The sequence below is a fragment of the Lepidochelys kempii genome, chromosome 19 (genome assembly GCF_965140285.1).
Source record: "Lepidochelys kempii isolate rLepKem1 chromosome 19, rLepKem1.hap1, whole genome shotgun sequence".
In the NCBI taxonomy this organism is placed as follows: domain Eukaryota; kingdom Metazoa; phylum Chordata; order Testudines; family Cheloniidae; genus Lepidochelys; species Lepidochelys kempii.
This window is the reverse complement of record NC_136398.1, coordinates 17,469,380-17,610,627: the sequence shown is the minus strand read 5'-3', so window position 1 is coordinate 17,610,627 and position 141,248 is coordinate 17,469,380. Positions and strand designations below refer to the sequence as shown.

Here is a 141,248-nt window from a genome sequence, read left to right as displayed (position 1 = left end):
GATGACCTCCTGAGGTCCCTTCCAACTCTATGATTCTAATATTCATTAAAACACTAATATTCATTAGAACCAGTAACATACTCATCTCTAACTTTAACAGGCAGTGCACCCATAGTGGCCCTCTGGGATCTTCTTAAGACTGGTGGTTCGTTACCCATATTTTCTATTTTCCTGTCCCCAGGTAACACCAGGTCATTTTGAGGGATCTGGCCATTCTCGTTGGCGTTTGGGTTTGCCCCATTCTGTTCCCCACGGTATTTGGGACTAGAACCATCCCCCAGTTGGTTTCAGTCTCCTCAGGGCATGCTGATCTATGCCTCCTATGGTCCCTGACTGGACTAAGAGTGTGATGTTGTTTCAGCTGGTTTCTATGCACTGCTCTTTCAGGACCTCCTCGTTCCAGGCTGGATGGTGTAAACTGACAGCTTGGGACTGTTATGAGTGACTACAGTGTGGGGATTCAACTCCCACTTGTTCTGTATTTTATTACGTCCCTGGCGTCTATGGCTATGAACTGGTACACAGTCACCAGGTCTGATGAGAGCCCCACTGGACTTATCATAGAATATATGAGACTTGCGATCATAAGTCCTTTTCCTACTTTGGGCAGTGTCTTTAGTTGTACTGAGAGCACCTTTGCTGGCTGTCTTTGGCCTGTCGTGGACACCTGTGACCGAGTCATCGAAATTGGTCACCTCATCCTTAGAAAATATTTCTTGATGCTTCTCTGGCAGCACCCTTAAGTTAGCCACCTGCGCAGGAATCAGCCCTTTGAGAGCTGCTTGAACTGGAACTGGCAGTCTCCCATCACATCTTTCTCGAGGAAAGGTAACTCGTCCTCCCTTCTCCCTCCTTGTCACCCGCAGCTCATTTCCATTCTCTGCAAATGTTACCTTCATCTGAGGAACCACCTCCTCAGGCCAGTGTACCTCTTCAGTTCTGTTTCGAGGATGCAACTCCGCAGCCTTTGCACTTGAGTTTAGAAGACTCACCAGCACTCTTCCTTTGATGGCATTAGTCAGTACATTGGCTGGCTGGAGCCCATTAGGTAGGCTTACTTCAGATGTAGGCTCTACAAGCACTCGATATCCATTGGTACTTCCTGGTACCCAGCAGCGTTCATCGAGGATCTTTCCTCTCCAAGGAGGAATAACAGTCTTCTGTTTTCTGCCCACTTTAATATTTCCAATCTGCCCTGTGGGGCCCAGGGAACGACTCTGCCTCTCTGCTCGAGCCCGTGCTCCACTCAGCACAGCATTCTTCGTAGAGTGCTCGTGACGGTTCATCCTCCTGGTTCCTTCTCCTGGAAACAGTAGCTCCTTCAGCTCACTAATGATTCATTCCTAGAATCCCTGGGACTCCTTCTCCCATATGGCTCTCTTCTCTTCGTCTTTCAGGATGAAGATGCATTTCCCCAGCAGTGTCTGGCCCAGGTAGTCTATGTCTGCTTTGAGGCATCTCACCACTGGGATTGCCAGTCCACTAACTGCTGTTAGATGTACAAACCGTGTGCTGTGCATGGTCAGCTACTTGTCCTTCAAATAGTTTTGAAGATACAACTTAGTAATGGTGGTGACTTCTGAACCAGTATCTAACAAACATCTGGTCTTCACTCCTGCTATACATACTTCAGCAGTTAGACAATCTCCAAATGCTCGCATACAGAAGTCGCTAAATATGCTGGCGCTGCCCGCGTTCCTTTCAACACTCTATGCAGAGTGATTTTCCACCAAGGACAGGCCTAGGAATCCTTCTGCCACTGCTTTGCCTTCTACTGTGGATGGACCTACTCCTGGTGCCCCACTGGTTTCCAGTGCCTAGAACCGCTCTCTTTCTCGGTGGACATTCTCGGCTAGTATGCCCTGGCCTTTCACAAGTGTAACAAATGCACCTTCCCAGCTCGTCCTTCAGTGGGGATCTTTGGGATTCCAGTGTGTCACGGAGTGGGGGGGAGTCCAGGCCCTGCACCCCTCTTCCTGGGATTCACTGAGACTCTCAGCCAGCCAGTAAAACAGAAGGTTTATTGGACAACAGGAACACAGTCCAAAACAGAGGTTGTGGGTACAACCAGGACCCCTCAGTCAAGTCCTTCTGGGGGAGCAGGGAGCATAGACCCCAGCCCTGGGGTTCCCTGCGTTCCTCCACCCAGCACCAAACTGAAACTAACCCCCCCAGCAGGCTCTCTCCTGCAGCCTCTGTTCACATTCCTGGGCAGAGGTGTCACCTCCCTCTCCCCCTCCTGGCTCAGGTGACAGGCTCTCAGGTCTCCCACCCCCAGGGCACATTCCCAGGTCAACACTCCCCCCTCCCTGCTGCGTCACATCGTCACATCTCTCCCCCCCCCCCCCCCCTTCGAGACTGAACTGAGCGGGGTCACTGTGACCAGTGATCTGGGGAAGTTCGGGGCCCCCTCTCCGGGACAGCGCATCCGCTATCAGGTTGGCACTTCCCTTCACATGGACCACGTCCATGTCGTAATCCTGCAGGGGCAGGCTCCATCTCAGGAGCTTGGCGTTGGCTCCTTTCATCTGGTGCAGCCAGGTCAGGGGAGAGTGGTCGGTGTAGACGGTGAAGTGTCGCCCGAAGAGATAGGGCTCTAGTTTCTTGAGGGCCCACACCATGGCCAGGCACTCCTTCTTGATGGCCGCGTAGTGTTGCTCCCAGGGTAGCAACTTCTTGCTCAGGTACATGATGGGGTGTCTCTCCCCCTTTTCATCCTCCTGCATTAACACCGCCCCCAGTCCCGTGTCTGAGGCGTCGGTGAACACCACAAAGAGCTTGTCAAAGTTTGGGTTTGCCAGAACTGGGCCACTGACCAGAGCCTCCTTCAGCGCCCGGAAAGCCTCCTGGCACTGCTCGGTCCAGACCACCTTGTCTGGCTTCCCCTTCTTGCATAGCTCAGTGATGGGGGTGGCTATGGCACTAAAGTGGGGCACAAATCTTCGGTAGTATCCTGCCATCCCAATAAAGGCTTGGACCTGCTTTTTGGTGTGGGGAGCGGGCCAGTCTCTGATCACCTCCACCTTGGCTGGTTCTGGCTTTAGGCGGCCGCTCCCCACCCGATGGCCCAGGTAAGATACTTCAGCCATCCCCACCTTGCACTTCTCTGCTTTTACAGTCAGCCCAGCCCCCTGGAGTCGATCCAGCACTTGTCTAACCTGGGACACATGGTCCTCCCAGGTCTGGCTAAAGACACAGATGTCATCAATATACGCCACGGCAAAACTCTCCATCCCCCTCAGTAGCTGGTCCACCAGGCGCTGGAAGGTGGCCGGCGCTCCCTTGAGGCTGAAAGGCAGGGTCAGGAACTCATAGAGCCCCAGAGGGGTGATAAAGGCCGATTTCAGCTGGGCATCTGCCTCCAGTGGCACTTGCCAGTAGCCCTTTGTAAGGTCCATAGTGGTAAGGTACCGAGCTCCTCCCAGCTTGTCTAGGAGCTCGTCCGGCCTGGGCATGGGGTAGGCATCAGATACAGTGAAGGCATTGAGCTTCTGATAGTCCACACAGAACCGGACTGACCCATCCTTTTTGGGGACCAGCACCACCAGCGAGGCCCAAGGGCTGGCAGATGGCTGGATCACTCCCAAAGCCAGCATGTCCCGGACCTCTCTTTCCAGGACTTTTCCCTGAAAAAGTCTTTTCCCTGTGACTCGGAACGGGGAGCATCTTATCGGCGGGTGCGACCCTGTCTGCACCCGGTGGACAGTCAGATTAGTGCATCCAGGCTGGTTGGAAAACAGCTGTCGGTATGGATGCAGCACCCCCCTGACCTCAGCTTGCTGGGCAGGGATTAGCTGATCCGAGAGAGGAATTGTTTCCAGGGGTGAATCATCTCTGGTCCCAGGGAATAGATCTACTAAAGGGTCATCTCCCTGCTCCTCCCAATGTCCACACATGGCCAACACCACATTCCCCCTGGCATAATATGGCTTCATCATATTCACATGGTACACCTGGCGGTGGTGCGCCCGGTTAGACAGCTTCACTGCATAGTTTACCTCATTGAGCTGCTTGACGACCTTGAAAGAGCCCTCCCAGGCGGCCTGTAGTTTGTTCTTTCTCACTGGGATGAGAACCATCACCTGATCCCCGGTGGCGTAGGCACGGGCCCGCGCCGTGCGGTCATACCAGACCTTCTGCTTCTTCTGGGCTCTGGTCAGATTCTCCCTGGCCAGGCCCATGAGTTCAGCCAGTCTCTCTCGGAAGATCAGGACATACTCCACCACTGACTCTCCATCGGGAGTGGCCTTCCCCTCCCACTCGTCTCTCATCAGGTCCAGTGGGCCCCTTACCCTCCTTCCATATAACAGTTCGAAAGGCGAAAATCCGGTAGACTCCTGGGGTACCTCCCTGTACGCAAACAGCAGGTGAGGTAAGTACTTGTCCCAATCCTGTGGGTGCTGGTCCATAAAGGTTTTCAGCATCATCTTTAGCGTCCCATTGAACCTCTCCACCAGCCCATTGGACTGGGGGTGATAAGCTGAGGCCCAGTCGTGCCGGACCCCACATTTCTCCCACAAGCACCGGAGCAGGGCCGACATGAAGTTGGACCCTTGGTCTGTCAAGACTTCCTTGGGGAACCCCACTCGGCTGAAAATGGTCAGGAGCGCATCGGCCACGGTGTCTGCTTCAATGGAAGCTAAGGGCACTGCCTCGGGGTAGAGGGTGGCAAAATCTACCACCCCCAGAATGTATTTCTTCCCCGACCGGGTCGTCCTGCTGAGAGGCCCCACGATGTCAATGGCCACCTTCTGGAAAGGCTCCTCTATGATGGGCAAAGGTCTCAAAGCCGCTTTCCCCTTGTCCCGGGCCTTCCCCACCCTCTGACAGGGGTCACAGGATCGGCAATACTGCCGGACCGTGGTAAAGACCCCGGGCCAGTAAAAGTTCTGTAGCAACCTTTGCCGGGTGCACCGGATTCCCTGGTGCCCTGCGAGGGGGATGTCATGGGCCAGGTACAGGAGCTTGCGGCAATACTTCTGGGGGACCACCAGCTGCCTCCTGATCCCACAGGACTCCACTTCCCTTGTGGGAGCCCATTCTCGGTACAGGAACCCCTTCTCCCACAGGAACCTCTCCTGGCAGCCTCTCCTCATGGTCCGTCCCACCCTGAGGTTGGCCAGGTCCCTGAGCTTCCGCAAGGAGGGATCTTTCCTCAACCGGCCTGGAACTCAGCGTCTGGGGAAGGGATGGGGACCCTCTCATTGGCCGGGTCCGAGGCACAGCCTCTCTGAGCCGTGCCCCTTGGCGCTCCCCCCCACCAGGGTAGGGTCCTGAGCCTCTGGTGTGGTACCCTCCCCAAGGTCAGGGCGCAGTGCCCCTCGCCGGCTCTGGCTACGGGTCACAACCAGGGCGGTCTGGGGGTTGCTTGGCCAGTCCTCTAGGTCCCCCCATCAAAACCTCAGTGGGCAAATGGTGGTGTACCCCCACATCCTTGGGGCCCTCCTTGACCCCCCCATTTCAGGTGTACCCTTGCCATGGGCACCTTAAATGGGGTCCCGCCCACCCCCATCAGGGTCAGGTAGGTGTTGGGCACCACCCGATCTGGGGCCACCACCTCGGGTCGGGCCAGCGTCACCTCCACGCCCATATCCCAGTATCCATTGACCTTCCTCCCATCCACCTCCAGGGGAACAAGGCACTCTCTCCGGAGGGACAGCCCTACGCCCACACTGTAAACCGAGCACCCTGAGCCCAGAGCCTCCAGCCCTCTGACGGAGCTGGCCGGGGGTACTCTTCCCTCCTGAGCAGGTGGTAAACTGGCAGCCCCCCTTGTCTGGGCCGTCTGCCCCTCGTCCAGTTGGGTCCCTACCCAGTTAACCCTGGTTAGGTTGGGTCTGCTCAGTCTGTCCCTGAGCCTGGGGCACTGGGACCGTACGTGGCCTCTCTGGCCACAGTGATAGCAGCTCAGGTCACGTTGGTCCCCTCGAGCGGGTCGGAGGGGCCCGAGGCCAGGCGTTCCCCTTTGGAGGGGGTTTTCCCTATTTCCCCGCTGGGAGGTCCCATGGTGACTCTCTCACTGCATCGGGGAGGGGGGGCTGTTCTTTCGGGGCTCCTCCCTGCTACCTCCTGACTGACTGTTCACAAACTCATCGGCCAGCTGCCCTGCGTGCTGGGGGTTCTCTAGCTTTTTGTCCACCAACCACAGCCTCAGGTCGGACGGGCACTGTTCATACAGTTGCTCCAGTACGATTAGGTCAAGCAGGTCCTCTTTAGCTTGGGCCCCAGCTGTCCACTTGCGGGCATACCCCTGCATCCGGTTGACCAGTTGTAGGTAGGTGACCTCAGGTGTTTTATGCTGACTCCGGAACCTTCTTCGGTACATCTCGGGGGTCAGCCCAAACTCACGGAGCAGGGCCTGTTTAAACAGTTTGTAGCCCCCTGCCTCCGCCCCTGTCATTCGGCTGTACACCTCCACGGCTTTGGAGTCCAGTAAGGGGGTGAGAAACTGGAACTTGTCTGCAGGGTCAACCCTGTACATCTCACAGGCATTCTCAAAGGCCATCAGGAAGCTATCTATGTCCTCCCCCTCCTTACGCTGGGCCAGGAAGCACTTATCAAAGCTCCTTGCAGTCTTGGGTCCCCCCTTACTCACCGCAGCCGGGGCCCCACTGCTCCTCAGCCTGGCCAGCTCCAGTTCATGCTGTCTTTGTTTCTCCTTCTCCTCCTGCTCACGCCTACGTTGCCTCTTCTTCTCCTGATGTTGCCTCTCCTTCTCCTGACGTTCCCTCTTCTCCTGCTCATGTTGACGTTGTTTCTCCTTCTCCTCCTGCTCATGTTGACGTTGTTTTTCATGATCCTCCAGCTCCCTCATTTTCAACTCCCTCTCCCATTCCAGCCGCATCCGCTCCAGGGATGGGGAGCTCCGCAGGGAGGATCCCCTGCAGGCTGCCGGGGTCAGGGTGCCCTTGGTATTCGCTGGGCTTCCCCCAACCCCTCCCCCAGGCCTAGGTAGGAAGGGTCTCGGGATGTCCTCGGCAGCAGTCTGACCCCTCCCAGCCCGGTCAGGCCCCAGGGCCCACGCTGCGTCTGCCGGGCGGCTTCCCTCAGGGACAGGGATCGGGTCATCCAAGTGATCCCTCTCCTCCAACTGGGCAATCAGCTGTTCCTTGGTGGACCTCCTGATGCGCAGCCCCCTCTGCCTGCGCAGCTCCACCAGGTCGCTCTTAAGGCGTTTAGCGTACATCTCCCTGCTGGCCACTCGCAGGCCGGGCAGCTGTCCATTGTTTCCAGGAAAACCCCCTAGTGTGCCAGTCCTTCTTGAGGTCACCACCTCTTTGCCAGGGTCGAGCTGCAGACTCCTCCGCCCCTGGGACTGCTCGCTGCAATCCCCCGGGGGACCCTGTTACTGCAAAAGTCCTTCTCTCTGGTCACACACTCCCAGGGATTAACCGCCCCCTGAAACCGTCTCTCTCTGAATCTTCAGCACGCCTGGTCCCCGTCAATCCCCCTTCGTTTTACTGCTCCCTAGTCACTTACTGCAGGAAGCGCCGTTCACGGGGTGCAGTACATCCCACCGCTGCCACCAGTTGTCACGGAGCGTGGGGGAGTCCAGGCCCTGCACCCCTCTTCCTGGGATTCACTGAGACTCTCAGCCAGCCAGTAAAACAGAAGGTTTATTGGACAACAGGAACACAGTCCAAAACAGAGGTTGTGGGTACAACCAGGACCCCTCAGTCAAGTCCTTCTGGGGGAGCAGGGAACTTAGACCCCAGCCCTGGGGTTCCCTGCATTCCTCCACCCAGCACCAAACTGAAACTAACCCCTCCCCCCTGCAGGCTCTCTCCTGCAGCCTCTGTTCACATTCCTGGGCAGAGGTGTCACCTCCCCCTCCCCCTCCTGGCTCAGGTGACAGGCTCTCAGGTCTCCCACCCCCAGGGCACATTCCCAGGTCAACACTCCCCCCTCCCTGCTGCCTCACATCCTCACACAGTGCCCTTGGATATTTTGGCATGCTAATGGGATTTTTTTCTCTTATCAATTCGGTCATCACTTTCAGCATCTCTTCCTGTTGGACCAACAGTTTTTGGACAGTCTCACTTAAACTTCCCATTTTTAACTGTGTTTGGGCCAGGGTCTTTTCCACAGCAGTTGCATTCACTAGGCCCCCACTTGGTGTACGGGGGTTAGGTTTGGCCATCTCCTCCACAGGAACTTCCTCGTCTTCTGACCACATAATGGCAGCCTGCATGAGTTCATGGAACTTCTTACCAGGCTCTTCCTTAAATCTCCTTTTCATTTCGCGGTGGAGGGAATCATCCTGGAGCCCCAGCACCAATTGCTCTTTCAGAACCGTATCTGGGTCTGGAACTCATCAAGGGTCTCACCGCTCCACTTTGCTCATTCTCTCCTGGAGATCATACGAGTATGCCCGGACAGTTTCACCAGGCTCTTGCTTTCTCTCAAAGAACTCCTTTAGTTGGGTTCCAACTGGTACCTTGTCTCCATATACTTCTAGGTGGAGTTCAAATACCTTTTCCACTTCTTTCTTGTCTGCCACTGCCATGAACTTTACTGTGGCCTTGGCTTGGCTCTTGAGATGCTCCTCTATGAAGTCTACATGATCTTCTTCAGGTACTCTTAGCACACGCAGAGCTGCCTTCACAGACTTGACCACTACTCTACCGTAATGTCTCCTAGTCTTGTCGGGAAGCCACCAAACTCCGTGACCTTCTGATCCCATGGGATATAAATAGTAGGGGGTTTCTTAGCTTTTGCTGCCTGTTGGTCTATTACTGCCTTAGCCAGTGATAAGGCTTCTCTCTGTTCTGTTCTAGCTTGTTGTAATGACTCAGCTTGGTCTGATAAGTTGCGCTGAAATTCAGCAAATTGGGCCCCTAGTTCTTCAATTCCAGCCATGGTAGGGTTCTTGACCAGGACTGGACAGTGCTACCAGAATGCCACCAGTAAACCAGTGGGGTGGATCCTGTGGCTAGGATCCTGTTCATGATGCCAATTATGTAAGTGGGGGAATGGTCCCACTATTGTGGGGAGCTTTCCAGGCTTATACACTACCCCGGTGAAATGGGTTAGTGAAAGGATCTGAGTCCTCTCTTCCACTTCCTTTACCCAGAGGCCTGCCTGACCTCAAGGGCTCCCCTTCCACTTTCCTGTGTGGCAGAGTCCTCGTAACCCCAGCCTTGCTGTGGTCACTCAGGGCAGGGGCTCGGGTGTCCCCACTCCGGGGTGCTCTCTCTGCACTGGATGCTTCTATGACCTACTGATCATTGCATACAGCTCAAAGCAAATACAATTTATTAAACAGCAACCGATTTAAAAAATAAGGAAAAACTGGGAAAGGTGAAAGGGAAACCCGTCATCCCACTCTGTGGCCCGGGGCCGCCACAACGTCTCTGGCACGTCTCTGGCACGTCAGGGCAGTTCAGTCTGTTCCTCACACGTCCCAGGCCCCTGCCCAGGCCCTGGCTGTGCTGCAGGGATGCTGCGGGTCGGACACTTGCTCTGGCGGTGGCCACACGCCCTCAGGCTCTGGGTGGCAGGACCCTTCTTCCCAGCGTTGTCCCCGTCAGGGTTACGATCCCCCCCCCCCCCCCCCAAGCCTGGCCTGCAGGACCTCTTGGCTGAGGCGTCTCCCTGTGCTGGGCCCCCTCGCTCTCCCCGGCAGCTCCCCACACCCAGCTCCGGATGGCTCAAGCCCCAGCCCCAGCCCCACGACTCTGCCCCAGCCCTGCTGCTGCTGCTCTGCCTCCAGCCCCCTGGGCTGCTTCTCTGGCCCCTCTGGATCTGGCCCGGCTCTGCTCCCCCGCTCAGCTTGGGCCCCTGCTCTCCCCTTAGCTCGGCCCCACTCGGTCTGACCCAGGCCATTCCAGCTCCCATGGAGGCCGGCACCGCCCTGGCCTCCTGACTCCCTCAGTGGCCTGCCCGCCCTGTCAATCAGACTGACCTGGAGCGTTGGCCTCTCCCCATTATTCCTGGGGGCTGTCAGTCCTGTTTTCCCATCCACCCTTCCCCTCCCATTCGGTTCTGGGAGCTTGCAACCAACCCCCCGCCCCCACTGAGTTTTAGTGAGGGGCCAACAGCCCCCATACAAGAGCGCAGGCCGCATGGCTGCCTAGTCCCGGTCCCAGAACCCTGCTCTGCTGCCGCATGGTGTACGCTGACTCGTGCAGCTGAGGCCTGCACTGGCCTGAGCCAAGCGAGACTGTAGGGCCAGGGCTGCCTGTGGGTGAAAGGCAGTGAGTGACCTATTTGGTGAATTCCCATCCTCACAGGCTTCCACCAGGCTACTCGCCCCAGCAAATAACCTTGTTGTGTGGGACCTCTCAGGAGGGGGAGAGATCCAAGGGGCCAGCCCTGAGGCCAACATAGACCCTAGCACAAGGAAGAGCCCCAAGGTCTGTGCTGACTTTGGCTGCCTCCCATAGAATCACAGAGTATCAGGGTTGGAAGGGACCTCAGGAGGTATCTAGTCCAACCCCCTGCTCAAAGCAGGGCCAACACCGACTAAATCATCCCAGCCAGGGCTCTGTCAAGCCTGACCTTAAAAACCTCAAAGGAAGGAGATTCCACCACCTCCCTAGGTAACCCATTCCAGTGCCTCACCACCCTCCTAGTGAAAAAGTTGTTCCTAATATCCAACCTAAACCTCCCCCAATGCAACTTGAGACCATTACTCCTTGTTCTGTCATCTGCTACCACTGAGAACAGTCTAGATCCATCCTCTTTGGAACCCCCCTTCAGGTAGTTGAAAGCAGCTATCAAATCCCATCTCATTCTCTTCTGCAGACTAAACAAGCCCAATTCCCTCAGCCTCTCCTCGTAAGTCATGTGCTCCAGCCCCTAATCATTTTTGTTGCCCTCCGAGAATCACTCCAGCCACGCCCCTCCTGCCCCAGCCACACCACTGCCATGCTGGTGTGCTAGGGGCTGCCTGCAGGATGGCATGGGGCTCGTGCTACCAGCCCTACACTACCCAGGCCTGGGGTCCCTGCAGGTTAGCTGAGCTGGCTTTGCCACCCCTTTGCAGCAGCTCCTTCCCTATCAGGGGGCTAAACTGCAGCCCAGAATTGAAATCTCTCTGCACCAGCTAGGAGTCGGATAGCGAAGAGCTGCCCAACAGCTGACTGCACAGACAGCTTCTGGACACGATGAACATGGTGCCCCTAGAACTTGCATTGCGGGCCAAGGTGCTGTGCCCCTGCACTGCTGAATCCAGTTCCATGCCCAGCCTGGGGTCCCCGGCAGGGGGCTGAGCCCCAAGTGCTGCAGTTCCCTGTATTCAGTATGGGCCTGATCCTTCCTGGTATAAATGCGCTGAAGTCAGTAGCACTGCTTGCGCCTCCGACTGGACTTTTAACAGTGCTGACCGGAGCCGCCAGGGTCCCTTTTCGACCGGGCGTTCTGGCCAAAAACCGGACACCTGGCAACCCTATTGTGAAGGAAGGTGGGTCATTCCAGAGCCGGGGGGCTGTGGGTGTGATGCGCAGGAGGCAGGCAGGGAACGGAGATGAAGGGACGGAGGAGCAGGGTCTTGCTGGGCAGAAGGGTACTCGAAGGAAAGGATCAGATCCTGGGCCTGGGAGCAGGGGAAGGGCCAGGAGCCAGACTCTGATGCTGAAGGCATGGGGCAATCAGTGCAGGGATTGTAGCAGGGGACGGCCCTGGGGCAGCGTGTTGGGAGCAAGGGGAGAGGCCGCTGGGAGACTGCAGGTGCACCAGGCCTTGCTCCTCTTCCCTCTGGAGCCCTTTTGGACTCTGTAGCTAAGCAGAGCACCCTCTCTGCAAGGCGCCAGGCAGAAACAGCTGTTGGGCTCCCCTCAGCAGGCACCGTCCTTCCAGCAGCTCCATGCACTCGTGGAGATGCCCTTTCCAGCTGGCCGTGCAGCCGCCATGAGGGTTTATCCCCATGCGCTGGGAGCTGCATTTGCCGCCTGCAGCTTCAAAATCTAGGCGGTCGCCGCGATGGGGCTACGGCAGCGTGCCCCAGAAGCACCCATTCCCCTAACGTGTGAGAGCCCCAGCCGGGTGCAGGAAGTCTCCCCAGCACGGCTAGCCCTAGGCTGAGTCCTGGCTAACTGCCTCCTCTCCCTGGTGCCACCTCCTGCCTTCCTGCTAGCTCCACCCGGGCTGTGTCCCACCCAGCTCTCCCTCCTTGATGGGGCTCTGGTGACCTGCTCACAGGGCTTTCCCAGGGCAGGTGGGGAATCTCTGCCTCAGCCCCTCGGCACCAGTCAGTCGGGTGCTTGGTGGGGGGCGGCGGCTATGCTGGCGCCTGTCCGTAATGGTCCTGCGGGCCTCTGTTCAGCACTCAGAGCCAGGAGGGAAACGCTGAGCCCTGATGCCCGCACTGCACAGGGAAGCAGGCTGGATTTGTGCTCCGAGGTGACGTCACTGCTGGGGCTGTGGGAGCCGGGAGGCTGCAGAGAGGGATCCCCACTTCCCAAGGGGTGTGTGTGTCCCCTGGAGGAGATGGCCCTTCCCTGGAGCAGAGTCCCCGCTGCACTGGCCAGCGCAGTGTCAGCTGACAGAGCGTTAACCTGCTCTGGTCCCTCAGCCGTCACCCCCGCGCCTCCCCGCAGCCCTGCACGGCACGCCCACCCGGCACTGCTAGAAATGTTCCCTGCCCCTCGGTGTCCTGCAGCATGGCCTCCGAACACTCTTCCATCCCCACCACCTCCTGGCTTGGCTTCTTCGGACGCAAAGGCAGCCGGATTGCGACGGAGCTGCCGGCTGTGCATGGCTGGAGCCTGGACGAGTCGCCAGTTTGGCTCCGTGTGGGCAGCGTTTCACCTTCCTGCCTGGCATGTCCCATGGAAGCCAGTCCAGGTTCTGGGTGCATGGAGCCCAGGGCGCAGGTGTCTGCATGCAAATAGCACAGGGTGAACCTACCAGAGCGATCTGGGAAGTGACGGAGAGGACAGGAGTCATGCCCCAGCCCCTGGCGGGACCACAGGAAAAGCCACAAAAAAGGAGTCTTGCTCCAACTCAGTTGCACCGAGCTGGCTGGGCCTCCTGCAGCAGCAGGGCCGAACTGTGATATGAGGCCCGCCCCAGCTTCATCAGATCTAAGCCTGGCGTGCAGAGCCACGTGTGCATGGGTGTGCATTGGGCCTGGGCTGCATACGGGGCACCACGCTAGACCCGTGGCTGTGGTGAGCAGCACTGCTTAGCTGAGGAAGGGCTGTGAAGCCTGCACCATGCAGAGGCTGGAAAGGGAGGGGTGTTTTCCACAGGGCTGGGAGGACCCAGCAGAGTTCTGCATTCCCCAAACCTTTTGGAGTCCCTCAAATCCCTTTTCTCCTCCCTTCAGGCCGGCGCGATGCATGCGATCCAGTTCTGTCTCACCAGGCACTCCAAACAAGCCGGGCTCTGCTTTCAGTTGGATGCTGCCCAGCTCCTAGGACGAACTGGGAATCAAACCACAGCACATGGCAGCCCAGAGCTCACCTTGTGCCAGAGGCAAGTGGATCTAGAGCCTCCACAGCTTGGAGTTCGTGCCATTCTGGCTCTAGACCCCAGGATTTCTGGCCAGAGGAGTTTCTGCCAACAGAACCTTTCCAGCATGGGGAGTTGTGCTGTGCATGTGTGTGCATGTTCCTACGCACACAGCTCAGATTGTGAGTGTGTGTGTGTGTGTGTGCTGCATGTGCCTGTAAGGGGTGTGTGTGTGTGTGTGTGTGTGTGTGTGTGTGTGTGTGTGCTGCATGTGCCTGTAAGGGGTGTGTGTGTGTGTGTGTGTGTGTGTGTGTGTGTGTGTGTGTGTGTGTGTGCTGCATGTGCCTGTAAGGGGTGTGTGTGTGTGTGTGTGTGTGTGTGTGTGTGTGTGTGTGTGCTGCATGTGCCTGTAAGGGGTGGGGGTGTGTGTGTGTGTGAGTGTGTGTGTGTGTGTGCTGCATGTGCCTGTAAGGGGTGTGTGTGTGTGTGTGTGTGTGTGTGTGTGTGTGTGCTGCATGTGCCTGTAAGGGGTGGGGGTGTGTGTGTGTGTGAGTGTGTGTGTGTGTGTGTGTGTGTGCTGCATGTGCCTGTAAGGGGGGTGTGTGTGTGTGTGTGTGTGTGTGCTGCATGTGCCTGTAAGGGGTGTGTGTGTGTGTGTGTGTGTGTGTGTGTGTGTGTGTGTGTGCTGCATGTGCCTGTAAGGGGTGTGTGTGTGTGTGTGTGTGTGTGTGTGTGTGTGTGTGTGTGCTGCATGTGCCTGTAAGGGGTGGGGGTGTGTGTGTGTGTGAGTGTGTGTGTGTGTGTGCTGCATGTGCCTGTAAGGGGTGTGTGTGTGTGTGTGTGTGTGTGTGTGTGTGTGTGCTGCATGTGCCTGTAAGGGGTGGGGGTGTGTGTGTGTGTGAGTGTGTGTGTGTGTGTGTGTGTGTGCTGCATGTGCCTGTAAGGGGGGTGTGTGTGTGTGTGTGTGTGTGTGCTGCATGTGCCTGTAAGGGGTGTGTGTGTGTGTGTGTGTGTGTGCTGCATGTGCCTGTAAGGGGTGTGTGTGTGTGTGTGTGTGTGTGCTGCATGTGCCTGTAAGGGGTGGGTGTGTGTGTGCGCGCGCGTGTGTGTGTGTGTGTGTGTGTGTGCTGCATGTGCCTGTAAGGGGTGGGGGTGTGTGTGCGCGCGCGTGTGTGTGTGTGTGTGTGCTGCATGTGCCTGTAAGGGGTGGGGGTGTGGGTGCGCGCGTGTGTGTGTGTGTGTGCTGCATGTGCCTGTAAGGGGTGTGTGTGTGTGTGCGCGCGCGTGTGTGTGTGTGTGCTGCATGTGCCTGTAAGGGGTGTGTGTGTGTGTGTGTGTGCTGCATGTGCCTGTAAGGGGTGTGTGTGTGTGTGTGTGTGAAGCCACGGGTGCCTGCTAACTCCTCCCTATAGAGGTGGGGTTTTTACGTGTGAAAATATGGGAATGTGTTGACTCCCTGTTCAATGACCTTCAAAAATGTCCAGCAAATTCAGCTTGGACAGTGAGCCCAACCAGATGGCCCTTCTCGAGCATGTTGGCCATGCAAACTGGGGTTTTGCTCTTGATTCCTGATCCTGATCCAAGACAGGCTCATGAAACAACGTATTCAGTATGTGCTACTGGGAAGGCAGCCACGCACCCCAGCTTGCAGAAAGATGCTGGGAAGAGGCCAAGTCTGGGTGTGGAGCGGAGGGGGAGGAGGATGTTACAGAACATTCCAGCCAAGATTTTTTCCCCCGCATTGAAATGTGAAGCATGGAGCTAAGTCTGGAGAATGGAAATCGCAAGCCCTGGGGAGGAGGGGCAGGCGGGAATCCAGGGGCAAGATGGGAGGTGAACATGGAGCCGGCTCAGGCTGTCACCGCGGTGCGCTGTCTCCGAAGGTCTCCAGAAGCTGCTGCTGGAATGTGGGTGTCAGGAGACCCCTGCGACGCCCAGGGGAGCCTGGTGCACAGGAACGTGGGGGTGGCCTAACTGCTCCCAGAGACCCAGTGAGAGTTTTACCAGTGGCAACAGCGTGGGGCTAGCACTGAACTGTGGAACTTTGGCCCACAGCCCTGTGTTGTAGGAGCAGCCTCTCAACAGGACAGAGCCCCCACCCCACTGCCACCAGTGGGCTCTACACAGTGACTGTGGGCCGGGCCCGCTGTCACTGGCATGGCGGTAAATCAGCAGTAACTCCACCGAAGCCAATGGAGTCAGAGCTGTGCAAAGGAGAGGAGAATCAGGCCTTGCATTTTAAGAGTTAATCTCTCTTTCCCCCTCTCCCCATCTGATTTCTGTCCCCAAATGAAAATCTCAGAAACTGGGCTAACCCCTTCATCACCCCCCAAACTGCCCTCGGCTCTTCAATGGCAACGTTTCATCCCGGTCACTCTCTGTAAGCCATGTGGGACTGCATGCTGTGCTGTGTTTGTACAGCTCCTAGCACCCTGGGGTCCTGGTCTGTCCCTGGGGCAATGAATCATGACAACCACTGGATTTTTCAGCTGGTAAGGAAAGGCCTGCCCTGGGTATTTACCCTTCCCTGCCCCGGGGAGGCCTGCTGCGTAGCCCCGCACTCCCCGCCCCCCAGGGTAAGCAGTCCCACTGAAATACTGAGCAGGCCCAGGCGGAAGGGGGATGACAATGCAGCAGCTAGAGCCCGTCGGAGGCATGTCCATGGCTGGCACCTTGGAGAAATTCACAGCTCGAAGAGCCCTGAGCAACTCCTGCAATCCCAACAGCAGCGTCATACGTATTAACTAGGAGAATCCCAGTAGACCTAGAGCCCCCCGCTGAGAGCAGGGCCCCTTGTGCTAGGTGCCATTCAGCCATGCAGCCCTGAGGGCCTGTAGCGTTAATAGAGGAGGAGGAGAAGGGACTTGCCAAGGTCACTGCCAGAGCGGGACTGGAACCCAGCCCTGCCAGGCCCCTGCCCTGCCTACTAGCCCACAGCTCTGCTCCGTGACTGGGCTGCTGGCCCCACCGCTGCCGTGGTATCATTTCACCTGCTTTTTTCTTTTCCCCTTTTAACTCAAGTTCTAACTTTCAACCCCAAAAGTGCTGGGTCAAATCATTTGCTGAGACCCATCCCGTGCAGCCCCCTGACGTCAGGGGGAAAGGAGCTCACTTCAGGATGTTTCTCGCTGTCCTGCCCCAAGCTAGGGGGGTAGGAGACTCATCCTGGAATCACTGCCCTGGAGCAGGGACTTGAATTCAGCTCTCCCTGCCCCCACACCAGCAGTCCAGCCCCCCTGCTATAGGCTAGTCTGCAGTGGGCTGCTCTCAGTCTCTCCTCTTGGAGCTGCTCCCCTCAGTATAGATACATCCATGTCCGTCGGGCCCAAGAGAGGGAATGACTCTGCCGCCTGGTCTTGAGAACCCTCCTCTGACTCTGGCCCAGGGAAGACTTGCAGCTGGCGAGTGCCCTGCTCACCAGGTGACAGTCATTCTCTCGCTCTGCCTCAACGAGCATTGAAGTCTTTATACAAAGCAGAGCAGCTTCCAGAGGCGCTGAAGAGAGCAGCCCACTGCAGCATAGCCTGCGGGTTAGGCCGCTCTCCTGGGGAGTTTAAGTCCCTGCTCCGGAGTAAGCTTCAAAGGTGCAGATCCTAGGCAAGCACACTAAACACTGGGCTAAAGGACACCCTAGCCCTTGTGACCACAGCTTCCCATTCAGCTGATTAGCCCCTATAGCCAGCCCCCAAGTCCTTTTCAGAGTCCCTGCTTCCTGGGCTTCAGTCCCTCATCCTGTGAGCATGGCTGAGGTACCTTTGTTCCCAGATGTAGACATTGACATTTGGCTACATTAAAACACATATTGTTAGTTTGTGCCCCGGGAAGCAGTGACTCTGAAACCCTTTGGGGTGGGGGTGGAGAATCAGCTGAACAGGAGCTCCCAGGGTGACGCTGTGGCCAAAAGGGCAAATGTGATCCTGGGAGGCACAAACGAGGGAATCTCAAATAGGAGCAGAGATGTTACTTTTCCTCTGTATTTGGCCCTGGTGCGACTGTTGTGGGAATATTGTGTCTAGTTCTGGTGTCCACAATGCAAGAAGGAGGCTGAGAAATTGGAGTGGGTTCAGAGAAGGGCCACTGGAATGATTAGAGGATTAGAAAGGATGCCATATTGTGATAGGTTTCAGAGGAACAGCCGTGTTAGTCTGTATTCGCAAAAAGAAAAGGAGTACTTGTGGCACCTTAGAGACTAACCAATTTATTTGAGCATGAGCTTTCGTGAGCTACAGCTCACTTCATCTGATGAAGTGAGCTGTAGCTCACGAAAGCTCATGCTCAAATAAATTGGTTAGTCTCTAAGGTGCCACAAGTACTCCTTTTCTTTTTGCATATTGTGATAGACTCGGGGAGCTCAACCCAATTAGATTAACAAAGAGAAGGCTAATGGGTGACTTGATCACAGTCGATAGGTACCTACATGGGTGTCACGGAGTCCCTGGGTGATGCTCTGGACCTGCTCCCCATGAAGCCAGGCAGGACTCTGGGGCAGTCGCCTTCCTGTGAGCAGCCTGTCTTCAGGACACACAGCTTCCACCTTCCTGGGTCTGACCTCAGAGCATGCAGCATCCTCTGCTCCTCCGTGCGCTTCCCACAGCGAGTCCGCTCAGGCGGGGCTCCTGGGGAAGCCAGGGGGTCCTGCCCTCCAACTCCGCAGTCAGACGTGACTCTCAGCCAGCCAGTAAAACAGAAGGTTTATTAGACGACAGAAACATGGTCTAACACAGAGCTTCTAGGTGCAGAGAACAGGACCCCTCAGCTGGGTCCATTTTGGGGGGCAGTGAGCCAGACAACCACGTCTGCACTTCACTCCATGTCCCAGCCAGCCCCAAACTGAAACTCTCTCCAGCCCTTCCTCTTCTGGGCTTTGTCCCTTTCCCGGGCCAGGAGGTCACCTGATTCCTTTGTTCTCCAACCCTTTAGCTCTCACCTTGCAGGGGGGAAGGGCCCAGGCCATCAGTTGTTAGGAAACAGGGTGTTGGCCATTGTCTGTGTCCAGACCCCTGTACCCACCTGCCCTCTAGGGCTCTGCAATGATCATACACCCTTACGCCACCACCTAGATACTTAAGAACTGCATAGGGGAAACTGAGGCACTCCCAAACTATTCAGAGGAAACATTAAGAACAGTCCCACTTTGTCACATCGCCGCTAGGCTCAGGCTACCTGCCTGCCTGTAACCAGACCCCTGGGGCTCCCCGCCCCCCTTGCACACCGGAGAGCCTCAGGCTGGCTCTGATGCAGTGAGGAAAGCAGCGAGCTCGCTGCCTACCCCCACTGCGACAGCAAGGGCAGCGCTGAGCACAGTGGGAGCTGAGACCCCAGCTGAGTGGGGGGAGTCACAGGCAGGGCAGGGTATCTGTTGGGAGTGGCAAGGTGCTTGGTAAAGAAAGTCTGGATGAGCCTAGGCAGCCTTGTGAGCTGATGGCTGTGTCTAGTCAGCAGAGTGGGAAGGCGAGGAGAGTGGAAGATGAGTGTCCCTGGACCTTATCTGTTAGCTGGGTGGAGAATTGTGACAGTGAAGGAAATGTGCCCGTGTCTGTCAAGGGTATTGACTTGCCTATGGAGGGAGCTACCCTGGTCTCCAAGCAGTTGTCTGTGACCAGCCTTGTGTGCTGGGACAAGGGGAAGGAGATCCCAAGCTATGTGTCTGGGAAAGGAGAAAGTGTGTCCGGCTCTTCTTTGTCTGTGGAGCAGACAGAAGGGGCCTTTCAGCCTGTGATGGTTGAGGGTCGTGCAGTTGTCTCAGAGTTTGTTCTGGATTCAGCTAAAGCCCAGGAAGGGAAGGGTCCTAAGTTTGTGTCTGCTCGGGAGAATGGCCCTGTAACTAGGTTGCATCCAGTCAGTGTCTATGTAAAATCCCAGAGACCAGACAGTTCTGGTGCTTGTATTTTGCCTGTTGCTAGTGTGTTGTTGGGAAAGGCTGTAGCAATTCTTTTCTAATCAGGGTGAGATCCTAGCCAGGGCACAAGGAGAGCATAAAGATGATGTGATTGTGTTACCTACAGAGGGTGTGGAAACCTGTAGCAAGAAGGAAAAGATTCCTGAACCTGTGTGTGGCAAAGGGAAGGAGAATGCTTCTGACCTTTTATCTAAGAAGTCTGTAAGTTTGCCTGAAAGGGGATTGTGTAGGAATCCACTAGATGAGCCAGAGGTAATTCTGGATGTAAGGGAGACCCAGAAAGAGTCTGTTGTTGCTCAGGAAAGTGTTCCTCTAGAGCAAGCCCTAGGTAAAGAGGGTAAGGGCAGAATTTCTGTGAGGGGTGAATTGTTGCATAGAAAAGCCCTAGGGAAAGGAATCCTCATGGAGCCTTTGCAAGCAGTTTACTGCAACTGAAGGGTGTGAAAGTGATTTAATCAAGAAAGTTTCAGTTGCTAAGGGGTGACTTGATCACGATAGGTACCTACATGGGGAACAAATATTTGATAGTGAGCTCTTCAATCTAGCAGAGAAAGGTGTAACATGATCCCATGGCTAAAAGTTGAAACTAGACAAATTCAGACTGGGAATAAGATGTAATTTTATAGCAGCGAGGGTAATTAGTCGTGCAAACAATTTACCAAGGGTTGTGGTAAATTCTCCATCCCTGACAATTTTTAAATGAAGATGGGATGTTTGACTAAAAGCTCAGCTCTAGGAGTGACTGTGGGGCGGGTCTCAGCCTGTGCTATGCAGGGGGTCAGACTAGATGATCACGGTGGTTCCTTCTGGCCTTGCATTCTCTGAACAGGGGCAAGCCAGAAGTAGCAGCAGAATGTGCTGGGGCAGGAAAGGGAGCAGCCGGAAGGCTCTGGTCGCTGGCAATCAATTCCGGTCTGCCAAGGAGCCCATACACTGCCTTGGTAAGGCTGCCATGGGTCACAGCAGCCTCCAGGGCTGACTGAGTTGTTGGAAGCACTGTATTGGCCCCCCTGATTCTGGGCGGCTGAAAGGGATGTAAAAGTACCTCCCCACCCCACAGGCTGTGCCCTCTGAACAGCAGAATCACACCCCTTGTCTTTCAGTGGACAAGTTGCTAAGTGAACAAATGTGGCTTTGGAGCTATTCTCCTTCAAGCCCCCTAAGGGGTTCCTAGCCTTCCCCGCCAGACACTCAGCCCTTCTAGGACACAGAGCAGGCACTTTCCAGCCTGTACTGGTGCAGGGAGGCTATCCTGCTGCAGCCTTCCATGGCTTTCAAAAGACACCTGGAAGAAGGTGGCCATGGAGATGAGACACTTCCCCACTGGGCTGCCCAGCTCCTTAGACAACAATCCTGAGAATGCATATAGCTCCATTGATTGGTGGATCTCAAAGCTCCTTACTAAAGGGGATGAGGAACATCATCCTCATTTTACAGATGTGGAAACTGAGGCACAAAGAGGGCAAGTGCTTCGATGGGTCTCAGGTGTTAGATCCTATTAAAATTACTCTCTAGCGTTACCAATGTAATATCATCTGGTCTCTCCATAGAGTTTATTACTCAAAATAATAAGCTGCCAAAACTCCAGCAAACGCAATACAAAGGTATTAATGTTCCCAACTGCACAAAGTCTAGTGCAGCCTTTAAATGTGCATAGCATGGGGAAATGAAATCTAGCTCCCATGCTGGTCTAGCCAATCATCAATGCTCATAACTTTAGAGGTACTAAACCAATTTTCCTCAAGCTGGGGGTTATTGTCAAGCTCTTGAAAATCAAGGCAGATTTGGTGACTGTATTGTATTGTGTTTGATGACTGTATTATTAACTCCTGGCAGTCTGGAACTTGCTGAGTGTGTGGTGGTTTTATAAGAAATTCTAAACATATGTTATTATTTATTAATTATATTATATATTATATCTTCTGAGCACATTATTTAGGTCAAAAATCCAAGCATTCAGAAGTTAGGAGATTCCAGCTTCCCAGTTGCCTGTGCAACCTTAATTCTTCCCCCTGTGCACTGAGTGTGTGTGGGGGTTCCAGTGGAAGAACTGGTGTGCAGTTAACGACTATCATAATGTATACATACAAGGGGGCTGAATTCAGGTTACACGGACAAATGTAAATCTGATATATAACTTTCAAATGCTTGACTTGTCAACCTAAATAGAATCATAGCAATGTAGGATTGGAAGGGATCTCGATAGGTTATCTAATCCAGTGGTTTTCAAACTGCGGGTTGCGACCCAGTACTGGGTCGCAGAATGGAAGGCCCTGGGTCGCAGTGGCTCCTGTCAGCCCTTCCGACTGGGCCATAAAAGTCCATTCGGCCGTGCTGCCCAGCTAAGACAGGCTAGTTCCTACCTGTTCTGACACCGCGCTGTGCCCCGAAAGCGGCCAGCAGCAGGTCCAGCTCCTAGGTCGGAGGCCACTGGGCTCCGCGCACTGCCCCTGCCCCAAGCACCGGCTCCGCACTCCCATTGACTGGAAACCGGCCAATGGGAGCTAGGGCGTGGGGGGGTGCCTGTGGGCAAGAGCTGCACCTCTGCCTAGGAACCAAACCTGTTGCTGGCCACTTCCAGGATGCAGCGCGGTCCGCGGTGCCAGGACAGGCAGGAAGCCTGCCTTAGCACCCCGCTGCGCTGCTGACCGGGAGCCGCCCGAGGTAAGCCCGCACCCCAATCCCCTCCTAAACCTGGATCCCCTTCCTGCAGCCCAAACCCCTCATCCCCGGCCCCATCCCAGAGCCTGCACCCCCAGCCCAGAGCCCTGACCCCCTCCAGTACCCTAATCCCCTGCCCCAGCCCAGAGCCCCCTCCCACACCCTGAACCACTCATTCTCAGCCCCACCTCCCAGCTTTCAGCCCCACACCTCAACGCTCTGCCCCAGCCCTGAGCCCCTCCCACACCCCAAACCCCTCATCCCCAGCTCCGTTGGGTCGCGGGCATCAACAATTTTCTTCAACTGGGTCACCAGAAAAAAGTTTGAAAACCACTGATAGTCCACTCTCCTGCACTGAGGCAGAACTAAGTATTATGTAGACTAGAAGTTCTCAGACTGTGGTCCGTGGATGAGCCCCATTCAGGTGGTCCACAGACAGTTCCCTCACAGGTGTGGGCCTGGGCAGCCACACATGACAGAATGAAGGGCCACCCGCCTAATTAGTGGAACCGTGCAGGTATGGCTCCACTAATTAGGTGCCTGGACCCTGGAGAAGATGCACATGTAAGGTGAAGTGGTGACCTTGGGGGGAATATTGGGTAGGTGGAAGGGGGCAGTAGGGTGAGAAGAGGGGCTGGGGGAATTTGGGATGTGCAGGGCTACAGTGGCCAGAGAAAGAGGTGACTTTCCCCAGCTCCAGGGCTGTGGATGCTGGGGAGAAACAGCCCTCCTTCCCAGCCCCAGCCTGGGGGCTGCCATGGCGGGAGAGACCCCCCCCCTCCTTCCAAGCCCCAGCTCAGGGGCTGCTGCGGTGTGAGAGAGAGGGCACATCCATCGCATTAGAAAGGTAAGACTACTGATATTAAAATATGAGTTGTGTGTTTTTATTTGTAGAACAAAAAAAAAATATTAATTTTTTTATAATGCGCTTTTATCCAAAGTGCTTTACAATAGTTAGCGAATGGTACAAATGACATTTGGAGAGATCATTACATGATCCACCAAGACCCTCAGCAATTTTCAATTGGTCCATGAAAAAAAAAGTTTGAGAACCACTGATCTAGACCATCCCTGTTTGTCTAATCTATTCTTAAAAACCTCCAATGATGGAAATTCCAGAACCTCCCTAGGTAATTTGCTTAACTATCCTTACAATTTACAATTTAACCCTCTGACATCTTGTCCTGTGCTCAGTGGTTAAGGAGAACAATTTATCACCTTCCTCTTATAACAACCTTTTCCATACTTGAAGATTGTTCAGTCTTCTCTTCTCCAAACTAAAGAAACCCAAGTTTTTCAATCTTTCCCTGTAGGTCATGTTTTCTGGACCTTTAATATTTTTGTTGAGGACAGAAAACGAAAATGATTAAAGGTAGAAAATGACCTTGCATGGGTTTTCCTCAACAGGCTCATCTCTCATCTAGTGGATTTGGTGCGTCCAGCGTCACAGTTGGGCTTTCATGCTGGCTGTGGCACCAAGGACATGATTTTTGCAGGCCAACAAACACAAGAGAAGGCTCATGAACACAACAGAGTACCTGGTGTTTGCTGACCTGCCCACGGCCTTTGATATGGTGAATCGTGAGAGCCTATGGAAACGTCTTCATAAATCTGGCTACCCAGAGAAGATGATTCCTGTCATCTGCTCATTTCACGATAGCATGATGGCCAGGGTGATGGAGTGTGGTGACTCATCAGAAGCCTTCCCCTTCACCAAGGGCACCAAACAAGGATGCGTAATGGCTCCAGTTCTCTTTGCCATGGTCTTTCCAGCCATGCTCATTTGCATCCCAGGACTTTGACAGAGGCGCACACATTGGTTCAGATTGGATGGGGCTCTAGTCAATCTACAGCGACTCAGGGCCTGTGCCGGGGAAATCAAACAGCTATTAAAAGAACTCCTGTGTGCTGTTGATTATGCCCTCATTGCACACACACACAAGGATATTCAGCTTATCATGGGGCACTTTGCCTAGGCCTCAAAATGCTTCAGTTCCACACTCAGCCTGACAGAGACGCAGGGCACGTCCCAGCCAGCCCCAGACCACCGGCTCACAAGCACCTGAACCCATCATCACAGCTGACAACACATCCCTCAACTTGAGTGGGAAATCCTGCTGCCTGCCTAGCACATTCCCAGCAATGCCGCACTGGATGGTGAGATCACTCAGTGCCTGGCACAGGACAGCTTGGCACTTGACAGGCTCACCCACGGGCTCTGAAGGGAGCATGGAGTCTGCCTCAGAACCAAGATAAACAATCTGCCATGCTATTGTACTCACCTCACCCTATGGCTGTGAGACACAGACGCTTTTCCAGCACCACATCAAACAGCAGGAGAGCTCCCACGCTCACGCCCAAGATCTATCTGCAGAATCGAGTGGCAGGACAGGTGCAGAATCAAGTGGCAGGACAGGATCCCCAACACTGAAATCCTTGACAGGTGCCAAATCCCTGGCATCGACAGCATGCTCATCAGGGCTCAACTTCGCTGGGTAGGACACATGGTCCGCACGGAGGTTTCCTGTATGCTGAAAGCAGTGCTCTCCAGCCAGCTGAGCACAGGAACCCGCTCTGAGGGTCGACCCATTCTCAGATATAAAGAAACCTTGAAATCCAACTCAAAGCATGCACGATAGACATTAAAACCTGGGAATTTGTTGCACTGGACAGACTCAGATGGAGAGGTCAGTGCCGTGAGGCCATGTCCACTTTTAAGGAATGGCATGTGAACTTTCTTGCAGGAAAAGAGAGCATGTCATAAGGTCAATGTCTCAAACCTACCCACCAACAATGACTACATTTGCAAGACAGACAGACACATTTGCAAATCCAGGATCAGATTCGCTTTCCATAAAAACAAATAAACGCAGAACTTGAGTCAACACAAGCGGAATACTCATCCAATGAAGTGATGGGAGACTCCAGCAATCATTTTTGTTGCTCTCCTCTGGACTTTCTCCAATTTATCCACATCTTTCCTGAAATGTGGTGCCCAGAACTGGACACAGCGCTCCAGTTGAGGCTTTATCAGTGTTGAGGAGAATGGAAGAATTACTTCTCGTGTCTTGCTTATGATACTCTTGCTAATACAGCCCAGAATGATGTTCACTTTTTTTGCAACAGAATTATATTGTTGACTCATATTTAACTTGTGATCCACTACGACCCCAGATCTCTTTCTGCAATACTCCTTCCTAGGTAGTCATTTCCCATTTTGTATGTGTGCAACTGATTGTTCCTTCCTAAGTGGAGTATTTTGCATTTGTCTGTATTGAATTTCACTCCATTTATTTTAGATCATTTCCCCAGTTTGCCAAGATCATTTTGAATTTTAATCCTGTCCCGCAAAGCACTTGTTCAAGTGCATTGTTTGTTCAATATCTTCATAAATGATCTGGAGGATGGTGTGGATTGCACTCTCAGCAAATTTGCGGATGATACTAAACTGGGAGGAGAGGTAGATACGCTGGAGGGGAGGGATAGGATACAGAAGGACCTAGACAAATCGGAGGATTGGGCCAAAAGAAATCTGATGAGGTTCAATAAGGATAAGTGCAGGGTCCTGCACTTAGGATGGAAGAATCCAATGCACCGCTACAGACTAGGGACCGAATGGCTAGGCAGCAGTTCTGCGGAAAAGGACCTAGGGGTGACAGTGGACGAGAAGCTGGATATGAGTCAGCAGTGTGCCCTTGTTGCCAAGAAGGCCAATGGCATTTTGGGATGTATAAGTAGGGGCATAGCGAGCAGATCGAGGGACGTGATCGTTCCCCTCTATTCGACATTGGTGAGGCCTCATCTGGAGTACTGTGTCCAGTTTTGGGCCCCACACTACAAGAAGGATGTGGATAAATTGGAGAGAGTCCAGCGAAGGGCAACAAAAATGATTAGGGGTCTAGAACACATGACTTATGAGGAGAGGCTGAGGGAGCTGGGATTGTTTAGCATGCAGAAGAGAAGAATGAGGGGGGATTTGATAGCTGCTTTCAACTACCTGAAAGGGGGTTCCAAAGAGGATGGCTCTAGACTGTTCTCAATGGTAGCAGATGACAGAACGAGGAGTAATGGTCTCAAGTTGCAGTGGGGGAGGTTTAGACTGGATATTAGGAAAAACTTTTTCACTAAGAGGGTGGTGAAACACTGGAATGCGTTACCTAGGGAGGTGGTAGAATCTCCTTCCTTAGAGGTTTTTAAGGTCAGGCTTGACAAAGCCCTGGCTGGGATGATTTAACTGGGAATTGGTCCTGCTTCAAGCAGGGGGTTGGACTAGATGACCTTCAGGGGTCCCTTCCAACGCTGATATTCTATGATTCTATGACTGTAACACCTCCCAGCGTGGTGTATTAAAATAATGGGCTTTTAGAGATTTTGGCATGTAATCTCCTAGGATTTATTTTTTTAAGAAACACATTTTCTATTATGTACAACTGTACCAGCACCCTTTGGCAGGATTTGACTCCTGAGTTTTCAGCATGTCAGCACACATTGCTACCACACAAGCCACAAGACTAACTATAGCAGCTACTAGCAGGAGAAGGCTATTATCCCAGAAGGGGAGGGACTGCTACCAGGTGCTGGCTCCAGTGGGAAGCCCTGCTGTCTCTCACTCCCACAGTGCAAGCTGTGTGTGGGGGTGGGTGGAGAGGTTCCTCCTCTGTGTGGTGGCTCCAGAGAAGGCCAGGTGTTGAGTATGATGGGTGGAAGCCTAGCTGGGATCTTTTCCCCTCCCTCTGGCATCTCCCAGGTGTGTTTCCCATACAGTGTCTTCAGCTGCTTTGGCATCAGAATGTTCCTGTTCAGTTATTACTTTAGCAGGATAACAAAATGCCCCCGAGGAATACAAGCAAGGGAAGGGAAATGATGTTTAGTACTTTATAGCTCAGCAAAAGCCAAAGGGAATATTAGGGGATAAAGAAAAGGCATTTGCTTTGCCCCTGACAAAGGCCTGCTGTAAACAATGGAAGTGGGAAAGTTTTGCAAAAGAAAGATTTCAAGAATCCTGTATAACGGCGAGTGTTAAGCAACCTAAATGTAGGGGGTCTCTCAGCTCCTCCAATGATATCATAGAATCATAGAAGATTAGGGTTGGCCGAGAACCTCAGGAGGTCAACTAGTCCAATCCCCTGCTCAAAGCAGGACCAACACCAACTAAATCATCCCAGCCAGGGCTTTGTCAAACCGGGCCTTAAAAACCTCTAAGGATCGAGATTCTACCACTTCCCTAGGGAACCCATTCCAGTGCTTCACCACCCTCCTAGTGAAAAAGATTTTCCTAATATCCAACCTAAACCTCCCCCACTACAACTTGAGACCATTACTCCTTGTTCTGACATCTGCCACCACTGAGAACAGCCGAGCTCCATCCTCTTTGGAACCCCGCTTCAAGTAGTTGAAGGCTGCTATCAAATCCCCCCTCACACATCTCTTCTGCAGACTAAACAAGTCCAGTGCCCTCACCTCTCCTCATAAGTCACATGCCCCAGCCACCTGATCATTTTCATTGCTCTCCGCTGGACTCTCTCCAAGTTTCCACATCCTTTCTGTAGTTGGGGGACCTAAACTGGACGCAATACTCCAGATGTGGCCTCACCAGTGCCGAATAGAGGGGGATAATCACTTCCCTCGATCTGCTGGCAATGCTCCTACTAATGCAGCCCAAAATGCCATTGGCCTTCTTGGCAACAAGGGCACATTGCTGACTCGTATCCAACTTTTCGTATATTGGTCCACTGATATTACTCATGCAAGCACAGAAAGGGTCTGCAAGTGGGTCAAGTGGACCACAGTGTGCAGTGTGTGCATGGGTAACCCTACAAAGCGAGCCAAGCCCTTAGCTCAAGGTGTAGGTGCCTATGTTCAGAGATCTCAGGTTCAATCCCAGCAGCAATCTGGGGTATCATTTTAATGCAGATTATTATTTGTTCTTTGTGGTACTGTAACACCTAATAGTTCATGATTAATGATATAAAGAGAGAGGCATAAACCAAAGGGGCAGTGTTAAGGTTAAGCTTTTGGCATTTCCTGACTACACCACATTTGATTTCCTCACCTCAATGCTGCTTTCCCACAGAATCTGTTTGGGTTTGTATTTAGTACAGTGAATGTTCATTACGTGCACAAATGCACCAGATTATTCACTGCCATTGTTCTTTAGCTCTCACCCACATAACCAGGCTGTGTGCTCCTCCCAGCACCAACTCCAGTCCACTGGCTGGGAAGGAAGGGAGAAAGGCCAGGGCCTTGCTGGTACAAGGCTGGGGAGAGGAGCATGTGGCTGCAAAGGGGAGCACGGTGCAGGGTTGGGGCGGGGGCACGTGGCTGCAGATGAACATGGTGTGCTGGGCTGGAGTGGTTTCTCTGACTCCCCTGGCCCACCTCAACCCCGGAAGGGAGCCCTGGCAGGGCATTTGAGGGCCTACCATGCTCTTTGCGGATCAGATGTTGATCTAGTACAGGAACAAGTACACGGAACACCTTGAGTACATGCTCCAGCCTTTCCCGGTATTCTGTGGCATCTCTACTCTCCTTAAGCAGGGCTACTAACTGCACCTTGGCCTGGATTGCAGGTGTCTGAGTGAATTCCAGCAGCATATCATTCCAGTGAGCTCACCAGCGAGTTGCCAGCCCAGTTACATTGGGGAGCAGCCATGCCACCCCGGGAGCCCAGACAGACCTGTGTGCGCTGGTGCCAGGAGGGAAGTGGATAAGGAGGAATCTTTCAAAGATTCAACCTTTGGAATCTGCTTCCCTGGAGAAGGGAGAGCGAGTAAATCAGGAAATCATCATCACCCAATGCCTACACGCTGATCCTGAGTGGGGCAGGTGCTGAAAGCTGAAGCTGGCTCAGCTGCCTCTGCAGCATGCAGCTCTCCTGCCCCGTCCACATATGTGGGAAGCTTAGTGCTCACAACTCAAAGAAAGAGCTGTTGAGACCCATCTCAGAAGCTAATCACACATAGGCTTCATGAGCACAGCTGGGCCCTGAGCAGCAGATTCTGAGCCTCGTTTTCCCCTTGTCTGGGGGGGGTTTGGAGATTTGGCCCATCCTCCCGAACAAGCACCAGTGCCATGGCAGCTCCTGTGAGCATGGAGTGTGGGTTCACAGACACACAAACTTTAAGGTCAGAAGGGACTATCATGGTCATCTAGTCTGACCTCCTGCACATTACAGGAGCCAGAACCTCACTCACCCACAGCTGCAATAGGCCCAGAACCGCTGACTGAGTTACTGAAGTCCTAAAATCATGATTTAAAGATATCAAGTTACAGAGAATCCACCATTAACTCTAGTTCAAACTAGCAAATAACCCATGCCCCACGCTGCAGAGGAAGGCAGAAACATCCCAGGGTCTCAGTCAATCTGATCTGGGGCAAAATTCCTTCCCGTCCCCAAATATGGTGATCAGTTAGATGCTGAACATGGGGACAAGACTCACCAGCCAGACACCTGGGGAAGAATTCTCTGTAGTAACTCAGAGCCCTCCCCATGTAGTGTCTCATCATTAGCCATTCAAAATATTTGCTAATAGCAGTCATGGATGGGCCATATGCCATTGTCAGCAATCTCATCATACCATCCCGTCCATAAATTTATCAAGCTCAGTCTTAAACAAATTAGATTTTTTGCTATTCCCACTATTCCCCCTTAGAAAGCTGTTCCAGAACTTCACTCTTCGAGGTATCTACCTTCATCTAATTTCAAGCCTACGCTTGTTGATAGTCAGTTTATGTGCATTTGTTCTCATGCCAACATTTGCCCTTAACTTAAATAACTCCCCCACCCACCCACCCCCAGTGTTTATCCCTCTGATATATTTATTGAGAGCAGTAGTATCTCCCCTCAGCCCTCACACTAAACAAGCCAAACTCCCTAAGTCTCCTCTCGTAAGGTAAGTTTTCCGTTCCTCTCATCAGTCTAGTAGCCCTTCTCTGCACGTGTTCCAGTTTGAATTCATCCTTCTTAAACAGAGGAGACCAGAATCACACACACTATTCCAGATGAGGTCTCACCAGTGCCTTGTATAATGGCAGGAACATTTCCCTGCCTCTCCTGGATATGCCTCATCTGGTGTATCCTAGAATTGTATCAGCCTTTTGCATCATACTGGCGGCTCGTAGTCATCCTGTGATCAACCAAAACACTGAGATCTTTCTCCTCCTCTGTCACTCCCAACTGATACATCCCAAGATTATAGCAAAAATTCTTATGGTTTAGTCCCTAAGTGCATGACTTGGCACTATTACATTTTATCCAATTTCTATTACTCCAGTTTTCAAGGTCAATCAAATCTTCTTGTCTGGTATTCCGGTCCTCCTCTGTATTGGCAATACCTCCCAACTTTGTGTCGTGCAAATTTTATTAGCTCACACCCAATTTTTGAGTCAAGGTCATTAATGAAAATGTTAATAATTTTAGTCCCAAGACTGATGCCTGAGGAATACCACTAGTAACCTCCCTCCAGTCTGGCCTTTCACCATGACCTGTTGTAATCTCCCCTTTAACCAGTTCTTTCCCCAACTTTCAATTCTCATATTAATCCTCATCTTCTCCAATTTAAGTAATACTTGTCCATGTGGAACTGTATCAAATGCTTTACTGAAATCCAGGTATATTAGATCTACTTAATTTCCTTTGTCTTGAAAATTAGTTATCTTCTCAAAGAGATCAGGTTGTTCTGGCACCTTTTGTAAAATCATATTGTTTTACCCCAATTACCATTTACCTCTATGTCCTTAACTACTTCTTCTCAAATTTATTCTAAGATCTTGCATACAACTGAGGTCAAACGAACAGGCCTGTAGTTTCCTGGATCACTTTCCCCCTTTTCTTAGATACAGTTACAGTATTTGCAATTCTCCAATCATACGGCATGACCCCCGAGTTTACGGATTCATTAAAAATCCTTGCTATTGGACTTGCAATTTCTTGAGCCAGTTCCCTTAATATTCTTGGATGGAGATTATCTGTGTCCCTCAATTTGGTCCCATTAAACTACTAGAGTTTGGCTTCTACCTCTGACGTGGTAATTTCTACTTCCATATCCTAGTTCCCATTAACCACCCTGCCACTATTCCTATGCTCTTCATTACCCTTATTAAAAACTGAGGCAAAGTATTTGTTTAGGTGTTGGGCCATGCCTAGATTTTCTTTAATCTCCACTCCATCCTCAGTGCTGAGCCGTCCCACTTTGTCTTTCCTTGTTTTCGTTTTATTTATATGGCTAAAGAGCCTTTTACTATTGGTTTTAATTTCTTTTGCAAGGTCCAACTCAGTTTGGCTTTTGGCAGTTCCATGTGTCTCCGTTTGTGCTTGCTTGGCTTCTTAGAGGCCCTGGCTCTGCTGGGAGTTTGGCCCTTCTCCAGTGCAGGTGCTTGGCATTCAAAAGGGCTGCCACTCCCTCTGTGTCCTCAACCCACCCCTGCTTGGCAGCACAAAGGATCTGGAGCTGGATGGCTGTGAACAGGCAAGATTGCATGTGCAAAGTGCACACCGTTCGCACCTGGCTGGGGCCAGCCCTCCAGCTGTGCTGGCAAAAGGCCAGCCTGCAGCAACGAGCGGCTGAGCAGAGCGTCCCAGCAGCTCAAACACCTGGGTGCCCAGCTTGGATCTGGGCCCTGGGCGCACACGCTTAACTGATAATATAAGAAAGGGCTCTGGAAGGAGCTGCATCCAGCTTCTTCTTGGGCTGGGGGAGGAAGCAATGGGGAAATAATGTACCTCCCCTACATTCCCCCAAATAAACCATGCACATTGTCATGCACTCATGTGTAAATGAGCAGAAACTCCACTGAAGCCAATGGAGTTGTGTGAGACTAAAATCAGGCCTCCCCAGCATTGCAGCTCTAGCAATGTTTGTCTTAAAGTTTGAGCTCCATGACTACAGGAGACTTTCAGCTTCCATCTAAAAGATACGTAAGTTTCCAGCTCTCCTGGTTACAGAGAAAAACCCGGATTTGTGCTGGAAATGGCCCACCTTGATTATCATCCCCATTGTAAGGAGAGTGATCACTTTAGATAAGCCATTACCAGCAGAAGAGTGGGATGGGGGGAGAGAAAACCTTTTGTAGTGATAAACACCCATTTTTTCATGGTCTGTGTGTATACATCTTCTGTATTTTCCACAGTATGCATCCAATGAAGTGAGCTGTAGCTCACGGAAGCTTATGCTCAAATAAATTGGTTAGTCTCTAAGGTGCCACAAGTACTCCTTTTCTTTTTTAGAGAAAAGCTTGAAAACTTGACCCAATGTGACCTAGTGGCTCCAGAACCAGAAAGCAAATAGACCCCAAATGTATTCATTTTTAAGTCAATCTCCTCATTTTGGGAGCCTGATTTTTGAATGGCTGCATTTGGATGCCACAAGAAGCCAGACTGTTATTTGGGGTTACATGCAGCGATGCTGTAGTCATGTTGTTTCCTGCATATTAGAGGGATAAGGCAGGTGAGGTAGTTTATTTTATTTGGGGTTATGTTACTCAGGGCTTATCTACACTTGAAATGCTACAGCGAAACAGCTGCACTGGTGTAGCACTTCAGTATAGACACTACCTATCCTATCTCCCATCAGCGTAGGTAATTCACATCCCAGGAAGGTAGTAGTTAGGTTGACGGAAGAATTCTTCCATCGACCTAGTGCTGCCTATGCTGGGGTCAGGTCTGCTCAACTATGCCGCTCAGTGTAGACCAGGCCTCACAGACACTTCTCATTTGTGCAGCCAAAATAATGAGATCAAAACTTCCCAAGATCTCCCTCAAAACTGAAATATGCATTTAGCCACATTAATGTGTTCCGGCCCTAGGAAGCATTACGTAATCAGTCATGTGACCTTATAAAAATACAATCCCAGATGAGAGAGGCATCGAAGCTGCACAATTTGAATCCAGATCTGGGTTCCACCACCCGCAAAGGCTTGGGGGCATTCAGGTCTGGGGGTTAGTTTACCCCATTTTAAAAATATGGGCTTGTTTACACGATATGGCTCTGGGGCCAGGTTTCAAACATGCCCAAAGCTCAGGGGTGTTTCCTTTGGGCTGATCTGGAATACAGACACAAATGCCTGGCAGCATCACCACTGGACCTGGGCAGTGCTCTGATCTGAGGTATAAACAGACAGCTTACAAATTCCACATGCTGTTAAACAAATGTAGGATCGTTCCATCAGCAATTCAAAGTGGAGGGAGCAGATATTGTGTAGGGGGCTCTGATGGGCAGAACCAGTAACAGAGACAAAGGGAAAAATTATGCTGAATATCAAGAAAACTTCCTAACACTGCAGTGCACTAGGTGGAACAGTCTGCCTGACGGAAGTCATGGAAACTCCATTGTTTGGGCTATTTAAAACTAGGTTGGACAGTGTCATGAGGAATATGCTCCAGAAATCAATCCTGCCCTGGTCTCTGGAGGCATGGATCTCTGCCTAAAGGACTTTTCAGTCTCTAGTTCTAAGATTCTGAGAAAATGCTGAGAGAGAAAACAATTAATTTTAGATTTCAGACAACAAAAAATATCACAAGGGATTATTCTTATAATAATAATTTATAATGAGCATCTATATAATAAGAATATTGAGCTCTTACAGAGCACTTTCATTGGCAGGTCCCAGTATAAAGAGTTGTTTCAGAGTAACAGCCGTGTTAGTCTGTATTCGCAAAAAGAAAAGGAGTACTTGTGGCACCTTAGAGACTAACCAATTTATTTGAGCATGAGCTTTCATGAGCTACAGCTCACTTCATCGGATGCATACCGTGGAAACTGCAGCAGACTTTATATACACACAGAGAATATGAAACAATACCTCCTCCCACCCCACTGTCCTGCTGGTAATAGCTTATCTAAAGTGATCATCAAGTTGGGCCATTTCCAGCACAAATGCAGGTTTTCTCACCCTCCACCCCCACACACAAATTCACTCTCCTGCTGGTGATAGCCCATCCAAAGTGACAACTTTCTACACAATGTGCATGATAATCAAGTTGGGCCATTTCCTGCACAAATCCAGGTTCTCTCACCCCCTCACCCCCCTCCCAAAAACCACACACACAAACTCACTCTCCTGCTGGTGATAGCCCATCCAAAGTGACAACTTTCTACACAATGTGCATGATAATCAAGTTGGGCCATTTCCTGCACAAATCCAGGTTCTCTCACCCCCTCACCCCCCTCCCAAAAACCACACACACAAACTCACTCTCCTGCTGGTAATAGCTCATCCAAACTGACCACTCTCCAAGTTTAAATCCAAGTTAAACCAGAACATTGGGCGGGGGAGTAGGAAAAAACAAGGGGAAATAGGCTACCTTGCATAATGACTTAGTCACTCCCAGTCTCTATTTAAGCCTAAATTAATAGTATCCAATTTGCAAATGAATTCCAATTCAGCAGTTTCTCGCTGGAGTCTGGATTTGAAGTTTTTTTGTTTTAAGATAGCGACCTTCATGTCTGTGATTGCTTGACCAGAGAGATTGAAGTGTTCTCCGACTGGTTTATGAATGTTATAATTCTTGACATCTGATTTGTGTCCATTTATTCTTTTACGTAGAGACTGTCCAGTTTGACCAATGTACATGGCAGAGGGGCATTGCTGGCACATGATGGCATATATCACATTGGTAGATGTGCAGGTGAACGAGCCTCTGATAGTGTGGCTGATGTTATTAGGCCCTGTGATGGTGTCCCCTGAATAGATATGTGGGCACAGTTGGGAACGGGCTTTGTTGCAAGGATAAGTTCCTGGGTTAGTGGTTCTGTTGTGTGGTATGTGGTTGTTGGTGAGTATTTGCTTCAGGTTGCGGGGCTGTCTGTAGGCAAGGTCTGGCCTGTCTCCCAAGATTTGTGAGAGTGTTGGGTCATCCTTTAGGATAGGTTGTAGATCCTTAATAATGCGTTGGAGGGGTTTTAGTTGGGGGCTGAAGGTGACGGCTAGTGGACACCTAGTGTCTGTTATTTTCTTTGTTAGGCCTGTCCTGTAGTAGGTAACTTCTGGGAACTCTTCTGGCTCTATCAATCTGTTTCTTTACTTCCGCAGGTGGGTATTGTAGTTGTAAGAAAGCTTGACAGAGATCTTGTAGGTGTTTGTCTCTGTCTGAGGGGTTGGAGCAAATGCGGTTGTATCGCAGAGCTTGGCTGTAGACGATGGATCGTGTGGTGTGGTCAGGGTGAAAGCTGGAGGCATGCAGGTAGGAATAGCGGTCAGTAGGTTTTCGGTATAGGGTGGTGTTTATGTGACCATTGTTTATTAGCACTGTAGTGTCCAGGAAGTGGATCTCTTATGTGGACTGGACCAGGCTGAGGTTGATGGTGGGATGGAAATTGTTGAAATCATGGTGGAATTCCTCAAGGGCTTCTTTTCCATGGGTCCAGATGATGAAGATGTCATCAATATAGCGCAAGTAGAGTAGGGGCTTTAGGGGACGAGAGCTGAGGAAGCGTTGTTCTAAATCAGCCATAAAAATGTTGGCATACTGTGGGGCCATGCGGGTACCCATAACAGTGCCACTGATCTGAAGGTATACATTGTCCCCAAATGTAAAATAGTTATGGGTAAGGACAAAGTCACAAAGTTCAGCCACCAGGTTAGCCGTGACATTATCGGGGATAGTGTTCTTGACAGCTTGTAGTCCATCTTTGTGTGGAATGTTGGTGTAGAGGGCTTCTACATCCATAGTGGCCAGGATGGTGTTATCAGGAAGATCACCGATGGATTGAAGTTTCCTCAGGAAGTCAGTGGTGTCTCGAAGGTAGCTGGGAGTGCTGGTAGCGTAGGGCCTGAGGAAGGAGTCTACATAGCCAGACAATCCTGCTGTCAGGGTGCCAATGCCTGAGTTGATGGGGTGCCCAGGATTTCCAGGTTTATGGATCTTGGGTAGTAGACAGAATATCCCAGGTCGGGGTTCCAGGGGTGTGTCTGTGCGGATTTGATCTTGTGCTTTTTCAGGAAGTTTCTTGAGCAAATGCTGTAGTTTCTTTTGGTAACTCTCAGTGGGATCATAGGGTAATGGCTTGTAGAAACTCGTGTGGGAGAGCTGCCGAGCAGCCTCTTGTTCATATTCCGACCTATTCATGATGACAACAGCACCTCCTCTGTCAGCCTTTTTGATTATGATGTCAGAGTTGTTTCTGAGGCTGTGGATGGCATTGCGTTCCGCACGGCTGAGGTTATGGGGCAAGTGATGCTGCTTTTCCACAATTTCAGCCCGTGCACGTTGGCGGAAGCACTCTATGTAGAAGTCCAGTCTGCTGTTTCGACCTTCAGGAGGAGTCCACCTAGAATCCCTCTTTCTGTAGTGTTGGTAGGGAGACCTCTGTGGATTAGTATGTTGTTCAGAAGTATTTTGGAAAGATAAAGAGTCTTTCATCTCAAAAGATGCTACGGCACATTACAAACTACGCTCGTCCAGCTGCAGTGAAATGCAGCCACCTGCAGCATGGCCAGGCCTTTCGGCTAAGGGTGCTGAGCCAGCCTCATGGGTACAGGGAAAAGGCAAACAATTGATTTAATGGTTACAACGCAGTGGACGGAGTCCCCCTTGGTGTGCCAGAGGTTGGTCCTGGCAGGTACCACCAGGATTGGAGATCTCCTGGACTACAACTGGGGGTACTGCGTGGATCCCGGGGTGGGGGATTGGCCAGCACATGGGGCTATCCACCCCTCGTACCCCACAGCACATACTCCAGGAGGTGAGGGCAGCTTTATCATCTGCCTCTCGGGCCTTCCTTAAGCGGGTCCTGCAGGAGGGTGCTCCCTGCCCACCCCTCAGCCCTGATCCTCCTGATCTTGTCATTGGGCCCCCACCCCACAAGCCCCAGCTGCTCCTTCTACATAACCCGATCTGGCTGCGTGACTTGCAGCTGGTCCATTTCCAAACTGTGCCAAGGGAACAGCTGTGTGCACTCATGCTCCACGCCTTTCATTTCCTCACCCTCATGTCCCGCCCCGACACCACGTGGTGGGACATGCTACCGTCTGTGGAGGTGAGGAACCCTGGTGGGCCAGCCTGTACTCCACCTTGATCCCATGGCCCTCTGGGGATATTAGTTGGCAGCTCCTTCACGGAGCCATGAGCATGGGAGTGTACTTGGCGCAGTTCACCCCATTCCCTGACACCTGCCCCTTCTGTGGCGTGAGGAGACCATGGCACACATCTATCTTGAGTGTGCCACGCTACAGCCCCTTTTCTGACTCCTTCAGAACCTTCGCCTTAGATTCTGGCTGCACTTTTCCACACACTTCCTGATTTATACCCACCCCCCAATCCACGGCCCCATGAAGTCGTGAGACCTCCTCCTGGCACTGGCCAAGGTGGCCATCCACCATACCAGCAGGAAGTTGTTGGATGGGGAGGTGCTCTGCGACTGTGGGGCCTATTTCTGCTCCTCCCTTAGATCCCGTATCCTGGCAGCGTTCCTCCATTGGGTCCTTGGGCGCTTTCGAGGAGCAGTGGGCACTGTCTGGGGTTTTCTGCTCGGTGACCCCCTCTGGCTCCCTGCGTTTGACCCTATAACCCTCACTCCTGTTCCTGCTTTGTCATTTGCTGTCCCCCGGCTTTATTTGAACCTTGGGTCTAGTGACTCCTCCCCTTAGGCTGGGGGAGGGGCCTCCTGATGTGGGCGGGCACTCCCGGGAATTCCCAGCGGATCCTCCGTGTCTCATGGGCCAAGCCCCGTGGCCAGTCTGCCCTGCCTGGGGATTGCCACTGCACCGGTCACCTGCCCCGCTCCTAAACATGGACTCATTATTACTGCCCCCAGATACCTGCCACCTGACCCCTCCCCCCCATTGGACAGGCCCCCAGATACCCGCCACCTGACCCCTCCCCCCCATTGGACAGGCCCCCAGATACCCGCCACCTGACCCCTCCCCCCCATTGGACAGGCCCCCAGATACCCGCCACCTGACCCCTCCCCCCCATTGGACAGGCCCCCAGATACCCGCCACCTGACCCCTCCCCCCCAGTGGGTTGGGAGGGGCTTGGTGGGGGAAGGGCGGGGGCTCTCGGGTGTGGGCGGGGCTTGGTGGGGGAGGGCGGGGCTCTGTGGGCAATCGCGGGGCGCTCGGTGCAGGGAAGGCGGGGCTTGTGGGGGCGGGGCTATGTGTTCGGCGGGAAACGTGGCTTTTCAGTGAGTGGGCGGAGCGTTGAGGCTATGGGCGGAGCTTTAAGGCAGCGGGCAGGGTTGGTGTGTGGGCGGGGTCTGTGCGGCTCGGGGGTCCTGTGAGGGGCGTGACTCTGTAGGACGTGGGCGGGAGACTATGGGGCGGGGCACTGGGCGGGGCCGTAACGCAAGGGCGTGGCGGTGGCTGTGGCCTCGCGCTGACTGGCTCTGAAACTCTGTTGCCCTGGGTTACTCACAGATGCAGCCGCTGGCCTGACGTCATTGGTGGGCGGAAACCCTTTGCGCGCGAGGCTTGTCTGCCCCGCCCCGTTAGCAGGCTTCCGATCGGGCCAATGGGAAGGCGCGATGGGCGGGGCTTGTGCCGCGTCCTTCCAATGAGAAGGGGGCGTTCGGTTCGGCCGCGGTACAATGGGCGGGAATAGCTCGCACCTTCTTGTCCCGTGAGCCCGCCCGGGGGCGGGGCAGTTCTGGGTGGGGGCAGGAGGTTGGAGCGAAGGAAGGGGGATGGGGCAGGAGGTTGGCGTGGGGGGTGGGGCGGCTGTGTGGGGGGAGAGACAGGAGTTTGGCTTGGGGGGTGGGGCGGCTGTGTGGGGGGGGAAGGAGCAGGAGGTTGGCTTGGGGGGTGGGGCGGCTGTGTGGGGGAGGGGCAGTTGTGTGGGGGGGGAAGGAGCAGGAGTTTGGCTTGGGGGGTGGGGCGGTTGTGTGGGGGCGATGAAGGGGCAGGAGGTGGCATGGGGTGGTTGGGGGGGGGAGGGGCAGGAGGTTGGCGTGGGTCGGTTGTGGGGGCCGGGAAGGGGCAGGAGGTTGGAGCGGGGGTGGGGCGGGTCGCTGGTAGAGGCGGGAGTCCCCCGCAGGGCGCCCCGCCCCGGCGCTGGCCCAGGGGCGGGGCCGAGGGGCGGGGCCAGGCCCGGCGCTGGCCCAGGGGCGGGGCCGAGGGGCGGGGCCAGGCCCGGCGCTGGCCCAGGGGCGGGGCCGAGGGGCGGGGCCAGGCCCGGCGCTGGCCCAGGGGCGGGGCCGAGGGGCGGGGCCAGGCCCGGCGCTGGCCCAGGGGCGGGGCCGAGGGGCGGGGCCAGGCCCGGCGCTGGCCCAGGGGCGGGGCCGAGGGGCGGGGCCAGGCCCGGCGCTGGCCCAGGGGCGGGGCCGAGGGGCGGGGCCAGGCCCGGCGCTGGCCCAGGGGCGGGGCCGAGGGGCGGGGCCAGGCCCGGCGCTGGCCCAGGGGCGGGGCCGAGGGGCGGGGCCAGGCCCGGCGCTGGCCCCGCCCCCCGGAGGTGCGGCGGCTGCGGTGGCGGGTGCTGCGGTGCGGTGGCGGCGCGGGGCAGGGCGCAGAGGACAGGGGCAGCCGCCGGCTCAGCATGGGTCCGTCCGGCCCCGTCCCGGGAGAGAGGCGGCGCCAGCCCAGGGCGGCGGCCGCGGGGGAGGCGCAGCGCGGAGCGGGGGCCCGCGGCGCCGGCAGGTGCTAGGTGCGGGGCGTGTGCCGCCCAGCCGCGCTGCCTGGCCGCTCTCGGCTCGCCTGCGCTGGCCGCCACTTCTGCCCAGTCGGCGAATCAGGCGGCGGGATCCGCCAGTCCCGGGCCGGGAGCCGGCCGCTGCCAGGTGCGTGCGGCCGGAGCATGCCCGCCTGGGCTCCGCCGCCCTGCCGCCCACCTGCCGGGGAGCGGGCCGCCCAGCCGTGAGGAGCCGGCCGCCGCGCCCTGCCCTCGCCGCCTCTCTGCGCCCAGGGCAGGCGGGAGCCGGGCTCAGCGCGCAGGCTGCCCTGTTACTTGCCCCGCTGGCCGCTGGGATCCCCGGACTTGCCCGCAGCCTTCCCGTTGCCCGTCCGGCAGGGCTCCGCTGCCGCTCGCCGCCCGGGCTCCGGAGCATCTGTTGCTGACTGAACAGCCTCCCTCGCTCCCCAGCCTGGCCCCGATGGATGCAGCCGCCCTCGCCAGCCCCCGCCCGCCATGCGCCTCTGGCTGAGCCCCCCGGCACTGGGGCCGTTCCGTGCGGGGGAGCTCCGCGCCCCTCCCTGCCTCGGGAGCCCCCATCGTGCAGCCCCCCATCTGAGCTCTCGCGTTACACTGCTGCGGGCTGCCATGGGGCTGGGACCAGCTGCCTCCTAGGTGCCGGCGCTTGGCTTCGGACTGCTGTGCGTCCTCTCCCTGCTGCCGGGGCCTCTTCTCCCCGCCCCGCTGCACTCCAGGGTCGGCCCGGGGGCTGGCGTCCTCCCCCGCCCCTGCCTCTCCCGTGAGCGCTCGCCCCGGTCGGCTCCCCGCCGTCTCTCCCTCTCCCCGGCCGTGCGGAACCCTGCCGTGACTCCGCGGGGGAGGCGGAGCGGGGGGAACATGGAAGAGAAGCGGCAGGCGCATCAGGTTGAAATCGACCCGGATTTTGAACCCCAGAGCCGGCCCCGTTCCTGCACCTGGCCGCTGCCTCACCCCGACTTCCCCGGGGAGGAGGAGGACGGAGGCGCGGCGGCAGCCGGTGGCTCCCGAGCTCCCGCGGCCGGCGGAGCGGCAGAGGGCTCGGAGAACACGGGAGCCGTGGCGGATCGCAAAGCCGCTTCGGCGCTGCCTTCGCTGGGGGCGGATGTTGGACAGCTCCGCAAGGCGAAGAACTCGCGGCGCAATGCCTGGGGCAACCTGTCCTACGCGGACCTCATCACCAAGGCCATCGAGAGCTCCCCGGAGAAGCGGCTCACCTTGTCCCAGATCTACGACTGGATGGTCAGATACGTCCCCTACTTTAAGGATAAAGGAGACAGCAACAGCTCTGCCGGCTGGAAGGTACGTACAGCCCCCGCCTGGGGCCGGAGCGGTGCCCGCGCCTCCTTGCCCGCAGGCGCCAGCCAAGTTTAATTTAAATCCCTGTGTGCTACCAGAGAGGCTGCGTTGAATTAATCTGTGTGGTCAGGGGCTGCGCTTGCAGCTGCCCATTTCCAAGCGGGGAGCGGACAAGTTTCTCTCTCTGTACTATCAGAAATACCTGCTAGGTCCCTGCTTGTGAGCGGAGTTTCATTAAGGCGATGCATGTGGTCAGAGGCTGGGGCCATATCAGTGAATGTGTGGTTAGGGGACGGGCAGCTTGATCTATTTGATCAGAGCTCTGGTTTTACCTAGAGCTGGGCTGGGAGAGATTTCCCATCCACATTTGTGCATCTGCATACAGGGGAGCAGCAAGTTTTCCCAGCTTCTCTAGGGTGGGGAGAGAGAAGAGGTTCCTGTTGCCTTGTGTGTGTTAGCAGGGAGATCCCTACCGGGCTAACTTGTCTACAGCAGCTCCCGTTCACCTGTTCACCCATTTTGAATGGCCCTCCCCCTTCCTGAAAGCTGGCCGAGGGATCATTCTCGCATTGAGTTCTTGCTGCCGCTGTGTTATAACTGCCCATGCACCTGCCCACCTGGAAAGGACCCTGGGCAGCAGAAGCAGGGAGGTGCTTGTGTGTGCATGGCTCTGTCTCCTGTTGGTGTTAATTGAAACCTGATTCAGATGAATGACACCAGAGACTTGCCCCTTCCCTCCCTTTTTTCCATGTGGTTATGTTATACATCTTTGTTCTTGGGTTGCATTTTAGAGGAAGGAGTCTGAGAACAAGAGGTCTGGGGGAGAGGGGAGAAATCCATATCTACTTTATCGCATGAGAAGTGACTGGCTCACCTCTTTCAGATGCTGGCCGGGCTAGTGGCCAGCAGAGCTGGAGTCAGACATGTGACAGCGGTCTTGGCTCCCGGTCTGTCAGGATAAAAATTGGTGCTGTGCTATAAGCCGTCTTTGCCTGCCACACGTGAGCATTGGAGCATTATTAATTACAGTGCTGCCAATCCCCAGCACTGTGGTGCAAGTGAGTATGGGGAGGTTACATGGACGATTGGGATTTGCCCAGCAGCATAATGTGCTTCTGTTGTGTGGTCAGTAAAGTGAGATTAGGGGAGTCCCGTCCTACAGTTGGAGAGCTAAATTTGCCTGGTTTGCCCAGAGAGATGTCGCCTTGCTAATTGTCTGACGGCAGTGAGGCAGACGGCTCTCCACAGACAGGTGAGCTCCAGAGAAATGGCTTTGTGAGGCTCCTTTCGCTGTACATGTGTGAGTCTTGGGCAGATCAGGATTTAACTCTTGCAGCGCGGTGAGAGGAAAGTAGGCACAGAGGTCTTTCCCCTCGGAAGGTGCTGTGCTTCCCTCCCCTCATGTGCGCGCACACAGCCCTCTGCTCTCTGGATTTGGTTTCACTGGCAGGCTGTTGCCTTTGGTTTGTTAAATATTTCTGTCAGCAACCATCGATTCCCCTCTTACTGTGTTTTCCCGTGGAGCTGTTACACGGGCACTCCTGGAGCCAAGTGGTGGGGGAGAGGCTGTGCTGAGCTCAGTCGCACCTGCCAGCGGAGGCGTTGTCTCTGTCACAGCACCCTGCCCGGTCGGAAAGGGCACTTTTACAAAATGACTGCCACTTGGAGACACACCTCATGTTAGCAACACTTGGCAGAGCGGAGCGATTGCCTTGTGTCTAGATGGTGTCCGTAAACTAGGAGGTGGTTTCCCTTAACCCCTCCCCTAAACCCTGTCGCCTCCAGTGTGATTAGTGGGTAACAAGCAGTGTGTTCATTAATACGAGGGCTGCTGTGGGATATGGGCCAAACTCTGTCCTGGCATTAGCGAACCCAGCTCCCATTGGGGTCAGGAGGAGCTGTGCCCATTTCTGTCCGTGCTGAGCCTACCCCCGCTTCTCCCTAATGACTTGGAGGCTGGGCTGCTCCATCCCCAGGGGATGTCCCTGGCTGCTATGAGACCTTTGTGAAGAACTAACTCCAGCAGCACAGGTGTGCAGATAGTATGGTGGTCACTTGTATTAGCAAAGTCCCTGAGGTCCCCACTGAGAACATGCCCCATTGTGCTAGTGGTTGTGTAGATGGGCTCTGCCCCAGAGAGCTTATGCTTTACGTAGCCATGACAGACAAAAGGAGAATTGTTATCCCAACTCTCCAGAGAGAGGCAGTGACTTGCTCACGCTGACGCACGGAGTGTTTAGCAGAGCCCGGAATCAAACTTAGATCTCCTGAGTCCCAGTCCAGTGCTTTAACCTCAGGGCCATCCTCATGGAGAAGGAGCCTAAATAGAACAGAGGAGAATGAGACCATTTTACAGACACGTGCCCAGTAGAAGCTTCCACTGTAAAGAAGAAAATTGTAGCTGAATTAGTATGTGGGGCACTCTGACCAAAGAACACATGAAATCAGCGCTTAGGGACTGGTGGCAGACACACCCACTGAAGTATCAAGGGACTGGGAAGGGCCAGAGACAGCACAAGGTGGCTGGGAAAATGTGTCCCACACTAGAAAGGTGTCTGAGTGGTAGTCATTTAGAGAACACAAAATTCCATCACTGGAGGTTTTGAGTGCTGGGCTTCCTTGGGGAACTGAAATGTTATTGGGTGCTCTTAGGCAGCTGACACGTTCCACCCCAGAGGTGGTTGCATTTCAGTAGTGGGTAAAGAGATTCCCTTCCTATCCCTTGTCAGCTCTCTGGGATGTTGTGTTATTTAATGAGTGTAAAAAATGCTGTATGATCTCCAGATATACGGGCTCCTGGAAGGATAAAGGATTCTTGTTATTGCTGTGGTGGGAGGGGAGAAGGGGGCTTGGGGAGGGTGGGATCAGTGGTGAGGGGTGGGCAAGTTTGCAAACTATGACCTCACTAGAAGGAGACTGAGAGGGTTGAGGATTCAGATGAGCACAGTGGAAGAGCCTTGGCAAGGGCACTCACAAACCACCAGGGTGGAGCCGGTACTAGGGCTGGGCTTGCAATCGTGCAGTCGGGATGAGCAACAGCTTTGGCCTTGCAGCAGTAAGGGCTTGAATGTGGCTGTTGCTTTTGCAGCCCAGCCTTGGACAGGGTGAGTGCTAAGGGGTTTCCTGTCTGGACAGCAGGTGTGTCAGAATTGGGACCATCCCCAGCATTCCCTCCAGTGCACCTTGTTCTCTATATGTCACGGCCTCGCTGCAGCCTGCTAAGAGACCAGACAACTTCATAGCATGATGGGCTGGTGCTGCTCGGAAGCATCCACTAGGGAGCACTTGTGCATGATGCAGCTTGCGCTGCTGCTTCTGTTCCCCACCCAGAGACTGGAGAGCATCTCCTTGTCTGCCCTTTGGGGCAGGGAGGGTCTCTCACCTACCTTCTGGAGAGGGCCACGTACCCTCACAGCACCGTGTGCACCTTATAGCAGCATGTGCAGCCCGGGAGCAAAGATTGTGTTGGGTAGCTGCCAGCCCTGAGGGGGATTGCTGATTTCATCAAGTGTTTTGCATGAAAGGGGCTTCATCTGGAGCACCGCCTCCTTGTGGGACCATGTTCTCCCTGGGGAATGACACCCTGAGACAGGCATGCAAGCTGGGAAAGAGTGACTCACCTGGCCAGATGTGGCTGCTGGCCCTCCCCCTCCCCCCACACTGCTCCCCGTTTGAGGTGGATGCTATGGCCACAGAGATGATTGGAGGGGGGGATAACCCAGGCAAGGAGCCAGTGGAACCTAGAATGCTGCAGCGAAGCTGGGAGCATGGTTGGAGCCAGGATGGGGTCTAGAGCCCCAGCACCAGCCTTGAGGGAGAAGAGAGGATCGTGCACTTGGAGAGGAGAAGTTCTGCTGGGGCCTCTCCCAGCTCTGCTCCGAGGAGCATAGGGCATCTCTGCAGGAGTGTGGACTCCTGCTCGGGACACTGCTGCTGCAGCTGGGGAAGGAGGCAGGAACAAAGGATCTGTCAGGTGCTCAGCCATTATTGGACATTAGTAGGCATTTTGTCTGGGCAAACCTATCCGCCCTGCTTGGCCAAGGAATCCCAGGCAGCCGGGTGCCTTCCATGACCCAGAGGATTGGTAAAGGGATTGGGGGGTGAGTGCAATTTGCTTCCGGGGCCTTGGCCAGAGGGGACCCGTCCCCGTGGATGGCAGGTGGTTCCCGCACTCGCTGATGGCGAGCGGCGATTCTGTGCCTCTTGCCTGGGCTGAGAGCAGAAGGGTTTGTCTGCAGTGTGGCACAGCTGCAGTTAGTAACGACTCATCTCCTGCAGCCTCCCGATGACATTCAGACCGTGTCTGACACCTCCCACACAAGAACAGCTGTCGGCAAGCTGCCTGCCCAGTTCCCAGTGTTGCACACTTAGCGGGAAGGCCCCATAGTGAGCGTGAATGCAGCAGAGCACCTCTGTGCGGGTCCTGACAGCAGCATTCTCTGGGGCAGATGGCCCTTGTGAATTTGGGAAGAGAAGGGTTTCCAGTACCCCCGAGCCAGGAGCCCTGTGTGGGTACATGGCTCTCTCCCTGTCTGTACCAGGGCACTCTGGACCCACATTCCCTGCCTGTGTTTGCTGTTGGGGGGGCCTGTAGCAACCCCTGCGGGCTTTGGATTGATGTGCTAAGTACCCCTTTGGTCTCCCTGTCCTTCACGTGGTGTTTTCTGAACCTCTGTCCTGTGCACCCCCGCTGATCCCTGTGTGCATCAGAGGGGACCGCTTTCTCCTTTTCTCCAGCAGCCAAAGAAGCAAGGCTGCCATGGAGCTAAGCCAGACCGTTGGGCTTTCTTGGCTGGGATCAACGAGTCCTGCGTGTCCAGTAGCAGCCACGACTGAACTGGGGGTAGGGGGTGTGTTGGTGTGCCATCCCTATGAAGTGCTAGTGTGCCAAGGCTTTAATGCCAGACCTGCTGTCTCACTTGCAGCACCCCACGTAGCGCAGCAGGGAGCCTGGCCCGGTGCTCTGAGCTGGCACGGCGTTTCTCTCCTCAGCCTTCTCCCTGAAATAAAGACAGGTTCTGCCCTTTTAATCTGTGGATGTGAGTGGGGGCTGGGAGGGAGCTGCTGAAAGGCCGAAGTACACACCACGCAGTGACAGCCTCTGTCTGCGCCCTGCTTTCTAAGCCTTGCCCTGCACACTGTCCTGTCTGTTCCCTATCCCCGGCCTGCAGTACAGCTGCCTTCCTCCCCAACCTGCCCCAGCAGAACCAAGCCTGGCTCCCTGGGAATGCCCTCCCCTCGATGCACAGCCCCCTCCACGGTGCTAATGGTGCTACACTCCCCTGAATGCCCCCTCACCTGGCACCAGTGCTGGCAGCGGGTGTAACTGGAGTAGGGGGCAGACAAGCTTGTAGTAATGAGCTGCTCATTGCAGAGCCTGCGGAGGCTGCTCTTCTCCTCCTGCCCCAAGCCTGGCTTTAAAGCGTTTCATTACTGACAGGAGTGTTGGACGGGGGTCTTGGATAACAGGGCTTTGCCTTTAATTAGCTCCCTGTGCAAGTGTCATGCTCCCAGTGCATTGCCCTGTGCGAGGGCGAGGCTGATGTGCAAAGGGGTAGCTCTAGCCTCATTTCCTGGGTGACTTGCCCCAGGCTACGCAGTGCTAGAACTGGGAGCCAAATCCTGACTCCTGACCTTCTCTGCCCACTGGACACCGCCCCCCGCCCCCATCCAGAGCCAGGAATAGAAGTGCATGGCTTCTGCTCTAACCGCTAGACCGGGCTTCCTCTCAGAGCCAAAAACCGAACCAGGAGCTCCTACTTTAACCCCTTTTGGAGCTAGCAACAGAGCACAGCAGACCTGATTCCTACTCTGCTCTCATCACTAGACATGCAGCATTTCTCCTCCCCACAACCCCACACAGCCATGCCTGGTGCTCAGCAGAGCTATTGTTCGGAAGGGGGCTCTCCAGGATTTGAATACGTCTTTCAGGGCCAACCTACTGCGTATGGCGACTAAAGGGAAGGTGGGTATCTTTGGGAATCTCTCCTGCACACACACTGCTCCTTGGTTGGCCCTGGGCATTCTTTGGCTAGGGTGACCAGATGTCCTGATTTTATAGGGACAGTCCTGATTTTGGGGTCTTTTTCTTATATAGGCTCCTATTACCCCTTCCCCCCGCCCCATCCCATGTCCTGATTTTTCACGCTTGCTGTCTGGTCACCCTATCTTTAGCATTCACAGCCGTTTCCTCCTGCCCCATACCTGGACCTGACACATGGCTGTGCACAGCCTTCCCCAGCACAGGGTGATCGTTTCCGTGTCCTTGGGGGAAGGCTGAGTGGGCTTTGTCCCTGCAGTGAGAGAATGCAAGCACAGTGCACGGGGATCTGAGTTTGGCTGGTCTATCTGGGAGCCTGCAGGGGAGATGACAGGCTGCTCAGGAGCAGTGTTCTGCCCCTACCCGAGCCTCAGGGTGGGAACAGCTGCTGGAGCAGCCGAATAATGAGAGCACATTTCCCCTCCCCTCCTGGAGCCCCTTTCATCCAGTGAAAAGAAAAGGAGGACTTGTGGCACTTTAGAGACGAACCAATTTATTTTTGTGAATCTTTTTGTGAATACAGACTAAAACGGCTGCTACTCTGAAACCTTCATTCAGTGGGCTCACATCACTTTGCAATCATTAACATCCCCTCCAATGGAGTGGGTGGCAGTAGCCCTGTCTTACACTTGGGGAAACCGAGGCATGGTGTTTAAATGACATGCCCACAGTCAAAGTTTGGAATGGGACAGAGGAGTCTTGGCTCCTGGTCTCCATTGTATTCAGACCTTTAGGCTGTGCTGCTTCCAGTGGCTAAAGGGGAGCTCTGCTCTGGGGCACGTCCTGGGGACCCCCAGCGTGCAGTGTGAGTGGTAGCACACCCTCTGTTCTGTTATGCCAGGCACGTGTGCTGGAAACCGCTGCTTTTTCCCGGGGCCGGGCAGCCAGTGCCTGTGACTGACAGTTCTGCTTAATTAGGGAGTTGTTATTTTATCAATTCCAAAGCGCTTGAAGTTTTCTGCTCCAGCTCACGCTTTCCACTTGTTAATGGGAAACCAACACCCTCCGTCAAAAGGCAGCAGGTCTGATGCGTTCTAAGGCTCTGCCTGCTCCGGTTTGACGTCCAAAATAGAACACTCAAGCAATCAGCTGGTGGATGGCTGCTTGATGTAGCTCTGACAGTGCCGAAAGCCTTAATTTCTGTGCCCTCCCTGTCCCATGGTGCACTTTGCACACCACCTCAGCAGGACAGCACTGCGGCCATAGGCAAGTGGGTGGCTCAGGCCAGGGAAGGCTCAGGATAGGGGCAGGGTGGAAACCCCATTGCTTGGGACATTTCCAGTTTGGGCTGAGTAGTGTGGCCCCTCCTACCCTGCTCCAGGGCGAGAGCAAGGTGAGAAACGCAGGGGGCATTATAAAGTGATGGATTCATTTCTGGAGCGCAGTGCCCCCTCCCAGGAGGAGGGTGGAGGAATGACAGGTAGCAGCCAGCTGCAGCCCATTGCCTGCTCCTCCCAGCACAAAGCACCGATGCTGCGTGGAGAGAAAGAGCCCTTCGCTTCTCTGCTTGCTTTGAGGGTGATTTTGGGGCCTGGGGCTTGGTCCACATGCCATTATCCTGGGTTAAGGAGAGGTGTGATTTTAAACCTGTTCAGTTAAATTGCTGTAACCTCCTGGCAGCTGCTTTCAGGAACTGGTTTAAGCCCTTGGAGGTCTGCATGGGGGTTAGCAAAATGGGCTGAAAAGTGCAGCGTGGGAGCAGCTGTCTCCTGCAGGCTCTGCACTGCCAAGAAGTGGGAATGAGGGGCGGACTGGCTGGAGTGAGAGGTGGGGCAGGGAGTGAGGGGGAGCTGGAGAGCTGCAGTGCCTGGGCTGCCTGTCTCTTGTTGTACCTGTCGCTGAGCAGCCCTCGTGAGCCCAGATACGCTCTCCCTCTAGCCCCTCCTGGGGGAAACGCCCTCGCCTCTCAGGGGCTGCCAACTTGAACCCATGCTGCACCACCTGGGCCACTCACCAGGCTCCAGTGTTGTTTCAACTTCCCATTAGCACCCGTGCAGCGGAGAGCAAAGTTACTTTTGCTCCTGGGCAGCCGGTACAGCAGCAGCTGCCCGGAGGCTGGCCCCTGTGGAGTCCCCATGCCTCCCGTACTCCACTCCCCTTCCTCTCCATACGTGGAGATCGTTCCCCAGTGATGCAGGATGTTAGTTGGAGTCCACGGAGAAGAGGGACTTGCAGGGAGCTCCTGGCCATGACTGCTCCAGGCTGTGATTTGGAGGGGAATGAATGACTCTCACACCCAAAGGGATGGGGTGACCAGAGCTCCTGGCCCCTGCCTAATGGAGGTTCTTCAGGAGCAGGTTTACACAATGCCCCCAGGCATGATTAGCAGGATGTTCCCTGCTCCTAGGACAAGGCTCAGTGGAGGCAGCAACTTCTCTGTTTATGGGTCCTAGGCAAAGTGGGGCCATGAGCCACCACCCCTTTTGCTCCTGCTGGAGCAGGGACTGGGAAGGGACTGACCGGACCTAAGCAGTTCCCCTGAGCTCCCGGCGTGCAGTGGAGGCTGGAAGGGACCCAAGAAAACCCTCAATTTTTACTCCTCAAACACGAACCATAATTCGGCAAACAATCAACTCCCCAAATGACCTTCCCCAGATCCAGGGTCTCTCAGTGACTGTGATCCTGGGGGACCAGAAGTGAGCACGAGACCCTCTGGGCTCTGAATCCCTGCTCTGGGCTTTCCCCTCTCTTGCCATCTCCACCGAGGGTGGGAATGCTGGTTTGAACCCTCCAGCCAGTCACCCCAATTCCCTGGGGCTACTAAGCATAGCAGGTGGCTCTGATTGTTGTGGTGATGGGTCTGTGTCCCTCCCTGCAAGCTAGGACCAAGTTGGGGTGATTTGTTCCCATGCCCCACTGCTGATGTCAGGAGAAATGCTCCCTTCTGCAGCCCAGGAGGATCCAGGCTGGGTAGTTGCTGCTGCAGAGGGGAAACCCTCTGCGGATCAGCCTTTGTCCTGTCTCCCTGGGGCAGTCGCATCCCTTGGCCATCCCTCGGAGCTATGTGTTGGTGACAATGCCTCTTGAAGTGTGGGGAGGGATGGCGCCAGCTCTTCCTAGACCCTGGGGGTTTAGCTGTGTGTGTGGGAGGCCCTTAGCGGTGGCAGGGGGAGGGCAGCTGGGGTATTAACGCAAGGAATCCTTGCTGGTGGGGCTCCCTTCCTCCCCACAGCATTTCTCTGGGCTCTCGGGGAGGTTTTCATCCTCTTTTCCCCTCTGAGTTCCTTCTCATGCAGCGCTAACTGCTGAAGTAACACAAACCTGCTAAATGGTCCAGCTTTATGATAACATAAAAATGATACTACAGCAGTGAGTGGGGCTTTATTAACCCCCAGGGAGAGGCTCCAAATGAACAGCTTGCTCTGCTCTGAGCTCTCTTTTCCCTTTATTTTTAATAACCACTGGAATATAAACTACACGCCAGCTGCTGGGGACTAGAAGGGGCACTTCCAGGAGGTCGCTCTCCAGTCTGCTACTGCCTCTCCCCGGCTCTGCCTCTCTCCCTCGCTCGCTGCAGCCTGACACTGGGAGGTGAGTGCCAGATTCCTGGGCTGGGAAATGGATTTCCTGGCATTTGGAATTCTACTTACAAGGCCTTGTAAATATTTTGGGTGGACTCTGATCAGTTCAGTCTCAGCACAGTGGCTGCTCTGAGCTCCTGGACGCAGAAGGGCCCAGGTCATTAAAGGTGCTGAGGTACCAGGAATGGGCCCCAGGATCTGCTCCATGCTGCTGCCCTTTGGATTGTGATTTCCTAGTGACACTTCCTGCTGGGAATGGTGTCTGTGCACCCTGCCTACTGCTCTAGGGCCACATTCTCGGCTGGTGTAAATCACCATCGGCCCATTGAAGCTCATGGGGTTACATCATTTTACTCCAGCCAAGGATCGGGCCTCTAATTTTAGATATCCTCAGTGTGGGCAGGGAGGGGAGCAAGAGGGAAATCAGGAAATAGCAGGGTCCCCTGTTCTCTCTCCATACATGATGAGGCTGGTGTGCTTCGACCACTGGACTGCATTATGTCCCAGCGCTGGCCTTGCGCTACCTGGGGTACTGCAAAGAGCCTGGAGAGAAGGCTCACAGGCATGGTGTCCCATCCCCCAAGTGCTTCACAGCACGTTCCCACCGGGCAACATGGTCCATCTCCTGGCAGGCCAGCGGTGATGGCAGAAAGGCAAGGAGCGTGGATTCCTTCAGAATATGTGGGGCACATACCTTAGGAGCCAACAGATCCTCCCCGACTGCCTATGGAAGGGTGGGCTGCTCCTGTTCTCCGAGTGCCCATCAAAGGTCACATTTTAGGAGCCACCCCCGTTTACCTCTTACATCGCTCCCACCCCCACCCCCCAGGGCTGGTATTCTGGTAGCGCCATGTATAATTGTTTGCCCTTTCCATTAGAAGGCCCTGTTTTCAGTTGCTTATAACTTTGCCAAGCATGAGCCGTTTGGGCTGAAACTTTCCACTCTGGGTGTCCACCTCAGGCAGAATGTTTTGGAAAGTTTCAGTGAAAACGGTTCAGCTGTTTTCAAGAATGAAATGAGGGAAAATATGTTGCTTTGCTGATGTTAAAAGAACCCTTCTGTTTCTATAGAAGGGCTAGCACCTCATCGTTTGTAGCCGGGACTTGAAGTTTGTCAGGGGTCAGCCTAGTGGCAGGGATGTGTCTTCTACTGTTCTCAGGAAGAAAAAAGAAAACCCACGTTTGGCTCAGTTATAAACTGCTGAGCAATCACAGTTTGCACATGCTCAGTAGAGACTTGTTAGAACTTGCAGCTAAATTCCCTGTAGATTCCAGCTGCACTCGGCATGCTGCAGGCCAGGCTGCAGTGGCTGGACAGGACTCCCCTGCAATTGCGTCTCCCAGCTGTTTGGGACCGATGCAACTCTGGGCACCAGAAATGAGGGTAGGGAGAGGTGTCCTCTGTGCTCTTACTGCTGTCCTGGGGCAAGATGCGGGAGGCGGCTCGGCTGTGTGATGGCTGCAGAGGGAGGGAATACGAGCTGGGAGCTGTGGAGGGAGTCAGTTGGGAGAAGCAGCTTGGGCAGAAGCTGGGACTGGGAGCAAATGGGGGAAGACTGAGATCAGACAAGGACCTGGGTTGGAGGGAGACTAGGCCTGGGTAGGGGATGAAGGACAGGACATTGGCCAGGGTGGAAGGGGTCAGACGTGGAGACACCAGCAGCAGAAGAGTCTGTGGCCAGTACTGCAGAGGCCTGCACGGTGGATTCCCCGCTGATGACCCATGATGTCAGTATGATGCCATGTGATGGAATTGGGGGGGGAGGGAAATGTCAGTTTGCTTTTTTAAGAACCTAGGAAATGACGCACAATAAATGACATTCAAAGAAAAGAACATTAAGGGGGCAAGTCAAGGCCTCCGAAGGTAGGGAATGGCCGAGTAGGGCCGCTCATACCACCTTTTTGCCGTTAACACAGAGTGCAGCAGGTGGATTTCTTCCTTACAAAGAGCTCCCAGAATACCTTGCAGCTGCCCTTCTTGCTTGTGGAGGCTGCCCTGGGGCCATTTGTGCAAGTGAGCCGGGCTCCTTGTGGACCCTCCTGCACTCAGCCCCAGCTCATTGCCCAGGCCCCTCTCAGACAGTTACAACTTTTGCTCACAAGGGTGGTAAGGACTGGAACCTCTGAGCTAAGGCTAATGCATGGGGTCCCACAAGCAGTCCCGCTGCCTGGCCCTCACTGCCAGGGATAGGCCCTGTGCCCCTTTGCTGCTGGTGCTTCAGTTGCCCGGGAACACTTGAGTGAATATCCACTTAGTGCCAAGCCACAGACTCAGCCTGGGTGTATTGCTGCCTTTCCAACCCTGCCGCTGTGCCCCCCACGGCAGCACCCTGTCAGCTGCTCATTTCCCCCTGGCTGTCCTGTCCCTGCTCCCATTGCATTTAATTAGCTAGATGCTTCCTGTCCGCTCCTCTCGCCTGCTGAAGGTGCCTGGCTATTGTGAGGTGAAAGACACTTTGGGTTACAGGAGGACACTTGGAACAGGTCACCCGCTTGCTGCTGAAGCTCATTTTGGACAGCATCTGTTCATTATTATGTGTTGGCTTGGCTGCTTGCCAGCAAGGCGAGCCCAAAGCCCAACACGGACATTGCTTTCACCCGGCAGAGGAGAGGGGCTGCTTTCCTGTCTCTGCCTCACCCCAGGAAGGGGAAACACAGGCGCTCACAGTAGAACCTGTTGGGATCGGGGCTCCATGGTGCTGGGTGCTGTGCAGTCAGAGGAAGGCATGGGTCCCCTCCCCTTGCAAAGAGGGAAAGCTCAGCTTCCCAGAGTAGGGTACAGCAGCAGCTAACACCTTCCCACAAGCCCCTCATGGAGGTAGGGGAAACTGAGGCACAGAGCAGCAAAGCCCACATGTAGCTGAGGAGGGTATAGACCCCAGGAGTGTTAGCTCCTTGCTCTAACTCCCCACGTGGGTTAATGTCTGGCAGGGAGAGCTGAGCTCTTGCAGCCCTCTGTCTCTCACACTCTCCATTGCCTGAGCACCCGCCACGCCAGCCTGTCTTCCCGTTCTCTTCCCAGCGTCCGCATCGGCCTCTCTCTGGTTTGGGAGAGCTGCATCCTGCGCCGTTGTCTGGAAGCCTCTTCATACGCCTCGGTCCCTGCACTCTTCCCCGGCTGTGTCCTGGGGCTGGGGACAAGGCGAGCTTTCCTACCGTGGATCCCGACACGGCTGAGTCGTCGAGGGAATGGACCAGCCCTGCTCACGGGTTGAGTACCTGGCTTTGCATCTGCTGCTCAGTGCCTCCGGTGTGTTGTTATAGTGGGATAAGCTGGAGATGTGCTCATCTTGCTGCTCCCCCAGGCCCTGCATGTCCCCCGCAGCCCTGCCCGGAGAGTGGTTGGGAGGCCTCCGGGAGCCAGCACAGTCGTGGTTGTTGTGCAGCGCTGGCGGATGACGGTGGGGTCCCTGTTTGCCTTAGGCGTGGGGAGAAGGAACTCCAAGCTCTGGGTCTGTCCCCCTGCCCATGTGGATCTGAGAGCAGTGGAGGCCAGAACATGTGTATTCAGCAATGAGAGGGGAAAGACTGGAGCTGCTTGGTGTCTGGGCTGAAGCAACGGAGAGAGGCCTGTGCAAGGCCAAACCCAGGTCTGGCCTCAGCAGCCCCAGCCCCTGGGAAAGTGAACGAGAGCACTTCCCCCCCCCCCCCCCCAGTGATGCACACACACACAGAGCAGAGGGGCACCCTCAATGTGGCAGAGAGCCTCCGTTTGCAATGTCACTTCTGCTATCACAACTAGCTGCCTTTTCCAGGGCCCATCACCACAGTCTCTGGGCGTTCAGCACAGAACTGGTTACGACACGTCACTCGGACACACGTTCAGTGCAAAGTAAATACACCCCACGTGGTCATGCCTCCCTCATGCTCACTAGTGCAGCCTCCTGTGCGCACACATTGTCATACTGCGCACACAAATGCGTGCCCTTTGCTCACACACACTTGGACATACACTCTAGCACTCCTGTGTTGTGCACACACAACACTAATGCCCTCATTAGGGCACACAAGTACACTTATACACACTTTACACACTGAAATGCCCATGTGTAAACAAGCACATATTACACATTCCCCACATGTTCACATGAGCACACACAACATACGCACCACCATCTCTGTGCACACACAGACACCCAGCATATTCACCCCACGTGCTCATGACTGCCATATATACACGTTCACCCCTGCCCCCTTGTGCATTTACACACCCACCCCCTGTCTATCTGTATAATTGCTTAGTGGGTGTGCACAGAAGATACGGGTAAATATTGTGACAATCAAACTGGGGGAATAACGCAGCAGGCTGGCCCTTAACCACACCTCCGGCTGGGCTGACCCCACCCTCCTCTGCCCCTCACCCTTTCTTTGGGGGGCTGGGGAGGAGAGTTCCCCATCTCTTCAGGGGGCTGAGAAAGGAAGAAGGAGCCTTTTTGTAGAGCTGTGGGTATCAAAGGGGCTGGAGCTCAGGGGTGCTTTTGAAGAACACGCAGTGTCTCGGGGAGCTCGGGGGAGGCTGAGACAGAGAAGCCGAGCAGACACCTTTGATTTGCTCAGAAAAAAAGGGTTCTTAGAAGCCACCTGGCACGATGCCAGCGATTGAGACGCGCCGAAGCAGACATGCCAAGCAGTAATTGCAGACAGACTTGTTCAAAGAGACGAGACGTTTATTTTTAACTTGTGTTAAGGTAATGCGTGGATCTGCAGACTGCAGGTTCAAAAGTTCACTGCCCCCAGCCCCCCACTCACCCCCAGCGTTCCCTGGATTTGGTCTTGCAGTGAACGCGCAGTGTTCCTCTGCCCCAACGCCCTCGCGTGCAGGGCGGCTCGTCTGGCATTTCTCTAGACACCCCGTTCCTCTTCTGAGCAGCCTTTGTTGTCTCCCAGGGAGTCTGGCTCCTTTCATGTGGGGTGGGAGGAGCAGGCCCTCCGGGAACTGAACTCCAGGGAGGAGCCTCGGACCCCGGGTCTGGAGGAGATGGGAGCACGTGGGGCTTTGCCAGCTCGGATTCCTGCCCTGCAGAGTGGGGCCTGCAGGCTCTGGTCAGCGCTGCTCCCAGCTGGCCAGTCCTGGCATGGAAGGTGCTAAGGAACCATTAGAGCCCGGAGAGGTCTCATGGTTTATCAGCAGAGGGAAGGGGTGGGGGTCGTTGGGAGCTGGGCTTGAGCAGGTTGTAGGGATGTGGGCCGGTGTGCAGGGAGTATGACCGGGAGCCAGGAACTTGACACTGACTCCAGGGTGACCTTATGCAGTTCCCTTGCCCTCTCTCTGCCCTGGCTCTGCCCCCTGTAAAAGGGGGACAATGCTCGTTACCCACCCCAGGCACAGGCCCCATTCGTTAGTATGTGTCAAATGCTGGGGACAGACCCGCACCTCTGGGCGGATTGTCTCTTGCAGGGGAGGCAGGTAGCGAGGGCCCCTTGCTCAACAGCCCCCCCGCCAACTGGGCTCATTCACTCATGTCTGACGCTGGCTTTTATCCAAGGGCAACTGGCCGTTCAGCCTCCTGCTCTCACCTGACTTCAGGGGCCCAACTCGAGTTGCCTTCAGTGTGGCCCACAGCTTTCCCCACCTAGGCCTGCCCGCTAAGCTCGTCCCCGGGAAAGCATCTTGTCTTTCACACTGGCAGTCCTGGGCTGCCGGCCACTCCCCCACCCCCCGATTAGACAGTAACCTGGCTGGGCGGCTGAGAACAAGGACTAGCTTTCACCTCCGCCCGCCGGCAGGACTGTACGGCCGAAGGCACAGAGCCCGGTAATGTGTCTGTCTTAGAACGGCTGCAGACCAGACAGCAGACCAGAGAACCAGACCCTCGGCCTCCAGGAGATTCCCACTGTTCAGGGTGCTCTCCCCACCTGTTTGTCCCCTGTCTGGTGGGGAGAAAGAACCTTGATCCCAGAAAATCTCAGCTTCTTAGTGCAGAGAGTGATGCCAGTTCATCATCATCATGTCAGTCTGACTAGCCTTTGTCACCCTGAGAGATCCCGGTGCACTTCCTGGCTGTGCCCTCCTCAGCGTGCTGCGGCAGGGGCCTGCAGTCTCCCTGACCATGTCTGGGCTTGAGTGCCGTCTCAGGCAGCACTTGTGCAATATGGAAATGCAGCCACCTCTGGGGGGCTGGGCAGCAGACAGCAGGTTTCACAATAGTGGGAGGACGAGGGGGAGTTTGGGGAACCCAGCTTCGATAAAAAGTGCTCTCGTACCTTAAAGGGCACAAAGGCTCACCCCCAAAGACCCCACATGGCCAAGTGCACGGAGCTCGGTTTATCAATATCGAAGTGGTGAGGGCTGAGCTAGCCTTGCTAGGAGCTGAACCAGTGGCTCTAGGCATCACAAGCCTGACGCTTATTGAGACCCTGCTACACGTGGGTTGTTTGGCCAGTTTGATGACTTGATGTGCTGAGCACTCAGGCGCCTCATGGGATACTATGGAGCTGTTGGCTCATGCAGTGAATCAATGACCATATTGTCCCATTACAAAGATTTAGGCACAGTACGAATTGTGTGCACAGCGTACGCAAATGCAGTGCGGTTTCAGAACCTGCATGTGAGGAGATGTCCAGGTAGACATCAGCTGCATGCAACCGGACTAGCGGCTTGCACGCATTCTGTGCGTGCCGAGGCAATTCTGAAAACCTGGCTCTGAATATTTTCACTTTTTATTTTAAGTTAAAATACATAAAGCTCATCACTGGACATGATTGCGTCTCATTTCTAGGCCAATTCCTTTGGTCTCCCTCAGAGTAATCACCTCTATGGAGACAGAGATGTAATCAAAGGCATTATTAAGTGGCTAAATAGTTGACCAATCAGTGCCAAGAACAGGAATGTGATAATGAGGCTCTGTCAGGTCTGTCTCCTGCCCCAAGAACATCTGATCAAATATTCTAAAAGAAAGCTGGAGCAGAAATGCTTTATGATGCACCGGCTTTAAACGTGCAATAATAATAATGAATAATCACTTTAGATAAGCTATTACCAGCAGGACAGTGGGGTGGGAGGAGGTATTGTTTCATGGTCTCTGTGTGTATATAATGTCTTCTGCAGTTTCCACGGTATGCATCCGATGAAGTGAGCTGTAGCTCACGAAAGCTCATGCTCAAATAAATTGGTTAGTCTCTAAGGTGCCACAAGTACTCCTTTTCTTTTTGCGAACACAGACTAACACGGCTGTTACTCTGAAACCTGTCAATGAATAAACTACAATCCATTCCTCTTTGTTAGCCTCCTATCCAAGCATCTCAAAACATTTGACAAACATGAGTTAATTGCACCTCACAACAATCCTGAGATGTAGGGGGAGTGTCTGTCTGTCTGTCTATCCTCTGTTCCTTGGTTGGTCATTGTCAGCAGTATCAGTCACTTCCTGTTTGGATTCTACTTCTCTCCCCCTTGAGGGGGAGGGAGCCATTTGGCACTCCTGCCGGGGCATTCCTTCTGTTGCCATTTCCTGGTGCCTCACACTCGTGTAACTACTTTGGGGTTAACTTGCCTTCAACTCAAGAAGCTTCTTAGATGTTAGCGCTAAGGGCTGTGATCCTCTGCTTCCAACTCACCGCATCTGTTGACCCGAATGGAGCCTGAGGGGGTGCTGCCATGTTCTCATCCTGCTGAACAGGGAGCCCTGGGATCTGCCCAATTTCTTTTATCAAGGTCTTTGCTGTTTGCTTCAACTTTCCTGCTGACCCACTTGGGTGTGCGCAGTAGTGCTTGAGCTGATAAAGCAAAGAGAAGTGCCAGGATGAGTCACGGGTGAGTTGCTGACCATTATCTGTTATTAGCTCACCTAGGATCCCATGGTGAGTAAACCATGATTTACAATAGGGTGTTATTGTGATTAGGGTGATGATTAGTTTATGGTAGCGCCCACAATGTGCTAGATTCTTCCACACTGGTAAGAATGCCTGGCCCCTGCCTTGGGGAGCTCACAACCTGCGATTACAACCGTGGAAGTGTTAGTATATTGTTACTCGATGTGTTGTGCAACAGTGCAATGTAAATTGAGAAAATGTCATAGGAGTCCACTAATAAGAAGTCACATTCCCCATTTAATTCAAAGAGACCTGCACCAGCCTGGGGCCAAGAACCAGCAGGAAACATGGCTCTACAATGAACCACATAGTGATGTGTAAAAGTGGTCATGTGGACCCTTCTTTTCAAAAGTGCTAAGCACCCATAACGCTAGAAGTCAGTGGGAGCTGGTGCTGATCAACTGATTAGGCCTTTTAAGCTGGGGCTCTTTGTCATCCCTTGAGTGATATGTGTACAGAATAGCTGCTCATTGAGTGGCTTCTGTCCTGTGCCGTAAAACCACACTGCATGAAGTCTGAAATGCTGAGCATGATCCAGGTGCTTACCTGTGTACTGAGAACAGAGCCCCAGAGATGCGATTCTAGCCGGTACCAGTGCTGCCATCCAAGATAAGGCAGCCAAAGAAATCAACAATTGATACAGGAAGGAGAAAGCAAAAGAACCACTGAAACCACATGAAACTGACTTTGTATTTAAGACCCACCTGTACTAAGCATCCAGTTTTTGCTGGGCCCTTGGATGGCTGCCTAATGCAGGCTCCTTTAGTGTGTGCGCGTGCGTGCGTGTGTATTTTAACAGGAATCCCTGCAGTTCTGTATTTAGATAAGGAGAATCAACCTGCATGCTTCAGTGCATAAACTAAATGCCAAAGGGGAGAGGAACCCCCCCATACCCAGGCAGTGCTGCTCAACACTAGGTGGCTTATAATAGGGGAGTTTTGCCCTCCCGTACCATTGGACACCATCAGCTGTTGGAAGCAGGTTGGTTGCATGGTCTGATGTTGTACAGCACGTCCTATGTTCCTAAACGCTGAGCAAATACAGTTGCATGTGGCAGCTTAACAAATAGGACTTGTGTCATCAACCCCTTGGTTGGGTTGGGGTCTCCAGGTGAGAGGAGCATCTGAGTTGCCCTGCCTTTTTAGCCCCTCCATACCCTGTACCTGGGATGCGGGGTACATGGAGAGCTGCAGAGAGGCAATGAACAAGCTTGTTCTGGAGTGACAGGCTGATAAGCCCCCCCCCCCCCCGATCCCTCCCCTTTTTTTAGACTGTCAAACCTACTTCTGTCCCAGGGCTGTGAGACAGCGTTTTGTTGCTGCATGCTTGATGGCTGCTCCTGGTTCCTCTGCTCCTGTGATTTATCTCTGCACTTTGCACTGATTGGATTAGAAGTTTAAATGCTAAGAGTGCATAACAATATATTTTTCTTATTAATATTAAAAATCATTATTGGATTTTTTATAGTTCTGTTTTGAATTGAATCCCCATGTTTGATTTATTCTCTCTCCTAGAGTAGAATTTAATGCTAATAGGAACAATCATTGCTTTGTTTTGAGGCTTTGACTGTTTGGAAAACTTTCACTGCAAAGGGAAATTACAGCATTATTAAGAGTCCTTTAAAATGGGGTTTGTCCATTGCCGGCTGATACCTGCAAGCTGGGGAGAAAGCAAAAAGGTAAAGACAAAGAGCCTGTTTTGCAAGGCTTTCTCCCCCCGCCCTTCCCAGGGTGTCACGTAATTATCATGGCAATTATTATAATCAACTCTATTATGTTACAGGTATTAATTGCAGGTCCCACTGGTGAAATTTCCTATGGGACACCAGGCTAATAATGTGTGTAAATCATGGTGGAGCATGATTTTATGTTAATCAGTAAAAGGAGAGATTGTGTGTCTTTGTGGTTTGTTTTTATTAAGTGAAGCCTTGTCCTCACTGATAAAAAAGGCAGTTTCTTGCCTCGGGTGAACTAGTGCTCATGAGCTATCCCGAGGGAAAAGCCCAGCGAAAGCCAGGTGCTCTGGTTTTACCAGGAGGTAAACAAGGCGAACTCAGCCCTGGTGCTAACCTAGCCTGGCCTAGCTACTGTGCACTAAAACGGATGTGTCTGGTCTGCGCTGTGTTTTTACCTCAGGACAGCTCATGTGCATTACAGTGAGGTGAAAACTGCACCTTTTCAGTGATGTAGGGAAAACTGAGACCCACTGAAAGGGGCCTCAGGTGCAAATCACATGTGTGCTGTTAAAATGCTGTTCCCCATGCAGCCAATGCGGGCACCAATTCTGCAGCTGGATCTACTCTGGCAGACCCTTGTGTCTGCACATGACCCCATTGGGGCTGCCCACATCGATTCAATTGCAGGATTGAGACCAGCCCTGAGGAGTATTCCAGAGGGAGATGTTTATTTCCTTGCTTTCCTTCGCATCGGCTCTTGGGCTCCTTCCTGCATCGTACTGCATTTGGACAACGTGAGCAGGCTGGCTGGGTCTGTAGACTGCCTGGTTGTGCGACTGCGGAGGCTGAATTCACAGCACAGCAGAGGGGAAGGCTCAGCCAAGCAGAACTCTGCTGTCAGGGATTTTGTTAAAGCCGTTTCTCTTTAAATTGCAGTTGATGTGAACTTTTTAAAAACAAATTCTAAAATTGAAGTCTAGACCCCTTGCTCTGCGTGTGCCTGTGTAAATGTATTATCTGTGTTACAGCAGCCCCTGTCGGCTCCTCTTTGTGGTCTGTGTTTGTACAGTGCCTAGCACAGTGGGTCCTTGTCTATGAGTGGGGCTTCCAGGCAATAAATAATAACAGGCTGTGACAAAGCGGGACTGTTCTTAATGTTTCCTCTGAATATTGTGGGGGTGCCTCAGTTTCCCCTAGGCATTTCTTAAGTCTCTGGGTGGTGGGATAAGGGTGTATGATCGTTGCAGAGCCCTAGAGGGCAGGTGTGTGCAGGGGTCTGGACACAGAGAATGGCCGACACCCTGTTTCCTGGCAACTGATGGCCTGGGCCCTTCCCCCCTGCAAGGTGAGAGCTAAAGGATTGGAGAACAAAGGAATCCGGTGACCTCCTGGCCAGGGAAAGGGACAAAGCCCAGAGGAGGAGGGGCTGGAGGGAGTTTCAGTTGGGGCTGGCTGGGGACATGGAGTGAAGGGCAGACGTGGTTGTCTGGCTCACTGCCCCCCAAAATGGACCCAGCTGAGGGGTCCGGTTCTCTGCACCTACAAGCTCTGTGTTAGACCATGTTCCTGTTGTCTAATAAACCTCTGTTTTACTGGCTGGCTAAGAGTCACGTCTGACTGTGAAGTTGGGGGGCAGGACCCTCTGGCTTCCCCAGGAGCCCCGCCTGAGCGGACTCGCAGTGGGAAGCGCACGGAGGGGCAGAGCATGCTGAATGCTCCGAGGTCAGACCCAGGAAGGGGGAAGCTGTGTGAGCTGTGTGTCCTGAAGACAGGCTGCTCACAGAAAGGAGACTTCCCCAGAGTCCTGCCTGGCTTCATGGGGAGTAGTTCCAGAGCATCACCCAGGGACTCCGTGACACAGGTCCCAGCTGAGATCAGGGCTCCATTTCACTGGACACTGCACAGCTCCATGGGAACAGACACTCCCTGCTCTGAGGAGCTTAGAGGCAAAATAGACCAGAATGTGGTTGGAGATGAACCCGGAGTCATAGAATCATGGAATATCAGGGTTCGAAGGGACCTCAGGAGGTCATCTAGTCCAATCCCCTGCTCAAATCCCCAATTTTTGGCCCAGATCCCTAATGGCCCCCTTAAGGATTGAACTCACAACCCTGGGTTTAGCAGCCTAATGCTCAAACCACTGAGCTATCCCTCCCCCCTCCAACAGCAAATTGGTGGCAGAGCCAGGAACAGATCCAAGGTCTCTGAAGTCCCAGGCCAGTTTCTGGGACCACGGTGCCTCTCCAGTGAAGCCAGCTTTGGTGGACCATATGGAGATGTGCAGAGCTGGTGTGGCCCTTTCGGATAAGAAGCCAGGCTGTCTGCAACTGGTGAAAGGGATAGGGTTGCCAAGTTTCTGGTTGCAGAAAACTAAACACCCTTGCCCTTCCCCCTCCCTCCTCTGAGGCCCCACCTATGGCTCATGCCATCCTCCCTCCCTTCGTCACTCAATTTCTCCCACTCTTGCTCACTTGCTCATTTTCACTGGGCTGGGGGGGGTGCATTCAGGCACAGGCTCCGGCTAGGGCTGTGGGCTCTGGAGTGGGACTGGGGATGAGGGTTTGGGGTGCAGGAGGGGGCTCCAGGGTGTTGGGGTGTGGGAGGGGGTATGGGCTCCGGCCTGGGGATGTGGGCTCCGGAGTGGGGCCATAAGTTAGGGATTCAGGGTGTTGGAGGGGTGTGACGAAGTGGGACTGTTCTTAATGTTTCCTCTGAATAGTGTGGGGGTGCCTCAGTTTCCCCTAGGCAGTTCTTAAGAATCTAGGTGGTGGGATAAGGGTGTATGATCGTTGCAGAGCCCTAGAGGGCAGGTGTGTGCAGGGGTCTGGACACAGAGAATGGCCAACACCCTGTTTCCTGGCAACTGATGGCCTGGGCCCTTCCCTCCTGCAAGGTGAGAGCTAAAGGGTTGGAGAACAAAGGAATCAGGTGGCCTCATGGCCCGGGAAAGGGACAAAGCCCAGAGGAGGAGGGGCTGGAGGGAGGTTCAGTTTGAGGCTGGCTGGAGACACGGAGTGAAGTGGAGACGTGGTTGTCTGGCTCACTGCCCCCCAAAATGGACCCGGCTGAGGGGTCCGGTTCTCTGCACCTACAAGCTCTGTGTTAGACCATGTTCCTGTCATCTAATAAACCTGTGTTTTACTGGTTGGCTGAGAGTCATGTCTGACTGTGGAGTTGGGGGGCAGGACCCTCTGGCTTCCCCAGGACCCCGCCTGGGCAGACTGGCTGTGGGAAGCGCACGGAGGGGCAGAGGATGGTGCATGCTCCGAGGTCAGACCCAGGAAGGTGGAAGCTGTGTGAGCTGTGTGTCCTGCAGACAGGCTGCGCAAAGAAAGGCGACTGCCCCATAGTCCTGCCTGGCTTCATGGGGAACAGTTCCAGAGCATCGCCCAGGGACTCCGTGACAAGGGGGCTCTGGGCTGAGGCAGGGCGTTGGGGTGTGGGAGAGGGTGTGGGCTCCAGCTGGGAGTGTGGACTTTGGGATGGGGCCAGGGATGAGGAGTTTGGGGTGTAGGAGGGGGCTCCAGGCTGGGGGATGGGGCTGAGGGTTTGGAGTGTGGGAGGGCAGGGGGCTGGGATGCGGGAGGGGGTGAGGGGTGTGGGATCCTGGCGGCACTTACCTCAGGCGTCTCCTGGAAGTGGCTGGCATGTCCCTCCAGCTCCTAGGTGGAGGGGTGGTCAGGGAGGTCTGCACACTGCCAATGCCCGCAGGCGCCGCCCCCACAGCTCCCACTGACCATGGTTCCTGGCCAATGGGAACTGCGGAGCTGGTGCTTGGGGCAGAGGCAGTGCGCAATGCCTCCCTGACCGGCCCTGCACCTAGGAGCCGGAGGGACATGCTTGCCACTTCCGGAAGCTGCGCGGAGCTGGCTAGCACGCCTGCCTTAGCCCTGCTGCACCACCAACCGGACTTTTTACAGTCTGGTCAGCGGTGCTGACCGGAGCTGCCAGGGTCCCTTTTTGAGCAGGCGCCTGGCGACCCTAGAAAGGGAGCTGTGTTCTCTGTGCAGCCTGCCCCGCCCAGACGTGCTTCCAAGCCAGCTGATGCATGTCACCGTTCAGGGAGTGAAGGGCAGGCCTCAGGAAGGTCAGAGGTGACGTTTGGTTTGGAGAAGCATCCAAAAGTTTGGTCTGCGTAGGGGCAGCTTTATTTGAATGATCCCTCCTGGCTGTGCCAAGGGCTGGAGACAAGCGGCGGTAGATTACTCCCACGGCTTCTCCTGCCATTTCAGGGCCTGTCAGCCGGCTCCAGCCCGCCCAGTGGAACATGCTGGTTTGGGACCGTACAGTTCAGCTCGCAGTGTGGGTGTGAGTGAGCCCAGGCTGAGTCTGGGTCTTTCCAAACCGGCGCCTGCAGCCTCGACCCACGAACTCTTGTATCACAATGTTATTCCTTTGCCGTTCGGGTGGCCAGATCTGTCCCTGCTAATCCCAGCGGGCAGGGGCCTGCATCTCTGAGGGCTGAGTGGGGTGGCTCCTGCGTGGCTGCATGCCCCACTGCCACGGCAGTAAGGGGGGGCCTGGGGCCCTGCACACCGGTGCAGGGAGCTGTGCCGGTCTCCAAGGCGTAGGTCTGGCACAGGCTGTGCTGAGATTGAGTGGGTGGCCTTTGGGGAGCTAGGACCCTTCCGGGGCAAGTGGAATGAGCCTGTGTCTCTTGCCTTCCAGCTCCCCAAGGCCCTCTCTGATTGTTTCCTCGCTCTGCTTCCAAAGGACATGGGGCAAGAAGATTCCCTCTAGCTCTCCTGGGGCTCCAGGGGCCCCTGACAAGCTGTAGCAATCATCTGACTGAAATGTGGCTGCGGTCTCTTTTGAACCCAGCTAATTCACTCTCTTACTCCTCGGTCTGGGAGACCTGACGGGAGCTGGGCTCTCCACAAAATAAGAACCCTAGGGTGCTCAAAGGGGGGGAGAGGGACGCTGCCCTTTTTCCAGTGCAGCTGGGCAACAGTTACTTTGTGGTCCTTTTTCTCTCCCTTGAGCACTGATTCCTCCGATCCCCGGCTGTGCCCACGACCTCATTCCTTTGCCGCCAGCAGCCAGCTCCTTCGCACGCGAGGCTGCCCCCGATAGCTGGCTGGCACTGGGCCGCCTGCTCTCGACTGGAGCCAGGCTGCCTGGTCTGCTCCTTGGCAGCCTCCTGCCTGGCTTGAGGCAGTGCTGAGTAGCTGCCAGTAGGCTGCCGGGGCAAGAGGTAAAGTGGGTGAGGTCCCCTGTCCCAGGGCGAGCAGCAGACGGAGTGTACAGCAGGGAACTGGGCCACTTCTGGGGTGTGCACGGCCCGAGACGCCCGTGGAGGTGGGAACGGACCCGGGATGCGGGCAGGGCAAGCCCAGGCAGCCGGCCTATGCATCGAGCAGCCCGCGGCAGCGGTTTGCCTGGAGCTGCGGCTCATGCAGGGTCAGGGCACGGTGGGGCCCGCCCGCGCACACGGGACAGTGGCGAGTGTGGCCTGCAGAGACCCAGCCAGCCCCGCCTCTGGGAAACGGAGACGCAGCAGGGGCACCGCCGAGCTGCTGCGGGGAATCACAAGCGAGGGTCGGAAATCTCAGTGGCAGTAGCCAACCACAGCTCCCAGCCCCCTCCCCCAGCCCCCCTTCCTGGAACCTGCTCCCCCAGCCCCGCTCCTGGAGCCTGCTCAACCCTCCCCCGGAGCCTGCTCACACAATGCCCCTCCCCCAGCCCCCCTCCTGGAGCCTGCTCCCCAGCCCCACTCCTGGAGCCTTCTCCCCCGGCCCCCCTCCCCCAGCCCCCCTCCTGGAACCTGCTCACCCCTCCCCCAGAGCCTGCTCACACAATGCCCCTCCCCCAGTCCCCCTCCTGGAACCTGCTCCCCCAGCCCCCCTCCTGGAACCTGCTCACCCCTCCCCCGGAGCCTGCTCACACAATGCCCCTCCCCCAGCCCCCCTCCTGGAGCCTGCTCCCCAGCCCCCCTCCTGGAGCCTCCTCCCCCAGGCCCCCTCCCCCAGCCCCCCTCCCGGAACCTACTCACCCAGCCCCCCTCCCTCCTGAACCTGCTCACCCAATTCTCCTGCCCCAGCCCCCGCACCTGGAGCCTGCTCCCCCAGCCCCCCTCCTCCAGCCCCCGCACCTGGAGCCTTCTCCCCCAGGCCCCCTCCTCCAGCCCCCCTCCTGGAGCCTGCTCCTCCAGCTCCCCTCCTGGAACCTGCTCCCCCGGCCCCCCTCCCCCAGCCCCCCTCCTGGAACGTACTCACCCCAGCACCCCTCACCCGAAACCTGCTCACCCGGAACCTGCTTACCCCGCCCCCCTCACCCGGAACCTAGGGTGCTAGGGGACAGGCTGCTGGTGTCGAGGGAACCCTAAATGGCCTGCTCTTTGGTGCTACCTGGAAGGAAAGCAAGCAGCTAGGCCCTCAGGGACTGATGGTGGCTTTGGGTTGTCTCCGCCGTCTCTCTCCATTGTCGTGGTCTCTGCCAAGATGCTGCCTCCCCTGTTAATCCGACTCAGCTACTCAGCCCCAGCTCTGCCCCAGCTGCTCCATTCCAGCTGTCCCCGAGGCACAGGCAGAGAGGGGAATGGGGCAAACAGTGCCCCTCAGAGAGCTAAGCCTGGTGGGGGGGGTGCAGGCACAAGGGACTGCTTGGCAGTAACCCGAAGGGGAGGGTGCGTTTCCCACACTTTGCACAGTGGTCCAGCTGCAGCACTGCCCTTGACCTTCAGGGCCCAGGTCTCCATTGGGCTGTCCCCCTGCCAGGTGCGGGAGTGGGGGAGGGACAAAGGTGGCTTTAAGCCCCTCTTCTGCTCACCATATTCTTGGGTTTCCTGGGCTTGCTCTAACTTAGCTCTAGCAGTCCCCCTAGGGGCCACCCGCCAGCCCCCCCATGTGCCCGGGCTGTACCGCCTCCCTCCTCTGCCTCCCCACCCCCCGCTACAGCGCAGGGATTCCCCGGCAGTGGTTTCCAATCCTTGCTGCCTCTGGAGCAGTGTAAAGGGGCCAGGTGCAGCGGAAAATCAGACCCCTGTTAATGTGCTGCATGAACTAAGGGAAGCACCAGCCTCCCTTTCTCCCCCAGCCTCATGCAGTCAGGCCCTGGGGCAGGCATAAGGTTGCCAACTCTCCAGGATTGGCCTGGAGTCTCCTGGAATCGGCATCAATCTCCTGGTGACTATTGAAAGCAATCTGGAAGATGTTAAGAGGATATTTTAAGAAAATGACATTACGTCATATGGGGGGGGGGAAATCGCTTCTGTCAGAGTTGGCAACCCTAGGCAGGCATCATCTTAGCCAGCCTGAGAGCAGGCTGTGAGTCGCGCTTTAGGGCTACAGTAATTCATTATAAAAAGAAAAGGAGGACTTGTGGCACCTTAGAGACTAACCAATTTATTAGAGCATAAGCTTTCGTGAGCTACAGCTCACTTCTCACGAAAGCTTATGCTCTAATAAATTGGTTAGTCTCTAAGGTGCCACAAGTCCTCCTTTTCTTTTTGCGAATACAGACTAACACGGCTGTTACTCTGAAACCAGTAATTCATTATGGGATTGTCAAAATCATGCAGCATTTGGAGAGAGAAGCTCGTTCTTCCCTGTGTGCTGTGCAAGGAGAAACCCGTTCCAGCAGGCGCTAATTGCTCTGCCCTGGCTCCCGCCTCCCTTGCCTGCTGCCCTGGGCTGGGTATGTGGGTAAATGCACCTGACAGCCCAGGGCTGGCCGGGTTACACGCCTTCAGGGTAATACAGCATTACGAGTTGATTAGCCTAGGGAAATTGGCTGTCCTTTCTGCCTCCACCCTATGCCCCTCTAGCTAGTGGGAGTGGGCAACTGGGGATATGCCAACTGTGAAATCTCCCAGCCTCCCCTAGGCTCCCTGGCAGAAACAAAGTGAGGATCGTTCTCCCCAGCAGAGGATTTGCAGCCGTTATCATTGCGTGGGGGATTGTGATCTCTGGGTATGGGGACGGGAGTCTGGAACCTACTCACCACCCACCCTGTTATTCGCACCACAGCCCAGGAGGGTCCAGGAAAACAGAGGCAAACCAGCTTGGGCTGACACACGGCCATCAGTGCCTGTGCTGTTGTGTGTGCGTCCCCTGGGTGTCGGGTGCTGCGGGTGGCTGGGTCTCTTCGCATGGTGCAGAGGATGAGGGTGCTTTTCAGTTCGGAGCAATGTGAGGTTTTTTAGATCCTTGTGGCAGGGATCTTGTCTTTATTTGTGGCTTGTACCACTGTGAGCACCTGTCTGCATAGGGCACATAAATCACCGTGATGAATTATGGCTCAAGGCTGGCCCTCACTCAGCTGCTGGACAGAGTTCCTGTCCCCCTCTCTCGCCTGCCATTCATTCCAGGGCTGAGGGGTCTTCAAGCCCATTTCAGCCCTTGCAGGGTGGACAATGCCACTGCACGCGTGTGCCAGCGTCCCCGAGTGGCGAAGCTGGGGAAGGCTGCCTCACAGCAACACGCCCCGGTTTTGTTGCTAAAGTTTGCGGGTTCCGTTCCCTGACACTCTACAGATGCACTTGGGTGAGCCCCGCAGTGTCGGCGTGTGGCTGTAGGTTGCTGAATGCCGGAGTCCCTCCTCATGCTGCTTTCCCACACTGTGCTGCCATTTCTGCAAATAGTTTTTCCACCACGGAAAGCGTTGTGGCAAATGCACACAGCAAAACAGAAGCCCTCAGTATAATGAGAAAATGCCAGACGGATGCATCACTGCCTGGGCTGGGATACACTGACGCATGGCGGTCTCTTTATCCCATGGAAGGAACTGATGGGTGTGGTCTCCGTGCTCACCCAGGATTTATGGTATCAGCCCCTTCCTCCCTGGGTCAGGAGAGTGACACTCCAGATTTGAAGCTCAGAAGTGGTCTCTGGACTCCCAGCCCTGCCAGCTAACTTCTGCTGAGCTTGCCATAATGGGCACCTTTTCAGCAAGCCTGCTGAATCACGGACCTGTGTGCGTGCCCAGGACCCTATATTTTGCACACTCACAAAACCTCCGTGCCAATATTGGTGAATGGGCAGCACACGAGCCTTGCACGTGCAGAGGAGCAGGGCCACTGAAAAGCTGTCCTCAAGGCTTCTGCTGAGAGCTGGATAAAGGCTTGAAGAAACCTGTGCTGGCCGGCAGTGTGTCCTCAGGAGCCCGCCCATCTGCAGTGACCCTATGGCAGAGGTTTCCCAGCACCCAGTTCACAGCCAGCTAGGCAGCTCTGGAATCCCAGCAATAGGATCCACTCAGACTTCCCTGTGTATTTCTTGGCTGACCTGCTCTCTTTTTTGCTGCATCCTGTCGTCTGAGCGTGCGAGCCAAGGAGTGGCTATATGGGGAGGCTGCATGCCAAGCTCTTAGGCAGCTGTTAGACCGGAGGATTTATGGCAGGATGAGGCTGCACTTGGTTAATGATGGTGGCTTCAGGTTAATTTTTGAACACCAGCCCCTTGTTTGGACTAAATGAGCAGAGAGAATTCCCAACAGGATCCAGACATTCCACTCCCAGTTCTTCCCTAGCACCAGCCATCCTTGTTGCCCAAAGCACATCACAAGAGTTCATGGATTCAGCCTTGCAACCCCCATCTCCTAGCTGGGGAAATGGAGGCACAGAAAGTGTAAGGATCCGGGTTTTAAACTAGTTAGCTCTGCAATTGCATGTGCTCCATGATTTGTGCATACACCTAACATGACAATGTGTGTCGACCAGGTACAGTAACATTATTGTGATCACTTGCACACGCAGATATCCAGTGAACATGCCACGCACAGTGGTCTCACACAAGGGGGTCCCACTTTCCCATGCAGAATTGGGCATCCAGCTTGTTATAAAACTGAGGGGCTTGTTTGACATCACACCGGAAATGTCAGCAGGACCTGGGATCCGACCACCAGCCCGTAGATTCATAGATTCAGATTCCAAGGCCAGAAGGGACCATTGTGATCATCTCTGCACAGCACAGGCCAGAGACCTGCCCCACAATAATTCCTAGAGCAGAGCATTTAGAAAACACCAATCTCGATTAAAAATTGTCGGTGATGGAGAATCCACCACATCCCTTGATAAGGTGCTCCAACGGTTAATTACCCTCACTGTCAAAAATCGACCCCTTATTTCCATTCCACATTTGTTTCGTTTCAATTTCCAGGCATTGGATCATGTTAACCTTTCTCTGGTAGATTGAAGAGCCTGTTATTAAATATTTGCTCCCCACGTAGATACTTAGAGACTGTGATCAAGTCACCCCTTAACTTTCTTCTTTGTTAAGCTAAATAGATTGAACTCTTGGAGCCTATCACTATAAGTCAGGTTTTCTAGTCCTTTAATAATTCTTGTGGCTCTCTGCTGAACTCTCTCCAATTTATCAACATCCTTCTTGAACTGTGGCCATGGGAGCTGGATACAATATGCCAGCGGTGGTCACACCAGTGCCAAATATAGACGTAAAATAAGCTCCCTCCTCCTACTCGATATTCCCATTTATGCATCCCAGGATCCCCTTACCGCTTTTGGTCACAGCATTGCACTGGGAGGTCTAAATCCTTTTCAGAGTCCCTGCTTCCCAGGATCGAGTCCCCCAGCCTATAAGTAGTCTTTGTTCCTAGATGTTACATTTACATTTAGCCATATTAAAGCACATACTGTTTGCTTGCACGCAGTTCACCAAGCGATGCGGATCACTTCGTATCAGGGACCTGTCCTCTTCATCGTTTACCACTCCCCCAATTTCTGTGTCATTTGCACACTTTGTCAGTGATGGAGCCAGTGGTGACCAGCCATCATTCCTGTGAGATCCTCAGTGCCGTCTCTCTCCAGTTACCTCGGCCTAGTGTCTTTCATAGGTTGGAAGCTCGCTGAAGGGACCTTGGCTGAGATTTTTTCATGCAGTCTAGAGGGTTTAGGCACATACCTGCATTCACTTTAATGGAAGACGTGTCTGAATCTCCTAGACAGCCTCGAAAATCTCACTCCTTGTCTTTGATCTGCCTCAAGTGCTCTGCGTAGCATAAACCATGATCATTGATGGTCCCTAAGGCAACAGCATAGCCTAGTAGACTGAGCAAGGACTAGGAAGGAGGACTCCTGAGTTCTCCCTCTAGCTTTGTTGCTGCTTCAGTGTGCCCCCTCCCACTGCTCTTGCTGCACCCACACTCCTACAGCGGTCCCAGCACCACAGGAGGCCAACGGGAGGCTGCTGTTTTGATGGATTTACCCAACTGAGATGGGAGTGTTAGGCGACAGCTCCCAGTCCGTGTGCACCCCTCTGACTACTTGCCATCCAAGCAGCTCGTGGGCCCCCATCCAAGCCCGGTTCAAGGAGCAGAACCGATTCAGATCCTGCCTGCAGAGGGAGGGCAGTCAGTAGTGGCTTCTATAATTACTGTTATGCTCTGAATAATTCATAGCACAATGACTCCAGTGAAGTTGCCCTCCCCTCCTGAGCTCATGGGGGCCTCTGCCTGGGAAGCAGTGGCTGAGGCTCGGGGCTGCATCAAGCACAGACCAGAGGGCCGAAGGACCTGATGCAAGCTGGGCTGCACCTAGTGGCTGGGGCAGAAGGGGTGAGATGGGAGGCCTTAGGGCAAAATGTGATCCACCTAAGGCAGCTTTCCTTCCATCCAGCAGGGACTGGTGCCCTCTGCTGCTGGGGGGCGGGGGCGCGGAGCGCGAGTGACTGGGGTGGGGCGGGCAGTGTCCACCCTGGACAGCACCTGCTGCTTCCCTCACCGGCCACCTAAGGCAGCGGAGTAGGTGCTGCAAGGCGCTGGGAAGAGGGACTGTTCCTCACGCTGCGACTGACTCAGTGTGGCTTTGGACAAGTCGCATCCCTGTTCTGTGCTTCCATTCCCACGGTGCAGGGGGAATAATGCTACTGGCCGGGGGGCTGCATTTGTTACTGTGGCCAAATAATTCAAGTCTGCGGGACTTCAATAGGAGCTGCAGCTGCTCATAGAATCATAGAATATCAGGGTTGGAAGGGACCCCAGAGGGTCATCTAGTCCAACCCCCTGCTCGAAGCAGGACCAATTCCCAGTTAAATCATCCCAAACTGGGCTTTGTCAAGCCTGACCTTAAAAACCTCTAAGGAAGGAGATTCTACCACCTCCCTAGGTAACGCATTCCAGTATTTCACCACCCTCCTAGTGAAAAAGTTTTTCCGAATATCCAATCTAAACCTCCCCCACTGCAACTTGAGACCATTACTCCTCGTTCTGTCATCTGCTACCATTGAGAACAGTCTAGAGCCATCCTCTTTGGAACCCCCTTTCAGGTAGTTGAAAGCAGCTATCAAATCCCCCCTCATTCTTCTCTTCTGCAGGCTAAACAATCCCAGCTCCCTCAGCCTCTCCTCATAACTCATGTGTTCCAGTCCCCTAATCATTTTTGTTGCCCTTCGCTGGACTCTCTCCAATTTATCCACATCCTTCTTGAAGTGTTTGGCCCAAAACTGGACACAGTACTCCAGATGAGGCCTCACCAATGTCGAATAGAGGGGAACGATCACGTCCCTCGATCTGCTCGCTGTGCCCCTACTTATACATCCCAAAATGCCATTGGCCTTCTTGGCAACAAGGGCACACTGCTGACTCATATCCAGCTTCTCGTCCACTGTCACCCCTAGGTCCTTTTCCGCAGAACTGCTGCCTAGCCATTCGGTCCCTAGTCTGTAGCTGTGCATTGGGTTCTTCCGTCCTAAGTGCAGGACCCTGCACTTATCCTTATTGAACCTCATCAGATTTCTTTTGGCCCAATCCTCCAATTTGTCTAGGTCCTTCTGTATCCTATCCCTCCCCTCCAGCGTATCTACCACTCCTCCCAGTTTAGTATCATCCGCAAATTTGCTGAGAGTGCAATCCACACCATCCTCCAGATCATTTATGAAGATATTGAACAAAACCGGCCCCAGGACCGACCCTTGGGGCACTCCACTTGATACCGGCTGCCAACTAGACATGGAGCCATTGATCACTACCCGTTGAGCCCGACAATCTAGCCAGCTTTCTACCCACCTTATAGTGCATTCATCCAGCCCATACTTCCTTAACTTGCTGACAAGAATACTGTGGGAGACCGTGTCAAAAGCTTTGCTAAAGTCAAGAAACAATACATCCACCGCTTTCCCTTCATCCACAGAACCAGTAATCTCATCATAAAAGGCGATTAGATTAGTCAGGCATGACCTTCCCTTGGTGAATCCATGCTGGCTGTTCCTGATCACTTTCCTCTCATGCAAGTGCTTCAGGATTGATTCTTTGAGGACCTGCTCCATGATTTTTCCAGGGACTGAGGTGAGGCTGACTGGCCTGTAGTTCCCAGGATCCTCCTTCTTCCCTTTTTTAAAGATTGGCACTACATTAGCCTTTTTCCAGTCATCCGGGACTTCCCCGGTTCGCCACGAGTTTTCAAAGATAATGGCCAATGGCTCTGCAATCACAGCCGCCAATTCCTTCAGCACTCTCGGATGCAACTCATCCGGCCCCATGGACTTGTGCACGTCCAGCTTTTCTAAATAGTCCCTAACCACCTCTATCTCCACAGAGGGCTGGCCATCTCTTCCCCATTTTGTGATGCCCAGCGCAGCAGTCTGGGAGCTGACCTTGCTCAGCCCCTCTGAAAACAAGTCCAGTTATTTAGGCACCGAAATGTGCAACAAGGGGCCTGGGTTTTGGCCCCCAGGTTTGGCTTTGGAATTTCCACCAAAACCCTCCGAGCTGTGGGGCTGGGTTCCCTAGGCAGGGGGTGGAATCTCCATCCTTAGAGGTTTTTAAGGCCCGACTTGACAAAGCCCTGGCTAGGATGATGTAGTTGGGGTTGGTCCTGCTTTGAGCAGGGGGTTGGACTAGATGACTTCCTGAGGTCTCTTCCAACCCTAATATTCTATGATTCTATGGAACGACCCCAGGACTGAACTTGTCCCATGATGCTCTCTGAGGGGTTTATCCTATGACAGGGAGAAGTGGGTGGGGTTTTGGGAGGGGGTAGCAGGAGCACATGCTGGAAGGAGGGCTCCTGGTGCAAAGCGTCTGCACACTGCTCCTTGCCCAGTGTCCCGGCAGCTGTGAGCTGTGAGGGGTTAACAGGAATAAAGCCCGTGTGAAACTTTCAGTTTTGGAGCTGCAGTCAGAAACTGCATTTGTAGCCTCAAGTGGCCGCCTTGAAGACAATCCAGACCTGTCTGGGAGCTGTCTGCTGCTAAAACCCTTTGATCCACTTACTGTCCTCTGGGGAGCTCCCTGCAGTAATCGTGCTAATGCCCCCATGGCGACAGGGGCTTAGCTGCCAGACAGATGCAGGCGTGGCCCCTTCCCTCTGCCAAGCCATAAAGCAGCAGCAGAAGCAGCAGAGAGAGAGAGAGAGATGGGGTCTTCTTTTGTGATAGACTGAGGACGCCACATGGGCTTAACCCCAGCGGTGCTGGAAGCCTGGATAAATGTGTCTGGAGCTGGAGACACCTGGCAGTTTCATCTGGGAAGGGTAGTTTGGAGAGGGGTATTCATCATCATTCATCAGAAATGAATTATCTCCAGACGCTATTTTCAGGTAGTTTTAGATATGAAAGAACAGTAATTAGAGGAGTTTTACGGCTGGAAGAACCTCCGCTGGGCGGTCCTGGCAGGGGGCTCCATTGGGCAGTCATGGCAGAGAACTCGTTGGCAGCTGGTGCGAGCTTCCTTGGGCAGGCATGGTGGGGAGCACTGTTGGGTGGTATTGGGGGGAGCACCATTGGGTCGTCATGACAGAGAAATCCATAGGCAGTCATGATGGGCAGTTCTGTTGGGTGGTCGCAGTGGGGAGCTCTTTGGGGCGGGTTGTAGTTGGCAGCTACATTAGGTGGTCGTAGCTGAGCGGTCAGTGGGAACCTCCACTGAGTGGTCATGGTGGTGAGCTTAGCCATGATGAGGAGCTCCATTGCGCAGTCCCAGATGGACCTTCATTGCATGGTTGCACTGGGGAGCTCCATTGGTTGGTCACAGTGGGGAATCCCATTTGGTGATCATAGCAGGTTGAGGGGTTCTTTTGGGGACTCATGGTAAGACGCTTCATTGGGTATTCACAATGGGTAGCTCTGGTGGACAGCCATGGCAGGATGCAGGGCTCCGTTGGGTGGTCGTTGCACCGTAACGTAGATGGTCATGATGGAACATCTCTTGGGGTCTAGTTTATACATTGGCATTGTGGTGGGATCTCTTATTGCTCATCTGGTCCCTTCCCCTGCCTCAGGGGCCTACGGTGGGATTTTAGATAGTTTTGTACAGGAGGTGGGGTGAGTAGAGCTGGATGGAGTAGGATGACATAAGAACTACGCCCCATTGGGGCAGCCTTGAAAGGACCCTATGGGTTGTTGTCTAGGCTTCATTTCTGAGCTCCCCTTGATTGCATCTTGCTGCAGGATGTGGAGGGGAGGAATTAGGATACGTATGATCTCCCTGAGACCAAGGACATAGATTGCTTGTGGGATGGGATCAGGGAAGATGGAAAAGCCCATTTGTTGTAGGGAGTAGGGATCTTTGTCCAGGAGGGAAGCACGATGTCAGAAGGAGAGCTGTCTCCGTTTCCAGGAGGTGTAAAATATTTCCACAGAGAAGGGTTTATTGAAGCTGGAGGGAAGACATTGATCCCAAGCCATGGCAGACTGAAGTCTCCAGGAATGCAGACTTGGGGCTCTCTTTGGGAACGTTCCTGAGACAGCAGGATCTCTGCATCTGTATGGGGATGAAATGCTCAGTTGAGCCCATCGGTAGATGAGACTACAGCATCCCTCCTACCTCCCAAATCCCCTTCTCCTACCCCTCCTCTGCCTGACCCCTCAGAGCGTGTGTGGAAGGGCTGGCATGGCCTGCATTAACACAGGGGACTTCATGCTGGGGAAGAACGAACCTGAACTGGGCTGTGGGCGTGTTTCTATGTGAAATGCGCCCAGAATGGCCGTACTCTGATGAACCTATATTTCTGCTTCCTTTTGGTGCCCAGAGCCTTGGGAGAGGCAGGCCGTCCCGGCGTCCCCGGCCTTGCTCTGGAGCGGCTTCCTGCGAAGCCAGGCAGGACTCTGGGGGAGCCTCCTCTCTGGGAGCAGCCTGTCTGCAGGGCAAGCAGCTCACACAGCTTCCACTTTCCTGGGGCTGACCTCCAAGGATTCAGCATCCCCGTCCACACCGTGCGCTTCCCCCGAGTCCGCCCAGGCGGGGTCCGGGGGGGGGGGGGGGGCAGAGGGTCCTGCCCCCCAACTCCGCCGTCAGACGGGACTCTCAGCCAGCCGGGGAAACAGAAGGCTTATTAGATGATGGGAACATGGTCTAACACAGAGCTTGTAGGTGCAGAGAACAGGACCCCTCAGCCGGGTCCATTTTGGGGGGCAGTGAGCCAGACAACCCTGTCTGCACTTCACTCCATGTCTCCAGCCAGCCCCCAACTGACTCACTCTCCACCCCCTCCTCCTCTGGGCTTTGTCCCTTTCCCCGGCCAGGAGGTCACCTGATTCCTTTGTTCTCCAACCCTTTAGCTCTCACCTTGCAAGGGGGAAGGGCCCAGGCCATGAGTTGCCAGGAAACAGGGTGTCGGCCATTTACGTACACTAGCCCTTTACTCTGTAACAGTTATCCCCCTTATCCCACCACCTAGAGACTTAAGAAATGCATGGGGGAAACTGAGGCATCCCTACAGTATTCAGAGGAAACATTAAGAACAGTCCCACTTCGTCACACAGCCTCTCAGAGGTACATGAGCATTGCAATAGCAGAGTGGGCTTGCAGTAATTCCTATGGTTACGGAGGAAGGTGAATGTGCTTGGCTTGGGTGTAAAGAGTGATGCCGCCCTTTGATGAACCCTACAGAGAGGAGAAGGCACCTGCTAATGCTGTTGCTTCTGGGAGTTCTGCCTTAGCTCAAGTGTCAGAGGCCTGTGTTTTCCGAGCTGAAGACGCAGAATTTGAGGCCTGGCTCCCTGTGGAGTGTGTTGTGATTTTCCTAGTTGCTGTCTGTGGTCGAGGGCCCTGTCTGTCTGTGTTAGGTGCCTGCGATTCTGCCCCAGGCTAGAAGAGCTGGGGTGGTAGTTATTTATTTATTGACTCCTGTGTATTCAAAGCTAAAAAGATTTTAAAAGTGTGGAACAGTGTGAAGTGGGCTCCAAGATTAAAGGTCCCAGATTCTATACACCTGGACAGGGGTTCCATTATCTGCCCTTCCTCCTTGTGGTTCCCAGGGTGGCCTGTCCCTTCCTTTCCCCTACACAGGCCCTGTGGCCTGCCTCTCCCCCTGTGCCTGGTTTTGTGGCTGTCCCTCCTCTCCCCAGGCACAGCACACCCCTCCCCTTCTCCAGTGCAAGCTTGGTGGCTTAACCTTTCCCCTATGATTCCTGTGGCCTGTCCCGCCCCTCCCCTGGCACAGGCTCCGTGGCTTACCTCTCCCCTTGTGTGGGCCCTGTGGCCGGTCCCTCCCTCTGTATGGGTCCTGTGAGCTGTCCTCCCCAACTTGTGCAGGCTCTGTGGCCTGTCCCCACCTTTCCCCGGCATGGCCTGGCTGTCCCCCTTTTGTATGAATGCTGGCAGAGGACGCTGAGGTTAGAGGTTGGGGGCTGCGATTCAGGCTCTCTCTTCAATGGCCGTATTTTGCTTTTGGGGGCATACAGCTGGTGTCCACGTGGTGCCCGGGGGGGGAGGGGTAAAGGAAGTCCCCATGTGGAGTGGGGCATTGCTGGGGGCATTGCCTGCCTGCTCTGATGGAGCCGCGGTGCCAGCCCTGGGAACAGATCTCTGACACGACAGCTGTGGGCTGGGCTGCTTCCAGCGCCGTACAGTGGATGGCTCCTGTGGGGATCATGTCACTGCCTGTTACCCCATCACCCGTCCTTGCTACGGCTGCGCCCTGCATCCTTGTGCACGAGTCTGGGCCGGAGAGGTTGGGAGATGGCTTCCTAGAAGGTAACAGGTGTTTCCTGTGGCACCGGGCCCTTGCCTCCGAGAGGCTGGGCACCGCACCAGCTCATTATGCCAGGCACTACGGCTGCCATCACAGCTGGTGGGGACAGGCTCAGGCATGGAACGAGGGCCGGAGGGGCACCGAGAGGGGGGTGATGAGACACAAAGGAGAAGGGCCTGGCAGGTAAGAAAGGAGAGGCCAGGGGAGGGGAAATGGGACCGCTAGGCGATGTGGCCCCTAGCAGAGAGCATGATGGGAGTGTGGGAAGGGGAGAGGGGGCTGATGGGGCAGAGGTGTGAAGGGAGGTGACTCGGTGAAGCTAACAAAGGCGCTATTGAGTGACCGGGCTTGGCCGCCCTGCTTTGTGCGGAGCCGGAGGCTGGCCAGGAAAAACAGGCCTGGAGCAGGGAGCACACTGTGTCCCTGGCTGGAGCTGCGTAGCTCTCGGTACATTCTGTTGTGCAGGAAGTTGGCAGGAGAAGGAGGCTCTGCACATCTGACCCTGGCTGGGAGAGACTCCCGGCCCCCGGGCGGTGCTCCCTCCGACTGCTCAGCTTGCCATGCCTAATCGGCTGCATAATGAGCTCCATTCAGGGCAGCAGGACCCCCTGCAGCTTGGGGGGAGCGGAGGGGGGGCTAAAGCTTGTCAGTTATAGGTCAGCGCTGAGGAGGAGGAGGCTGGGGAGTCAGGCTGCAGACAGATCGGGTGCCTTTCCCAGGAATTTGAGGGTGGTTTGCAGGCTGGTCTGCACAGGGAGCAGCATCTAATTCAATTAAAACTCAGTGTCCCAAAGCTGGAGAGCCCAAAAGGAGCGCAGCACGGGGGAGCCGGTGGGACCCTCCTGGGCAGGAGGCACCTGCAGGGGACTGCCAGCTCGGGGGGGGAAGCCATAAGTTACTGTCCTGGTGCTGGTCCCAACACCCCAGACCTGCAGTCAGCTGGACGGAGATAGCCTGTCTTCTGGCATCTCTGCATGGCAGCTTCATGACTGAAAGCTGCAGAACCGCCTGGTTGGACTCGCTGTTCCTGGGGGACACCGAAGGGGCCGGCACCAGGGCCAGTGGTTTTGAAATTGCCCTTTGGAGGATCCCTTGTGTCAAGCTGCAGTGGGAGAAGGGCACGCAGTGGGGTAAGGTGGGGATAGGCTAGGAACTGTGTGAGCCCTGCAGAGTGACGGGTTCGCTGCAGGCAGGTCAGCAAAGCTGGTCCATGCTAAAGCCGCCCATTGTTCTATCCACCTGAGCCGGCTTCAATCCTTGTTACACAGAGCCCATGTCCCCTGGCTTCAATCCTTGTGACACAGAGCCCGCGTCCCCCGGCTTCAATCCTTGTGACACACAGCCCGCGTCCCCCAGGTAGGCAGAGCCTCGGGGGACCCAGCCAGTCAGGGCACCATGGGGAACAGCTCAGTCCTCTGCCACAGGGGCCAGCAGTGTCCCAACTACACAGCTGAGACAATGCCCAGTGAGGCACTAAGCGATCCCCCCCACTTCCACCTCGGGCTGGGCCTGGCCATGAGGGGGTGTGGGGAGCAGGTCTCAGGCAGATAATGGCACTGAGCAGAGACCCAGAATCACTCCACACACATGCCTTTTCCCCACACATCCCGACCTGCCTCTCCGCTTCCCCTGCCCCCAAACCCTGACACACTCACCCCAGCCCCCCACACAGTCAGCCCTGTTCCTCCCCCATCCCCAAACCCTGACATACTCACCCCAGCCCCCCACACAGTCAGCCCTGTTCCTCCCCCATCCCCAAACCCTGACACACTCACCCCAGCTGCTCACACATTCAGCCCCACCTCTCCACCTGCCCCCAAACCCTGACATACTCACCCCAGCCCTTCACACAGTCAGCCCCACCCCTCTCCCTGCCCCCAAACCCTGACACACTCACCCCAGCCCCTCACACAGTCAGGCCTGTCTCTCCATTTGCCCCCAAACCCTGACACACTCACCCCAGCCACTCACAGAGTCAGCCCCTCCTCTCCTCCTGCCCCCAAACCCTGACACACTCACCCCAGCCCCCCCCCACAGTCAGCCCCATCTCTCCCCTGCCCCCAAAACCTGACACACTCCCCCCAGCTCCCCCCAGTCAGTCTCACCTTCCCCCCGCTCCAAGCCCTGACACACTCACCCCAGGCCCCCCCCCACAGTCAGCCCCATCTCTCCCCTGCACCCAAACCCTGACACACTCACCCCAGCCCCTGACACACCCATCCCTGGTACTCCTCCTGCCCCTGCCCCCCACAACTGTCCTATTGTTTATATACATGCCTTCATCCTTCCTATCACTACCCCCCTCACCCATCTCTACACCCCCACCCTTCAACCCACCCCCACCCCTGCAGCCTCTCCAGCATTGCCCCTCCCACACCCTGCCCATGGCCAGGCGCCTGCTTCCGGCCCCTGCTGTTCCGGGGAAGACTGCTTGTCCCTCGCACACTGTTCCAGGCCCTGCAGCTGGGCCAGGATTCAGCTGCTGGCCCTTGTGTTGCTCCCCAGCCCCCAGCGAGCAGCTCCCAGGCCTCTGGGTATGCCAGGCCCACTGGTGCCAACAGCATATTGTCTTCCCATCTCCCATTGTCCCACATCTGGCTCTGGCCATCGGGCTCAGGCCACACACCCTGGCTAAGCACCAGGCCATGACAATGCCCTTTGTGTGGGGTCTGAACTCCTCTGATGCGAAGAGGCAGAGTTCCCCTGATGTGCCAATGGAAAAGCCCCTGGCACAAGAGGGGCTTGGAAATTTGTGGGTCCCACGCAGCCAGGCCAGGATGATGGCCCTGGAGCTCTTGCTGCAGGCTCAGGTGTGGGGCACCTCCTGCCAGCCATAGTGCTCTTGACATTGACTCTGAAGGAAGCAAAATACCTCAGCCTCCTAGCTGGGGCTGGGGGAGGCAGCCGTGACGGTGACGCCACAGAGGGCGAGAGGAGTCACTTGTGGGAAGTGGGCAGCGACAGAGGGAAGGATCTCTGCACCAGCCTGTGCTGCGCAGTCACGCTCCAGGCACTGAGGTGTCCCGTGTGAAATCGCTCAGCGACCCGGCGTGGGACAGACCCCGCTGTCTCTGGCTCACTGGTGCACATGCCGGTCAGGAGAGATTGAAGGCTTTTCCCCTCCAGTGGCTTATGGGAAATGTGTGTGCTCTCCAGAGTGCCCACGTCACAGGTCCCCCAGCACCAGGGATTGGCCCCTGGCTGTTCGGTCTCAGCAGAATGGCCAGGGACTGAACCGGTCTCCGACACCACTCTCACCTCTGAAGAGGTCCTGCCAGGTCAGAGGTGTCTCAGTGGGGGCCATTTGAGTGGGAAGCTAGCACCTGCACCATTGAGGGAGGCCTCCGTCAACCAGCCACGCCTGGCTGCTTTGCTGGGGGAGAAGCTAGCAGCTGGGACATGTGTTTGGAGGCTCTGAGAGGTGTCTGTGGAGCTCTACAGCAGATGTGGCTCTGCAGAGTGGTGCTAGATAAACAGGGTTTCAGGTCTCGCTCGCACTCTCCTTCCCAGGATGTCGCTGCCATATGCAAACTGTCTCCCAGTGCAGGCTTAGCATGAGGTGTAAAAACACCCTCTAACAGAAGCACTAGAGATGCCAGAGAGGAGAGTACGTTGTGTGGGTGTTTAGGACAGTACTTTACAGTTGACACAGGCCTGAACCAAATCCCATTTCTACGCAACTAAAACCAAAAGGAATAAACACCCTGCCCCCCCACAACAGCAAAACGTGGAACTAGCAGAACTTTATCCATCGTCCCTGTGCTTGTGTGTTATTCCCGGTCCCCAACCCTTTGTCTGTTCATGTGTCTTTTATACTGTGAGCTGTATTTGTGTATTGCCTAGCATGGTCTCTGTCTCAGAGTATAATGCTGTTTCTCATCACTGTGGCCACCGTCTGCGTGAAATCAATAGCACGAACGCCATCTCTGGATTGTCTCCTTTCCTGGGGTAAAAACTTTCCCTGGGGTATGATCGATCCCAGGTGAGGCCTTTGGGTGCTACTGAATGCAGTGCGAACAGTAGTAAGAGCAGCAGGCCTGGACCCAAACCCCAGAGCTGGGACAGTGTGCGTTTGGAGCCACACTCTGTGCCTGACCCCTAACTTTGCAATGGGTCAAGCCAGATCTCTGGATCCAAACACTCCTGTACTGGGGTAAGTCTGAATCCAGACCTTGCGACACAGACTCATCCCTGATCTCACACGTTCCACCCAGGGAGCACAAAGCCCCTTACAAACGTTCGTTCCTTAAGCCTCACTTTGAGGTTGGACTTGGTATCATCCCCTCTTACACGCAGGAGAGGAGGCACAGAGAAGCTAAGTTCAAAATTAATTATAACAACAATTCTGGCAGGGATATTAAACCCAATCTCTGACTGTGAGAGACCAGGGGGAGGACTGCTACACCTGTATCTGAAGCATCAGTGTTAGATGGACCTCAGGGCTGATCCACTCTGGCAATTCCTGTGTTCCTAAAATCCTCAAAAGTGTCCATTAATCCTGAGACAGCTTCAGCCTTTGAGTTTGGTGCCTCAGTTCTGGGGGCCCCTCTTAGGACACCTTCAGATTTCTCTGCCCAAACTAGTCACTTTTGGTAATTCATGCCACGGTGATGTGTCTGATGCCATACAGTGAGGTATGACTAGAATTATAGGCAGAGGTAGGACTAGAATGCTGACAGCCTGATGCTTAGCTGCCCGCTCTTAGAATTTGGTGTGTATAATACAGGGGGGGAAAGGGGGTGGGATTTCAGTGTGTTTTCCTTCCTATAGCTCCTAAATAACCCAATTCATGCTGGCTAACTGGTCCTAGCAATCCTGTTTCTACACCCACACTGGGGCATTTCCAGTCATATCTTGGTTCACTTTGGAAGTAGTGAAATGATTTTCGTATTGGGACTGGATTTATCATTTGGAGGCTGACATCTGGATCTCCAGGGCTCCTAGAACTGAAGGGACATCATTATGTCTGACTAGCCCCTGCAGGGCGTCTGTGCAGCTGTACACAGAGAGAATGACTGCTTCTCTTTAGAACAGCCTCTCCGTGCCACTGGGCTGCACAAGGAACCAGCTGCTAGAGAAGTTCAAGATGATGTCATTTTTGCCATTACAGGTAAAGCTTCAGGTCCCCTATGTGGCCAACTGTTGAGATCCTCTGAGACGCTGACAGATGTGTAGGTTGTTGTGTTCCTGTTTCTCTGCTACACCCTAACTGAAATAGCTGCTGCACCCCCAGGTGTGCCTGTTGTCCCTTGTAGGATCTTTTCGGGCTGTATCAAGGCTCTGCTGCTAATCCATCCCCTCTAGGCAGTTGAGCAGCTGCTATGGGAAGCCAGAGGCTGCTCCACTGCCACGTGTTTGAAACTGAGCTACTTTTACCCCAGGATTCATTTGTCTAATGGGAACTGCCCACCTCATTTTGCTTCCAAGCCTGGCTCCATTCGTAGCTTTGCCAACTTGCTGGCCCCAGACAGAGAATTAGTCGTCCGTGTCTTTGTACCTCTTTTGGCAATATCCCTCGCACTGACCCCTATATGTGGCTGCAGGCGGGACATCCCGCATCTCCCTGCACAAAGGCAGCCTGCTGGACTCACCTGCTACTGCGGCTTGTGGGTGGGGTTGGGTAAGCAGTGGGCTAAGGCTGGCCAGGGGAAAGACATTTCTGTACAATGGTGACACCCTGCCAGAGTGAATGGCCACAAGTCCCACATGCCCTCCCCTCTGGGGACGGCATGCTGGGATGCCTGCAGCCCCCTGAGTTTGGGATGTCTGTGGAAATGAATGAGTCCGTTTTCCTGATCTGAGGAGTGGAGCTAATCATCCCCTGGCACCTCCGCAGAGTGCGTGCTCGTTGGTAATGCACTCTGAGCCCCTGTCGTTAATATGATGATCACTCCAGGGCACTTCTTGCTTGTGGGGTAGTAGCCCAACACGTAGGGTGACCAGACAGCAAGTGTGAAAAATTGGGATGGGGGTGAGGGGTAATAGGAGCCTATATAAGAAAAAGACCCAAAAATCGGGACCGTCCCTATAAAATCAGGACATCCGGTCATCCTACCAGCACGAGGCCTGAGGCTGGGGGGATTAGAGCCAGGAGGTGCTGAGGCTGCAGGGTAAGGGGCTGTATTGAGTATCGTGGTAGCAACCTGCGCAGTAGCTGAGTGAAAAGGCAGGGAAAGTGGAGAAGACACCACATGAGTGGAGAGCTATCTGGAGAGGGAACCTCCTGGCCCTAAGTCTCCCCTCCCGCCCTGCAGGTCAGCCCAGGAGAGCAACCCCAGAGTCCCCTCATGTGTGGGGTGATGCCCAGCAGGTCACGAGCTCCACACTTCCCACCCACTGCACTGCCCTGAGCAGCGGGGAGCATGCCCGAGGGGTGGGACAATGACTTGAATCCCTTCCTTCCCCCCGCACAGCACCCCCCAGTGGTGCTGTGAAACCCCATGAACAGCCAGTTCCTTTAGGATTGACTGACATAAAAATAATAAATAAAATAACATTGAAAATCAGCTCCGCCTTCACTTACCTGCCGGGATCTTAACTCAGAGCTCTGTGTTTCCTGGCAACAGTGGATGGCATCCCTAACACCTAAAGCAGAGAATTTCTTTGCTTGGCTTTAAGGTGCTTGGGATGTCATCAGCCGTTTCCCGGGTAACAGAGAATCCAGACGCCAAGTCCTGGCAGGCAGGTAGAGGAGGAGCTGAGTTTCACATCCCTTTCTTTGCAGCTGTATTTGCTTCTCTAAAGTCGACGCATCAGTTCTGTGACCTGTTCACTGATGAATGGGGAGTGCTTGTGCAGTTGCCCCTCTCTGCTCCACCACCCTGCCTTCACGCAGGGTCTGGTCAGGGCTGCAGCGGGGGGCATGTCTGAGTGTCCAGAGGAGGAGAAGTTGCTATTTCTACACTCAGTGGGAGGATGTAAAGCTGGATAAGGAAAATAAGAATTGGGCTTGTGCCCTTTCTTGCATCTTTCTGATGGATAAAGGAAGTCTGAAAGTTCAAGAAAACAAAGTGTGTGTGTGCAGGGGTGGGGTGGTTTTGTTTGTTAGAAAGCCAGGCCTGCTCTTTCCGGCTTTCCCTGGAAGACTCGAGAGATGACCGGAGAACTGGTAGATCTGAGGCCTGGTCTATGCTTAAACCTTTTGCCAGCATAGCTATGTTGGTTGGAAGTATAAAAATAACTCCCCACTAACCCACAGAGCTATGCCAGCAAAAGTCGTAGTGCAAACCACCATACTGGCAAAAATGTCCTTTTGCTGGCGTATTCAGGCAGGGAATTGGTGTAAGCTCTACCAGCAAAAGAACTCTTTTGCCAGGATAAGCTGCATCTCCACTAGGCAGGTTTGCCAGTGTAGCTATAGCTGCATTCCTGTACCAGCAAACTGCTTTGATTGTCGCAGTGAAAACTGATGAATGGTCTAGGAAAGTGATTTTCATCCCACTGTTCGGAGTTGTCTTTGACGGCACCGCTAACCTCCAGTAACAGCAGGAGAAGAATTTCCTTTGGTTCCAGATTCAGTGACCCCATCCTTTCAGGTGAGGGAATCCAGAGCTCTGGGTTCTCCAGCAAGGCCCAGCCTTGATGAGCCCAATGTTTCGAAGTTAAGAACAAGCAGAAATTAAATGAGGCTTTTGTCCGGGAGAAGTGAAATAGGGCATCAGCCTGATTTGTAGTGTCCTTTTGCGGTGGCCTTTAAGGCAAAGTGTCAGCCTTGCCACGGAATCCCTGGGCTCTGGAGGCTTTAACGGTGACCCATCGAGGTGGGATGGGGGTATATCCCCATGCCGGTGTCTTGCTCTGTTGTTCACACCTGGGTACATATCTCCAATTGAGGACCTGGCCCCTGAGCGATGGCCTTTCCCCGGCTGACTCCCCTTTCCTGGTCCCTCTCAGCTCTCCAAGGAAATGCCGGTAACAGAAAGTGGCCTGCAGGTAGCAGCCATTTTGTGCCTGTTGTTATGTAAGTGGATTTCTTGGTCATTTCAAAGGGCTTAGCTGTGTTCTGGGTCTGAGTCGCAAATCCCACCTCTCCTAATCCAAGTAGATCTGTCTCTGAGAAGCTAGGAGAAGTCCTGCTTAGCCAGGGCACTCTGGGGTTAAATGCTCCTGTCCCTGGGCTCCAGGGGGGTGAGTCAGAGGCAAGCCCCAGGCGCACATTCACACAGACCCACCCAGACATCAGGGCGCCTGGGGATGCTGCCAGCTCATCAGGGCTCTCGGGAAAATCCCTTACTTGGGCAGCATTTGACAGCCCTGCCTTGCTCCCTGGCCCCCACCAGTGATGGTGGGGCTGGGGGGGGGGGGTTTTATTGGGATCAAACCAGAGCAGCATGCTGCAGCCACTGGGAATTCCCCGATGGATCCTGCGCTCCCTGCACTGTACTGTGCTCCAGGGGATTTCCCAAGCCTGGGAGACAAGACCAGCCGGTGACGTCCTGAGGCAATCCCTCACCTTTCACTGAGTCCAAGCCTGCCACGGGGCGCTTCCCAGGAGGAGTGGTCCTAGGGCACAGGAAGCTGAGGTCACACTGTAGCAGGACTCCTTGGTCAGAGACTGGCTGTGTCATATGTTCAGATCCACGTGTGTGGGGGGCCAGTGTGCATGGGAAGAGCTGGGCGTCCACAGGGTGTATATACAGTGCACATACAACGCAGCGAGTCAGCAACCCGCTCAATGTTCCCTTTTTTAAGTGCACCTCTGTGTGTATGCACACACGTAAGAGTGTGACCTTAGAGACTAACAGATTTATTTGAGCATAAGCTTTTGTGAGCTACAGTTAGTCTCTGAGGTGCCGCAAGTCCTGCTTTTCTTTTTGCAGATACAGACTGACACGGCTGCTACTCTGAAACGTAAGAGTGTGTAAGTCTCATGAGGGTGTGCGTTTGCGTGTGCAGGCATATGGACATAGCTGTGTGTGCAGCAGATCTGCAGGTGTCGCAGGTGGAGTGTGTTGGGGACTTACGGTGCTGGGCTGCCCTGCCTTGTTGGGCGAGGTCTCAGGCGTGGGAACTAAGGGGGCTCCCCACTTGCTTCCTGCACTGCGTGAGGGGGGAGGGCAGGCTCCCTGTGTGCACTCCATGGTGTGCTCCTTGTCCCTGGGGGCCAGTGGAAGGCCAACTGGCCCCCTCTCTGAGCACAGAAATATGTGGCGGGGAGGGCAAGATGGAGGTTGGGCTCTGGGGAAGATCACCCAGCTCTAATGCTGAGCCTGGCTCTTCCTCTGCATGTACCTCGTGGCCCCCTTTGATTAGCCTTAGCCCCTCGCGGGGGGGTCAACTCAGGGGGTCAGTGATAACGCGCAGCTCAGCACAGTGCCTGACCTGGGAAGCCAGTGAAAGGGGTGAATGGGACACTGGGGAGGAGGAATAGGGGCCTTCCCAGTGGCGGGGTGGGGCTGAGTGACAGGACCACCACTGCCTGAAACCTTCCAGCACCCGGCCTGGTGGGCACGTGTGAGGATCTCTCAGAGCTGGGGAGCAGTCATGGTCCTTGGGGTTGGTCTCATTCCCTCCCGGTGCTGCCGGGGCAGGGGCAGGGCTGGGGCTAGGTCTACAGAGCAGCCGTGCTGAAACTGCTGTACCGTCTGGTGTTTCCTTGCTGGAGCCTGGAGGGTTAATCTTCTGCAGCTATAAGTGGCACAAGCCCCCGGCCCCCCGCTCAGGGCACCTGGGCCTGGCTGCGCAGCAGCTGATGTGCATGTGGGAGGATCCCCCTTCCCCGCTCTATGAATTATGAGTAAGCCCTGGCTGGCGAGACCCTGGTGAGAGAGGCTGAGGGGGTGGAAGGGGAGGTAATTAACAGGTGCAAAGCAAGCTGCTGCCCGTCAGGTCAGCTGAGTCACTGCAGGGATGTGTGTGCGTGTGCACATGTGGCCAGGGTCCGTGGGCTCTGGGTGTCTGTTCATGTGTTCGTGTGTGGGTGTGAGAACGTGTGTATGTGAGGGGAGTGTGTGTGCAGGGAGGGTCATCCACTGTGTCATGCACGGGCTGTGCGGGAGGGTCACGGGCGTTTGTGGGGGGGGGTCGTGCACTGTGTCATGCATGGGCTGTGCGGGAGGGTCACGGGTGTGTGTGTGGGGGGGTCGTGCACTGTGTCATGCACGGGCTGTGCGGGAGGGTCACGGGTGTGTGTGTGTGGGGGTCGTGCACTGTGTCATGCACGGGCTGTGCGGGAGGGTCATGGGCGTGTGGGGGGGTCGTGCACTGTGTCATGCATGGGCTGTGCGGGAGGCTCACGGGTGTATGTGTGGGGGGGTCGTGCACTGTGTCATGTACGGGCTGTGCGGGAGGGTCACAGGCGTTTGTGGGGGGGGGGTCGTGCACTGTGTCATGCCCGGGCTGTGCGGGAGGGTCATGGGCGTGTGGGGGGGTCGTGCACTGTGTCATGCATGGGCTGTGCGGGAGGGTCACGGGTGTATGTGTGGGGGGGTCGTGCACTGTGTCATGCACGGGCTGTGCGGGAGGGTCATGGGCGTGTGTGTGTGGGGGGGTCGTGCACTGTGTCATGCACGGGCTGTGCGGGAGGGTCACGGGTGTGTGTGTGTGTGGGGGGTCGTGCACTGTGTCATGCACGGGCTGTGCGGGAGGGTCACGGGCGTTTGTGGGGGGGGGTCGTGCACTGTGTCAATGCACGGGCTGTGCGGGAGGGTCACGGGTGTGTGTGGGGGGGTGTCGTGCACTGTGTCATGCACGGGCTGTGCGGGAGGGTCACGGGCGTGTGTGTGTGGGGGGTCGTGCACTGTGTCATGCACGGGCTGTGCGGGAGGGTCACGGGCGTGTGTGTGTGGGGGGGTCGTGCACTGTGTCATGCACGGGCTGTGCGGGAGGGTCACGGGTGTGTGTGTGTGGGGGGGGTCGTGCACTGTGTCATGCACGGGCTGTGCGGGAGGGTCACGGGCGTGTGTGTGGGGGGGTCGTGCGCTTTGTCATGCACGGGCTGTGCGGGAGGGTCACGGGTGTGTGTGTGTGGGGGGGTCGTGCACTGTGTCATGCACGGGCTGTGCGGGAGGGTCACGGGCGTTTGTGGGGGGGGTCGTGCACTGTGTCAATGCACGGGCTGTGCGGGAGGGTCACGGGTGTGTGTGTGGGGGGGTCGTGCACTGTGTCATGCACGGGCTGTGCGGGAGGGTCACGGGCGTGTGTGTGGGGGGGGTCGTGCACTGTGTCAATGCACGGGCTGTGCGGGAGGGTCACGGGCGTGTGTGTGGGGGGGTCGTGCACTTTGTCATGCACGGGCTGTGCGGGAGGGTCACGGGTGTGTGTGTGGGGGGGGGTCGTGCACTGTGTCATGCACGGGCTGTGCAGGAGGGTCATGGGTGTGTGTGTGGGGGGGTCGTGCACCGTGTCATGCACGGGCTGTGCGGGAGGGTCACGGGTGTGTGTGTGGGGGGGTCGTGCACTGTGTCATGCACGGGCTGTGCGGGAGGGTCACGGGTGTGTGGGGGGGGGGTCGTGCACTGTGTCATGCACGGGCTGTGCGGGAGGGTCACGGGTGTGTGTGGGGGGGGTCGTGCACTGTGTCATGCACGGGCTGTGCGGGAGGGTCACGGGTGTGTGTGTGTGGGGGGGGTCGTGCACTGTGTCATGCACGGGCTGTGCGGGAGGGTCACGGGTGTGTGTGGGGGGGGGTCGTGCACCGTGTCATGCACGGGCTGTGCGGGAGGGTCACGGGTGTGTGTGTGGGGGGGGTCGTGCACCGTGTCATGCACGGGCTGTGCGGGAGGGTCACGGGCGTGTGTGGGGGGGTCGTGCACTGTGTCATGCACGGGCTGTGCGGGAGGGTCACGGGCGTGTGGGGGGGGTCGTGCACTGTGTCATGCATGGGCTGTGCGGGAGGGTCACGGGTGTGTGTGTGGGGGGGTCGTGCACTGTGTCATGCACGGGCTGTGCGGGAGGGTCACGGGTGTGTGTGGGGGGGTCGTGCACTGTGTCATGCACGGGCTGTGCGGGAGGGTCACGGGTGTGTGTGGGGGGGGTCGTGCACTGTGTCATGCACGGGCTGTGCGGGAGGGTCACGGGTGTGTGTGGGGGGGTCGTGCACCGTGTCATGCACGGGCTGTGCGGGAGGGTCACGGGTGTGTGTGTGTGGGGGGGGGGTCGTGCACTGTGTCATGCACGGGCTGTGCGGGAGGGCCGTTGGAGCGTATGAGTGCGTACACGCACAATCTGCTGGATGCCAGAGGCCTGACAGAAGGGGATAAAAGATCGCCTGCTGGCGTGGGCCCCAGCAGAGGCCATGGGCCCTGCAGAGTTGGCTCTGGCCTCTCAGGGTGAGGTGGCCATTGCAGGTCCGTGCTCTTGATCCTTGGAAGATGGGAGCTTCAACCGCCTCCCCTCAGAGAGTGCAGTTGCTTTTTGGCTTGTCTTCAGCACCAAATGGAAAATCCTCCCCACCCGCAGGGCTCTCCTGGGCTTGACTCGGAGCCTGCCAGGAGCATGCTGGCACCCAGAGCAGCGCGGCTGCTGAGCAGGGAAGCCTGACTGCTGCTGGCTTTACCGGCTAGAGGAGCGAAAGCCTCCCAGCATACCAGGGACCTCTCCAAGTTCCCCTCCCTGCCAGCACGCGGGGGCGGGGAGGGGAAGCTCACATGCAGAAGCACGCTAACACTGTGAAACTTGTTACACTCCCAGTGTGCTTCTTGTGGAGGGGCAGAGCTGTTTCCATGGTGTATTGTGCCTACCAGGCTGCTGGGGAAAAGGCCTGACATCTCACTCAGGGAGGCTCTTGCACGCGGGAGAAAGGAGATGTACGTGTGGGGGTGCACAAACGCACGCGCACACGCACGCTGGTGCAGGCAGAGCTCGAGGATTTAACGGAATGGCAGTGGAGCAAACCTCGCTGCCTAAGCGGTGACTCCCTGGGCCAACCAGCCAGGCTGGGGCAGCAGGAGAGTGGGGTTCTATCCCCAGCCTCCCACTGCCTCACTCTGTGATCTGGTCATGGCCCCACTGTGCCTCAGTTTCCCCATGACCCTGACCCTCCTCCCTAGTTATTCCATTAGTGTGTGCGGTGCTTGAACACGAGTGCTGGCCCTCCGCTGCCCATTACATGCCCAGGACACAATTGCCTGCTCTGGGCTCTGCAGCAGCCTCCTGCACCAGGGCTTTGGGATCCTGCAGTCCAGCAATGACCTTGTTTTGCTTGTGTGACTTTGCTCTGTAGCGCGTGTGCTCGGGGGGCCATGGTCTCAAGATGGAATAATCCTGTCACGTGCAGTTCATCACTGCTGGATGTCTGGGGGGACGGGGACTTCTCTCCCACCCTCCCCCTCTCTGAGGAGGGCCACGTTGTGGCTGGGGACGGCCTTGGGCCTGGGCAGAGACTAGGACCTGTCGGCTGAGGAGCTGCTAACTGGGCTCCCTCAGTGCGAGCCGCTGGGATTTGCTCCCCCTGCTCTGTGCGCAGGTGGATGCCTGGGGTGATGTACGTAGCGTGTGCGTGCACGTTTGGATGTGTGTGTAAATGTGCGTGTGCGTGCACGCTTGGATGTGTGTGTAAATGTGCGTGTGCGTGCACGCGCCGAGGAGGCAGCCGAGCTCTCTCTCCCTGTGTGGGACGAACAGTTGTGCTTTGCCGGGTGTTACCACTGGCACTAAGCCGGGTCGCCCTGTCAGTGGGGACAGGGCTGGTGCCCAGGTGCTGCCCCAATACCCTCCCACTGCCAGAGAGATCCTGGCCTTACCCCCCACTCCCGAATGGTGCTCGCTGCCAGGAGAGGCTATTAGCCCACTGCGGTGGGGCGGGGGGGCTGTTCCCGTTCCCCTCCCTCCCCTATGCAGTGCCGAGAGATTGCATGGCCTCTTCTCCAGGTAGGGGTCAGGCCCAGCTGGCACCCACAGGTATTGTCAGGGTGTGGGGAATTGACAGCCACTTCCTAGCTCTTGGGCAGTTTTGGGAGGAGCCATTTTCTGCCACTGAAATATAACTAGCCATCTCGGCCCACCTTGGCCCCAGCGGGATTGTCTGGCCCTGGCATGTGACAACACAACAACTGTTTGCCCCAAGTCCATGGCTGGGGTCTCAGAAGTGCAGTAGCCCCCCCCCCCCCCATGTCCAATCCCCAGCACTATCCACTCTCTGGCTGACCCATCTCTGCCCCACTGTCTCCGTGGTGCCTTGGCCATGGGGCTTGCTGACAGGCAGCGTGTCTGGCGTCCCTGGAGCCTGGGGAGCCAGCACTGGGGACCGGCCCTTTGGCCTGCGCTCTGGGCAGCAGGGCGCTGGGTAGCAGTGCTGCATGCTCCGGGTGCATGCGACGGTCAGGAAGGGGCCGGAGCTGGCTGGGTGAGCCCGAGCTGGCGAGGCTGAGTGGAGCTGGCAGGCGGCTCGCACAAGCAGCTCCCAGTTCCCATCCAGGCAGGACACCGGCTCAGGGCTCGGCTCACTAATGGCTTCACCTTCTGCCAGCCGGGGTGAGGCCTGTGACTGGGGGTGCAGACTTCAGGCTGCCAGGGGCGGGGGAGCAGAGTCACAGGTGTAGGGCTCCCCTCTCCCCAACTGGCCCCTGCTGCCCCTCCTACACCAGCACCCCAGCTGGGGTCCCCATGGTTGCAGGGTGACCTGCTCGAGTGTGGCAATGAGCAGCCTTTCCCCTGCCTCGCTGAGGTCCTGCAAGGATCCTGCTGGCTCTGGAGAATGGCCCCAGGGAGGCAGTCCCCTACCAGCGCCCCAGCAGCCTGTGCCGTGGCTGGAGCCGTGCCCTGGGTTGTGGGGCGGCCTGCGGCTCTGCCGGGATCAGGCAGCTGGCTTGGCCCCTGCCAGGGTAGTCCCTTTCCCACTTTAATGGGAATTTCCTGCTTAGCAGCGTCTGATCCCAGTGTGAGCGACACTTGGGCTGCTCTACAGCAGCAGATCCAAATGAAACTGCAGGTGTGATTTAGACTGAAAGGGTGCAACTGAAACGTACCCAGGAATTGGGGCTTAGGGACAGGCCCCAATGGGGTTTGAGAAACCTCTAGCCCTTAATTTCAGTAGACTATTCAGAGTCACGAAACGTGCTTTGGTTCAACATGCAATTTCCCCCCTAAATTGAAACCATGGCTTTGAAAGGGAGAGTTAGTTCACATCAGTTATTTCTATCTAACCAGAAGCCTATGCTGGTCTGGCATATATTGATTGGAGGTGATTCTTGCCCTGCTTCTGGGGCAAGCGAGGGAGTAGAGTAGCGGAGGAGGCAGGGCCGAGGCTGTGCGGTTTGCTGAGCCAAGCGGAGCGGGGAGCCCAGCTGGGGGACGAGATCAGTTCGTTCCCCAGCTGGGGGACGAGATCAGTTCGTTCCCCAGGCAGTTTTTTAAAAATTATTTTTTTGCAAAATTTCCCATGACAAGCTTTTGCTTTCTTAGAATCCAAACAGCGACACGTCATTCTTCCCAAAAATGGGGAAACAGGTTTTTTGAAAACCCCGTTTTTTCTGAAAGCTGAAAATTGTTACCAAAAGAAAAAATCTGTTTCCCTTTTTTGGTGAAAAACTGGAAAATTTTGACTAAAATGAAAATTTTCTGCAACATTTTTTTTCCATTTTTGGGAAAAAAACAACAACGTTTTGCCAGAAATTGTGCTGGAAACTCCTTCAACTGCAACTCATCTCCCCAGCTAGGGTCCCTGTTTCTGAGTACGCTCCCCATAAAACAGGCAGAATCCCGCACCCTTGGGTGCTCTTGGGAGGCGCTTGCCCGGCTGACGCCCGTGCTGTGCTGAGCTGTAGCTGGGATTACTCGCTTCTTGAGGCACCAGTCCACTCTCGCGGGAGGGAAGTTGCACCAGCCAGCAGGAGGTAACAAGGCCCCTACCCTTCTGTGGGGGCAGAGGCATCCTGATTCCAGAGGGGCTGAGTGCCCGCAGCTGCCATTGGGCTGCATTTGTAACTACAGGTGGGAGACATTGCTCTGCGGGACAGCCTAAATCAGTGATGTTGTCCCATTGCCAAGTGGGGGAAGGCTCTCCTCCCCGGTCACGCTGAGCCAGCTTTCCGTGTGGAGGCGTCTTGCTCTACAGCAGCCAAACCAGCCAGTTCACTGACTGGGGACTGTCACTGCCAAAAACAGCACTGGTGGTTTTCAAGGCAGCTCCATGGCTGCCATCAGCCTGCAGCTGTGTGTTCCAGGCAGCCGGTGGCACTGGCTGAAGCCTGCCTGGCTGGGGAGAGGAAGAGCGAAGAAGAGACCAACCCTGGCTTTGGAAACCATCTGTGCACCTTGTAGTGTGGAGCAGAGTGGGGTGATGCGGGGCGTGGAGGTGGAGAAGGGAACGGGTCTCTTCGCTTGCCGCCCCTTAGACATGCTGTCAAGGGCCAGGTGGCACTAGGTAGGCATATAGGGCACCGAGCAGCTGGCCACACTCCTAGCCGTCACAAACCTCTATCACCTTGGGATTGGACAGCCTGGCTGCATTGGTGCTGCCAACCTGCCCAGGGAGAGCTGGGCGTGGGGCTGTGCAGGGCGCCGTGGAGGTTAATAAGGAGGGGAGAGAGAGGGACTGGCCACCTGCCTGTGTGTTTATGCTGTACTCCTCTCCATGGTATCCATGCGCCCTGCAATGTAAGGAAGAAAAGGGCACTAGCCGAGCAGCGCATGCTCCAGGGGTTTTGTGACCTTCTGCATGGCCCAGTGCCCAGCGTACTGTGGATTCTTGGAAACTGTCCAGTTCAAATGTAGATCACAGCCTGGAAACTAGCACTGGGCCAGCCTACAAAGAACTGGTTCAGATCAGCATCCAAAAGACAGGATGCGTTTCCAAGCCACTCCAGGCTGGAAATTCCACAAGAGCCGGCTTCATAGAATCATAGAATATCAGGGTTGGAAGGGACCCCAGAAGGTCATCTAGTCCAACCCCCTGCTTGAAGCAGGACCAATTCCCAGTTAAATCATCCCAGCCAGGGCTTTGTCAAGCCTGACCTTAAAAACCTCTAAGGAAGGAGATTCTACCACCTCCCTAGGTAACGCATTCCAGTGTTTCACCACCCTCTTAGTGAAAAAGTTTTTCCTAATATCCAACCTAAACCTCCCCCGCTGCAACTTGAGACCATTACTCCTCGTTCTGTCATCTGCTACCATTGAGAACAGTCTAGAGCCATCCTCTTTGGAACCCCCTCTCAGGTAGTTGAAAGCAGCTATCAAATCCCCCCTCATTCTTCTCCTCTGCAGGCTAAACAATCCCAGCTCCCTCAGCCTCTCCTCATAACTCATGTGTTCCAGTCCCCTAATCATTTTTGTTGTTACAAATCATTTTGTACGCCTTCCTTGGGAGGCGTCTTCTCCCTCCTCCCCATGGGGCTGGGGAGAGACCAGGGAAAGACCTCTGTTCCCTGTGGTGCTATTTCTGCTCCTGCTCTGGCCAGTTCAGAGCAGCGGGTACATCAACTGTAAGCTCAGTCGTTTTCAGACTTGGGGCTGGTCTCAGGTCAGTGTGAGGGTGCAGGCTGGCTCTGACCCAATTCAAGGGAAACCCAGGCTAAGGGAACTTCGCGGGGCCCCCCCAACCAGGGGAATGTGTCTCACTATTTACTCTCTAAGTGTTGTATATCCGCCAAGGGCAAATCATCTGATCAACCTTTTGGTGCCGCCGTCCAATCAGAACTGATGTTACCACATTTCTGAGCCCTGCCATTGGCTGAGGTGGAGGCTCATTATGGAGTCGTAGAAATGAGGGCTAGAAAAGCCCTCTCACTTCAGATGTAGTCCTACGGTCCATGGTCCAGGGCTTTGTCCAGCCTTGCTGGAAACATCCCGAGCAATGGGGCTTCCATCCTTTCCCTGGAGAGATGGAAAAGCCCGGCAGCTCTCACTCTCACGTGGCCAGACTGCATTACATTTCAACACCAGGGAATCCAACTTGCCCCAGGGAAGTCCCAAGAATCTGACTCGTGGCTCAGTTGCTTCTCATTTTCATGATCTAATCCTCTCCTGGCTGAAAAGAGGCTGTATCAGTGTGAGACCCTATGAATAGCAGTAGCTAACGGGGACTCTCCTTTAGCTCAAGGAGGAGAGGTCTGGGTGCTTCGTACCCGAGATTAGGGGTTCTGCTCCCCATACTGAACAAGCGAGATGCTCTCGAGGAGCCAGTGCAGGGTGTGCATATTCAACACACTTCGCTTGTGCACAGTGACTTTCTAAGGTGCCACCCTGGTGACCGCTGTGCTGGGAGCCCTTCAGTTCCTTGGGTTTGTCTCTCCCACTCTGGAGCCCTCAGCTTTGGGGCTACACAAATTTGACATGGGGGGCAGGTGCGTTTCTGCAGCCTGGGCAGCAGGGAGCGTGTTCTCAGAGGGTGCGGCTGGCCCCCAGGTGTCCAAGTGCTTTGCTCTGCCCCGAAGCTGGCACAGCTGTTTGCCATCCGGCAGCTGCTCTTGCCAGCTCAGGTCAAACAACAAAGAAGCAGCCGAAGCTCCAGGGGTTTTTCAAGTCGGCCAAGGCTCTGGGACAAGCCATGGGAGCTCAGAGCCGGGTGACCAAGCCCTCTGCAGACAGCTCCTGCAGGCTGCAGCCTGGGAACAGTGCTGAGAAGGTGAGGAGCAGGGTCTGGCGACCAGAGACGAGAGCACCTGCAGCAGCCGTTGGCTTTTCTTGGGGCTGTGGGCGCCAGCACCTCTGGAGATCAGCTTCCTAAGATGAGCTGGTTGCAGGCTACCCTCCCGCACTAGCTTATGAAGCCCTTCAACCCCCTCCCCGCACCTTGAAGCTTCCCTGCTGCATCTTTTCAAACCCGCCCCGCCCTGTAACAGCAAACAAACCAGCCGCAAGCTCCAGTTTTGGGGTGGGGGGTTCCACGTCCCCACTCCCGCATCTCTTTCTGTGCTGGGGTTCCGGACCCCCCCGTGTACTCTTCCCCGGCTCGTTGGCCCGGGAGCCGCTGAGCCGAGGCACGGGGGGAGTGCCAGTGGGGCATTAGACAAGTACCTGAGGAAAAGGGAGCACTGCCGCTTTAATTATTTGGCTGCAGTAGGAACTTGGTGTGGAGGAAATTGAACCCAGGGGAAAAAATACTGTAATTTCATGCAAAAATTACATGGCAGCTGTATGTAATTTACTGCAGCTATTTTGGTGGCCAGCTCTGGGGTGTAATTAGAGTATTCCTGGGGCAGTAGCGAGTGGAGAGGGGTCTTTCCGTACTGGGGGAGGGGCCAGGCTGGCCTCTGCCTTGGTCATTTGGGGGCAGTGTGTCATCCCCTGGGGTTCCCTGGGGTTCATACGCCTCGCACAGGGCTCTGGCTGTGCAGCGGCCACGGTGACACAGCGCTCCTGGCCCCAGGTGCATTTACAAGCAGAGACGTGTGGCTACCAACAGCACGGGATTGATGCAATACGCCTGGGTGGGCCGTTGTGGGGTTCTGCGCCCCTCCTAGCACACCTCGGGTACTGGGGGGCTAGCTGGCAGCAGGAGGGTCTGGAGGAGGGAGCACAGAGCTTGGGGTCAGGATGCCTGGGTTCTCTCCCAGACTCTGGGTATGTCTACGCTGCCAAAAAAAGACCCCACGGCAGCCAGTCTCACTGAGCCCAGGTCAGCTGACTCAGGCTCACAGGGCTTGCGCTCCGGGGCTAAAACCAGCAGTGTAGCCATTCCCACTCAGGCTGGAGCATGGCTCGGAGACCCTCCCACCTACCGGGTTTCAGAGCCCAGGCTCCAGCCCGAGCTGGAACGGCTACGCTGCTCTTTGGAACCCCAGACGTGAGCCCCGTAAGCCTGAGGCAGTTGGCGCAGGCTCCGAGACTCACTGCAGGTGTCCCTAAGTCACTGTATAACTGGGGCAGATCCCTGCTGCTCTCTGAGCCTCGCTTTCCCCATCTGTAACATGGTGGGGGGACCTGCCACTGCCCCAGCCTGGGGTAGGGCTGGTGATCTCTGGATGGGAGTTTCAGAGTAGCAGCCGTGTTAGTCTCTATCCGCAAAAAGAAGAGGGGTACTTGTGGCCCCTTAGAGACTTTACTGACTATGGCCGTGTCCTGGGGTGCACACTCTGCTGTTAACCCGATCCGCCCCGAGCTCTGGCAATTTGAGCTTTGTCGTGCTGCGTGCACGGCCGGGATTTCCAAGAATGCCCAGGAGCTGGCTGCTCAGGGACCTGGGGGGAGCAGGTAGAGAACATGTTTTCCAATTAAAAATGCAAAGGCTTTGTGATGTGCCTGCTGACCCTCTGTGCGCCTCCCAGCTGCTGCGGGAGCAGAGAGGGCAGCGGATGGGTGCCGGCACACGGGTGCTCCTGCCCCAGGCAGCCCTCTGGCAGCTAGAGCAAAAGCCTCCTGTTCCTGTGCTTGAGGAAGGAAAATACTCCCCGGGCGGCCCAGCAGCACACCAGGGTGGGGCCCTGGGGCTGGGGAGCGGCACTAGGCTGGGTGAATGTCTGCCATCACCTTGGGCCGCTTTGCTTTTAATCCTGGGATTTCCCCCCTTGCCAGAGCTCCACAGAGCCCGCCCGTGGCAGGCCGGCCCTGGTACTGAGGAGGAGCACGAGGCGGCACCATGCCCACGGAGCCCAGGACCTTCCAGGGGATGGCTCTGGGCCCAGCCTGTTCCCTACAGCCCGGCTGTCACTGGAGTCTCTGCCCGGATCCCAGAAATGCTGCCAGGCAGAGTCCTCGGCGCACAGATGGGCTGTCGGGTGGCGAGCCATGTGTGGTGCTCGCAGCCTGACCCCGGCCCCTTCCCAATGGCCCTGGCTTGGTGGGTCTGGACGGACCAGTCCAGCGGGAGCGTTGGTAGGTGTGGTTGGCCTGGGGGAGGGGAGGCCCTGAGCTTATCCTTGGCAGAGCTCACAAGAGCAGCCCCATCGGCTTCTGCCCCAAGGGAATGTGGCTTTCAGGCTGTTCCCTCCAGGGCTGGTGATGCTGATGAGGGCCCCCAGGAGACAGGAGCCTGAGCAGCTCCCCAGAGCCAGCTGCAAGCTGCTCCCATTGCAGTGCTCCCAGGACTCTCCCCTCACCCGCCCTTTGCTGGAGCCACATCTTCCACTCACGGCAGTGTGGCCTGGCCCTTCTCCTGCCATCATGGCTCAGGGAGAAGCAAGGGAGTCTTGCAGGATGCTCAACTGTTAGCAAAGCCGTGGTCACTATGATTCCTGCTGGAAGGAAATCCCTGCCAAGCTGCACCAGTCACAGCACTCCCTGCTGGCAGACAGAGGCCAGACGGTACCTACGGTGGAGAGCCGATAGAAAGTGCCGAGTTCTGAGATGTGCCGAGGCCTCTGTGTGCTTGACCTGGGGTCCCAGGAGGTGCCAGCAGCCTGGCTCACCATCGAGAGGCCTTCCCCAGGGAGGAGCAATGCAATTGCCTGGCCAGCTCGTCTGTGCTCTGCTTGGGAGGGGTGTGCCCAGGAGCAGCGGTGAGCCGCAAGGCCGTGTGCCATTTGGACAGCAGGACCCAGGTGGCCTCAGCAGATGGCAAGTGTGTCCAGCCAGCTCCTCCCCGTGTTTCCTGTCACCGTAGTGTCACCTCGGTGTTCCCTGAGCTAAGCCAGGTGCTTTTCCTGTGCGCCCTAATGTCTCTCCAGCACAGCACAACACTGGCTGAGCCTGCTGAGGAGGAGACACACCTACGAGCTGGCTGCACGGCAGCCTGCAGCAGTGCACAAATTGTCTGGAGCTGCGGGCGGATGTGGAGCAGGAGGGCAGAGACACCAGGGCCTGGCAGACCCCGTGGGAGAGGAGGAGCTGTTAGCCATCTGATTCTCCAAGAGGAATGAAAGCAGCTTTTTGCTGCCCTGTCTGCTCCTGCTGTCCCATGGGATTCAGTGAGAGCTCTGGGAGCAGAGCCATGACTGGCAGTGCAGCCCGAGCCCTCTCCTTTTGGCCGTAGGTGCCCCCTGGTAACTGAACCCCATGTACCCCACCCCACAAGCAACAGGAGCTCTGGGAGCCTGGCGTAATGGAGACAACAACCCCCCCAGCTCTGCTTCGCTTGGCCTCCCTGCCGACTAGCCTCCGTCCATGCCACGGGACAAAGGGCGGCAGGGCCCCCGGAAAGCTCAGCGACCGGGGGCTTTGAGACACATGATGACGGGGGGCCGATCTCTGACTCCCCGCTTCTGCCCTGGGCTCGCCTGACTCCCCCCGTCGGCAGGCCCAGTGCTGTGTGTTCCTGGCTCGGCAGCCACCGCATGTGCCGCCAAGTCCGGGTGTCAGCCGGGGAGCCGGCCGCTCGCGGCATTAAAAATAGCTGCGAGGAGCGGTGCTCACACGGCTACTCAGCCGCCAGTCACCAGCAGCAGCAGCTAATCCGCGCTTGCCCAGCGTCCCCCAGCAACCCACCAACCTCCTCGCGCTAATCCCCCGAGCACACAGCAGGCAAGAGGGGCCTGGGGGCCAGGCCTGGCTGGGCGAGCAGCAGCATGGGCCAGGCCGTAGCGCTCCCCACCGAGCACAGGCCAGGAGATTGGCGCTGGCTCCTTCTCCTGCAGGGACATGGAGCCGGAGCCAGGTTCAAACCGTCCTTGGCTCACCCACATCGAGCACGCCCTGTCCTTACACAAACACCGCTATCCACACACCACCCATCCTCTCACAGACACCCCCGGCCTCACTCACACCCCCACACCCCCGTCCTCTCACAGACACCCCCGGCCTCACCCCCCGACCCACACGCCCCGGCCTCTCACAGACACCCCCATCCTCACCCCCCACCCACACACTCCCATCCTCTTACAGTCACCCCCAGCCTCACTCACACCCCCACACCCCCATCCTCTCACAGACACCGCCGGCCTCACCCCCCGACCCACACGCCCCGTCCGCTCACAGACACCCCCCTCCTCACTCACACCCCCACACCCCGTCCTCTCACAGACAGCCCCGGCCTCACCCCCCGACCCACACGCCCCGTCCTCTCACAGACACCCCCATCCTCACCCCCCACCCACACACCCCCATCCTCTCACAGACACCCCCCTCCTCACTCACACCCCCACACCCCCATCCTCTCACAGACACCGCCGGCCTCACCCCCCGACCCACACGCCCCGTCCGCTCACAGACACCCCCCTCCTCACTCACACCCCCACACCCCGTCCTCTCACAGACAGCCCCGGCCTCACCCCCCGACCCACACGCCCCGTCCTCTCACAGACACCCCCATCCTCACCCCCCACCCACACACCCCGTCCTCTCACAGACAGCCCCGGCCTCACCCCCCGACCCACACGCCCCGTCCTCTCACAGACACCCCCATCCTCACCCCCCACCCACACACCCCCATCCTCTCACAGACACCCCCCTCCTCACTCACACCCCCACACCCCCATCCTCTCACAGACACCCCCGGCCTCACCCCCCGACCCACACGCCCCGTCCTCTCACAGACGCCCCCATCCTCACCCCCCACCCACACACCCCCATCCTCTCACAGACACCCCCGGCCTCACCCCCCGACCCACACGCCCCGTCCTCTCACAGACACCCCCCTCCTCACTCACACCCCCACACCCCGTCCTCTCACAGACAGCCCCGGCCTCACCCCCTGACCCACACGCCCCATCCTCTCACAGACACCCCCCTCCTCACTCACACCCCCACACCCCCCATCCTCTCACAGACACCCTCATCCTCACTTACACCCCCACACTCCCGTCCTCTCACAGACACCCCCGTCCTCACCCCCCCAACCTCACTACTCTCCCCATCCTCATACACTGCCATCCTCATACAACCCATTCTCACTCACAGACCCACACTCCATCATTATACACCCCCATTGTCACGCGCCCCGTCCTCACACACACGCACTCAGCCAGGCCAATGTTTCGGCTCCCCCCGTCCTTCCAGGGCTCCCCCAGGAGCCGCCATCACAGCCTGCCTGGAGCAGCTGAGGAGTCTGGTTGCAGTCGGCAGAGACCTGGGTGACGTGACGCGGTGCCTGGGGTCTGGGGGCTGTCGGCAGGGCTGGGAAGCAGAGGCCAGAGCCGAGCAGGGTTGGCAGGGACTCTGTGTGTGTGTGTGTGCGGGGGGGGCATCTTAAGACGGAGCGTAACAGAGACCGTCCACCACCTGCTGAGCTTCCCAGCAGCTGCCTCTCCTGGGGCCTCCAGGCTGAGACAGCTCCGACCGCAGCGCACCACCCCAGCAACAGGCACCCCGCCGGGCTCCCCAAGAGACAGCGCTTGCAGTCATTATCTCCATTGTGCATATTTCACTCTAATGAGCCCTTTGGAGAGAACGTGGGGCCGGACAGACGGTGCTGGGGGCAGTCCAGGAGACAGAGCTTCGACTGGCGAAGCAAAGGGATTACACTGTTACACACGCCACCATCCCTACCTGTCCCCTGCACGCAACGCACATCCACCCAGACACACCTGCATCCACACAGCATCCCCTGACATGCACAAACACACCTATGCACACACAAACACTCCTGTACCCACACAGCATCTCCTGACACACACACACAAACACACCTGCACCATGCAGCATCCTCTGACATGCACACACAAACACACCTGCATCCACACAGCATCCCCTGACACGCACACAAACACACCTGCATCCACACAGCATCTCCTGACATGCATACACACACACACCTGCACCCATGCAGCATCCCCTGACATGTCCACACACACACACCTGCACCACGCAGCATCCCAACACACACTTGCATCCATGCACCATCCCGACACGCACAGACAGAACACACCTGCACCCACACAGCATCCCCTGACATGCCCATGTGTACCCAGTTACAGACGCAGTGCACTTTGACACATACACACACACACAAATGATCTGCTGCCGTGCTCACACACACCCAGCTGCACACCTGTCCTAAAACTATCCTTCATAAAGGTGTTGAGCCACAGCGTCCTTTTGTCTGCCCCATGCCTGCCCCAGGGTGGGTGCGTGTCACCCCTGAGCTGGGATTGGGCAGGAGATGGCCCCATCTGGAAGGGGTACTGGCCACAGAAAGCCTGGCAAAGCCCTGTCCCCCTCGAAGGGGCAGTGGTTCGGAGATGCCGTTAGAGCCGCTCACCTGGCTTGGGCACCTGAGATCAGACCCGCCCAGTCCCTGAGGCAGACGCTCCAGTCGGGCTCCATGTAGGATGGGAGCTGATGGGGCCTTTGACAAGAACTTGTTGACTGCCTGCAGGGCGGGTGGCCAGAGCCTTCCGCAGCTCATGGCTGCAGCCTGTCAGACGCTGGATTCCTCCGAGCTTGGTAGGATTCAGGCCAAGGCAGCAATGCCAGGGACTCTGAGCACCAGATCTCTGTGCTGCCCCTGTACTGGCCCTCCAGGGCTAAGCTATGGACCCCCTGGGCTGGCCTGCCTGCTGGGACCACCTGCATGCCCCATGGGCCACCTGGAGGGTTTCCTTTCCCCGCCCTTTCTGTCCTAACTCAACCTTGTAAGTGCAAACGAAAATGCAGCAGCCAAGCGCCCAGTAACCCTGCAGCCAGTCCAGGGGTCCACGCCGGCCATGGCAAAGGTAGCTGCAGGGCCCCATGCGCCCATCCCGGCCCAGGCAGAGGGCGAGACCAAGCGACTGAGAAGTGTGTGCAGACAGGGCTCCGCTAGGCTGCAGTGGTGCTGGTCAGCGCCCCGCTGAGCCAGTCCCCGCCGGGAGGGATCTCTTCCTCACCCAGCTGGTGAGAACAGGGTGGAGCGGTCTCCTGGCTGGGATCGGGGCCTCTGGGGCCAGCTCCACACCCCCTGCCCGTGGCTCTTTTGGAAAAAGCGAGCTTACTCCCTTCCCCGCCATCCTGTGCCCATAGCAGCATCTAGGGCTGTGCAGCTTGCCAGCCAAGAATGCCCTGCACAGCACTGCAGCCAGCCAGGGAGGACGTGAGGATTAAGGAGGATGTTCCCCCTTCTGTGCCCCCAGGTGTTGGGCCTGGCAGTGTGACACTCCTCCCCTGTGGCACATGCTGGGCGTATCGTCAGTGATGCCGTGCCCCTAACAGCACCCATCTGGCACCGATTGCAAACCTCCCCTGCTGTGGCTCCTGCCTGCGGCTGGAAAGAGCCATCACCTGACCAGAGAGCTGGGTCACCAGGACCTGGTCACGCAGCCCGAGCGGGTGAATCCAGCTGCAGCTGGGAGGGGGAAGGAGCCTTCCGCTACAAAGCCGCCCTGTGTTCCTCCTCCCTGGCAGGCTCAGGGGAAAGGCTGGCTCACATAAAGATGCCTTGTGCTGGGGTGGCCAGCTGGGGGGATGCTCCTGGGACAGCAGGTGAAGGCAGTGTCTGGAGAGCGATGGGCTGCATGGCTGCAGCTGCGGGGTCCTGGATCCCCTGCGGGGGCATGAGGACTTTGCTCCCCAGGCCCGGGATGGCCCATCCCCAGTGATCGGAGTGCTGCCCTGTCTGGTCTGTTTTCAAAGGGGCCATTGAGTGATTCTGCCTGGCTACAATAAATCCACTGCCATGGCAACAGAAACACTCCCATTTCAGAACTTCTTAGCAACCAGTTGTTTGGCCACACTGGTAACCAGGGCGGGTGGAGTGTCTCTGGCTATCCACACCTGTGAGCTGGGATCAGCATCTGCCCAGGCTGGAGACCTGCCTGCTCTAAACGATGCGGGCTAGCGAGGGACCTCTGCTGGGGCAGGTTACTCCAGATCTGCCCCCTTCAGGAGTTTTCTGCCCCTCTCTCTGGTGCAGAGGCAGAATCCTGGGCTGGACAGATCCTGCTCTGATCCCATGTGGCAGTTGCCAGATTCCCACGCCTGCTCCCTCATGGAACATGCCTGGGGTGGCATGATATGCGTCTCTGTTCCCTCTCTGCCCGCTGTGGGGGGTGGCGGTCACTCGGGGACAGTGATGGGAGAAGAGGGCCCCTCTGCTGAGTGAGGTGTCTGCTGGCAGGTCTCCCCCGCCCCTGGCATGGTGTCACTCTGCCATGTGTGTCACTGTATGGGGCTGGGGACGGGCCGGGGCTGGTTGGACGGGGGCTCTCCGGAGAGCTCTGCATCCTGTCTGGCCTGCAGCTGGGAGATCGCTATGATTGCAATACTGCGAATGCACAAGCAGACGAGCCAGAGTCTGCGGAGTCTCCCGCGGTGCTGCAGGTGCCAGGCTGTGCCCGGTACCCTGGAGGAAGCACAGGCTGGAGGTGGGTGGGCGGGTGCTGTGGTTTGATTGGCGTCAGTCGGTTATCCTGTTGGTTTGGAAATAACTCGTAGAGCTCGTGGTCAGGAGCAGGAGGAGGGAGCTGATCTAAATTTGAATGCAGCGACAGGCATGGCAGAGCGTGACACCTGCCCGGGGAGGGGCCATGCCAGTGGCAGGGAGACCTGCCCACAGACAACTCACTCAGCAGAGGGGCCCTTCGCTCCCGTATGGGAAACAAACCTGCAGGTGCCAAGTCCGCAGGCGTGGGGAAGGTGGCACCTCTCCTGAGAGCCCTGCAGCTCTGGCGGCTCTGCTGCGTGGGCGGCTCGCTCTCAGGGTTTTACCCAACAGCCACTTAGGGCTGATTGAATCTGGTGGGACTCCTGACCCCGAGCAGCCAAGAGCTGACCTGGCTGGGCAGGCCAGGGGAGCCCAGCCCAGTGGGGCAGCACGTTCTGTCCCAGCAGGAAGGATGCAGGTAGTGGACACCCGACTGGCTCTTGGGGACGTCCAGCCACTCCAGCAGCCATCTGCTGTCCCGGGCCCTTGAGCCAAAGCCCAGTAACCAATGGAAAGACTCTTACTGATGGCAGTGGGCGTAGGATCAGGCCCTGTATCCATCTGGGTTACATGCTCTGTATGTTGTGTCCATCTTGAGTATCGCCCCCTTCTGGGTCACAACCCCTCTCTGTCCAACCCCCAAGGGACCTTGGCAGGCCCGCTAGGCTGAGTCCTCTCCTAACAGGAGACATTTCCTCTGTGATCCCAGCATGACCCAGCATAAGTGCGATCAGAAATGTAGCGCAGGATAAGGAGCCAGGGATGGGGCGGGACAGGAGGGGACTGGGCGGCTTGGGGGACACGTGCTACTGACCTGCCATAGGATGACGTAGGTGATCACCAAGGAATCACCTTCCCCCTCTCTGGAGCCAGCACAGACCCAGCTGGAGTGAGCAGCAGGCCAGCCTGTGCAAAGCTAGCAGCCGGTTAGGCACCTGTGGGACTGAGTCGGGGCAGGTGCTCAGCCCAGCTCCTAGAGGGCAAGTTCCACATCACAGCTCCCAGCATCCCAACTGGCCCTCAGTCCATCCTGGCTGGCCCTCGCCACTGAGGGCAACATGGGCCACGTTGCTGGCACCTCTCTCTCCCCTAGGGAGCATTCCGGTACAGATGTACCAGCCGACTGCAGCCTGGCTCAGCTGGGGTGGGGGGGGCGCCCGCTCGCATGCAGAGCAGCAGGTGCCCATCACTGCTGGGAGTAGGGTGACCAGACAGCAAGTGTGAAAAATCGGGGCGGGGTGGGGGGTAATAGGAGCCCATATAACAAAAACACCCCAAAACCGGGACTGTCCCTATAAAATCGGGACATCCGGTCACCCGAGCTGGGAGGAGGACTCCAGGCCAGAGGCAGCAGTAGGATGGTCTCACGCCCTGCCTGTCTAAGGGCTCCAGTGATCACGGGGTGGCTCGGCAGCACCTCCTGCCCCAGGCTCTCTGCCCAGGAATGAGTTCAGCCTCCCGGATCCACAGGAGGGCAGGTTGGACCATCCCCAGGCCACAGGAGTGGGAAGCGAAGCAGAGAGAGGCAGGAGGGCTGGCCCAGCCAGTCAGCAGAGGATGGCAGCTCTGCTGACTCCCAGGCTTGTGGTGAACAGTCTGCAGTTCCTGCTGCACGGCCGCCGGCCGGATCCTGGGCTGGATGGAGCACCGGGGCCTCATCAGGTGTGGCTGGAGGAGCCAGCCCAGACTTGATGGCCCGATGGTCTGTGCAGCACAGCGAACCTTGTGTGTGTCCTGTGTGTGTTGTATCCCTGGGCATGGGTCACCCGTCACCTTGTGGCCCAGCCCTTTCCCTCCCCTCCTCTGTTAGAGGTGCTAACGATTTGCAAGGCAGGCTCTTGACTGACAAGAGCGTGCCCCGGTCCGTACTGCGTGACAAGCAGAGAAATGCTCTGGACAGGCCTCTGCTGACACACTGGGCTGCTCTCAAGCAGGAGCTGGGATCCTCATATGTCCGCCACCTGCGATACAGGGCTCCGTGACTGACCCAGGCCGGCATGCCGCTAATGGGCATTTGGTTCAATTATCAACATGTCAGGCTGGCTTGGGATCAGGCGATGCATTGACCCGAACCTGGTAGCTGCTGCTCAGCGGCTAGAGGCAGAAAGCTGGCTGCGTGCAGAGGCAGAGCACAGCCGTCTGTGGACAGCATCACGCCTCGCACCCCTTGTGCTCCGGCTGGTGCCTTGTAAACCCTGCTCCCAAAGGGGGGCAGGAATCGCGGCACGCGGCAGGGGTGCTGGAAATGGCCCAACCTGATGATCACTTTAGATAAGCTATCACCAGCAGAACAGTGGGGTGGGAGGAGGTATTGTTTCATGATCTCTGTGTGTATATAAAGTCTGCTGCAGTTTCCACAGTATGCATCCCATGAAGTGAGCTGTAACTCAGGAAAGCTCATGCTCAAATAAATTGGTTAGTCTCTAAGGTGTCACAAGTCCTCCTTTTCTTTTTACCCAGTAGTGCTGGCTGTGTGGGAAGCACCCGGACACCATGTCAACCCGGAGCCTGCCCCCGCCAGACAAGTCCCCCAGGCCAGCCTGCTCCCTGCTCCCTCCAGTAGGAGGTGCTGTAGGGGAGGGCGCCGGGGCACCGGTTATGGGGCTGTGCAGTCTCAAGCCTCACCCAGCAGGGAGCGCTATAGCAGGTGGTACAGGAATGCTGGCCCCGGGGAGCTTGGCGGGGGGTGTTGGGGGGCGGCGCGGGGGCCCTGGCCCCGGGGAGCTCGGCGGGGGGTGCTGGGGGGCGGCGCGGGGGCCCTGGCCCCGGGGAGCTCGGCGGGGGGTGCTGGGGGGCGGCGCGGGGGCCCTGGCCCCGGGGAGCTCGGCGGGGGGTGCTGGGGGGCGGCGCGGGGGCCCTGGCCCTGGGGAGCTCGGCTGGGGGGGCGGCACGGGGGCCCTGGCCCCGGGGAGCTCGGCGGGGGGTGCTGGGGGGCGGCGCGGGGGCCCTGGCCCCGGGGAGCTCGGCGGGGGGTGCTGGGGGGCGGCGGCTCAGCTTAGCGCAGGGGGAGCAGCGTTTTGGGGGGGCTGGAGTTAATTCAGGAGGCTGAAGCAGGGGGTTGGCTCAGGCCTGGCTGGAGACAGGGGAGCTCTTGCCTGTCTCCCCTCCTGTCTGCATTCACTCTGGCTGTGCCCGGCCCCAGGGACTGTGTGGGGCAAAGGACCTGGCTCACCAGCCAGGAAGCTCTCAGCTTCCCTCTGGGCAGATCTGCTCCCTTCCGCTGGAGCTGGGCACGGCTGCTGAGGGCTCAGGGGCTGCCCTGGTGCTTTGGGGGCTCTGCCTTGCTTGGCAGGCCCTGTGGCAGCCTGCAGTTGGCCTGCGTTGGGGTGGAGAGCGGGTGGCAGGGGAAGGGCCTGGGGAGCTTTGGCCCAGCCAGGGCAAGCCCTGCACTAGCTCTTGCGCCCCCGTCCCCTGCAGCCCTGGGTGCCCGGAGAGGGTTAAACACCTGGCTCCAGCTGGGCAGCGGGGAGGCGCCTGCAGAGGGGTGAGGTCCCAGGTGTGCACCAAGCGAGTCAAACCAGCCCATCCGTCCTGCACGGTCGGAGACACGGCTCCCGCTGGCCCGCCGGGACCTGACTGCCCCACGCGCTGTTCCAGAGACAGAGCTGCCCTGGCTCTTCAAGGGACAGTGCCGCACGCCCAGAGCTCCCTCCACAGACCTCGGAGGTGCTGGGGACAAGCATGTGACCCTTGGGGAAGTTCACACCAGGGACAGAGCATGGTGGGTGCAGTGGGGACAGTGGTGGTTGTTTATAGAGCTAGAGGTTTTCAGGCAGAACAGTCCTTTGCGATCAGCTAGTCTGACCCACTGCATAGCCCAGGCCAGAGCATTTCATCCCGTGCTCCCACATCGAGGTCCAAGTGGGGCTGTGGTGTACATGGGCCCCTCAGGTCTCCTGCTGCAAAGGTCTAGTGCCCAGTCCTGGGCTCTGAGGCCACTGTAAACCCAGAAAGAAAAGGAGGATTGTGGCACCTTAGAGACTAACCCATTTATTTGAGCATAAGCTTTCGTGAGGTACAGCTCACTTCATGGGACGTATCCGATGCAGTGAGCTGTAGCTCACGAAAGCTCATGCTCAAATAAATGGGTTAGTCTCTGAGGTGCCACAATCCTCCTTTTCTTTCTGTTAACATGGCTGCTCCTCTGCACCCTGTCATTCTGTAAACCCAGAGAAACCCCTGGAGGTAGTTGTGCAGGATTTATACCAGTGTGAAAGGGGAGGGGACCACCTGGCTGCATGGCCTTAAAAGTGCTGCCCCAGAGTGAACCTGGGGGCTGCAGAGTGTTCACACTCATGCACGCACATGTGCAGGAGCCCGGTGAAGCCTGGCAGCCTGTCCCGTGCTGTACAGGGACTAGCAAGGTGAGGAGGGGCTCAGCGTATCCGGCCAAGGTGGGGCTGGGGGCTCATTGCCGCGGGCACGGGTGGCTGTCACAAAGCGCCCTGGGGAATGGCTAGCTGTGCCATGGGGCGGGGCAGGGGGCAGACTGCGCAGACAGAGGGAAGTGCTAGCTAGCCCACCCAGGGCCTCTTACCCCCCTCCTCCATCCTTCTGGGGCCGCATCAGTCCTTTGACAATACCGCCCTGCCTCCCGATTCCTGCTCCTGGGACCCAATCCCCCGGCTCCGTTCTTCTCATTCCCCCTCCTGCCCCAAGCTTGGCCCTGGAGGAGCCGGAGTGTGGGGCAAAGAGTAAAAATGCACTGCTCAGCTCCCAGCCCCCACCTACCTGCCTGATTAATGCAAGCTACCCATGCATACGCCCCCTCCCAGCCACAAGCTTCCCCCCAGGGACCAAAGCCTTCCCTTCTAGCTGAGGAACTGACCCCTCCCCCACCCCGACGACCCCCTGTCCTCAGCTCCTAACTGCTTGCCATACGCTCTGCTGGCCAGCAGCTCTCTCCTGCAGCTACCCAACCCATCCCTCTGGTGCCTCCTCTCCCCACGGCCCCAGTCCCAGCGTGGCCATGCTAGGCCTCAAACCCGGGCGCTGGATCCATGAGCCTTTTGACAGCACCTGTGATATTGGGAGGAGGCTGCATCTGGCTCATGGGGGCCCTGCTAACCCCCTCTCCCCCTGGCCACCACAGGCGAGAAGGATGAGAGGGAGATGCTAACTGTACTCAGCCCTGTGCACAGATCTCCCAGCACCTCCGTGATTGCTATCATTAATGAATGCTGGCCATATGCACAGGAGGGGGCTCTACCCTGGGGATCTGGGACTCCAGAACGGGCTTGGGGATCATGGTGGAGAATCAGCTGAACATGAGGTCCCAGTGCGTCAATGTGCACAATTGGTTCCCAGAGAGCAGGTATCAGTGGTTCAGAGTCAAGCTGGAAGGGCATCCCAAGTGGGGTCCTGCAGGGATCGGCCCTGGCGCTGGTTTTGTTCAGTATCTTCATCAATGATTTATACAGTGGCACAGAGATACACTGAGAAAGTTTGCAGACGATACCAAGCTGGGAGGGGCTGCAAGTGCTTTGGACGATAGAATTAAAATGCAAAAGGATCTGGACAAACGGGAGAAATGATCTGAAGTAAATAGGATGAAATGCAAGAAAGACAAATGCAAAGTACTCCACTTAGGAAGGAGCAATCAGCTGCACACATACAAAATGGGAAACGACTGCCCAGGAAGGAGTACTGCGGAGAGGGATCTGGGGGTCATAGTGGATCACTAACTAAATACGAATTGAGCATAACACTGTTGCAAAAAAGCAAACATCATTCTGGGCTGTACTAGCAGGAGTGCTGTCAGCAAGACACGAGAAGTAATTCTTCCGCTCTACTCTGCGCTTCTCAGGCCTCAACTGGAGCATTGTGTCCAGTTCTGGGCTCCACATTTCAGGAAAGATGTGGACAAATTGGAGAAAGTCCAGAGGAGAGCAACAAAAATAGTCAAAGTTTCTAGAAAACATGACCTATGAGGGAAGATTGAAAAAACTGGGTTTGTTTAAGTCTGGGGAAGAGAAGGCTGGGGCAGGGGGACATGAGAACAGTTTTCAAGTACATAAAAGATTGTTACAAGGAGGAGGGAGGAAAAATTGTTCTCCTTAACCACTGAGGATAGGACAAGAAGCAATGGGCTTAAATTGCAGCAAGGGAGGTGTAGGTTGGACATTGGGAAAAACGTCCTAACTGTCAGGGTGATTGAGCCTGGAATAAATTGCCCAGGGGAGGTGGTGGAATCTCTGTCACTGGAAATTTTTAAGAGCAGGTTAGACAAACACCTGTCAGGGATGGTCTAGATCAATGGCTCTCAACCAGGAGACTGGAGCCCCCGTGGGGACCGTGAGTAGGTTTCAGGGGGGCCGCCAAGCAGGGCTAGCATTAGACTCACTGGGGCCCAGGGCAGAAAGCTGAAGCCCCACCACATGGGGCTGAAATCCGGGGCCCCACGCCCAGCCACCTGGGGCTGAAGCTGAAGCCTGAGCAACTTCCTTCACGAGACCCCCTGTGGCGTGGGGCCCTGGGCAATTGCCCTGCTTGCTGCCCCCTAACACCGGCCCTGGCTTTTATGTGCAGAAAACCAGTTCTTGTGGCTGCGGAGTTTTTATGGCCTGTTGGGGGGCCTCAGAAAGAAAAAGGTTAAGACCCCCCGGTCTAGATAATACTCAGCCCTGCCATGAGTCCAGGGGACAGGACTAGACGACCTCTCGAGGTCCCTTCCAGTCCACTGATCCTATGATGCATAAACGGGGGAATCTTGAGTAGGGTCGCGAGGTCATTTTTCCTCCGTATTTGGCACAAGTGCGACTGCTGCTGGAATCCTGTGTCCAGTTTTGGCGGCCACAATTCAAGAAGGCTGCTGATGAATTGGAGAGGGATCAGAGAAGAGCCACGAGACCAATGGAAGGATTAGAAAACCTGCCTGATAGTGATGGGCTCAAGCTGCTCGGTCTACTTAGCTTATCAAAGAGCCGGTTAAGGGGTGGCTGATCACAGTCTGTACGTACCTGTGTGGGGTACCTGCGTGGGGAGCGGGAAGGCTCATCAGTCTGGCAGCACAGGGTATAACATGATCCAGTGGCTGGAAGTCGAATCCAGACAAATTGAGATGAGAAATAATGTGCACATTTGAACAGTGAGGGTGAATAACTTGGAACAATGGACCAAGGGCAGTGGTTGATTCTCCATGACTGGCGATTTTTAAATCAAGACAGGAAGTTTGTCTAAAAGTTCTGCTCTAGTTCAAAGGGGAATTAAGTCAGGGAAGTTCTCTTGCCTGTGTTGTGCAGGGGGGTCAGACTAGTTGATCACAGTGGTCCCTTGTGGCCTTTGAAGCTATGAATTATCCACATTGTAGAGATGGAGAAACTGAGCCACAGAGTAGGGCAGGGACTGGGCAGAGCCAGAAATAGAACCCAGGAGCTCCTCACCACCAGCGTGCTCCCCCTTGCCCTCTTGTGGCACCAATTATTCCTTGTCCGAGAGCTCTGGCTGGGGCTGCCATGGGCCATGTGGTGCATGCCTGGGCCACTGGCATAAGACGCAATGGGGAGGTTGTGGTGATCCTGCTCTGGGAGCAGCTTGCCATGCCACGCAATGGGGCCCCACCCCACCCAACAGACCTGGTGTGGCATGGCCCAGCAGCGTAATCCTGTTCTGCTTGGCAGGCAGGGGGCTGTCAAGGCTGCTGGGCTAGGAACCCCCCGGTGTGTGAGTGCCTTGCATGGGGCAGGGAATGGCTGATGCCCCATCTGCAGTCACAGCGTCTTCTCCAGCATCTCCTCTCCCAGGTACCCTCCCCTCCAGCTGGACAGTGAAGCTAGAGAGGAGAGGGGCTGGGGTAATTCGACTCCCCCAACCCACCCTCCCGCCCCTCCCCGCTGACACTCTTCTGGGCAGGGACTGTGTTGTGCCCTGGGCTGTGACGCGATGGGGCCCTCCAAATAATGACGGGCTCTTGTTCAGTGCCACACTGGGGGAAGACGACAGGTTGTTTATAGTTTCTATCCCTGTCGTGCCCCGCTGCGTTAGGGGCTGCATAGACACAGAACCGAAAGCCAGTCTCTGCCCCAGGGTGAGCCTGACCCAGAGCCCAGCATCTCTCCCAATGAGCTGCTCTCTCCTCCTCCCTGCTGTGGCCAGGCTGGGACACCTGCCCCCTTCTGGTTCCAGGGGGTAGCTAGAGGAGCTTGGGGGTTTTAGGTTGCTCTGGGGCATGGGCTGCGGTCGGCTGCCCTCGCGGGCTGCGCTGGGTGTGCCGGCTGCCTGAGGCAGCGGTGAAGCCCCTCGCCTGGTGGTCAGGGGTGCAGAGCTGGGTCTGGATGGCCAGTAGTGGTGGGCCTGACATGCCCTGACCCCACCCAGCGGGCTGGGGTGTTACTGGAGCTGGGTGCCGCCCCAGTGCTCAGCTCAGGGCCATGGGCTGTCAGGACCAGGTCTGTGGAGCGGGGTGGGCTTTGCACTGCATCCTGGTGACGCTCAGCTAGCTCCACTGAGGTGTGTGCAAGCCCTGAACTCAGAGTGGGAGTGAGGAGTGGGGGTGCTGAGTTCCAGGGGCAACTCCATTTAGTGTAAATGGGGCTCTAGTATGAACCCAGGCGTCCTGGCCAGCCTCTGCCTGTCTCAAATGCCTCTCTAGTTACCTGCCTGTCCTAAACTGTTGTGCGAGGTTGCTGAGCACTGTTAATGCCGTGCTCCACCCCAGAGATGGCTGCATTTCAGTAGCTGACAAGGTGCCCTAGGTAGCCCTTGGGTATGGAACATTAAATTCTCTTCATGCAGCCCTCGATGCAAGTTCTGGGCATGTTTCCAAGGCTGCCAAGGGGTCTTTCACTATGGAACTAGGCGATATTAGTCTGGGTTGAGCTATATCTCTACAGCACCCAGTGCAGTGGGGCCTCTGGGCCTGAGTCTAATGCAGATAATAATGCTCAGGGCTTTCTGGGGCCCAGACTGGACTCCTGCTTCCCTTCCCCTACCACCTTGTGGACAGAACTGTACCTCATCCTGTGCTGTGAAGATGGTGCCCAGAGACCATGGTGATGGGTACCTCAGTGATGGATACCCATTGGATAATGCTGCCCTTATCCACTCCCCACTGGAGAAGTTTCCAGTGGGGTGAGGCGCATGGGGGGGTCGGGTGAGGCTGTAACAGGCATTGTCTGAGGACTGGAGAGGTGGGGCTCCCCACCGTCAGTACCCTGCCGTTGCCCAGCTGGTCTGGGTGCAGTGTGCCCAGCCCTGCCATGTGAGCATGGTCCCCGCAGGCAGGAAGGCAAGTACCGGAGCCGTGGCACCGAGTCCCAGCTGCAGGGCCTTTCCTCCAACACCTACCACTTTTGTGTGCAAAGCGAACAACCAGCCATTAGCCCCCGGAGCCGCGCGTGCTGTTATCCGGCCAGGCTCAGACGAGGAGTCTCGTTAGTGGCCTGTCACCACTTTCTCTCGTTAAGCAGCACAAGCAGGTAAAAGGCTCATTAGCTGGCACAACCAGCAGCCGGGCCAGATGTGCAGACTTGCTAGGCCCCTGCCAGTGGCCAGGCTGCTTGGACAGCTGCTGTCTGGAGGAGGAATCGGCCGGTAGGATCAGGGCTTTCTGGGAAACCGGAGCCTTTTTCTGAGCACACCCGGGGCTCCTGTTGCCCAGCCAAGCTCCTGGAGCTCCTCAGCCAGAGCTGACTCCCATCCCTCCCCCGCTGCTGCCCACTTGGCAGCGGGGGAGGCAGGAGCACGTCTCTGCCCCTGGGGTCTACCAGGAGGTGCCCTGTCGACGGGCTGTTTCCCGGAGCTGTCAGCTGACTGAGTAGCCACGTCTCTGGAGGAGTGCAGGGCGTCCCGAGCCAAGAGCAGATGCTGCCAGCGCTCGGGCGGGCCGGGGTGCCGAGCCCGCTGCCCTGGGCACCTCACCAGAGCCGCCAGCGACGGCATCGAGCTCTGCGGCCCCAGCACCAGCTTGGGCCAAAGTGACCACTCTCCTTACAATGTGTATGAAAATCAAGGTGGGCCATTTCCAGCACAAATCCAGGTTTTCTCACCCCCCGCCCCAAACACACACACACAAACTCACTCTCCTGCTGGTAATAGCCTCTCCTTCTGTCCCTCCACCCCCACGAACATGATACAGTTCTGTGGTGACCTAGAATCCTATTTTCGGCGTCTCCGACTCAAGGAATATTTCCAAAATACCTCTGAACAACATACTAATCCACAGAGGTCTCCCTACCAACATTACAAAAAGAAGGATTCTAGGTGGACTCCTCCTGAAGGTTGAAACAGCAGACTGGACTTCTACATAGAGTGCTTCCGCCGACGTGCACGGGCTGAAATTGTGGAAAAGCAGCATCACTTGCCCCATAACCTCAGCCGTGCGGAACGCAATGCCATCCACAGCCTCAGAAACAACTCTGACATCATAATCAAAAAGGCTGACAAAGGAGGTGCTGTCGTCATCATGAATAGTTCGGAATATGAACAAGAGGCTACTCGGCAGCTCTCCAACACCACTTTCTACAAGCCATTACCCTCTGATCCCACTGAGAGTTACCAAAAGAAACTACAGCATTTGCTCAAGATACTTCCTGAAAAAGCACAAGATCAAATCCACACAGACACACCCCTGGAACCCCGACCTGGGATATTCTATCTACTACCCAAGATCCATAAACCTGGAAATCCTGGACGCCCCATCATCTCAGGCATTGGCACCCTGACAGCAGGATTGTCTGGCTATGTAGACTCCTTCCTCAGGCCCTACGCTACCAGCACTCCCAGCTACCTTCGAGACACCACTGACTTCCTGAGGAAACTACAATCCATCGGTGATCTTCCTGATAACACCATCCTGGCCACTATGGATGTAGAAGCCCTCTACACCAACATTCCACACAAAGATGGACTACAAGCCGTCAAGAACACTATCCCCAATAATGTCACGGCTAACCTGGTGGCTGAACTTTGTGACTTTGTCCTTACCCATAACTATTTTACATTTGGGGACAATGTATACCTTCAAATCAGCGGCACTGCTATGGGTACCCGCATGGCCCCACAGTATGCCAACATTTTTATGGCTGACTTAGAACAACGCTTCCTCAGCTCTCGTCCCCTAACGCCCCTACTCTACTTGCGCTATATTGATGACATCTTCATCATCTGGACGCATGGAAAAGAAGCCCTTGAGGAATTCCACCATGATTTCAACAATTTCCATCCCACCATCAACCTCAGCCTGGTCCAGTCCACACAAGAGATCCACTTCCTGGACACTACAGTGCTAATAAACAATGGTCACATAAACACCACCCTATACCGTAAACCTACTGACCGCTATTCCTACCTACATGCCTCCAGCTTTCACCCTGACCACACCACTCGATCCATTGTCTACAGCCAAGCTCTGCGATACAACCGCATTTGCTCCAACCCCTCAGACAGAGACAAACACCTACAAGATCTCTATCAAGCATTCTTACAAGTACAAGCGGAAGTGAAGAAACAGATTGATAGAGCCAGAAGAGTTCCCAGAAGTCACCTACTACAGGATAGGCCTAACAAAGAAAATAACAGAACACCACTAGCCATCACCTTCAGCCCCCAACTAAAACCCCTCCAACGCATTATTAAGGATCTACAACCTATCCTGAAGGATGACCCAACACTCTCACAAATCTTGGGAGACAGGCCAGTCCTTGCCTACAGACAGCCCCCCAACGTGAAGCAAATACTCACCAACAACCACATACCACACAACAGAACCACTGATCCAGGAATCTATCCTTGCAACAAAGCCCGTTGCCAACTGTGCCCACGTATCTATTCAGGGGACACCATCACAGGGCCTAATAACATCAGCCACACTATCAGAGGTTCGTTTACCTGCACATCCACCAATGTGATATATGCCATCATGTGCCAGCAATGCCCCTCTGCCATGTACATTGGTCAAACTGGACAGTCTCTACGTAAAAGAATAAATGGACATAAATCAGATGTCAAGAATTATAACATCCATAAACCAGTCGGAGAACACTTCAATCTCTCTGGTCACGCAGTTACAGACATGAAGGTCGCTATCTTAAAACAAAAAAACTTCAAATCCAGACTCCAGCGAGAAACTGCTGAATTGGAATTCATTTGCAAATTGGATACTATTAATTTAGGCTTAAATAGAGACTGGGAGTGGCTAAGTCATTATGCAAGGTAGCCTATTTCCCCTTGTTTTTTCCTACCCCTCCCCTCCCCCCCCCCCCAGATGTTCTGGTTAAACCTGGATTTGTGCTGGAAATGGCCCACCTTGATTATCATGCATATTGTAGGGAGAGTGGTCACTTTGGATGAACTATTACCAGCAGGAGAGTGAGTTTGTGTGTGTATGGGGGTGGGGGGTGAGAAAACCTGGATTTGTGCTGGAAATGGACCACCTTGCTTTTCATACACATTGTAAGGAGAGTGGTCACTTTAGATAAGCTATTACCAGCAGGAGAGTGGGGTGGGAGGAGGTATTGTTTCATGGTCTCTGTGTATATAATGTCTTCTGCAGTTTCCACAGTATGCATCCGATGAAGTGAGCTGTAGCTCACGAAAGCTTATGCTCAAATAAATTGGTTAGTCTCTAAGGTGCCACAAGTCCTCCTGTTCTTTTCGCGGATACAGACTAACACGGCTGCTACTCTGAGGTAAATCAACTGAGCTTCTTTAGTCTCTCCCTGGCAGGCAGGTTTCCAGACCCTGGCTCGTTCTCGCAGCCCTTTTCGGAACCCTTTCAAATTTTTCAACATAATTGTTGTCGTGGGGACACGAGACCGGGACACGAGACCCAGGCCGCATGCTGAGGGAACAGCCCCTCCCGTCTCCTGTGTAATACTCCTCTGCTCATATGACCAAGTGTCGCGTTGCACTGGGAGCTGCTGGCCAGCTGGTTATCTCCCGGGACCCACCGTCCCTGGCAGAACCCTGCTCTCTGGGATACGGTGGCCCCTTTTGTAAGTGTGACCTGATGCTCTTTGTACCTTGCTTTCGGCTGGTAGAACACGTCGTTCTGCTGAGCCCACCTTACCCAGGGACCCAGGGCGCCATGGCCCATCGTTATTTACCGCGCCATCAGTGGCTAGGCCATCTGCAGACGTTCTCGGCCCTGCTGGGAGACATCCTTCCAGAGCATTGACAAAGCGACTGAAGGGGCCGAGGTCGGGGCTGGCACCCCAGCGGCTTGCCGACCGGCATCTGGATGGGGATGCATTTTGGTCACTGCTGACATGAGCTGGATTTGAACCAGACCCCACGTGCTGCAAGCACCTGCCAGCGCCAAGGAAGTCTCACGCTTGGCACAGTGCTCAGCTTGGTCCTGAGAGCAAACACCTCACTCCTCGCGGAGCTGACGGGCACTCTGCCCATCAGACACATGGCACCGCCCTCCAGGCAGGCCCTGCCAGCTCCCTGCTGAGCCCTGAGACCCGTGGTGTGCAGGCGTTCCTGCTGAGCTACCCGTGAGCTCCACCCCCATGCGTCACCCATTCCCCCCCCCCGACTCCTAGCTCACACACACACACCAGCTGCTGCAGCCCCCACTCCCCGGCTGAAGAGAACCCCTCTCCCCCGCCCCCAGGGCCTGGCCCGCCCCATGCAGCGAGGGGGGGCCAGGCCCCACGTCGGTCTAGACCAGCAGCTGCTTCCCACCAGTTCAACTCAGGACACGTGAGGACGAGCCAGCAGTCCTGCTGCGTGCGGTCACGGGCTCTCACGGGGCAGCTCTTTGGTTAGGGTGACGTCTCCAGGCAGGGAACAGCGAAGGGGAGGGTGTGGGGGAGGCTGTGCTCCGAGATGGGCCCTTCGGTGCCCCGAAGTACAGCGCCGGTCTCTCCGCCCCCTTGCTGGCTGCCGGGGGAGCAGGGGCTCCCGGGTCCAGCTCTGCTAGCCAAGGCACAACCCACCCTGTCCCCAGGTCCTGGAGCCTGTCTGTGGGGGAGCAGACAGTGCCCAGGATGTGGGCAGCGGCTGGCCAGGGGCAGGAACACTGTCTCACTCTTTCATGGGCAGTTCCCTTGGCCTGGTACGTTGGGGACCATCCACTCGGGGTGTCAGGACAAGCAGGCGAAAGGAGCTGCTCCTGGGAAGTGAGAGACAGTTGGTCGGGGGCCGGGCAGCTTTGTGGGTAGCTCTGGTCGCTGGCTTTTTACCTGTCCCCAGCTCTCAATGGCTCGTCTGGCTTGGGCTAATCCCAGCCCTTGTGCTTGCCAGAGAGTTGAGGCTGAAACCAGGAGCCTCCAAAAGGAGTGTAAATTGAGGCACCTAACTGAGGCTTTGTCTACACTACACAGCTTTCAGCGACATGGCCGTGTCGACACAGCTGTGTGGCTGAAAGTCGGGCAGTGTAGCCGCTTTTGTCGGAACTTTTGCCGACAAAATACTTCTACCCCCAATGAGCGGCGTTTGTGTTGCAGACAGGAGAGCGCTCCTGCCCACAACACGCTGTTTACACACACTTGCTGCAGCAAAACATTTGTCTTTGGGGGCGGGGTGGGAGGACAGCTTAGCACCTCTGGATGACAAAAGTTTTGTCACTCAATTGCCCGTCTAGACATAGCCTAAGAAACTAACTTTCCAGAGGTGCTAAGCCCCCACAGCTCCTCCTGCCTTGCAAGGGAGGCAGGGCTCAGCGGCATGGACGAGCAGCCCACGCCCGCAGGTGCCAAAGGGTGGACAGATGGGTGGGAAGGTGCCCAATGGTAGGCACCATATTTGCAGAGTCTGACCCCAGGCTCTTGCACCATTCCCGGCCCTGCAGCTGGCTAGCCACTGCATCCTGCCCGGGTCCCAGCCGCAGTGCTCGGCGGCACGGCCCCAGACGGGTGTCTGTCCGGCAGAAGGATGCTGAGAAAATGGACAGCTCCTTCCAGATGCAAATTGCTAGTCAAGCCACTCATCAGAACAATGGGTCCGGCTAATCCTTTCACAATGGGACTAATTGCTAATCAGACCAATTTCACACTGGCTGTTTCCCTTGACAATGAGGCTCCTTGGAGATCAGCTCAGGGGGATGGGGGCTGTTTTCCTGGCATGCACGTCTCCCTGTGCTGGGCCTGCTGGCATGGGAGGCGGGGGGAGGCACCATTGGGATTAGTGCCTTTCCGCTCTCTGGAGTGTCTCCCCAGCCCCCTGGGGATGCAGGGCTGATGGAGCGGGCGTGGGGCAAGGCATATGGGATGGCAGCTGGGGATTCTGCTGTGCTGGGAAACCCGCCGGCAGCCTTCGCAGGGGCCTGCCTACCTGCATACCCCTCCAACCTCCAGCTCCTAGGGCAGCCACCTCTCCTGCCTCCTCTCTGCTCTCTACACTGCTGGCTGCCAGGGACCCTCCTCACCAGGCCCAGAGCCTCTCCTCATGAGTTGGCTGCCCAGAGCCAACACGTCTGCTGCTGCAAGTGATAATACCCCTGCCCACTGCTGCCTGTGTCAGCTAACACAGCCTAGCCTGGCAGTTCTCCCAAGGCTATTTCACCAGCCTCTGGCAGGCAGCCACCTCTGAGGTGGAGCACAGCACCTGTATAACAGAGCACAGCAATGCCATTCAGCAGTTTAGGACAGGAAGTGGCACCATGCTGTCAGTAATGACCCCAAGTGCAGGAGCTCCCTGAACATTTCACTTGGCCAGCGCCCCTAGCCCCATGCTGGGGTTTTCCTGGGTGCTGATGTGGGGAGCAGCGCTCCCTGCTGGGTCACCAGCCGCAGCTTGCTCCGCCCTGTCCGTTTCCGGACGGGTGCAGAGCCACCTCCTGGCTGAGCTGCGGCCCCTGTCAAGGCTGAGGCTGCCCTTTGAGCTGTGGGCATTGCCATCTTGCTGTGGTTCTGGCTGCGAGCCGGGGAGCTGGCTGCACAGGCCCCCCGGGGCTCTCCCAGCCAACTCGGAGCTGTGCTGGGGGAATCCCATGCCAGCGACTCCCCAGGCAGGCCGTGCTACACACCACGTTTCCCTCCCATGGCCTGTGGCCGTGCGGCGCCTTGCCTGGTAAGAGCTTTGTGTGTCTGGCCGTCAGGGCAACCAAGTGACGCCTTGGAGGTGCTCACCGTGAGGGGGAGATGCCTGCACTTCTGGGGTTGCACAGGCCCCCCCAGGAACCCTCAGGTCCTCCCAAAGGCCCAGGGCCCATTCATAGCCTAGCTGGCTAGGAGAGATTTCTGCCTCAGCAAGAGAGCCGGGCGTCGGGGCAGGGGCAGCGTCTGATGGGAGGGGGGCTGGTGTCCAACGGGCTCAGGCTGACTGGAGATCTGTGAGGGGCTGCATTAGTGAGAGGGAGCGGGTGTGAGGGGGCAGGAGAGGGGGCAGTGGCCTGGGGCAAGCGGCAGTGACAGGGGAGAGGCTGCGGGGGAAAGCCGAGGGTGTCGTTGCTGTGTCTCCTCGTGTGGCTTTGGTTTGTGTTTGTGACTCATGTCGCACCCGCTGATTGAAGCTCTGAGAGGCAGTGTGGACTAGTGGTGAGCGCACAGGCCTGGGAGCCAGGAGCTTCTTGGTCCTGATGTGCCATGTGGCCTTGGGCGAGCCCTTCCCTGTGGCCAGAGGTTGGATACCTGCCGTCGGATGGTTAAGTGGCTGGGGTCGCTGCAGGCGCAATATGCTTGGTCAGCGCCGTGTGTCGTTAGCACTCAGCCCAGTTTGCCCACAGGAGCAGTGCCGGCCCCAGCAGCCACTGGCCCAGCCTGTTCCCTCCCCCCCCCGACACACACACACGCTGGCTCCCCCAAACAGCCTGCCCTCGCTCCCTGCTTTGTGGGCTGGCCGGAGCTGTTTGCCCGTGGCAGGGGTGCATCTGTGTCCCGTTGCATTGCTAAGGGCCGGGCACCTCTTCCTGAGGACGCTGCTGTGGGCAAGAAGCAACCAGGCTTCTTCCACTCCATTAATTAAGCTCTGTGTCCCTGTCCCCGCCGACGCGTCCTCTCCCTGCAGAGCCCGGCTGCCCTGCCACCAGTGCCCACCCAGACCAGCAAGCAAAGTGCCTCAGGGCTCTAACGAAGCAGAGTCCTGGACGCGGTCGGCTCTGAGTCCCCGGCTCGGCTCAGCTACAATTAATTGCTGTTTCCTTTTTGCTCTGAAAGAACCTTCTCTGTGGAAGGAGGCAGCAGCCTCCCCGCACTGATTGGCACCGAGCTGCTCCCCTTCCTGGCCCCCGGGCTGGTCCCTCGGTCTCAGGCAGGGGAGGGGGCAGCCCCCTGCCGGGCCTGCTGCTAAGTGCGGATGGGTTTGGGTGCCAAGTTCGGGGAGGGGAGAGATTTCCAGTTGTTGGAATTGCCTAAAAAAGGAGAGAGGCAGCGGCTGGACGGGGAAAGCCAAAGCCAGGGGCTCGGGAAGGTATTTGATGCACAGGCCCATTGTTAGTACTGCAGGGGAGCCCACGGTTGCATCTGGCCTCGGCATTAGCTAGTCCGGCCAGCAGCGACTCCCTGTCCCAGTGGAGGAGGTGACTTTTCACACCCCCGTGCCACACCCGGGGGCACCAGCATCTCCTGCATTACGGCTGGCAGAGATGAGGGAGATGTGGTCGCTGGGGCTGCACTGGTGCCATTCACAGGCCGCAGGCTCTGCACCCCCCGCCCTTCGGCACCCTGCCAGGTGCTGGCAAGGTGATCAGGTGTCTGCAGCTCCCCATAAATTGTGCCACACCTGCCCCGGTCACTTCCTGGCACAAAGGAGGTGGCAGCTCAGGCAGGATCTGTCTTCCTGCGTGGAGGGGGCAGGGCCCCATCCTGCCAGGTGCTGAGCGCTCCCCACTCCCGCTGACCTCGGGGGGAGCCAGTGCAGGGCCAGCTGCCCACAGGGACAGCCTGAAGCGCGTTGTGGCTGGAGCTGTGCGACCCAGACGGTGCCCGCTGTGGTGCCTCCTGTGCCCTGCCCCAGACCATCCCCAGGCCTGGCTCCCAACGGAGAAGCACCAGAGAGGCTTCGGGGCACTTGGGATCCCTAGTGGGGGGCGCTAATGCCCGCCGTGGGACCCTGCCCTCTGCCAAAGCAGCGAGTGCCCAGAGGCTGCTGGCGCGCCTCTCTCCCCGGCGCCGGGGGTGCCGTCACTCGCGGCTGGCAGCGGGGGCAGCGGGGCCCGCCCTGCCGAATACACCGAAAGAGGGACCCCGCCACAGCGGGGGGCCGAAGGGGGCAGTGCAAGGAGCCAGCCTGGCAGCGCTGCAGTGGGGGATGGCATCAGTGCCTCCTTGTTGCCCTGCCCCGGCTGTAACTGCCGCTCACTAGCTGGCCTAAGAGGCCTTGGAGGATCCAGCCAGCCAGGGGTGCCGGGGGTGAGGCCAGGGAGAGGGAGCAGCCTCAGCAGAGGCCTGGGAACAGCTTTGGCATCAGCCCCGAGAAGCGTCTGCTGGGGCCCGGGGGAGGGGCCGGGTGGCTGTGTGGGTCTGGCCTGGCGAGGGCAGGGCAAGCTGGGGCTGGGACCGCACTGTGCGAGCCAGTGGGAATGAGCGTCCTCTCCAGCATGGCGATGCCGTTCCCTGGAGCTGCCACTGCCTGTCTGGTCTCCCACGGAGCAGGGCGAGCTGGGCATCCCGCTGTCAGAACAATGGGCAAATCCCTCCCCTCTCCCCCAGCACCCCTCAGCCCGGAGGAGCGCCAGGCACTGCGATGTCCCTGGCCCTGCAGCCGCAGGCTCCTCTGCCCTCGCCTTGCCAGGCTGATGCCGGCCAGCCATGAAGGGAGGTGGTATGGGACGCTGGCCGGAGCTAGCCAGGTGCACAAGTGCATGAGGGCCCATCCTTGCAGCCTGATGCCGGTCAGGGCCTGCCTCCAGCGACCTGGGCACAGAGCCATTCTCAGTGGACTGGCATCCACACCACCGACACTGCCGGGCACAGAGCCATTCTCAGTGGACTGGCATCCACACCGCCGACACTGCCAGGCACCTCGCTGGCAGCATCAGCAGGGAGGCCGAGGGCTGAGCGAGCTCTGGAGACTGGACTCCCCTCTCACCCTCAAGACTGTAGTGCATTGGTGTGGCCATGTGCAGAGCTTGCCCTGGCATCCCCCTGCCTGAGGGAGTGATGTCTCCTACCCCTGTTTAGGCTGTAGCAGTTCTGGGGATAAGACCCATAACTCAGGGTTAGACAACGAAGCCCCCACCCCTTGGCAGCTCCTGGCTGAAGCTCCAGGCCATCAGTCCCTGGGCACCAGTGCCCTGATTAGAGGGCGGCACGTGGTCTGTAGACCCGGAGCTTGCCCGCCCCAGGGCACTTTGTGCTGTTGCTAGCAGCAGTGGGCCTCCGCTGGTTGCAGCGCGGGGAGCCCGGGCAGACGGCCATTGGCGTTGCAGTCAGGGCATGGGTTAGCCTATCTCTGCCAGCTGTTGCAGGCGTCTGCCCAGCAGGACGCCCCACACTGCTACCGGCGGCAGGGCTGGCTCAGGGTGGCATCAGCGGGAGAAGTTTGCACCATGTCCCTCGTGGGGCCCAAGGTGCAGAGCACAGTGCTGCCCCCCAGGCGCGCCCTGCATCTCTGGGCATTAGGGGCTGCCGCAGCCTGAGGAGCCACTGCACCCCGGCCCAGACACCTGGGCGACTGAGCGCCACCGCCCGGCAGCATCTCTGCGCCGTCGGCCAGGATGGGCCAGGCTCTTCGCGGCAGCACAGAGATGTCACCTGGTGGGACAGGGATTCCCTGCAGAGCTGCCTGCGCGAGGGCAGGAGGGCATGGCTGGCCCCAGGCATTGTGCCAGCAGGCAGACGGGAGGCTGGAGTGAGGGCAGAAGGCAGAGAGAGAGAGGACTGGGGGGCAGGAGGCAGTGGGCCACGGAGCTGGAGGGGAGGGCAATGGGGGAGGGGAAGGGGGTAAGGAGGGACGCAGAGCGACTAGCCCCCCAGGTGCTCTGGGCTGGGTGGGGCGTGTCTCCCGGGACTGGCTAGTGCCAGGCCTGCTGCCCGTGGCTGTGTGGCTCCTGGGGACAGCCAGCAGGCTGCGAGGGAATGGAGGGCCAAGGCGCTCCTCGCCCATGTGCCCCACAGAAGCCCCTAGCAGTGGCAGGTGTTTCCCACCTGGGTGCCCTGGCCTGAGTCCGTCTGGGCTGTGGGGCAGCCTGGCCAGGTGGCACTGGGGCTGTTCCGTGCTGAGGGCAGGTTGGGAAGGGGTTAACGGCCAGCCCGTACCTGCAGTTGCATTTTAAAGATGTGAAATTAAAGCCCATAATTTATTCTCCCCACACACGAAGGAGCAATTAGTTCTAAACACGGCTTAATCAGTCAGCGCGAGATTGATTTCTGTAGACTTGGATTTGGTGGCTGCTGGCAAGGAGCCAGGCTGGGAGCAATCTCCAGATAAATGAAGTGCGGAGAAGGAAGCCATTACATAATCTGATGGATGGGCCCGGAGCTCGCGCGGCTTCTCATTAGTATGCCACTCGAGGCTGGCAGCCGCACCAAACTTCTCCCAGGCACCTCAGCAACTTCCCCCTCCCCGCCCCGGCCCCTTCCCCAGCTGGGCTGGCCTGGGGCTAACCACTTTCCCGCAGGGCCGGGACAGACACCCGGACCCAGGAGCCTGTTCAGCCACAGGCAGCCCTTCTGCAAACTCCGTGATGTTCCCCTCTCTGGCTTCCAGCTGGCGCAGCATGCCCCCTGCCTAGGCCCGAGAGCTGGTCTCTTCCACCCTCAGCTCTCTGCATTGTGCAGGGCACTGGGCCTGCTTCAGAGGAACCACCTTTATCCCCATTCACAGACAGGTAAACCGAGGCACGGCCAGGGCACATGACTTCCTCCAAGGTCACGCAGTGAGTTGGCAGCACAGCAGCATGAGAACCCAGGAGTCCTGTCCTGGTCCCTCCCCTTCACCCCAGACCAATCTCCGAAGGGAAAAAAAACGAGGAGTGCTTGTGGCACCTTAGAGACTAACCGATTTAGTCCTCCTCGGGTTTTCTGTGCTGATGCAGACTAGCACGGCTACCACGGAATCTCTGACAGCGAGGGGGCTCATTAGGGAGCAAAGCGCAGCCCCCGGCTGTCTGCTGGGGCCAGGTGGGAGGCAGCCTTGGGGAGCATTCATCATGCCACCTCCCAAGGGCCCGGCGTTCTGTAGCATCCCCACAAGTGACATGTGCTGTTGGCAGCTGCAGGGTGCCCACTGGGATCCATGGGCCAACTCTGAGGAATAATCCATGGGTCACAGAGTGACGGTCCCCAGCTCCCACGTGCATCATGCCTGGACTTCCCTGCTGTAGCATCGAAGCGTGGGGGGTGAGCGGAAGGGCGTGGCCCTGCCTGTTGCTCCCTCTCAGAATGGAACCCCGCTTTCGATGGTGTCGGAAACGCATCTGCGGGCGAGGACAGTGCTGGTGTGGCATAGCTGGGAGAGCCTTTGTCTCCCACCTGTCCACGTGGCTCCCGTGTTCTCTGCCCAGGGTTTGGCTGCACCCTGGGGGAGTCCAATCACACCAGCCCTGGGGGGCTGTGAACACAGAACCCAGGACGCTGCAGCGTCAGACGGGCTCCTGCTGCAAGCGGGCAGCACTGAGGTGGCTGCAGAAGCACCTGGCACCAGGATTCAAAGGTGCTGCTGAGGAAAAATCAGAGTCGGATACCACCACACCCATGCCTGTGTTTTGTTGCTGTCCTCAGGAGGCTGCAGGGGAAGGAGCCACTCAGGGGGAGCCAGGCCAGCAGCATCTCACGCTCAATAGCCAAACTCTGCATTTGTTGGCAGGAGAGATGGGCCCGAGACACGGGCCCCAGAACTCACATGCTCTGGGCTTCGGGCAGGTCAGGACCACACCTCATATTGAAGGGGAGGATTTGGGGGCAGGAGGGGATCCCTGCTGGGGACGGGATCCCCGTAAGGGTTTGCAAGCAGCCCTCGTGCCAGGTGCGTGATGCTGGGGGATGTGCGCCCTGCCCAGGGTCAGACCCCGATCCGCACGCAACGTGCGAGTTCCTGGTGTGAGCGGAGCCCAGCCGGCTGGCTGCCGGCCAACGCTTCACACCAACTTGCTTTGAACAGCCACCATTCGTGCCGTGGAGCTGGTCCCCGGGGGACATGCTGTTGTCTCTGCTCTGATGCAGTCAATATGGCTGGGCTGACCTTTCCTGCATGTAGGGGTGGCTCCCGATTTGCTGATACAGATGATGGGCTGAGGGAATTGGAGGGAGCTGGTCCTGAGTCCCCTGGGCTGTAGCGTCCCCACTGCCCTGGCCTAGGGCTGGGCCAGGGGGGACCCACCCACCCTTAATGGGCCATGCATATGTAACCCACACACCTCCTGGGTGTGGTGCTCTGTCCCATCTAGTGGCACCGAGACCACTTAGGGAGCCAGCGATTGATGGGTCTGCTCTACAGCCTTAGCTTGTAGCCAGTTGGCTTTTAGCTCATGCAGTAGAGGCTGATGCGTTTAGCTCCAGCGGTCCCAGGTTCAATCCCACCCGCCGACGCCTAGGGTCTGTCGGCATTACATATAGATTGAGCGCAGCTAGGCTCCTAGCTGCAAGGTCCATGAGCCTGCAGGTCTCTGCAGCCCGCCTTGCCGCTGGGGGCTGAACTCCCCCCAGAGCCAAGGCCCATCCCACGCCTCAGCACCGGCTGCCCCCGGGCCAGGCCCATTGCTCAGACCTGCCCCCTCTGCCAGAAACACAGAGCCCCAGGGTACTCATCAAACCAGACCCTGCCCGCCACGGCGCACGCTTCTCCTGCAGAGAGAGAATGAGAGAACAATCCACATGTGACAGCGGTGTGGTCAGGGGGCGAACGCGCTGCGGGAGGCCGTCCGACGCGCCGGTGTCAGACCTGGCTAGAATAGTGCCGTGTGTGCTGGGAGCCAGTCTAGAGGCTCACCTTTGCCCCGGGCTGTGGGGCACGGCCAGGGGGAGCGAGGAAGGAGGCAGCTTGCAGGAGCTTTGGAAATGTTTTCTTTCTTCCCTCCTGGTGCGCGCCAGGCAATAGTAGCCAGGGCTGGTGAGAAGAGTTTGAAGCCAGCTCGAGCACGGGAACAGGGACTCTGCCCACCGGGGGGCTGGGAGGAAGGGTCTGTGTGCCAGGCCGGTGAGGGACTTGGCATGTGCCTGGTGCCAGTGAGGCAAGCGGGATGGGCTCGCTGGGTCTGAAGAGGACTATGGATGGGGCTGTGCTGGGAAGGGGGCCCCGAAGGAGGGCTCCAGGAGTCTGTGCTGGGGGAAGGGGGTTGAGGGTGGGACCAGGGAGCCCTTCGCACGAGGCCCTGGTCGCCAGAAGCTCAGGGCCTGGTTCTGATCCCAGTCCGTCCCTCCATCGGCTCCAGCGGAGCTGCTCCTGATTTACACCAGCGTGACTGCAAAGTTGGGCCGGAGGGGGCAGCTCCTGTCCAGGAGCCGTTGTGCAATATGAGTTGGGCATCTCAGTGCTGCTCCTGGGGGCAGCCCCCCCATGGCACCAAGAGGTCCCCTTGCTGCAGCCACAGCAGAGAGGCTAAGGACTGAAGGTGCCGTGGAGCACCAACGCCCAGTGGTCCCTTGCCCGGCCAGGCTGAGGGTACTGGCAGGCTGGGGTGAACTCTTCCAGCCCTGCACCTGTCGCAGGGGGTGTGGTAGAGGCTCCTTTCCCTGGCTGTCAGAGCCCTTGCTGAGTGCTAAATAAATCCCCGGCTGCCCAGGCTAGTGCATGTCAGCGCACATATGCGCCGCTCCAGCCGTGCACCAAAGGAAGACAGAGAGAAACCCCCCAGCTCTTCCCAGCCCTAGATCTTAAAGCACTTGTACCAAGGAGTCAGTATCATTATCCCCATTGTACCAATGGGGAAACCGAGGCACATAGTGGGGCAGTGACTTGCCAAGGTCACCCGGCAGGCCAGTGGCAGAGCAGGGAATAGAGCCCGGCTCTCAGGGGTCCCAGTGCAGTGCTTTCTCCACACACACCATAGGGAAGCCCCCCTGCTAGCCGCTAGTCCCAGGGGCAGAGGCGCTGTGGACTCTCACTGACAGAGGCTCTTTGTTTTGTCTCTGCAGAACTCGATTCGGCACAACCTGTCCCTGCACACCCGCTTCATCCGCGTGCAGAACGAGGGCACCGGCAAGAGCTCCTGGTGGATGCTGAACCCCGAGGGCGGCAAGACCGGCAAGCCGCCCCGCCGGCGCTCTGTGTCCATGGACAACAACAGCAAGTTCCTGCGCATCAAAGGGAAAGCCAGCAAGAAGAAGCAGCTGCAGGCGACTCAGGAGCGTGGGGAGGAGAGCCCGTCCTCCCAGCAGGCCAAGTGGTCTGAGAGCCCCGCCTCCCACACCAGCGATGAGTATGATGCCTGGGCCGACTTCCGGACACGGGCCAACTCCTCGGCCAGCACGCTGGGCGGGCGCCTCTCCCCAATCCTGTCCAGCCACGAGCCGGACGAGCTGGAAGAGGACGACGGCACCCCATCCTCCCCGCTGATGTACCCCAGCCCCTCCAGCACCATGTCTCCCTCCCTAACCAGCAGGTGCTCCGTGGAGCTGCCCCGGCTGACCGACCTGACCGGCACCATCAGCCTGAACGAAGGGCTTGGTGAGAGCCTGCTGGACGATCTGCAGGACAGCTACAACATGAGCCCTTCCCAACCGCTGCCCTCGGGCGGCCTCAGGCAGAGGAGCTCCAGCTTCACCTTCAACTCCAAGTGCTCGACGCTTGGGGCACCCACTAGCATGTACTGTGGGACCATCTACAGCCAGCCCGCCATGAACCTGCTGCGGCGTCTGCCCATGCAGACCATCCAGGAGAACAAGCAAGCTACCTTCTCGCCCGTCGGCTCCTACCGGAACGCCTCGCTGCAGGACCTGCTCTCCTCCATCTCCTACGTGCACAAGGAGAGCGTGGCTCAGGGCGAGCCGCCCATGGCTCAGGCCGGCGTCCTGGCACCGTCCCGCAGCCACAGACAGAGTGCCCTCATGTGCGGAGGTGGGGAGCTGGGCTTGTCCTCTTACCCCGCCCACTCGGCCTCCCTCATGAAGAGCAACACTTTGTACCACCCGTCACCAGCCAGCCACCACCCTGCTGTCAGCACCAGTGCCTTACCCACTCCTATCAGCCTTATGAGCTTGCCTAGTGACTCCTGCAGCATGGCAGCCATGCCCCACCACGGGCATCTCCATCCCTATGTCAATACCCAGGGGGCACACATGAGCTTGCTGGATTCCCTCCAGGGCCCTTACCAAGGGGCGATCCACCCCCCTGTTTTGGGCCAGGACAGGTTCCCAGCAGACCTTGACCTGGACATGTTCAACGGCAGCTTGGAGTGCGACGTGGAGTCCATTATCCTCAATGACTTTATGGACAGCGACGAGATGGACTTCAACTTCGACTCGGCTCTGCCCCCGCAGAATGGCCTCAACATGGCCACGCTGCCCAGCGCCCCCCAGCCCCCCAACCAGAGCTGGGTGCCTGGCTGAGACAAAGCTGGATGCTTCCCACCAAGGAGTCACATGGGGAACAGTGAAACAGACTTTTTTTTCCTTTCTCTTCTGCCTTTATTTGTTCTGACGGGCTAGAGCCATCTGTTAAACCGGAGAGCCACCCTGACCACAAGCCGCAGGGTGACAGATCCGTACGGGCGCAGGACACGGCCCCGCCAGCCAGTCCAGATGTATCACCCGCATTGATGTGTGCGCCAGACTAGCTAGCTCAGGCTCTGCTGGGGAGCCCCAGGCCCACCCCAGTTCTCTCCCTAGCACGGTAAAACAAAAGAGAAAGCACATCAGGTGTGGACATAAAGGCAGTCTGGTTAATTGCACGCCCTGTCCCTCCTCCGCCCCTAGGGGGGTTCCCAGCCGAGGCAGTGCAGAGTCTGGACCCAAGGCATTCGCTTTCCAAATTGCCCCACCGGTGACTGGCCCCACCCTTTGTGCTCTTGTTTGGTTTAGTTCTCCCCAGGACGGACAGTGGGTGGCAGCCCTGGAGCAGAGGCAAAATGACTGCAAAGGCCCTTGTTTTCCAGGGCAGGCTCAGAAAATTCAGCTGCGGCGATCAGGAGCGGTGGCTGGCTGAGAGGAGGCTCCCCCCAGCAGTCAGAGTTAGCGTCAGCCTGCAGCCCCTTCCACCCACTCACCCTACAGCAGACCAGTGGATTTCCATGTACTGTTTAAGCCTGTTCTAGAACCTGATATAACCCCGGGGTAGCTGGGGAGCCAGGGAAAGCCTCTGAACTCTGGAGCTAGCAGCTGTGGCCGCTTGCTGGCAGCACCCACGCGCACGGGGCTCTCTCCAGAGTTTGATTCTGGATTCTGAGCCAGTTTGATCTCAGCCAGCTTTGGGGATGGCCACGTTTTCAGTCATCAGAGCCTGAAAAAATCCCAACCCACTGACAACTGGCAGCTGTTTGTATACAACGTGCCGGGTGCCATGCACAGCTGGTGTGTGCATGGGTGGGGGCACAGGCATGCATGCCCCTGCATGTGCAAATGCCGGCTTTGCAGGTGCGTGTTTTGCAGGCCCAGGAGCCTGTGTGAGGCTCGTGGCCGCCTATTGGGAGGGGCATGCTGCTAGCCTGGATCCCTGCTGGAGAGGTAGGCTGGCGGAGGTTAGAGGGTGGGGGGGGGAGTTATTTATTTGATTTCACGCACTCTCTTGCCATTGAATAATCACCTTGTTAGAAGAGCAAACGGGAGAGCCGTGCTGGGAGCTATGCCCTGCACTGGGGAGGCAGTCCGCAGGCAGCGCGTGCTCACGGGAGATGGCAGTTAATAATCAGGGATATGCAGAGGGTTGGGAGATGATTGCAAAACCTGGATCTAGCTTGTGATGCAGAACATCCCCAGGGTTTGAGGTGCTCAGCGCCGGGGCACTGGACCTCCCAGTGGGACTTGGGGTTCAAACACTTGTTTCCCTCTGCAGAGCTCACTGTGCCCCTGCGTTTTCAGACCATTTAACCCACCACCAGCAAACCCTTCCCTCCCCTGCCCCATGGGTCGGTACGCAGGCTCTGGGCTGGTGCCCGGGGGCTGCCAGTCTGTCAGGCAAGGCAGAGGTGCTATTGCTCCCCGCACCAGGGAGCCACTGGGGCTAAATGTCAGGGTCTAGCAGCAGGGCCCTCCAGGAGTCAGCATGCTTTCTGAGCACTGCCCATCTGAGCTGGGCGGGTGGGGCCAGCAGCGCAGCGAGCACGAGCGGGCACAGTAGGTGCTCAGCATTTGGGGACGAGCCAATCGGAGGGAGGATCCTTCACATTAAGTGAGAAGGGTGCCGATCCCCTTGCCTCTGCGAGAGTGGCCAGAAGAGCCAGGAGTGGACCCGGGGCTCAGCTGAAGGTTGGCAGCTGCAGCACAGGGCCCAGCTGGGCAGTGGGCTCTGCTGGCCCCCAGGCCAGGCAAGCATGCCCGTACAGCAGGGTTTTGTTCAACAACGACGGGCCTGAGGCAGACCCAGAGCCTGGCCTGAGCCTTGTAGACAGTCCCTGTCTCTCTAACAAGTCAAGCCCAAACACCATCTGAGCTCTGGGGCTGGAGCTTTTCCTTGGGGGTCCAGCTCCTCCTGAACTGGGGCCCGGCTCCTGGCTCTGAAATGAAGACCCACGTTGTTTCCATGGCGCTTTGCTCTAGGTTTGCTGGTCCTTTGGACCGTGGGCCTCGAGCGACCCGGGCGCAACCCCCTGGGTGGGAGTCAAGGTTTCTGTGAACTCTGACTGTAGGACACAGGTCTGGTGTTTCCCAGCCAGGGGGAGGGACATTTGCCTCCCAAACGATCTTCCAGGGGCCCCAAAGTATAGTCAGAGAGGCCGAATTACGTAGTGAGTGACCCAGCCCTGAGCAGTGAAAGTGACAGTGACAAACTACTGATGCCAGAGCCAAATTTTACTTTCTTAAATGCCAAGATTTCCTGGGTCTAACCAGGCCTGGGCTCCTGGAAGGCTGGTTGTGTTTTAAACAGCAACCTCCAGGGACCCCAGCATACACACCAGCCCCCCAAGAAAGGGACCCTAGAACTGGCCCTGGTATAATCGCATGTAGTCGGGAACTGGAGGCTCCCTGACTCCACGTGGTGGCCAGGCTTCAGGGGTCTCTGGCCAGGTGGTCTAGAAAGCACCTGGAGCCCCCCACATTGGCCCATGGAGCCTGTGGCTTTGTCGTCTGGGTTCAGGCTTGTCTCCCATAGGAGCAGTCAGCATAGGCACATCTGAAGGGCAGAGGAGATCCCAGCTGCTGATGGGTCCCCATCCCTACGCAAGGTGGATCCCCGAAGGGCGCTTCCCTCCCCGGTTGGGGCTGTCCCATGCCCCTGCCCTGTAGCCCCCCTCCTTTCTCTGTGAATGGCCCAGAAGCACCAAGCTCTGTCAGGCACAGAGAAAGGGGTGGGTTTATTAAAGACCCCATCTCTCCCCTCCAGCAATTCTCCCAGCCCCGGGCATCACAACCAATGCATCTTCCAAGGGCCAGGCAACATGTCCTGATGGAGGCCATAGGAGACGGAGCGGCTGCTCCTTGCCTGGGGCAGAGTGGCATACACCAGGTCCTCTTGCCTCACCCGACCAGGGTCCGTCAGGGACCCGGCATGTGTCTATGGTGGGGAATAACAAAGGAGCCCATTGATGTACCATTGATGTTTGCTCCAGGTACATAGAGGTCGTAGTCTATTTATAAAGACATTATTACCAATTAATTAATTATGTTTACATTGTTGGATCATGTACAGAATTTAATATATTCTATTCTAGATACTCTTTCTCAGAGGCTTTTTAAAAAATTATTATTATTTGGTCGATAGCATACATTTATTCATTCACTCTGTTTCGACACTCCCATTCTGTTTTCATACGTATTTAATTCATTGCAGAAAGAAATTGTCAATGATAGGTGCTATGAAATACCCAGCCCGCTTGCCCTGCCCTAGCCCGGGGGCGCTAAGGAGGGTTAGAGAGGAGGGGTGTGGCAGGGAGCCGTACTTACCGTGGGGCTGGGGGCTGCAGGGCTGGGACCACCTACTAGGTGCACGAGGGGCGTTCGGGGAGCAGTGCTGCCCTGTGTGAGAGAAAGGAGGGAGCTACCTCCTTCCAAACACCTGATCTTCCAGGCACATCCCCGGCAGCACAATAGAGGATGGTGGCGTTAGGCACTGGATGGCATGTGCCATCGGCATGTGGCATCAGACAGGCACCTCGCCCGCCCCTCCCAGCACCAGCCACACACTTGGGGCTTTAGATCCAGCATCACCCCCTCCGTGGCCGGGCCAGCGGCACAGGCTGGCATCGTCCTTGCCAGGCTTGGTTCTGCTGCAAAGTCTCTGCTCCTCTCGGGTGCTTTCGTTCCTGCTTTGGGAGAGGGGAGAGGCGGAGCCTGGTGCACAAGCTCTGCCCCTCTGTAGGAGACGCGCCACCATCTGGCAGGGAACCCCAGCCCAGGGAGGCCTGGCTCTGTCCTGGGGATGCAACAGGCTCACTGGGGTGCTTAGTGCTCAGCATCAGGCCCCGTCCCCACTCCTGCTCTCTGCCAGTCTCAGGGACTCTCCCTGGCCTCTGCAGGCCGGGCGCCTCGACCTGCCCCAGCCCCTGGAGCTCAGTGCTAGCTGGGCCTTAGAGTTTACATCCCTCCCCCAAAGGAGATGGGGAGAGGGACAGAGATGCCCAGGGAGCCCCTTGGCCTTGCCCAGCCCTGAGCATCCATTGGTACTTAGAGGAAGCAGCAGGAGGCCTCAGTCAGAGAAGACCCCCCGGCATCCCCTGGGCCTGCTCCCCTCGCCCCGCCCCGCCCTGCCCCACCGTGTGTTTGACCTGGGAGGCCAGCCCCGGGCACGTTGTCTTGCGAAGCTGTCTGTGGTTCGTGACCGTGGGGGTGTCGTGTGTACGGTGGAGTTGTGTTGGTAAGCATTGTGTGTGGCGTCGTCGTGCAGTGCGAGGGGTGTGGTGGCGGGCAGGGAGCTGGGCAGGGCAACCCATCACCCTGCGTGCCCAGCGACACCCATGCCCTCGGGCAAGGGCACATCAGCCTCCGGCCTCTGCGGGGGAGTTTAGGTGCAGGGCGGGAGGGGCCCGGGCAGGAGCCAAGGGACCAGTGACCTGTGCAGCACCCCCAGTGCCAGGGCGGGCAGAAGAGAGTAGGGCTGTGCATGGGGGCAGCGCTGCTCAGGGATTGGGATGGAGCGGGGGCCAAGGCACATGGGGATGGATTAGGTGTGCGGGGGGGGGGGTCAGTCATTCCCTTGCAGCTCCATTTCCATCCTGGACCCTGGGCCCCCGCTCTCCTGTATGCAAGAGTCAGATGATATGTGCACAGGTCTGGTCTGGGCCCTGGACACGGCCTCCTGCTCCCCACCTGTCTAGAGACCAGGGCAGGAGAACTGCTCTCCTTGGTGGCATCGCTGCTGGTTCTGACCCTGGTCAGGGCTGCCAGCAACCCCCGCACTGCAGCTGGGGAGCATGGGGCCCCCGACGGCCCAGCATGCTGCAGAGCTGGCTCCGTGCCCTGCTGCGGTCTGTGCAGGCCCACGGCAAGGAGCCACGCATGAGGCTCTCTGGCCTGCGAGCACATGGCCGTGCCGTCTGCACTGTGCAGGCTGTTGTCATGTGGCTTGGCCATGAGTCCACGTTTAAATACGGCTTCGGGGTCGCGTCCAGGGAGTCCTAGAGACGGCTGGGCTGCCCTGCCCAGCCACGCTGGGCCTCCACATCAGTGCCAAGCCACCAGCTGCTCGGCTCCTAGCATGGCTGGGAGCACAGGGAAGGAGAAGGCCAGTTCTTTGATTTGAAGGAATCAGCGGGGTTATTTTAAATCTCCCTCAGGACGTGAGTCCCCAAGCATAGCCCATACCCAGCCCCCCCGGGAGACTCCTCTTCTGAACTTTCCACTTGGTTCCCTAGTGCACTGTCCCCCTCTGCCCCACGCTCCCAGCCTGGCTCCCATTTCTGGCCTGGTGGGGCCTGACTTCAGTGACTCAGCGATGGGCACACAAGCAAGGAGCAATCCGAGAGCGGAGCTGGCTCCCCGGCGGGACAGGGCTCCGCAGAGGGACTGGCTCCAACAGTTTCCTTTATACAGATGTTTCAGTTCATTCTTTCCCACGTATTTATAACTGTACAGACCTGGGGGGAGGGTTTCGGACAGGCTGTCATCTCTCACCGCACATATATTGTAGGCAACGTAACCTTCTTGATTGTGCTATTAGAGTTTGTGTATGTGGCAATGTAAAGAACTGTGTATAGTGCATTGTACAGCATATTTTCATGAATAAAATTGTTTTAAATATTACAAGTATGGCCAGCTGACTTCCATGCTTGTGTGTTCATGCGTGTCTGTGTGTTTGCATGCACATGTGTGCATATCCCTGTGTGCGTGTGCGAGAGATGGAGGGGGTCAGTGAATGTGGTGTACCAGAGAGGGAGTTGGAAGGTTAAAGGCGGGGACAAGTAAAATAATCAATACTTGTGAGCCCTATTGTTTTGTTCCTGGCAAACATCCCAAGACGTTAGATAAAAACATTAACACTCTTGCTGGAAGGCTACAACATTTAGTTGGGGATTGGTCCTGCTTTGAGCAGGGAGTTGGACTAGATGACCTCCTGAGGTCCCTTCCAATCCTGATATTCTATGATTCTATGACCACACAACTTTATTTCTTAGAATTCAGAACAATAAAGCACCAGAACTCAAAACCAGAGAAAGAGAAAGCAGGCTGCTCCCTAAAACAGAGAGGCCCAATTCACCCCAGCTAGCTGGCTGGCTGCAGACTGACTCTGCTAGACCCAGATCCCCTGTTTCTCTCTAGCTTTCCCTTGCCTACAAGCAGACCCAGGAACCCCCTTAGAACGTAAAGGGATAGCTTACAATTTAACACATTTTACAACACACCTCAGCTACCAAGGAGCCTGTGCGACCCTTGGGCACTTGGAACTAAAGACCAAACTGAGAGTCAAAGGAAGGCCCAGGGCATTGGGGCAGGAAAATGGGGTCTCCAGCACCCCAGAGGCTGGGCTGGACCCATGAGTGTCAATCACAACACTGGGCAATAGATGAGAATCAGTAAATTGCAGCATTTGTGTAGTGGGGACCTGCTCCCCACGGTGAGACAGCTGCGTGTGCGGGCGGCGCTGTGGGCTGGGCAGCGGACACAAGTGGCAGGCCCAGTGGGCGCAGAGAAGTGATCACTGCACCACTGACCTGTGTCACCTCTGGCCCCTTTCCCACTATGCGGCCATAAATCCCTCCCCCTACCTGGGCCGGCTCTGAGCACCAGCGAGATTCTGCTACCATCTGTGAAAAGAAGGAAGCCAGCCATACCGATAGCCCCTTCTGCCGGGACAATGCCCCTCACGCCACCTCCCCATTGACAGACAGGTCCCCCTGCCATCCACTCCTGCCAGATCCCCATTGATAGACAGGTTCCCTTACCAATGCACCCCCACATAGCACCTCCCCATGGACAGCCACGTCCCCTCTGTGAACGCCCCCTCACACCACCTCCCCATTGATAGCCACGTCCCCTCTGTCAACACCCCCACACGCCACTCCCCATTGACAGCCACGTCCCCCGTCAACACCCCCACACACCACTCCCCATTGAAATCCACATCCCCTCTGTCAACACCCCCACACGCCACCTCCCCATTGACAGCCACGTCCCCCGTCAACGCCCCCACACGCCACTCCCCATTAACAGCCACGTCCCCCGTCAACGCCCCCACACGCCACTCCCCATTCACAGCCATGTCCCCCTGTCAACGCCCCTTCACGCCACCTCCCCATTGACAGCCACGTCCCCTCTGTCAACGCCCCCTCACGCCACCTCCCCATTGATAGCCACGTCCCCTCTGTCAACACCCCCACACGCCACTCCCCATTGACAGCCACGTCCCCTCTGTCAACACCCCCACACGCCACTCCCCATTGACAGCCACGTCCCCCGTCAACACCCCCACACACCACTCCCCATTGAAATCCACATCCCCTCTGTCAACACCCCCACACGCCACCTCCCCATTGACAGCCACGTCCCCCGTCAACGCCCCCACACGCCACTCCCCATTAACAGCCACGTCCCCCGTCAACGCCCCCACACGCCACTCCCCATTCACAGCCATGTCCCCCTGTCAACGCCCCTTCACGCCACCTCCCCATTGACAGCCACGTCCCCTCTGTCAACGCCCCCTCACGCCACCTCCCCATTGATAGCCACGTCCCCTCTGTCAACACCCCCACACGCCACCTCCCCATTGATAGCCACGTCCCCTCTGTCAACACCCCCACACGCCACCTCCCCATTGATAGCCACGTCCCCTCTGTCAATGCCCCCTCACGCCACTCCCCATTGACAGCCACGTCCCCTCTGTCAACACCCCCACACGCCACTCCCCATTGACAGCCACGTCCCCCGTCAACACCCCCACACACCACTCCCCATTGAAATCCACATCCCCTCTGTCAACACCCCCACACGCCACCTCCCCATTGACAGCCACGTCCCCCGTCAACGCCCCCACACGCCACTCCCCATTAACAGCCACGTCCCCCGTCAACGCCCCCACACGCCACTCCCCATTCACAGCCATGTCCCCCTGTCAACGCCCCTTCACGCCACCTCCCCATTGACAGCCACGTCCCCTCTGTCAACGCCCCCTCACGCCACCTCCCCATTGATAGCCACGTCCCCTCTGTCAACACCCCCACACGCCACCTCCCCATTGACAGCCACGTCCCCCGTCAACGCCCCCACACGCCACTCCCCATTAACAGCCACGTCCCCCGTCAACGCCCCCACACGCCACTCCCCATTCACAGCCATGTCCCCCTGTCAACGCCCCTTCACGCCACCTCCCCATTGACAGCCACGTCCCCTCTGTCAACGCCCCCTCACGCCACCTCCCCATTGATAGCCACGTCCCCTCTGTCAACACCCCCACACGCCACCTCCCCATTGACAGCCACGTCCCCCTGTCAACGCCCCCTCACACCACCTCCCCATTGACAGCCACGTCCCCCTGTCAACGCCCCCTGACGCCACCTCCCCATGGACAGCCATGTCCCCTCTGTCAACACCCCCACACGCCACTCCCCATTGACAGCCACGTCCCCCGTCAACGCCCCCACATGCCACCTCCCCATTAACAGCCATGTCCCCCTGTCAACGCCCCCTCACGCCACCTCCCCATTGACAGCCACGTCCCCCGTCAACGCCCCCACACGCCACCTCCCCATTGACAGCCACGTCCCCCGTCAACGCCCCCACACGCCACTCCCCATTAACAGCCACGTCCCCCGTCAACGCCCCCACACGCCACTCCCCATTCACAGCCATGTCCCCCTGTCAACGCCCCTTCACGCCACCTCCCCATTGACAGCCACGTCCCCTCTGTCAACGCCCCCTCACGCCACCTCCCCATTGATAGCCACGTCCCCTCTGTCAACACCCCCACACGCCACCTCCCCATTGACAGCCACGTCCCCCTGTCAACGCCCCCTCACACCACCTCCCCATTGACAGCCACGTCCCCCTGTCAACGCCCCCTGACGCCACCTCCCCATGGACAGCCATGTCCCCTCTGTCAACACCCCCACACGCCACTCCCCATTGACAGCCACGTCCCCCGTCAACGCCCCCACATGCCACCTCCCCATTAACAGCCATGTCCCCCGTCAACGCCCCCACACGCCACCTCCCCATTGACAGCCACGTCCCCCGTCAACGCCCCCACACGCCACTCCCCATTAACAGCCATGTCCCCTCTGTCAACGCCCCCTCACACCACTCCCCATTGACAGCCACGTCCCCTCTGTCAACGCCCCCTGACGCCACCTCCCCATGGACAGCCACGTCCCCCTGTCAACGCCCCCTGACGCCACCTCCCCATGGACAGCCACGTCCCCCTGTCAACGCCCCCTCACGCCACCTCCCCATGGACAGCCACGTCCCCTCTGTCAACGCCCCCTCACACCACCTCCCTATTTATAGCCAACTGTCGCTTCCATGGCCCTCACTCACTCACGTGCAGCTGCAGCACCCCTGCCCGTTAGTCCCTCTCCAAGCACCTCATGGCTGGAAGCCTGAAGTGGTGCCTAGCCTTGGGGAGGCCCTGTGCCCTGCAGCCCTCGCCACCCTTTGGGGCTTCAAGCTGCAGTTCAGCACTTAGGCGACTACACTGAGCACTGCGGCAGGGACCCTCTGCCTGCCGGCTGAAGGCTCACTCATGGACTGAGCTCTCTGAATTCAGTGCCCAATTTGAAAGCTGGGCTCCCAGTTGTTTAAATCTCCCAAACCAGCCAGAAAGCAAAAGGCAGCGTGACTGCTCTGAGTGATCTGTGCCGCACGTCGGTTTCGTGGCCCCAAAGGAGCGCTGTGCTCAGTCGCTCGGCTCCCCTGCAGACTGCAGGCTGGAATGGCGCGGAGCGAGGGAGAGTCAGAGATGTTTCTGGTCCTGCAGGTCCATTCCTATAAAGACTCCACCATCCTAGTAATAAAAACAGCCTGTAAAACTGGAGTCTGTCTTAACCTTGCACAGAAGCTGGAACCATCTGCCAGTGAGTGAAACAGAAATATTGTTCCACACGATCTTGACATTTTTATTGACATAATTTTTTTATGGACTTTAGCTTTTACTAATGACCGAGATGATTGACGGCCTCTATCACAGCAGTCACCAGCCTCTCTAGGCCCACTGGGGTCTTCGCTGAGCTGAGCCGCCCTCTGCGAGAAACTCCTGAGTCTCTGCACCCGCTGCCCTTCCCGTGGTACATCTGGGCGTCTCAGCAGCAGGGGTTAAAGTTACCTATATGTTTCCATTTGAACAGCTTTCATGGAGACTCACAGCTTCCTGAAATGCTCCCCTTCTGGACTGATTTTCTTTTTCCAGTCTTGAGATGAATTTTTCAAAAACTCATAGGTAAGCAAGGAACTCGGGGGCAGATTTACCAAGGGATGCAGAGAGGCACGAGTGGGAGTTTCAGAAATGCCTAAGTGAGTTAGGCAACTAACTCCCACTGACTCTCTGTGACTTTGGCCCCAGACAGCCAGATTTCAAAGGTATTTAAGCTCCGGGCAGGTTCAAAAGTGCCTGAGCCTAACTCCCATTGAAGTCATAGAATCATAGAATATCAGGGTTGGAAGGGACCCCAGAAGGTCATCTAGTCCAACCCCCTGCTCGAAGCAGGACCAATTCCCAGTTAAATCATCCCAGCCAGGGCTCTGAGGAAGGAGATTCTACCACCTCCCTAGGTAACGCATTCCAGTGTTTCACCACCCTCTTAGTGAAAAAGTTTTTCCTAATATCCAATCTAAACCTCCCCCACTGCAACTTGAGACCATTACTCCTCGTTCTGTCATCTGCTACCATTGAGAACAGTCTAGAGCCATCCTCTTTGGAACCCCCTTTCAGGTAGTTGAAAGCAGCTATCAAATCCCCCCTCATTCTTCTCTTCTGCAGGCTAAACAATCCCAGCTCCCTCAGCCTCTCCTCATAAGTCATGTGTTCTAGACCCCTAATCATTTTTGTTGCCCTTCGCTGGACTCTCTCCAATTTATCCACATCCTTCTTGTAGTGTGGGGCCCAAAACTGGACACAGTACTCCAGATGAGGCCTCAC

The 141,248-nt window shown here is 56.6% G+C and overlaps 1 protein-coding gene across 1 annotated transcript; it reads left to right on the top strand.

Annotated features, from left to right (window-relative positions):
- Positions 1-40,169: 40,169 nt before the first annotated feature.
- On the top strand, positions 40,170-135,928 carry FOXO6 (forkhead box O6). Its single transcript, XM_073317677.2, has 2 exons — positions 40,170-40,832; positions 128,729-135,928. The coding sequence occupies exons 1-2, from the start codon at positions 40,392-40,394 to the stop codon at positions 130,139-130,141; spliced, it is 1,854 nt and encodes a 617-aa protein (XP_073173778.1). The 5' UTR covers positions 40,170-40,391; the 3' UTR covers positions 130,142-135,928.
- Positions 135,929-141,248: the final 5,320 nt, after the last annotated feature.

What these genes read in the sequence shown, in the direction of transcription:
- FOXO6 (XM_073317677.2), top strand. Translation starts at nt 40,392, where the DNA reads ATGGAAGAGAAGCGGCAGGCGCATCAGGTTGAAATCGACCCGGATTTT. An exon ending in ACAGCTCTGCCGGCTGGAAG is followed by an intron (nt 40,833 to 128,728) that starts GTACGTACAGCC and finishes TTGTCTCTGCAG; the next exon opens with AACTCGATTCGGCACAACCT.